This window comes from Neodiprion pinetum, chromosome 6 (assembly GCF_021155775.2).
Source record: "Neodiprion pinetum isolate iyNeoPine1 chromosome 6, iyNeoPine1.2, whole genome shotgun sequence".
NCBI lineage: Eukaryota > Metazoa > Arthropoda > Insecta > Hymenoptera > Diprionidae > Neodiprion > Neodiprion pinetum.
Genome location: NC_060237.1, coordinates 10,579,373 through 10,723,551, shown reverse-complemented (window position 1 = coordinate 10,723,551; position 144,179 = coordinate 10,579,373). Strand labels below are relative to the sequence as shown.

General features: G+C 42.9%; 2 protein-coding genes and 2 long non-coding RNA genes across 9 annotated transcripts; 3 read left to right on the top strand and 1 right to left on the bottom strand.

The window, feature by feature from the left end:
- Positions 1-47,396: 47,396 nt before the first annotated feature.
- LOC124221226 (zinc finger protein castor homolog 1) lies at positions 47,397-122,793 on the top strand. 4 transcript variants are annotated; one of them, XM_046630988.2, is made up of 11 exons: positions 47,397-48,357; positions 70,813-70,880; positions 71,295-71,785; positions 72,130-72,409; positions 93,239-93,576; positions 99,169-99,232; positions 114,799-115,377; positions 115,464-117,086; positions 117,831-117,929; positions 118,323-119,780; positions 119,949-122,793. In XM_046630988.2, the coding sequence occupies exons 2-11, from the start codon at positions 70,850-70,852 to the stop codon at positions 119,972-119,974; spliced, it is 4,989 nt and encodes a 1,662-aa protein (XP_046486944.1). In that variant the 5' UTR covers positions 47,397-48,357; positions 70,813-70,849; the 3' UTR covers positions 119,975-122,793. The 4 variants fall into 4 exon arrangements, with proteins under 4 accessions (XP_046486944.1, XP_046486945.1, XP_068993073.1 ...); XM_046630989.2 differs by lacking the exon at positions 117,831-117,929; XM_069136972.1 differs by lacking the exons at positions 47,397-48,357; positions 71,295-71,785 and having other exon boundaries at positions 70,829-70,880.
- Positions 122,794-127,030: 4,237 nt separating this feature from the next.
- Positions 127,031-129,012, bottom strand: LOC124221235 (uncharacterized). The gene is made up of 4 exons (XR_006883774.2): positions 128,497-129,012; positions 127,972-128,271; positions 127,518-127,662; positions 127,031-127,148 (listed from the first exon to the last, which is right to left on the bottom strand). It is a non-coding gene; the product is annotated as an uncharacterized lncRNA (long non-coding RNA).
- A 1,645-nt stretch (positions 129,013-130,657) lies between these two features.
- LOC124221335 (uncharacterized) lies at positions 130,658-136,162 on the top strand. 2 transcript variants are annotated; one of them, XM_046631232.2, is made up of 3 exons: positions 130,658-130,877; positions 133,490-133,695; positions 134,659-136,162. In XM_046631232.2, the coding sequence occupies exons 2-3, from the start codon at positions 133,602-133,604 to the stop codon at positions 135,291-135,293; spliced, it is 729 nt and encodes a 242-aa protein (XP_046487188.1). In that variant the 5' UTR covers positions 130,658-130,877; positions 133,490-133,601; the 3' UTR covers positions 135,294-136,162. The 2 variants fall into 2 exon arrangements, with proteins under 2 accessions (XP_046487188.1, XP_046487189.1); XM_046631233.2 differs by lacking the exon at positions 130,658-130,877 and adding an exon at positions 132,834-133,001.
- Positions 136,163-137,747: 1,585 nt separating this feature from the next.
- Positions 137,748-140,903, top strand: LOC124221007 (uncharacterized). 2 transcript variants are annotated; one of them, XR_011177470.1, is made up of 5 exons: positions 137,748-137,919; positions 138,133-138,579; positions 138,820-138,933; positions 139,174-139,256; positions 139,534-140,903. It is a non-coding gene; the product is annotated as an uncharacterized lncRNA (long non-coding RNA). The 2 variants fall into 2 exon arrangements; XR_011177469.1 differs by having other exon boundaries at positions 137,760-138,579.
- Positions 140,904-144,179: the final 3,276 nt, after the last annotated feature.

Genomic DNA, 144,179 nt, shown 5'->3' with positions numbered 1-144,179 from the left:
CATGGGAAATTGAGTGAAGTAAAAATCGTGCAGAGGACCCGCATACGCTCCGACTCGTCTGACTAATTTTGGACCCTTAAACCGACCTAGCAAGTCTCGCTGGCTGTGTGAAACGGGGTAACGCAATTAGTAGACGTCTGCCGTCTGGAGTTTCGAGTGACTGTACGCTTGGCATACTCGCGTGTATCAAGTTTGTATACCGGTTTACCTATGCGAGTGTGAAGCGACCGTATTGACAGAAACTATCGAATGTCGTTCAACATCGATTCGGATTAATACTTGTGTTATCAAGCCTCGCCGACGGGCCTCTTAAAACAAATAAAATTCCAGCCTGCCATTCGCTTGTAAACTTCACCAGAGTGCAGCGGTGCCGCGACAGTGTGACTTGTTCGCTTATTTATTTTTTCTTCTCACAAATCAACGCCTCGGTATGCGGGGTGAGAAATTATCTTGCACAGCGCAAGGAGAGGCGCGGTTGAAACGGACAAACCCGACATTTGCTCGAACGAACATCCGTTCGCGAGTATCGAGACCCTCACGGTGAACCCCCCCTAACATCGAGAGCGAAGTGGAACGATTTTTTTCCTCCCCCCGTCATCCTTTTCACCGTTTATGTATACGCTCTCCTTAATTTTTACTCGGTTATTTTGACCAGGCTAATTCGTTTGAAAAGAGGGCCAGTTGAAATTATGGTAATTCAGGGTGGAATACATCAGTCCAAGTCAGAAATAGCCCGAGAGTGATACATCACTCTTGACCGCCGATCCTTCATACGGACTCATATATGTTCTTGCATTGAATAATACATTTCTGGCGACACGAGAATACACCAATTTTCACCTTCTTCCTGCTCTGCGACGTAGGTATAAAAAAGGTACCCGTTGTACCAGCAGCACCTTGAAGATGGTCGCCTCAATTCTAATTCTTGCACATTCTTCGTTAATTCTTCCTCGACTTCCATCAGCCGTGACGCGCGACGATCGCTTTCGCAGCAATCCTCCTCCATGTGGCTCGAGAATCGTGACACAGAGAGAGATGGTTGCGGCGGGGGCGGAGGCGGGGGCGGGGGTGGAGTGCCACGGTGCCCCGTACCCGCAGCACACGTCCTCATTGTCGATCGATTAAAATGAGCAACCGTGTGTCGAGGCGTACCAGGAAACGGAAGTGACGTCACGACATAGCCAAGACGTTCGCCGTGCGTATGCCTCGGCATGCGTATTTATCCATTCGTTTTAGTGGAACTGTTTGTTTGCCTTTTGCTCGGGCTTATAGACTTCAGGATGAATGGGTCGGTCTCGCGTTCGCCCTGATGGGAATATCTCTCTCTCTCTCTCTCTCTCTCTCTCCTCTCTCTCCTTCTCTCTCTCCCTCCCTCTCTCTCTCTCCCTCTCTCTCCCTCCGGACGTTAGACCGTTCTGGGGTACAACGACGAGTGCGCTTCGTCTGCCTATGCGGTTCATCTGGATGCCTGCGGCGTGTATCGGCGCACATGTCTCTTCTTCGGGAATCTCTATAGCCGCTGCATTCGCCTCCGCATATGCGTTACATCTATGCGCCTACTCTCTGTGCGCGGACGGCTTATGCCTTATACGCGAGGCGTACCAGCGTCGATATATCAGCCGGCCGAATGTTTATACCGTGCGTAAAGTTCTCAGAGATTGAAATTAAACAAATATATCCGTGTCTATAAACTAATAGGCCGATAAAAATCTCTTTCCTTTATATACTCCGTTTATGACGCGTCTCGAAAGATAGATACGTACATCGCCCTCTCCCGAGATGCACCGACGATCAACGCGAATGTAGTTGTTATAATATCCAACCTACAAGTTCGTCGAAATGGTCTTTCTCGTTAGATAAGTTAGACACGCTTTGTTTATTTCTTCGTTTAGACAGGCCCACTTCTCGCTATTTCCTTCAAGTTTAATTCAGATCCTCCCGACGAACCCGACCAAGTGTTGGAGAATAATCTTGAAGTATAGAGTAACGGATATGATATTAGCGAACTCGAATACTGTTGTCGTAATTATAATATCCCGTGTGCGATTGTCTCAATTTTAATTTACCGAAAAGGCTTAGGCACAAAACTAACATCTATCAGATTCCAGATACGACCTACACGTTTCGATTTACTCGAAATAATGTCACGCTCGCGGTACAAGACGTTTATTTTATTTTTGGTTGATTCTTTCTTTTCATCGACAACTTGAAAGAACGTCTCAGATTCGCGTTTGATATTTGTCTTACAGATCCACACACGTCATACACATAAATATCTATATACATATAAATATACATATAAATATATACAGGTTGGTACCTTATCAAACGCCACGCCAATAATTATTCGCTCCGCAGAGTTACGACGTGTGAATAAAGGCGCGGGCCACCGGGTGTATAAACTTCGTGTATAATTAAACGCCAGTCCCTTCACGTGTCGGGTGCTTATCGTTGGGCAATTAGTCACAACATGGGGAATAAAAAGGAAATTCCAACCCCTGTGGAGCGACTGATAAAAATTACACTCATTGGTTTCTAATCAGAATCAGAGCAAAATAGGATCTCGGAAAGTGGGGAATTTTTTGAATTACGGTCTTTTTGTTTTCAGGAATGAACGTCAAGTTTAAAGGGACTTTGCCTGATACGGAGAGGCATTTTTGTAACTTTAAAAAAATATGGATAACTCTAATCTAGCTTCTTTTGGATAGGCAGTCATTTTAAGAAAGTTCTTCGACGTGGAACTAGAATTTCGGTCCTTGGTTTCGTCACGACGTAAAAACTGAGATTTTCCTCCCAGCTGGGTAGTCTGGATGAAAAAGTTGATAAATTTCGCAAAAAATGCCGCATGATTATTAAGTCAAAGAGCTACGAAAGTATCGATGGAATTGAGAAAATACTGTCTTACGTAACAACAAAAAAATATGTATCAATATTGTATTCCCGTTAAAATTGAAGAAGTAACGACGTATAATGAAAATAGCAATTCCAATCTTTTATTGCAGAAATGCACAGTCTATTCTCAGTCGCTTAATCTCGCCTTAATTATAACGACGCGCTCCTCGAAAGTAAGATAAACATTTCATTGAGAGTCCGTGGATCATCGGCACATATGGTGAGAATTAATTGGCTCCTCGGCTGGTTTAGTTTGGCTGGACACCGTTGGCCACGATGTCCGCATGAGAAACACCAAAACGAAAGAAGTCTCACAGGTAGCACGGGCTCTTGACAGGTGCTACGAAAGTATTTTAGAGATGTTAGTGATGTTAGAGGGAGACAAATATTCGGAATATCCTTGACTAGCCGCAGTTGCCACGGGACACTTTGACCCCCCGAGTTTTATCCTTTTATTTCCATATCATTTTATCGGTTTTAGAGTTTATTGTTCCTCCCTCAGGAGCGGACCCGGCAAGTCACCGTATTCCCAAAGGTTCGTACGCCGCGCACACCTTGCCGCGAACATAATTATGATCTATCGAGTATCCGAGCTTTATGGTCCCTCGGGGTCCTAGAGGTTCCTTTTCTACCGCCTTATCTGAAACTCGCCTTCTTCTCGCCGTAATATCTTTCTTCTCCTCCTATTTCCACTTATAAATTTCACTCAAATCTTTGTGTCAGCACTCCGACAATCGTAAACAAAATTTTTACAGCATCCAGCTTATAGTTCTTCGTACGTGTAACACGTGCGCAACGTTCCTCGAGTCCCGCTCGCTTCTCTTTTTTATTTCCCCGCCGATTTTCGTCCATTTGATGGAAAATCCGAGCATCCCCAAAGCCGTCGACGAAAACGTAACGGCAGCCCAGCGATTACGCGATTCTTCTTTCATCTCTCGCTTCCGATTCGCAGGTATTCAACTTTGTCGACGGTGCTTGCGCAGGAAGAGGAGAATTAGCTCTGGCAAGACGGAATAGAGCCATAACGCGCCGGCGTGGGTAACTGCGGAGATATAAACCGAGCTTGATATGGTAATTGCGGAAAGACGGAAACGCACGTGTGCGGGTGCACAAGCCGCAGGTATAGACAAACGTCGAGCGTGTGGGGAGTCGGGTCGGCTTGTTTTATTTTCCGTCCGCAGCCTTTTTTCCCCCCTCGTTGTTATACACCGCTTCTAATTGAGCACGACCGAGCACTCCCTCAAGTTTTTTGAAATTTCAAATTCGGATTTGCGTTGCAGATGCGGTGGCAGTGTCGCGCAAGCTACGAGTAGGATGTTTTCTCTCAATTAAGCCTTAATTAAGTTAAAATTAACATTGCGGACTCCCCCACTCCCCGGCACTCCGCAGGCCGCATGCATCGCGTCTCCAACTTTGGGTGGCCTCCGCGGTCGTACAGCCACGCCGAAAAATTCAATTGACAATGCGTCTCGTCGGTGAAAAAAAATTTACACGCATTCACCCGTGATTCGAAATCAACGACGCGTGCGATTTTCGGTCTCAAACTGCTCCGTAAAAATCCTACATCTATCGCACGATTCGCAGTAACGACGAAATTACCGTCTGCACTCTATTCGACTATTTCCACGAATTTCACCGAAATTGGACAGAGCTTCGCGAGAATGGAACGGGAATTGTGTCGCAATTCGGGGTTCTTGATCGTCGAGCGTATTCGATCGGTGGGGGTGGGTGGAGGGCGGGCGAGGGAACTTTTGCACCCGGATGTACGGTGTGGATCGCAAAGGTGTCCTCCTCGGCAGGACGACGCGGTGGTTGCAGGTACGGTACGCGAAGCGTAGGTATATGGGAATGGGATATACTTGGAATCGAAAGCCTTGGCAGATAAACCTTTTCAGCCTTCATTAGGACGCGGGTGATCAGACAAGGGCCTATACAGCTCGACCCTGCATCTCCGCTCCTCCACGTATATAGAATGCATTCAGGTCCATAGCGGTGGCGAGGCGCGATCTGCAGGTACCCCTCGCTATTATGCTGCCCCGGACGCACACCGACTTCCTCCTCTTCGCGTCCGTGCACGACGCCGCCTCTGTGTGAACGCAGGCGAGATTATTCTACGTGCGGATATACCCATGTGCGACGGGGAATTAGGCAGGCAGGACATGTGATCTTGCTTGTCCACCGCGACGCGGCGACGTCCTGCAGACGCTGCTCCTTCCAACCTCGAGAGCTTCTCGCACCGCGTTTGCATCTCGTGCCTGCGGTAATCTTCTCGTGGGGGGTCTCGGCCAGGCCGAAGATTCCTTCCACGGGATCATTGATGGCCGATTGGTGGGCAGTTTCTTTCGCCGTCAGTTCGCGTCTTTTCGACGACTCGACCGTCGCAACGACCGACCAAAGAAATCCTCATCCCTCTCGGTGTGTGGATAAAAATTGTTCATCGACTGGGTTCAAGTTCGCTCGTTCTTTTTATCATCTTGTTTTACTTTTTGCGATCAATTTTACGCAACATTGGGCAATCCCGCGTTCTGCGTGCACGCATCGTTTGTAATGCCGGGAACCCCGCGTCGGGGCTAATCGGGTCGGTTAATGGAAGACAATTTCCTCGGTGAGAAGGAGGACACGTATTTTAAGTGCGTAGTTTATACCAAAGAAAAGCGTCCCGTGAGCCGACGAACGTTACATGCACACGCCGTACATAAAGTGTACCTACAAAGTCTACGCGCGGTCAATTTTTATTTAATCCTCGTAATTCTATTGTTTTCACGGACTATTAAGTTTCCGATAATAGGTGACTTCCGGTTAATGAGTAAGACTCTACCGCGGGAACACTTCGAATGCAGGAAAGGGCGCGTCGCCCTCCCCCTAGAAAATTTTTTTTTTTAAGGCGAGGCTTCGCCGCCGATGGTCATTTGCTTCCTTGCTGCATATCGTAAAGCGATTACATCGCGTAGACTGCAGCAGCTACCGCATTATGTTATTTACTCGTGTGACCGTAATAGATGTCTGTAGCTTTTGCTTCTTTTTTTTTTTATATTTTTTTTATCTTTTCTTGCGTGCGAGCACGATTACTCTCAATCTGCAATGTCCCGAATATTCCAAGGTGAACGTAGTGCGGCTGACCCGACGTGCAACCACGATCTTGAAACGAAACAATTTCTCTCTTATACTCGCGGTATTTACAAGGCATAATACCTGAGAATGTTTAACCTGTAGGTGACATTCTGGCCACGGATTACAGAACTGTAATGTGCACGATGAGATTATTATACCGGGGCATGAAATTTGTCGCGACGTAACACGGACCGCTTTCTAAATTCCTTTCATAAATTACAATGCATGTGATTTTTACGCGCGGAAAGATGTTCGACTGCATTGTGCAGATACTCACTTTCGACTCACCCTTTCTTCGATCCTGAAATCAAGACAGGAAATTATTCATTCATATACTACAAGCGTGTCTTGAATTTTATGCGAATAAACAGTTTGAACCTCCGATTATCGCTCCGATCGCGTATTTCAAAGAACGCCTTAGCTATTCTAACAGTTCTGTAAAGGCGTGTGTTAGTTCCTGAAGGAAGTCGTCCCTGATCGGTCCACCGACTATCAAGAATGTGCAGCGGTAATGGGTTCCAACATCGTGCACAGTGGGAAACACAATGTTCGCAAAGGCATTCGAGTGACACGGTCGATCGTTACCTGTCATTACCGATCTGGTTATCGAATTGAATCGCATATACCCGGGAAAACGATAATAGAACGCGGATAATATCCAAGGAACCGTGAAGAAAATGTAAATTGAAACGATTTCACATTTCTTGCGCACCTATTTGTTTCAATTTACATCTCCTCACTTTTTCTGGACGCTCCATTTTCACTCCGTAATGTATAATCAGCTTAATGATTTCTAAGCAATCGCAACTCCGAAGTAACGCTGTGAAAACTACGGTTAGGTATACGGCAATTGTTGAGCGCAATTACCAATTACTACTTCTGTTACGGTTTTATGCTCTCATTATACTACAATAATTCTTGAATATTTTCCGAGATCACTTTCGCTGAAACTGCACGTGATTTTTCATCGAGTTGCCGTAATTTCCGTTAAAAATGACTGCGACTGGTATTTCTCCTCCGGCATCGTAACAAATTCCCCGAACCCCATTATCTATCAACGCCCATCTTTCACCACGACACACATATGCCCGAAGTCCGATGCGGGGGTTGTTCGTATACCATGTAGTCATCGGCAGTGCGGTCCGATGAAAAGATGTCGAACCCATGACATTGGACTGACATGTACCTAAGTTTTGAGTTATAATCACGAGATGCGCAGGAACGTCGAACGCATTCGTCGATCTCGGTTTGCATCTCGACTCTGTTTACAATGTTGATAAGAAAACAAAAAAAAAAAAAAAAGAAACGTAATAACAATATCGCAAACTTCCGGTAAAACAAACTCACGCAATGACAAGGTAATAGGAGCGTACTATCGATATAAACTTTTCCCCATTTTCGTTCGCATCGACTCGAGTTCGGATCTACGACTCGTTTCATAAAACGAGTCAGCGAAGGCCAAGGCGGAGGATAATCGAGGGCGTGAAGGCAAGGCGAGAGCATCCAAGTTACGGGTTTCGTACCCTCCGCAAGCGGGATCCGCGTCTGCGGCTAGTTGGATGCACGTCGCGGTTCGCCGGAACGCACACACGTACCTTTATAACTTGCTCATACGTACACGTGTGTATAATCGAAGAGAGGGCGGTGTACCCCGGTTGGCCGTAAGTTTGGGGAGGGGGGCTTGAGCGGAGGTTTGGCCGTATACCTAATACCGTGCGCCCAGGGAGCAGCATTATCGCGCGGTGGTGCTATTCAAATGAGAGAGCCACATTCTGAAACACACGTTTCAAGAGCAACGCGTCTCGACCACACGCGCGTGCATGCACGCGGACGTATTCGTGTGTATAGTCGACGACGACGAAGAGGAAGGTTTGTACGGTATAAACGCTCCCGCCGAAGGAGAACGTTCGGCAACGCCAGGTTGGTCGACAGTGGCTCCGCCTAGCATCCGCCCCCGAAACCCGATTGGACGTTAAATTCTCCCGCCTCGAGGCTCATTTGTTTATTAATGTTGTAATCACCGGCGTGATCCTCTTTTGTTACGTTCCTCGCCTCACCGCTTCACCACTGTACCAACCGGGAATGCGACCAGTTTCTCCTTATATTTCTTCTTATGTATTTCTTATTGCAACGACGATCTTGGAATATTCTTTCTTTCCTTGCCTCCCTTCCCCCCCCCCCCCCCCTTCCCTCTCCGCGAAGTCCTTCTCTCTTCTCTCTTCTCTCTTTCTCTGATTGTGAGACTCGGACCGAGCTGCAATAGAGTCTCTCTATCGCTCTCGTTCTCTCCGCCCCCTCCCCCCTCCCCCTCCCTCGCCCTCTCTCTCTCTCTCTCTCTCTTGCTCTCTCAGAGCCATGCGCGTACCGCGCTTTACCACCGCCCCCCCCACCCCTCCCCCTCTCCATCTTCCTCATCAGTTCTGCTCCGTCGTTCTTCTCTCTCTCTTTCTCTCTCTCTGTCTCTCGTTCTCTCTCCGTTCCGACTGATCGGTGATTCTCGGCCAAACTCGCGACCCTTCGTCATCCCTTTACGGGGGGCGGGGGTGGGAAGGAACAGCAAGAGGCGGGAGGGGAACGTCGGTAGAAGAGAAAGAGAGAGTAATATCGCGTCGCGCAAAGAGGGGCGGAGGGGGGCATCGGCGTGGCGCGGAGCGCGTCGTCGCGACTCAACGTCGGATTTCACGGGCGTCAGTTATCGCCGAATTGGTTAATTGATATTGGAAGGCCCGCGGGACGATCCTGTGCCTCCGGCAGGACTCGGGTGGGTGAACGCAAGGGTAAGGTTAAGGTCGAAGGTAGGCATGCAGCCTGCAGACGTGTTCGTACCGACGGACGGATAGGACAGCGTATAATAGGATAGGTGTCCTTAGAAAGCAGCTAGGTAGAGTTCCACACCTTTTAATAATAGATTCTTATTATTAGACGACGGACGGACGACTGGGCGAGCAAGCGGCGAGCAGGTCAGTCACGTGTCGTCGTCTGTGTCTCAAACTCTCCGTGTAATACACGCAGGACGTCGACGACTGTGTTTCGTCGTTAGTTGTCACTCGCCGACGACGACGACGAAGTAAAGACGATGCTACGGTGCGTGGTGGTTATTCGCCCCCACCCCTGCCCCTCTTTCTCTTTCTCTTTCTCGTTACCATCTCCCTTCCTTCCCTTTTTCTTTCCTTCTGCCTTTCTTTCTTTCGGATCTCTTTTGACACTTGACCACCGCGACACAAGGTGTGACGGAATTAACAATATAATAATGATATTAACGACACGTGACGCGGAAACGATGTCCTGTTACGAATTAACGCCGTATAACGCGTTACAGGTACAACCTTTAACAAACTTCTTAGAAACTAAGCACGCGGGTCGTTTCGTATTGTGAACCTACGCGTACGTACACTGTGCAATTCTACAACTTATTGTTAGCTTTTGCAGGATTCCAAGGACTGTCGCAAAATTGCGGAACGCTTCCGTAAGTGACAAATATCGTTTGCGTAATCCGTGTAGTATAGATTGAGGAGTGCCATAAATTATTCATCGCACCCTTCTCAAGTCTTCTCGAACCCTAATCGAATCGTACGGAGATTTAATTTTCATCCATTTTATAAATTATTACACGCGGGTTGTCTGTTGATTCAAGTGTGTAATAATAAGAGTCAGGCGAGGAAAGCATTTGGAGCTCGTTCGGCGTGGGGCGTGATCGAATGTCTGTTAATTCTGTAAAAAGCAAAACACGAAGAAGAAAAAGAAGAAGAAGAAGAAGAAAAATGGAGAATCGAAGAAAGTAATAGAAAAAAATAAAAAACTGAAAGAAATCAAACAATATTGATTCGGGTTCCGATAAATACGTAAAAAGGTTTTTAAGCGGGAACGCGAGCCCGTACCTATTACGTACGCATGTACGTATCCACGGTGAACTGGAACCGCGTTTCACGGATTTTTCAACAGCTTCCTGGCGCCTCACTTTCGACGACAGTTAAAACAAACAGCCCGTCAAATTGAGACGCGAGGGTGACGGGACCGCTTGCAGAGTCTATAAATATTGTAAAATCAAATATATACATATATATGTATATACATATGTACGTAAGCAACCCACACACGTAGGCGTACGCGTACACATACACGGCGATCCCTCACGCAAGAAATTCCAAGGCGAATACCCACGCGCGCGTCTATGTATTCCGTAATATAGACCACGACGCGTACGTATAACAGGCATCTTATACCTACACGTGATTGCAAACGTACAGTCGTTTTAAGTGTATGCAGGCAAGTGCAAATTCGACCAAAAGTCGAGGAAAACGCTACACGTACGTACGCAGCCGGCTTACGTGCATTCGTACGTATTCCGCAGCAATGCTCGGAAGGACCGTTCGTACGGCATATATGATATATAGTTACTATTCGCCGAGCCGCACCAGACGTAAGATAATATGCCTGAGTTATAAGCGAACTGCGGGGGGAATGATCGAGGTTATGCGTATATACCTACCCTGTAAGTGTGTATATCCAATATACCGTAGAGACCCGGCTGCACGATGCAATTTGTCGCATCAGAATCCCGCCATATCATTAACCATTGAAATTGGAGAATGGATATATAATGGTTGCAATCGGAAAGATTCGGCCTGGCCGGACGCGAGGGGGCGAGATACCGCCAGGTATAATACACTGCGGACATGCCGCACCGCGGGTACACTGCGGGATGCACGGACGCACACAGACGCAACGCGGTCCAGCGACGCGGACGTGGGCGAGACGAGGAGGGAGAGGAACCGAGGATTCCTGCGGGACATGGGATAGGTCAAGGGCGAATATGCCCGCGAATATTGACCGGAAGTCGGGTCGGGGTGCAGAAGCCGGCCGATTCCTAGGTCGCAGCTCGGACGTTGCGTCGTGGCGCAACGTGCAAGGACGAAGGTTAAGGAGGAAGGTGCGGGAGACGAAGATCCAGGATAGGTAGAACAATCGGGCGCATCCTCGTAACGCAACGGCGTTCGTATCGTACAGGTTCTCATCTGCAGCTCTGATCCTCGGTGTCTTCTTTAAGGTCTTCGTGGAACCCGAGGCTCATGCAATGTCAAGTAGGTAGGTAGGTAGGTAGGTAGGTAGGTAGGTATAATATGGTAGGCAGTCAGAGGCACCTCTGCACTCTATCCATCCATCCATCCGCGGGTACACGAACGTAAGCCGTGGCGTACCGGGCATGGCGTGCAAGGTAGATACGTACGTACGTACGTACGTACGTACACCGAGGTGTAGACGAATGGTAAAAAGAAAGTATTTTCAGAGTGTGTCCCAAATGTTGAATTCCATGTGCAGGGCGTGGCGGCTCGGCTTGCACGCCGCCCGGCTCTCCTCGGTTCGTTGTTATTCCGAAATGACGAATCATAATGTATAATATGCTTCGGGTGTGCATGTGGCTGTACGCGATGCTTCCCCTCCCTCCCATATCTCGTACCTACGTACCGCCGTTTGTCCGCCCGTCGTCCGTTCATCCGCAGCCCGCGTATCTACGTATACGTTGTACGCATCTATACCTGACTGCGCGCATGCACGCACACTCCTGCAATCCTTCGCCGTCCCGGTACTTACATGGCTTATTCAAATGAACCCCGGGATTGTCTGATATATCTAAGCTAACTGGATTCTAAATATTGAACAAGGAGAACGAAAAGGCAGGAAAAAAGAATAAATGAATAGAAAAATTGAAGGAAGAAAACAAAAAAAAGGAAAAAAAAAAGAAAAAAAAAAGATTGAAATAGGAAGGAGGAAAAAAAAACGAGGCAAAACGGACAGAAAATATAATTGAAACCGTTGTTCGTCAATTTCTTTTGCCCGCGTTATCTTTCACGGGCGCCCCGCGTTAGAAATATTCTATCTAACCGAACTACGAGGTGGATGGCTATATACCTGCCTGTCTATCCGTACGTATATATATATATATATATATATACATACTCGCGTAACTATGTACAACCATGTACGTATATCTATAGACGCGATGTATCTATAATCTGCCCATCTATATCAATACCGAGTTATGTACGCCGCGAGTATCCATCTCCAGGCGCGGACATACGGAACCGTATAATTTAATCAATCAGTGATTTCCAATGACATTTACGAGTGTTATAGGCGCTTTTTGCGAGATCCGGGACTACATGACACAACTTTCAAATTCAGACCGGAGCCTGTTTACAACGAGGAATATACCAGTCATTTTTGCCGGTAATAATTTCGACCCGACTGGTATTTGAAGCTGCGATAAAAATCACCTCTCCTTGCCTCGCGTTCGCGTCTCAACCGTCGTCCTGCTTAAGTACACACGTAGATCACGGACTATGCCGCCGCATCCTTCACCTCGTACATACCGCGTTCCCTGCCAATGATCGTTTTCCGCCTAATCGTTAAATTTGCCTGCCTGAAATCTGCGTATAATGAAAACGTCCGCACAGGCAGAACGAGGTACAGCACGGTCTACATATGCCTGTAACCGCGAGTACGGATCCACGTGTCTGCGTCTGTTCAACAAGCGATTCTTCATCCCAGCTGCGTGGTGTCATTCCTACGGGGACACGTATGTAATCCGCTTCGATCCAGCAACACCCGCAATTCTCGACGGTTCAAAGCCCCGACTTGTCACGCTTCCGTCTCTTTTTCCACCTTTACGGAAAGATTGTGAAAAGAGTGAAAAACTCACCGTCTCAAAACCGCATTAGAAACGTATATATATCCGGTTAAGCCCGGAGTCAACAACAAGTGACTGTCGTCGCCCGGCCCCGGATTCGTAACGGGTATAGACGTTCGCTGGTTTGAAAGAAGTAAAAGGGAGAAAAAAAAAACTGGGGACAGGGATTGAAAAAACAGGCCAAAATCATCAAGAGTTGAACGAAATTTCCACGCTCGCAACCCCGCTTTGTATTATATACACGAAGCTCCAGTTTTGTGTGTAACCCGGGGATCGATTTTCAGGGCAAAAAGTTGCTAAATATGTCCTTAATGCTAGGGGGTCCTCTGCAAATGCGGTCACATTATGACGCAACTCCCCAACCTTACAGGTATAAAGATCTTCTCTACTCCATATACGCCCCGGTTGTATATATGCATTATGCGTACCCAAAAGTGGCGAGCTGTGGCACCGGTTCGGGTTTCGAATAGTGCAGCGGATTGCGGGAGAGGGACTGAGGGGAGGAAAAAGGGGGGGGGGGATAAATTGCGGACGTCCCGAAAATAGTTCCCCAATTTTTCGTAACCCTGCATCCTTTCTCGTTCTTGATTTATAGAAAAGAAGGTCTGCGCGCATGTGCCCAGTTTTGCAGAAGTTCTCCTATTATTCCTGTATATTGTGACGAACTCTCGTCTCCTTCCCTTCGCCCCATTCTCTGGTCATATTTCTTAAACTCCACCTGGCTGAGGGTAGCGATTTTTTTAATTTCGATTCCTTTCCTCGCTCCTTTTTCCGTCATTCCTTCTTTGAGCTTTTCTTCCGTCTTCGTTGATTTTTTTTTTTTTTTTAATAATTATTCTTCTTGCTCAGACATGCTTGGCGATATTTGCTTACCCGTTAACGAAAGCGGCACTCGTGACCGTGTCCAAGTGCGCAACGATTTGCTCGCCTGTGTATCAGGGATCAGAGTCGAAAATCCGGAGTGTAACAGTGAGCTTCTGTGATTCCGAGATCCGCCAGTTTCCGAGAAGCCTAACGATATACGTATACACACACCGCGTTTACATAACGTAACGTAAAGACACACGTACGCGTGTAATGAAAAACTCGGTTATATTGTCGACCGCCCGGCGGATGTTTGAGAAATTTTTCAAATCTAGCTGTACCGAGCGGTACAACGTATTCTGATATAAAAATATTTACAAGCTGCACGTGACGAACTCTCCGCCCTGTATACGCGCACCGATATACATATTACACATTGTACATGTATACGCTATTCGTCTCTCCGAGACGGAGATGCAGGTTATACGTGCCTCGGAGACGGCAGAAACGAAGATATCAAACAAAACGAACGATACAACCGTGTGTGAGAAAACGTACCGAATACGTTTCGATCGACTAAACGATCCATTCGAATTGAATCGTTCCTTTGGAAAAACGACACTCGCCCGCATCTCGTAATAACAACAGCAGACTTTTCATTATCTTCCGATAATGGTAGATTTGATTCCTCGCGTTGTCGCAGACTTAATACACAGCTGCTCGATACAATTGGCGTATGCACAAATTGACATGTTTTCAGAGTCGACTTGACGTTTCGTATCATTACGTCGGTTTTCAGGAATTTACCGAACGTTCAAATTCGCAGAAACTTGCGATTCTTGACAGATTGAAAAGTGTGGAGTACCATATTGTTGCCTTCCGACGAGGAACGGAGTTCAATTCTGCAACAACCTCCGGCGACTTTGGCCCTCGATATCATTCCACACTTCGGTCGACACCCGTTTGACATTTAGTACTTTGTCGTATCTTCCGTGCCAGATCAGTGTCAAATAAATCTTACCCAATGAGCATTGATCTCGTTCCAAATTTGAAGTAAATTTTAACGTCGGATGAAAAGTTGAAACTATGGTAGTTATTTTTGCGCGTTTGGATGTCTCGATAGTTAATTTTACACTTTATTTCAACAGTTTCACCGAGAATATTTGCTCTGTCGAATACAAAGCTGTGCATAATTCTTGTGTCAAAACAACTCACAAACTAAGGAGTTAAATCTGGGTCAGTCCTTACACGACTCGTCTTACCCGTCAACGCCTCGTTCGTAAGATCGTATGCGCGTGTCTGTTGAGCGGAAGTAAATTTTCGGAAGTTACAACGAACGTTGTCTAAATCTCGAAGCGACAGAGGATAACAAACATCCAGCAAAATTTCGGCAATGTCGTCTCGTCTTTGATTCAAGAGACCGCCAGAAACCGATACCGCGATATCGCAGTCCTACTGCCGGCAAAGGCGACCGATGATACACCGGAAGTGGACATTTGATTGCCAGAGAGGCGACTAACTCGTACGCACCAACTGCAACAGCGTACGTCAGCCAACGTATACGTGCATCGACACAATGTAGGTACTACGCAATTTCTCCAATTACCGTATCCGGTCCAGATGAAGTAGACGCAACAATGCATCGCGCCGGCCGCATGGAGTGGTAGGGGATTTACCAAGAAACAACTAAGCATAATATTGATAGGGTCTCGCGGGTACTTGGTTGTTTTGTTCCAGTGATATCGGTGTGAAGTTCGTTGCGGACGGCAGCACACGGCTCTCACTTCACCGGGGTAGTGACTGCTGCCTTCCTTCTCTGGCGAACGTTTCGCAAACTCGCCCCATCCTCGTCCGCTGATAAGACGCTGGCATGCGGCGTGGGCGAGGAACCAAACACCGCCTCGCCGCCAAGTTCAAATTTCGAACAATTGCACCGAGTCGAGTGCCAACCGGTCAACGCTTGAATTACATATTCAGGGTAACTGGGACCGAAGCTCGTGCCGCGATCCGCTTCACTTTCTGCACGGTAAGCGACAATCAGATTTTCCGGGAAACCGTGAGAAAGATTCTTCAAAAATTTATATGGCACGAACGTTACAGCACTTGCGACGAATATTTCGTCCTTTCTATTCTTTTCTCCGAATTTTTCACTGCGACCTACATACGTATGCGAACTGTCAACGATCGGAGTAAGAATTAGGTACGATTGGATAATTGGTTCTGTTCTCTCCCCTCGTTTAAGCTCGACGACCCCTTATTAACATCTCCAGCTACCCTATGCAAAATGCGTTCTCATACTTGAGGATTTTCACATCCAGAGGCAAAGAAAACCAAACCTATTATATACATTGAACGCTTTTCCACTCGTTGGAGCATTGGACCTATTTTTCTGACTCGTGTCAAATATTGAACCATCGGTTGGTCGATCATTTATGTGGACCGTAATGCAAGTGACGCTCGCTTTCTTGCATCTTGGAATATATGGTTTTGAAAAGAAGCGAATAAATGTTAATATTCTGTTAAATTTTTACGTATAGTTACCACCACGGTATATACGAACTCGGCGTACGAACTACACCGAACCCTTACGATATAACTGGTTTATGAAACGACAAAGGACCTTTTTCTGTCACAAGTTTTTCCTATGATGTTCCTTTTAGTTTCCCGTTGACTATATTTAAATATGCTTATGGAAAAGCGACGGGGCCGAGCTTGGTAACTAGATCGATCGTTATGCAAACTAGGGACCGAGATAAATCACGCGTAAAACATATCGACCATATTTCATTGAAATTTTCCAAACACTCTATTCCCTTTGGCAATGACACTTCGCACCCCGATCGTCATATGTTCGAAAGAGGAGATGAGAGGGTGTGTGTGTGTGTGTGCGTGAGAGAGAGAGAGAGAGAGAGGTAAAAAAGTGAGCATCGCTTCACCCCTAGGGCGACATGCAAATCTTCTCGATCTTAACAATGACAACACCCCTAGCCGCCGGCTTCTGGCTCCTGGCTCCTGGCTCCTGGATCCTCTCGCTCCTGGCCGAAGCTACAGCCGATCATGACCACTGACTGCAGTCCTTCTGTCCTCCTGTCCGCCTGGCTGGCAGCCCGGCAAAGGTTTGCGGTTGTGAAAAACTCCGGAATCATCTGCATATCTAAATAATCGAACGCTGTTTGAACGCAGTGTGGACTCATTTGAATTGCAAATGCGGGTTCCTTGAACCAGATCTGATTGGCTGCTGGGTGGCAAATCTAGATATCCATTGGTGTTTCCATCGTAAGGACGAACGGTATGGCAACGGTGTGGTATACGTGCATATCGAACCCATTGATTACCAATTGAATTCAGTTTACCCTTTTGTAAATCATGTATTTAACAACAATATGGCGGAGGTAGGAACCCTTTTTTTATAAGGATCGTTAGTGGCAGCTGCCGATAATGAATTTCGACGTCTTCCCTGATTTATCGACTAATTTGCATGAGGCATCTGTCCGTACCTTAACCTGCACTCCAACATACGAGACGTGGTATAACTTTGGCGTAGGTACCCATCTACCCGTGTACGTACACGAATAGACAATTCCCTTTCGTTGGCGAGTTGGATCCGGCAATGAGAACAATGCGACACTGTACAACAATGGAAGAATTCCATTTGTTATCAAAAGATAGGCGTTGAATTTGACGCCTTGGTGTTGAAACGCGAAGCCTGGCCTTGCTCGTGTGGTGCAGGAACTCTGCCCCGTGTCTATTAGAATCGGTTGGACGGACAGAAACTCGCGACTATACTTTGCTCCGGAATGTCGTGCTGTTTCAATACCGAGTCATCATCGACTCACCCCAACTTTCACCAGCCAACTTACACATTTATATTTAAGAACGAAAAGGCGCAAAAACTGAAAAAGAAACGTGGCAACAACGAAAGTGCGAATATCTCGTTTTCGCGACCTTTTCGTACATTCGGCGAGTGTTTTACCAATTACAATTTCCTGCATCACCTTTTTGTCCTTCGCTCTGTATGCCGCATTCTGTCATCAGAAGCAGGAATATCCGTATGCACGCACACCTAGGCGCGTGTGTTTTACGGAGAAAACGCCCACAGCCGCATACCTCGAAGGGGCAGCTGCAGTGATAACCTAGAAACGAGTGAGGATTTCCCGAGCTAGTTTTGTCTTAAATATATACATATAGGTATATATATATATATATATATTATATCGGAGCATTTACGTTGGCTGAAAATCATCTACGGATTATATACACAATGCGGCACACGTATATGATGTTGTACGTGTGGACAACGCCATCAAGCGCAGCTCCCAGTGATGAACCGTCAAGTAAAACCGAGTCGTCTTCCTGCCATCAGGGAACGAGTTTAATTTTAGATTTCCGACTTATTTCAACGGTGGTTCATTTCTATGAATGAATGTGCTAGACCGCGGGACTCCGTTAATAACCAATCGCCAACGTCTCCGACACGTTGGGCTACGTTACGGTGTTCAATTTATGGAGTCTGAGAAAGGCATGCTCGCTGCTGCGATATCGACTATGATATTTCGATTCCGCATTTATCAGCAACGAAGATCCATCAGGTGTGAAGTGAGCAATACGTGTTGTCGTTTCGCGATGAGCTGAAATCGGCTTAGCGAGACTGTAATAATTCGACAGGATCGAGAAGATGGTAAATTGATTCCGATCATGCACCGCGTTTATACGTTGAATATACATTTTTTTCTTTTCTTTTTTGTTTTTACTTTTATTTTTCCCTACTTTTTATGTTTTCGGCGCGTGTCGCGACATCTAAATTCAGAAAAGAAGCAACCGATTCTGGTATCCTCTTCATGCGTTGGTCTATCATGTACACTCGCGTGCATGTCGATGGATACGTGTGCACGCTCGTGCGTGTGTGTGTGTGCGTGCATACAGCACATGCCTCTCTGTGTATGGTTAGAAATTCTTAAATCGGCGCTCGATCGCCGCATTGCTGCAGGAATGTATGGAAATGCAGAGAGTGGCGAGTTGCCATTGTTTGTTAGCCTCCCACACGGTTGTCGCGTCTCGTTTCGAGGCCCGATCATCATATTATACGCGTGTGACACGTGTCGAACGAACGGTGCACAATGTCGCCGATGTGAATTTCCCCCTTTGTCGGCGTCGAAGGGCCTGCGATAAAGAAACGAAAGGAAACGATATCGCTACGGGTAACGTTTCGTCCGATTTTTTTTTGAAAAATTTTTTTTTTCTCCCGTCAACGGATTCGTAAAAATTATGCTCAACGTATGTTTCGTACACGTACCTATACATCCACCGCATTCTCCCGCATGCGGTGAAAAACGTGAGTATACATGTAACATATTAATCGATACGCAACCAAGACACGTTTTCACGACACACGTGTTGCAACGACGGAATGCAGACGTCATATCAACTTTACTAATTCGTTTTTCACGTGCCGCAGCTTTTGGAGAAAATGCTTGTTCGATCATCGTCGTCGGTGCACCTGCAACGCGCTTCGTTCCATGCATTCCCGAACCTCGAGACCGGCACGGAGTTTCAGCCTTGTATTTTCGTACTCATCATCCGCCTCAACGGCACAGGATAAACGACGAACAAGACGGCCGAACGCACGCCGTTGGGAGCGTCGCGTCGCGTCGCTTAGGTGCCGCTTCAACGAATTTCCGTCCCTTTGTGCTCGACAATTGATACGACGTAACACAGTCGGACCGTAATTCCAGTGATATCTCTATGAGGGCTCCTCGCCACGTTCCAACGCTTCCTCCTCGCGGCCAGCTCTGCATGATCTGAGATTTGACCCGCCGAGTGAGACAACGACGTCCCAATTGCCCCAAGTACGCGGAGAGGAAGAGAAAGAAGGCGACGCCCTCCGCGGCTTCGAAGCTTGTCGGTAGTTCGTCCGTACCACAGGCTGTCTTTGATCCGCGGAGCGTCGATCGAGGCAGCGTGCGTCCGAACGCATGGAAAATGTGTGAGATTGACGCGTGATCGACGCGACCCAGCGGCGGGATACTTGGAGTGCACGTGTGAAGAAGCGTCGGGACGCTTGACACGCGCTTACCTGAAACACCATTCGAATACGTGATAACCACGAGACTCGCGGCGTCATCTCGTGTTCCCCGCGTTACACCTCCTGCGGAAGGATCCGAGTCCAGGCATCGTCCACCCGCACGGATCGATCCACCTTGCCGCTTGACGGATATTTCTGTATCGGATGTCGGACGTGCAACAGGATGTCTTCTGCTTCGGCAGCTCTTTCTTCCGCTTCTTTCTCTCCCTGTCGGGAATTTGGATAATACAGACTCGTATACAGGAGCGTTGATGTCCCGCCGGATAGCCTGAATACTTTTACACTGTTTAGAGGTAGGGTTGTCCGGTTGCGGTTCGCGCGCGCGCGTTCCTGATTAGCAAACACTCGGAGAATATTAATAGGCCGATTAAAGGGCATCTCGTAGGAGTGGCTCGATCCGTAAAACACCGCCGAATATAGCATGGGGCATTTCTTTCTTTCGTTCTCTCGTTCTTTCTTTCGACACACCTCTCGAATCGATAATTATACGCCGATACTCGATAATGTGTCTGGGATGCCTAACGTGTGAAAAATTTGACACAAATTTCGTATTTCCTTTCCATAACGATCGCATGAAATCAAATAATCATTCCGACTGTGTACTGTTGAATTATTGATCGAGGAATAGCTGTAGGTGTTGGTACGAAATCCGGAGTGATTTTAAGGACTTGAGTCGCCGCGGGTTATTACAGTATACCCGACACTCGTCCCCTCTATTCTCTCTCTCTCTCTCTCTCTCTCTCTCTCTCTCTCTCTCTCTCTCTCTCTCTCTCTCTCTCTCTCTCTTTCTCGCTCTATCGACGATGGATATGGTTATACTGCCCCGCGTACCGTTAGTAATTCACATTACGTAAATCGTCGAAATGAAAGCGCCGAATATTGCAATTAGCATTTACCGCGTCGCTCGTAACGAACAGATAGGATTTCAAACATTTTCCGCCAAATTCACCGTCCAACGCGTACCCGTGTACAGGATACTTCGATCTGAATACGAAACGTTGAAACAAGTTTAAAAACGAGTCTAAGATTGAGATAAAAAAAGGTATATTCCGTTGCAAAAAATTATTTCCATTAGTTTGTATGGCGGGCGCGCGTGGATAATGGATCCAGAAAACTTGATCCTCGAAGTTGTATACGTAGAAATTAAATGGCAATGGCCACATCCACAGAAGTGATTACACCACACACGAACGCGCGTTTGAAATGAATTGGCAAAAAGTTAATCGATCCGAAACTACAATCTCGAAAATTCGTACCTAGGTAATAATAAGTGGCATATACGCGCTGCTTGTGCCTACGTCGGAACGAGGGAACATCGACCTTACGGATCCACACATCCAATCCTCGGCGGGCAGTCAGACACACGTGAGCGCGTGAACTCGGCTTACCGCAGGTCCGTACCTACATGCGCTAGCGGAGAATCGAATGCGTGAGCTCGTCGTACGTGTAATACGAACGCGCACTGAGGCCCTCGTGTGGGTTCGTTATACATTATACATTATATATTCTATATCCATCCGGCAACAATTAATACTCGGGCACTCGGTTCTCTCGGCGGCGGAGACGAGCTCTGGTTTCGCTAGCCCGAGGCGACTCTGAGACCGGTCAAGAACCCAATACAAGCCAGTCCGCAGTCCTCGGATTGGGTTGTTGGCGCGAGTCGAATGCAGATAGATCATACACATTCGTACCTCCGCGGGACTCTCTCCCTCTCTGCCTCTCTCCCTCTCTCTTTCTCTCTTCACCCCTTCGCCCGAGAGAGAGGGAGAGAGAATCACTCCCACAACGCCGATCCGATGCAGGGTTCACTATACTCGTACACTTACGCCCGGCAGCCGGGATACGTATCGGTAACGCTATCACGGCTTCCCCGTCCGGCGCAATCCCCGCATTCTCGTTGTGTGAAGGATTTTTTCACTCCGATGCTGAAGTTTCTCCACCGCCGCCGCAGATCATTATGGTTCACCGATCGACTTCGGACCTTCCACCTACAATCCGGGCATTCCCAGCAACGGGTCATTGAAGGATACGCCGCAGTGTAGGTTCGCAATTACGCTCGAAACGATGCTGACTCCGGGATCTTGCGACTTGGAAGATAAGCGTTGGATTACCTGTTTTTTTTTTTTTTTTGTTCAAAGATTTTGAAATACTTCGAATTCGAACACCTCGCCTCAGAGTATATCGTAACAAACCTTTCGGAGTGAATGAGAAAAGAGAAGGAGAAGAGATTCATTCCTCCCGCAAACTGAGCAGTAGAAAATAAATGCCGTGTTTAAAAAACTTCTCGGCCACGTGGTAAGAAAAATGCTGTGGGATAGTTCTGGAGTCACCCAACACCTTCTGTAACGCTGAATTTCCGAATCGACCGCACAAATTTTTCCAAGCAGTCCACGTCGGCCAATTGCGGTCAATCGCAGCTCGACCATTTTTGACAGTGCACCGGTCATCTTGGCCTCGTGCACTCGGGTTCATGTTCGAGACGAGGCCAAGGGTGCACGGCTATGTCGGTTATACGAGTATATGTACACGCCGCACCATGGGAATCAATGTTCGAAGAAATTTAATCCATATAATACGCATCGCGAGTAAGATAATCATGATAATAATAATGACGAAGGAGAAGGAGAACGAGACGTACGTGAAAGAGAGAAAAAGCTGGAGAGCGATTCTGGTGTGTAGATGATTGCCGACGCCGATGCTCGTGCTTGCGGAAAAAATAAAAGTGAACTCTCTTTCTTCGGGGCGAGTGTGCACGCGGTGCGGTGCATTGAGTGCTCGTCCACCTGGATTACATTCGTGTCGAGAGACACATGTTGGTATCGTCGTCTGCGTTTCTGGGTACGTCATTACACACGGCCGCGAGTAGGTATGAGTAAATTCTTAATCGGTTTAAATTCCCGACAGTCTGGTAGGTAGCCGTGCTCAGCCAGCGGCGGTCTAAATTTCTTTTTTCTTTTATTTAATTTTTTGCTTCATTTTTTTCTTCTCTCAGTTTTCTTCTTCTATATCTCTCTGGTAGCTCATCGAGATCACTCCCGTTGCATCGGAGGCAAAGCATTAGTTAACCTTTCCAGCGATCGGCGATGAGATCGCGCTTATACCTTTGGTATGAGAATTAAGCTCAGCCGCGTATTCGGATGTAGGTGAAAGTATAACGAATCGGTCGGTGATTCGATCGGACACGATAAAAGCGAGGTTGATCGGCGTGTATAACGGAATTTGAGAAAAGTTACCGGCTAATTTATTAAAAACGTGCGGCTGTGTCCCATGCCCATGCCGAGGAGAGTTTCGCGGTTCGGAATACGTATATCAGGCGCGGGGAACAGAAGAACCGACGAACTATCAAATCGTATAAATCGTATAAATCAGACTTCCAATATGTTCAATTAACATCGTGCCTCGGCTACACATGTATATGTATATTAATGTATATCCCGGCCCGATATTCGGCTGCACGTGGTTCTTATTTAAATTTTATTTACACAGGATTGAGAAATAGTTTCATTCCCGCGTGTTGGTGGGCCTGGATGCGTGCGCGTGTATGTTGCACCTATAATGCGGGACATTCATGCCCAAGCTGTATAAGAGGGGGCGTGCCTCACTCCGGCATCATTACTGGTCTACGAGGACAATTAATTATCTCCTGATTCTTTTTAAGAACCAGTCCAAGTACGCTCCGACTAATACCAACGAACCGGCCGGACGCACACGTCTCTCTTTTATAGACACATATGATGGAACACTCTCAGGCTGATCGTGTTTCAAACCACAGAGACTCTTAACAGAGGGAACGACGCGTATACTGCAATATCTCTCGGCCGGCTGCCGCGTATACGACTAAATTCAGATCGAACTTAACTAGCTCGGCGAGATATTCACGCAGTGTCCGCGCTGCTGTACCCCCGTATAACCCCAAGACGTGGTTGCGGCAACCTGAGATAAAGCCACTTTTGTATTCGAGAAACCAGTAGCAAATCTCTCCCCTCATCTCGTTTTACTTCTTGCGGAATTATAAGGCCGATTTCGTCACGCCTCGCACATCTGATCGCAATTGCTGTTTCAAGTTTACCTACTACGCACAGTAGTCTTCCCGGTCGATACGTACGATAGGTGAAACTCGACGGTCCTCGGCAAGCGATATTGTGCGAGGAGGATGACGAATCACGGTAAAAATCTCGGGGAAAAAACGGTGACAGTCTCGCGACGCGATTCGTGATTTACCGAGAAACGCAAATGTCGCGGAATTGTTTTGTCATTCGGACGTGAAAGCATTTTCTTGTTTTCTGACCGTGCGATATTGTATATTTCTTCAGCATTTTCACCGCCTTAGATGCGGAATGAATTTCGCTAAGTTCGAACGATTCCGTAAAGTAATTTTATATGTTATTCGGTGCGTGTTTTGATCGCAGTTTTTGTTAGAGTTAATTAATTCTTCAGAAATACTCGGCAAGTTTTTTTTTTTCGGCATGTATATACCTATGCATATGACGTGGCGAACAGTAGCGTGGCAGATATAATCTTCACCCACTCACGGAAATTATTCTCGCGACAGCCGAGGTCGCGTTCCGCGGTGAGAATTCAAATGAAATCAGAAATAAGGAAGTGGCCGTGCCGCACGACGAATTAAGGTAAAAGTTGAAAACACGTGGGTATAAGAAAAACAGAAATGCACATAGAACATGAATCAAGGTGACAAAGAGTGAGGATGGTAAAAAAATCACAGCGTATAGTGCAAGGTATATGTAAGCACAAAAATGAAACACCGTGGTCCAACATGACACGTGGGCTGTGTAGGTAATTAATAACCTAATGATTTCTCATCTCAAAATGAATCTTACCGTCATTGATTAATTATGCACGCTCCGGGAACGCAGAATTTCAGAACGGGCTAATACGTGGCCCGGGTTCATTACACGTGTACCTACATACATGTATGCGAATATGTTTGTACAGGCGTGTACAATATTATTATACTTTCGTCAGTCATGCCAAATCGCCGTACAAGATTACGAAAACTCTAATCGACGGATACACGTGTATGCCAACAGCCGAACCTTTCGCAGCGGTGTAAAGTTGAGAATTAGCTGTCGAAAAAGCCGGGACGGTAGGCAAACGATTAGACGAAGAGAGAAGATGAATTCGCGTTTACGAGCTGTAGGATATATTTCGTCCGCGAGATAATTAGACAAAAAAAAAAAAAAAGAAAAAAATTACTCCAAGTTATAAAAAAATATTCATTAACTATGCGGTGGGATGTACATGTATAATAAATAGGTGAGACGGTCTCGCGTTAGGGTGAAGATCGGAATTCTCACAGGCCGCGATCGGCAGGGCGAAGGACTCGCGAGGATCAGGGGTTGTTGGAGAGGGGAGGGATCCGGTCGAGGCAAGACACGCGGAGTCGCAGGTACTTTTTACCGCAATTAGGCAAAGTGTCGAGAACAGGGAGTCGTTTTCTGGGGTTCCGCCCAATCGCCGTTCAGATTATACAAATATTCAAATCAGCGATCCCGTTCTCCGGGTGGGGGTGGGTGGGGTTCGGTCTCTGTTCGCAACAGTTACGGATTATCAAATTATTATAATTTTATCACGGGGCAACAATAATCTTCTCTCCTCCGCGGGGGAGGTGAAAAAAGTTTCGGAGCGACACGCCCATCGTCCGCGAATGCATAATACATCCGCGCATACACACCCCCGCATCTTACGGAGGGTGATTTCCTCGGCGGGGGTGGAGTTTCGGCCGCGACTGCGCGCCGCTTCGCCCCCTCGCCTCGGGGGCGCGTCGCCGGGTTTCCTGATTCGCGGTATTCGCGATTCGCTTATCGCGCGAATCCCCGAGGCGGGGGCGGTTCGCCCTCGGCGTCGGCGACACCCTCGGGAACGGCGCCCCACGCTGTTACGCACCTGGTCATTACGCCCACACCCTCTCACGATCGGATCGTAATGCCTGCGTATATCAGTCATGGTCTCGGGATATCGGAGGAGAAGTGACGTCACGTACGTCGCCGGATATCGTGAACGTGTCGCCCCGTCCGCGCCCTCGGAATAACAACAGAAGTCCGCGGGTACATCCAGGTATGTATGCAGGAACGTACGTGTGTGTCGATTCGGCTGCGCCTCCGTCGCACACGCGACAGCCTTTCCTTTCCTTTCCTCTCCTTTCCCTTCATTTCCCTTCCTTTCCTCGGCTCGATTATATTTCAAAATTCATATTAGGAGGGTCATGTGCCGTTAGCTTCCTCTCCTAATTGCGCGCGCCTAGAGTTCACCGGTCGACTGAACCCGCGGCTCGTAACGACGCGTGAAACAAAAGAGGATCGCCGATCTCGTCGTGCGCAATCGCCCGTGCGTATCGCTTTAACGCACGCGCGTCGCGTGGAATTTACTCTATTAACGGTTGGCGGGCGTTCGATACCCATAATACACCTATCCGTTAACCGTCGTGCCTTCAACGCCCGCGTGAAAGCTCACCCGCTATCTCTAGCCGCTCTGCGTGCTCCGAGGAGCGCGGTATACTCGATGCGATCGAAAATCAACTGATAATCGCTCCTCTTCTCAGACCCGGAGGAAATTCACGACCAATGGAGCGAAGATTTTTGGTCAAGGGGCTGCCTTCGTCACAAGTCGAAGACGGTTCGTAACGAAAGCTGCAAGCTCTAAGAGTTAACGAGAATTCTTCGAAGACGTTACCGATGTTTGCAATCGACTTTGCAAATTACACGAAAACATATTCCGCTGGATTTTTTAACAGGTGTCATTGTCGCTGTTACGATTTTTTCGCCATCTGCCTAAATGGGTCATGATACAGGATAACTGGTCGAACAAACGTGTCGTTTGAAAATAATTTTTCGCCAAGGTTGTATGGGTAGAAGCGATGTCCGGTGTGCGAAGACGTAAAACGCGGCGATGCTGGAGTCCGCCGCCATGTGCAGCGGCACGGGAGAGTGAAGTACATGCTGGGTAAGGAATTCATCAGCCAAAGGTTGGCAAACGTGCTCCACCATAAAACCGAATGATTTACTCCGACATTTTATGGTCCCGCGCCAGACGCCACCAAAGTTTTGTGAATTTTTCTTAATTCGTTGGTAAGTTGTTTGGCGAAGGTAAAAATACCGTCGACGATCCGAAGGGCGGCCGTATTTTTTGGCGCGTTATTCGAATCCCCGCGCGGTCGTCCCGCAGCGATAAAAAATAATCGCGAATCGCCTCGCGATCGTTTTTTGGCGCGGACGGTACGTCCGTATTGTTTCGCTTCGGGCGGCGCGCGAACTATGGAAAAATCGGTTTCATTACACCGACGAGGCGTCGGGACGCCGGTGTCGGTTGCGTACCTTCGTGTGCGTCGCGCGAATACTTGTGTCTGACTCTCCGAGGTTCCTTCCTATCCCTCCACTCGGCATCCGTTGCAGTGTGAGTTTACGAGGCTGGGAGCAATGTAACCAGAGATTCCCGTCTCCGGACAGTTGATTTCCGAACGGTTTCGTCGTTCGATCGTTCTCCCGCAACGTTTTACATCCCTCTCACTCTTGGCACTGATTTTTTTCACCGATATCTGACGTTTTCGTCCTCTCGTTGTCGGATCCTTTCATTCTCTTCGCCCGCTGCCGACATCATCCCTCTTCTTGGACATAAATTACCTCCGCCTATCCTTCCCCCAGCAATAATTCTGCACCGTTAATATATATCACGCGTACATGCGCGCTTTTCAACGTCGACCTTCCGTATTTCCGAAGAGTAATATCGGCTATTATACGCGATTCCTTCCTCAAACAAGCTGTCGTCTAGCCTTAACTTCCTACGTAGGTACTCCGTCCGTCTATTATCCACCGTTTTTCATCACCTTTTTTACCACGCGTTTATTTCTGCTCAACCGCTGTGAAAATCGCCATTTTCACACGAATCCCGCTCGCCGTCCGTATTGCGTTATAAGGTAAGGGACCCTCGGCGCGCGGTCATCTTTTTTTACCATCGGTTAATTGACCGTTTTTGTCTCTTTTTTATTCGCCTCTTCGCTCCGTTCAGCTTCTTTTCTATTCTCTCCTTTTTTTTTTCCACTCTTACCTCACCGCCGTTCTCTCTTCCACGATCCTTCGATAATCCAGGCGGTCAAGTCTGTCAAAATATTTCAAGTATACCCCATTGTGCCTTCTTTCCATAGTCAAAAGGCAACAGGGGAGTGCTCGTCTCGGGGATTCTCATTCGCCCTTTCTCTCGCTCTCGGGATTTCGCCCGTAACTTCGGCAAGGGGATGGTCAATGGGACGGGGAAGGACAGTGCGGACGGAAGGGATCGAACCAGAGGTCAATGGTCCGCCGATGGCTCAATTTCACAAGTGGTTGCGGACCATCCCCAAATCGCCACTTAAGATTTTCCATCTCGCACGGGTCTCGCTCTTTTTACATCAATTTTTTCGCTCTTCCCTTCGGCTTCTTTTCACCTTTCCCCCTATCATCGCGATACTCGCATCACGGGCTGTTTTTTATCCCGCTCGTTTTTTCTCCAAACTTTTTTCACCGCGCGTTCACCGTTCCGATCCGAGACTGGTTCTCACCTAATTTTCACGAAATATTGCCAGGGGTGATGAACCGTCGATTCCTCCGCGATGCGAATACGCGTTATACCCAGAAATGATTAGCATTTTTATTTATTGGGATATCGTGAGATTATAGTTTACATTTATTCGCATTGGGCTTGTGTACGGTTATAAGTACCTATCCTCCGCGCTGCGGGTACATTCCTCGATATAAAGTTCACAATATCTTCTTAATAATTGTATTTAGATTCTGGGCATATTCGTCGTCGGATCGGTTGATAGGTATATTACGTATACCGGCGGTGATTGCGTGACGGATAAATAACTCGAGCTGCCTGGAAGAAGAGGACGATAGAAATTAGAAGATGCTAGGAGGAGAGACGGAGACAGAGAGCGAGAGAGAGAGAGAGAGAGAGAGAGAGAGAGGAAGAAAGTGAGAGAGAGGGAAAAAGTAGGGAAGAAGAATCGAAAAGAAGAGCGTAGAGGAAGGAAAAAAAAACCGGTTCCTCTGGCTACCTTAATATAAACCCATCGTGTTATTATAATGTATGCATGTGGAGTTGAAATGAAAATAAATGTCACAAATGTTGACTACCGGAACTACACGTAATTATGTAGGTGCTATATGCGTCGTTTTCGTTTCTATAACTAAATGGAATTTATAAGAGACGAGAAACGGAGAATCCGTGATACAAGCTACACCTGCACGGTATAATATAGAGAGACCCAAGAGTTATTCGTTATACCTGAATCTTTATCGATAGAGATATACATATACCTATGTATCATGTATATATATATATATTTACGGGTTTGTGCTTTGCTCTGCTGTAAGCGCTTTATTAAATACCAAAGTCGTCGGTATGATTTTTTTATTATTTACAATAAACTATTCGTATTTCGGTTTGTAGGTATATCAAACGAACCGTCGTTATTCAATTTACACGCCAACTCCTTTATTTTCTATTCCTTTCGACTTGTATGTAATAATCTCGAATTTAACACCGCGATCCCATCGTATATTACACCTGGCTATATGCGTGATTTAATAGCGTCGTGGAAAGAAGAGAGGGGGGAAAAAAATATGTACGTATAAAAAAGCGTCGAGAAATAGTAGCAAATACTAAACCACGATATTCGTGACCAATAAAAGGTCGTTGACGCCTCCGTGACGTCACGTATTACATACATACGCACTCGTCTCGGTACGCATACGCCTGCATCTGTCTATCGCTTGCCCATTGTTTCGTGGACTCATCAATTAAACACCCTGCAATGCGTTACTTACGCATCACCGGACAAATGTGACAATAATTATACTTTTGCAAATATCGGTCGAGAAGAAGAAAATTTCGCTGTGGAAATTCGGTAATTTCGAAATTGTTGAACGGTTAAGAAGGAAAAAAAAAACGAAGTCACGAAAACCAATTGTTGCACTGAGAGAAATTTTTAGTTGCGGTTACCCTTCGGCCTTGACTATTTTCATTTTTTACCACAATCGAAAAATACAGTTCTAGGTACAAAATGAAAATTAGTTTTCTAGCTGTTACCGGAAAGTCTAGCATCGGTTACTATTCTTTCTCATTACGATCACTGTTGCTATATTTTGTTGTAACTGTTGCGAAAATTTAATGCTTGTGCAGAAATAAATTGGAGTCAAAGCCTTGTTTAAGTAAAAAAGTAGAGTAAACCTCACAAACTGATTTTGCATTGCAGTTACCAAAAAAGGATCGGCAATAGCGCAAAATGATCACGTGTACCTCGTTTTTCGTAATCCCAACGATATTCAAACAGTTTTTTAACGATGCCCGTTTTACCGAATTTTTCTAGTGACTGTAACAAATGAGATTTATCTCAGTGTGGAAATCGAATTGCGAAAGTAACGGTATAAAAGACAACAACAACGGGCGCGACTTATAAATTTATACGATATAAATATGCTTATACGCGTTTGGATCAAGAGTTGCGTATAATACCTACAATCGAGATTTCAAATTAATTACCTTTTAATGCGATTTCCTGAAAAGCACATAAAACCGCGGCCTGCAGTCGAGCTGTCAGGGAACAAGTCTGGAATATAAATTACGTAATGTATAGGTGTACTATCGCGTATACGGTTGATACCTATACGTACAATCTCTTTAAAGTTAACCACATTCCGAGCGAACACTACAATCGCCGCGTGTTACTTTATTTCGTGTTATTGCGCCTCTACTGCATATCCTGCTGCAGGGCAGCACGTCGTATTACAGCCACCTACCTGTAATAATCCGCGAGTTAACATACGCACAAGCTCTGTTCGCGTAAAAGATATATAAATAACGAACCGGCTATCCCTTGCTAAAAATCATCTATCTCTCGTTACGTCGGTCTTCGGCTTTCGGCGAACTTCCCACGGTCCTCGATTATTTCATACCGTTTCATTCGACATCCGGCGAACGGTTAGACCGAACCATCATCGTCTACCTCCTATCTCCTATCCTCCTGCCTGCCGCCCGTATATACATATGTATAAGCAAAAAAGATTTATTAAATGTAACGTCGACGTACGTACGTCTTTATGAATATCGGGAATATACACAGATTATACAGCGCGAGATTATAACAACGCCGCAAATCATCATCTGTAACTTCCGGTTAATTTGCGGGATAAATCCATCCGAAAACCAAACCGAGATTAAAACGCGCACGTTATACCCTTGATAATACGCGATACGTCCGCGGCGTGTGTAGCGAAATAAAACGCGTGTGTTACCTACGTGCGCGCACATGCGTAAGCGCGTGTCCGTGTGACGTGAATTAATTCCTGAGAGATGAGAGAAATGCGCGGGCAACGAACCTAATCCGTGAGCCCGTGTAAGCCGCTGCACAGGAACAGCCTTCGTTCCACATATTTCACTATTTCTTTAGTATTTTGATAATTGCCCGTTACTGCCGGGATGCTGGGATTCTGGACCGCGCGGTGTGTTATTTAAAACTGATTAGAGTAGGTACCTACGATCGGCGTCGTGTGCGTTGCAGTGCGGACGAACAGAAGGAGAGATCACCGCGGGAGCCGCTCCGGACGCCAGGCGGAGAATTATTTTGTAATTCTTGTTAGCAAAATCGAGGCCAAGAGGCCCCGGAGCAAAGCGAACCGTTAGAACAATCTCGGATCCGCAAATTCGAATTTCTGCTGGAAGCATTACGCGCGCAAAGAGTCGCGGGGTCGGAGAGAGCGCGGAAGAAAAGAAGAATTAAGAGAGAAAGAGAGACGGGCGGCCATTATATTCAACGATTGCGTCATCCGTCGCCGGTTCTTACAGATCGTTTCTTGATAATCAATTCATATTCTATTGAGTCCTGGTTCACCAAGGTTGTAAATTAATCGCTTAACGCGGCCTAGTTTGTATATTTTGCTCTTGTTATTATCATACGTTTTACGCTTTGTCCTCTGTCGTGACTTAATTTTTTCCCCACCCTCGTCGCCGCTCTTTCTCACACTCTCGCCATCGGTTCGTAGACGCATACACGCGGTATGTATTACCTCGTACCGACGGTTTTTTTAAAACGTGGATTTCACGCCGCTGTTTAATCGGGCTTTTCCATTGCGGCAATGTAACGAACGCGTCGAACCGATCCGGTAAACCGATATTATACCAGGTATTAACCCGCCTGTCGGTTGAAAAATAATCTTTGCAAATGTTCGTTGCTGTAATAATCGATGGAATAAAAGAGGAGTTGAAGAGAGAGATAGAAATAAGAAGAATGGAATAAAATAAACGAGAACAAAGCAGCGCCTTCTCTCCCAAGGTGATACGAGCCTCCCGCAGCTGCCCCGCAGCATGATGATGTTTCGAAGATTGAGAAATATGAGAGAAAAGGCCGATACCCCGGGTACTCTAATTCCAGCTTGCCGCGGGATAGGAACAAAAAAATAAATGAGGAAACGAGATGAAACCAAGCATCTTGTACCAGCCACGGTGGCCAAGATGTTACGAGGAATTGTAAGAGAACACCCGAGTTAATTTTGATACCGTGTGTGTTCAGTTTCTACGCATATCACTCGAAAAAATTATACTCATTGTCAGTCGCGATGAATTTGTTTCCGCTAAGAACTCAAGATCCTGTCATTTTTTTTTAATTCGGTCACCAGCTCGGACTTTAATTTACGGCTTGGATGACTTTGAGAAGACTTGCGTTATCAATTGCGTACATCAATTTTGCACGATCAAACGTTCGGGAAAATTTTCAAGTCACGTACTACGAATTAAAACATCCAGATGTCGATTAAAAAGTATTAATCATTCTCGAATTTTTGACCGACTCGATTCGACGCGTCGTATTTGAATGGTGTAGGAAAATCGATTTTCGGGTTTGCAATTACAATTGCTGTACGTCCTGCCGAGTTTCTAGACTCAAAGATTTGTGCGATTTAACGACTGGTCTGCGCGAGCAAGAAGTATCTCGGATTTTCATATTCTCCTACGGGTTAAATTATTCCGACATTTATACCACGCGTACGTATGTCTGCGTCGTATGGAAACTCGAACGTGTCTCTGTAAAAAGTAATCGGTGCTGTGTTAACGGATGTGACATACATACATATATCGATCTATCAATATTGCAGATGAAGAGATAACAGACTCGCGTCCGTAAGCCGCGTACTTCCACATAAAGATTCCAAGAATTTGCGACGTTGTAAAATTTGATCTCAATTAATATACAACGTTTTGACATTTGTATACATAACGCAGGTATGCCGATAATCAGTAAAACGCAAAAGGATATACGACAAGTCGTCGAGCGTTTTTTCTTCCTCTTCTTCCTTTTGCTTCGCTCGACCGCGGAGAGACAGAGAGAGAGATAATAAACCTGACAAGACAATGTACTAAATTAAAATAAATATATAATACACATGTGCCTATGTACTTAATAAATACGCATACCCTTTACGTTACGCGAAAAGTGATCGGTAATCACTGTCCTTCTCTCTCTCTCTCTCTCTCTCTCTCTCTCCGTACATATATACAACAGTCTTGATAATCATTCCATGATTTAAAGCGCCGCACTCCGTATTACATAATAATGCAGGCATACCGAAGCTGACACAGACATTGTCCCTATCGAGAGTCTATAAAAATGGAGTGTACCGGACGAAGAGGAAAGGCTAACAACACGAGCGCATTGTGCGGTACGGACTATATTCTCGGTGCACGGCAGGCGTGCGTGCGCGTGTGCGTGCGCGTGCACACGCCCTGGACGCTGCACGACCGGATCGCAATGTCGGGGGTGCCTACTGGATTTGATATACGAGTGCACCAACACCAGCGGCCGAGACACGCGCGTGACTCATATTGGAAACCAGTCTTTAATCCAATACCGCATGAACGTTCATCGAGTGAATATTTTATCGTTAGATGTGCCCGCCTGCCTCCGCGCGTTTCGCCTGGCATTGTGCGAAACGCAAGAGCTGGACGCCGAATCGCGGTTGTCGGGAATCAGGACTCGAAATCAGCGGGAAAATAAAACAATCTCCGTGATAATTTGCAGTTTGCTTTACCCGAAACCTACCGGAAGCGGTCGGTCGGCTTCGTTCGCTTCGATCCAGTCATTTGTATATTCGAAACGAACTGTGCCGTAAAAGTTTTCATTAATACACAGGCGTTCCTCGTTTGCGATTGTTGTGTTGATTTTTTCGGCAACTCAACATTTTTTATCCTCATCATGTGCCTCGAGACATAACGATAATGATTATAGTATGTGTTGTGCCGTTAATTTTTGTTCCGTTTATTTGTATTTTTTATTTACTTATTTATCGTTTTTTTTTTCTCTTTTTTCTTCCACTTGCTTCCTCCACCTTTCGACACGCCCTAAATTCTGAGGAAGCGTTCACCGAAATTGTCTATTTTTTTTTTTTTTTTTTTTTTTTTTCGTACACGTGTAGTTATAAAGTGTAACATATCGCACGAAGTTGTAGTGGAAATAAAGAAAGCCTGTGTAAAGAAGGAGTCAAGGAACGAGAGAAAATTCTTCACTTGAAACTGACGCCACTTTCTCTTACACTGTTAAACGCGGTGTACGTACGTATTATATACGTAGAGGCGTATAAAGCGCAAGAAAGGAATTCTGAACCGCAATCGCGACATATTTGCATTCCAATCTTTTTTTTTTTTTTTCTCTCTTCTTCCGCTTCGTTTCTTTTTTCTTCATTCGTTTTCCTTTTTTTTTTTTCTCTTCAATCTTCTTCATTTCTTGCCTTTCTCTCTCTCTCTCTCTCTCTCTCTCTCTCTCTCTCTCTCTCTCTCTCTTTTCAAGTATCACTCGACGCTCTTGTACAATATAATACGTATGCGCGTACACGTATACATGACACGTCTTCCTTTTTAACGCCGGGCTGCGTTTTCCAAACGGTTTTTTATAACCGCTTATCACGTTATACCGTAATCGATGTTGACACGTATGTACGGCCGCTTCGCGGTTACCGCCTTCTGAGCTCTATGGGTAACGTCGACTTTGCGGTGCACAATGGTATGGCCATAATTATACACGGTTGGAAATAAATCGTCTACCTGTAGAATATTAAACATTTCCGTCTTCGGCCGATTCGTTTTTACAGTGAACTTCAAGCTTCTATGAATATATAAAAAGAAATTCTACGATTGCGAGACGTTTTTAACGGAAAATTCGACTACGCGTATTTTATTTCCGATCTAGTAACTCCAAGCTTCAGCTCAATAATGTAGAAACATTATTGAGCTGAAACAACACGGAATTTAAGTAACCACTCGTACAACGGACGGTGTCACCAAATAGTCACCAGGTGCTTATGCTTACAAAACTCCGGGTACAAAAGAAGCTCGAAACTGTAACAATAACCTCCGGTGACTCAGGCTCTACAAAATCACACCGGATTTCATCCAACACCTGTTTCGCATTTAGCACAGCTCTGTCGTATTCTCGGCGCGATATCAGTGTCAAATAAATATCGCCCGTAACATAAGCGCGGTTGTATAATGTATAATTAACTTTGTTTTCGAGCTGAAATTATATTTTCAAACGGTCGTACGAATAATTGATGTTGTCACGATTTCATTCGCGCCAGCTTTGATGTGCCGTACTTAAAAACGGTCGATTCGACAGTGATTTTGATACACCGTGTCATCGAAATTTTGTGAAATTTAACGTAAGAGAAAAAAAAACAAAGCTGAAAAAAAGTAATCTCGTTGTAAAGATAGTCACGAAAGACGAGCGTATCGAATTGACGCAAATCTTACTCGAAACCTTTTCCTCCGAGGTTGGAAAAATGTGTTGGCATTAACATACTTTGTATATCCAACAGCGTGCCGGTGTCCGCAGGTAGGCATAACGTGAAAGCGTATTCTCGAAACTGATGAACGCCTGTAGGAGAATGGTATAAAGGTGCGCGCGTATAAGATCAATTGCCGCGCAGGGATCGCCGAGGTATAAAGTCCCTTTTAAAGTCGTGTTTCCACGCATTTATCTCTATCTCTGCACGTTTGAAGAGAAAAAGCCTAGACTTGTTCGTTGTTAATAAACTCAGCGAGGGTTATTTGTCAATGAAAAGATCGCTCCGTCTTAACGCTGACGTCGGTATTACAATACGTGCCCGAGGTGCACGGTGTGCAGGCATATACCATATATACAAATATGTGTGTGTGCGTAAGTATATACAAATTTTCGTGCTTTCCTTTTTTTCCTGCTTTCCGGAAATACGTGATCCAAATTGATTACAATACGCGTCTGAAGTGCGGAAAAGAGCAGACTTTACTCAAAACTGCAAGAAAAAAGATTGACATCAAGGTTTTTGATAAAAAAAAAAATACCCGTGTCGACTATATTTTTTACTATAAATGCAGAAAATTTTACTCCGCACGCAGCGATTTTCACTCTTCGTTCTACCAAGTCTACACATTACCACAACACCTGGCGTATTCCTCGTTTCCCTGCAGTTTTCGAGTAAAATCGGCTCCGTAAAAAATTTCTACCCCCGGTATAGACGAGTCAATAACGATTCCCGAACGGCGAATGCGGATGAGATCGCGTTGTAGGTACGGAAGGAAATTGAAACTTGCATAACTGCAGCTATCCGCGGACAATATGCACCCACCGGTACGTACGCACACACGCATGCCCATACGCGTAATAAACGCATACGTAGACGTCCGGGAAAATATGCCGGCGATAACCGGCGGTCATGGCGCGGTGCTGCCGCAACTCAGGACCACACATTAAATAATTCATGTAATTACAATACGCGAACGAACGCGAGAGCGCTGCAGCCTGAGACTGCACTTCCATCCGCCCACGCGGATCTTTAACAATAAGTCCGCGACCCGATGCAATGTAACGAGGCTAGAGTGCGTTACGTGCGTCGGGCTATTATACATAACGCATTATGTTATGACAAAAAAAAGGTAACTATACCAGGCTCTGTATCCCGGGCCGACCACATTCCACGGTGGTCGAGAGTCCTGGTCAATGCAACAGGCGCCTGCCGTGCGTTACACGGGCGCACGCTTACACGACTCGGCTCCTCCGTGTTCGTGCACTGTTCACGCGTTCCTCGGGCACGTGCGTCGATCCACCCGTTTAGTTCTCTCGATGCCGCCTCTCAACCCCTAGACCCACTTGCTTTTTTTTCACCGCCAGGACGTCCTCGGACGCCTTCGGACCCGTCTGATTGGCCAAAACGTGGTTTTCGGAACGATCGTCGTCGTTACGATGGATATTTTATAATTTTTATTTTCTTTTATAAGACGGTGTTGTAAACAATTGAAACGGATACCTGTCAAGGAATTTTTCTTGTGTATCGTTGAGAAGAATTTCATTTTTTTTATAGTAGCTAGAAAAATTGAGTAAAACAGGTATCGTTAAAAAAACTGTTTGTATATTTTTGGAATTATTATATTTTGGCAATTGCAACGCAATATCAATTTGCGAGGTTTACACTACTCTTTCAGTTAAATAAGGCTTTAATTAACGTCAATTTATTGTTGCACAAGCGTTAAATTTTCGCAACAGTTGCAAGAAAATATAGTAGCAGCTATCGTAATGAGAAAGAATAGTAACGGATAGGCTAGACTTACCGGTAACGGCTAGAAAATTAATTTTCATTTTGTACCTAGAAGTATATTTTTTGATTGTGATAAAAAACGAAAATAGTTGAGGACTGAGCGGTAACCGGAACTAAAAATATCTCTCAGTGTATGATATTTTTTCAATTTGAAGCAATTGCTGTTACATAATATTGTATGAACATACATTGTTTATCATAAAAATGTATAATGTTAATATTGTAAACGTGAATTATCTCCTATCGATAAAATTGTCGCCATGTTCTTTCTTTATTAATATTTCGCGTCATCTCTCTTTTCTTTCGATCAGGGTTCGGTAAAGTTTTGACGTTTTAACGTTTCGAATTGTTTCCCTGATAATCACTGAATTTTAGTTACATGTAGATCCATGCGGTTCTATTTTCGAAAATGATTGAAAAAAATTTATGCATTACTTGTCACTGACTTGATTAAGATGTCGCGTAAGTTTTGCCAAGATACTTTTTATTAGAAAATTATTTTAATGATTGTCAAAGTTCAATTTTAAAAGAAAAGAAGACACTTGTGAGGAAAGACAATTTTACACGTGGTGCTCCGAATAGATATTTTGGCAGAGAGAGCACATCTCCGAGAAAACAGGTGGAGACGGAGGTGTGAAGGTGGAAACCACGTGATCCACACTGTAAGTAAATTACAACTGGGTGCCGGTTTTGATTTGAGGCGAGCATATTTCAATCGTTACACCGTAAATAGCGGCACGAAGAAAGAAACGAGCCTTTTTCTCTTTCTTTTTCAAACATACACCGTACTTCCCGTTGACAATTATGGCGATAATCGTGATTGTCCAAGCGAATGTTCATAATAAGAGTAATCCGCTTGTCAGGTACTTGAATCGTTTGTTTCTTGAATTTTTTAAATATCACTCTAATTTTTATCATTATATATTGAAATGTGTATCGATTGAAAAACACCGTCTTCGGTGAAGGGTCAAGGCTTTACTTACCTCGCACAGAATCGCGACGGCGTCCGTAAATTTTATCTACAGAACTTCTCTCGTCCGGTCCGAGGATGCGACGTCGTCGGCATATAATCGGAGGTAAATCTCGGATGAATTATCCGCATTGCCGTTATAATTTGAAAATTTATGTCGGTATAATGCGGATTTAGGTACGCCGTAGAGAATAAACGAGTTGAGAAAAATTTTCGAATTCGCGGCAGCAGCATCCATCCGTTCGCTTAAATACAGTAGATTTGAATCTCGAGTCGCGCATAATATTTCGGAGCGGTTATAATACGCTGGCTGCAGACAAGACAGCGGTACACACAGCCCAGGGTACATGCGTCGGGGGATAAAGTTATTGTTCCGTATGCATATAGAAAAGTGTGTATATATAAGAAGGAGGAATCGGAAGAATAAGAAAAAAGTAAGGGAACTAGTCGGGTATGCGTTTCGCCGGATTTCGGGGAAGAGAGACGCCGGAGAATGCCAAAGGCGGTTCGTCGACCCTGTCGCAGGAAGATTTCTCGTCGGGACACATTAGACGACGAGAAAAGAGAGAGAGAGGGAGAGAGAGAGAGACGGAGAGGAAGGACGGTGCCCGCACAGAAATATGACATTCGTAAACAAAAACACCGTAAAATCGGAGATGCGGAAACGCGGCTGGGACCCCGAGATCTACGCCCAGGCGGCGCATGGAAGCGCACGCATGTATAAGAAGAAGGCGAGCAACCAACCCTTTTCTATCAGCGCGCGCAGCATCGGGCACCGAAAGCCTTGAGCCCGCACCCGAAACACCTTGGAAGAAGTCCTGGCCGCGCCACGCCGGCTAAAAATATTCTTTGGTGAAGTTTTTTCGATATACCTTTTTTATTTCCATATCTCTACTCTTCCCTTTTCTCAATCCTTTTTCCCTGTCGTTGGCTCTCTCTCTCTCTCTCTCTCTCTCTCTCTCTCTCTCTCTCTCTATCTCTCTCTTGCGCACTTCTGCCTCTTCTTCTTCTTCTTCTTCCTCAACTCTCGCGAAGAAGACGACGAAGAAGGAGAAGAAGAAGAAGAAGAAAAAGAAGAAAATGGCTCGCCTCGCCGCACCATATGGCCGTGGGGAGATAAAAAAATTAATATTTCTACAAGAAGGGCTGAGACTAGTAGAGTCTCGTGGTATTTTTAAACCCCGGTACGGTTGTACGGCTGTAGTTACCTACCCGCGTTCTCTCTGTTACAACAGTTTTGCCCCACCGCGGTTCAATTGCAGCTTAGAGTTTTACGCTTGGTAGGTAAACGCGCGTGTAAAATACCTGTTCACCGCTCGTACGAAACGAAGTTATCTTTCTTCGGAGTGGAATCGCGATAGAAACGTGATCGAAGTGAGTAACGTTACTGTGACGACGCATGTTTAGGAAAAATTTTTACTTCGCGCCGTTAGAATTGTCTGGAATTCAGTAAATCACACCGAACCAAACACAACCGTATTTTTCAAACGCCAACTCCTTGAAAGTAGTTTTAAAATTGCAAAATAATGAATTTCTTCTCGATGTCTGGTGACGTTAACGTTACTTGACGTCTGTTAACAAGTGCGCAAAACTTTATCAAAACTTTCCGTACATTTGTACTTCACAGCTTCTTACAATTTCGATATCTTGATACCGGTACTAAAATCGCCTCGAAAGACGTTCGCCTAAAATTCGATTTGGAAGGAAAGGCCTCGTAAACGGGTCGTTATAATACAAGCTGTGCGATCACCGCGGTGAAAGTTGCAGTTTTTTTTGTTCTTCGAACAATGCGTGTATTTCTCTTTTCTCGTTTGAAGTGAAAATTTTATCACCAAGTGTAACGAGCTGGCGAGTGTCTCGTGTCTATGCCGTGTGTGGAAGACAGATAACGACTTATCTCTTCGTACCGCACTATAGTTGGGTTCCGGTGGAGGAGAGCCGCACGATGCACGCTGCTGCGTATAACGAGTCCGCAAGTTGAAATCGAGGAAGCACCGCTTACCAGGTTTCTTTCTCCTCTTACCGCTGTCGTTATTATCGCCCATTTCTCGTTCTCCGAGAATTTCCGAGGAAGACGGATTAACCCTCGGGATACCACCCCGTCGGCGTAATATCCCTTAGCCAGGTAAAGGGCGCGTCGCTGCTACCTGAAAATCCGGAAACCAAGATTTGATTTCCTTACCCCTCGGGACGAAGGAGTGGCTAGACTGTGGGGCTGCTCTCCCTGCATGCGGGGACACGGGGTCCTTCTCGCCCAGCTATCCCGTCTTCTCAGGCTCGGCGCTCATTTTTTACGGGAATCATTTTTCCTTTAATGGACGTTTTCTCACAGGGGATGAGGATCCGGCGTCCCCCTGCATCGCAGATTGGGATCGGTAGGGAAACCCTTTCATCCGCGTTATTCGATTGAACCTTGTATAGCGGGATATTTTATATTTACACGCCCGAGTGTGCGTGCTGTCTATATTCACGTACCTGACGAATTTCGACGATTTAGGGACAAATTTGATCGGCCAACGATTTTTTATTCCCTCACGTTTCGCAGGCTTGAACGCGCCGAGTCCAAAATTCGCTCACCAAATTTCAATGAAATTGTACATCATTCTGTAATACGCGATGATCAGCGTGACTGATAAGAATTTCGTCGAAAATCTGAAACTTGGCGTCTTGCAATTAGATTTCTTTTTCGCCGGGTAATCAAGTAAGCTTTTAGTTCGTAGATCATAATAATTATACAGTGATCGTTCTCAAAAACTCTACACATGTATTTATATATATATTCATATTTTATTATAAAATGGGATAGGATAAATTTGTGAAATTCATTTATGGCCTGCAGGTATATTCTCAGCGTTATGTATGCACATGGCGATAATTACAGGATTCAGATATATATATATATATATATATATTACAATACGTGCAGTACGTACATGTATGTGCATATATCATCACGTCGTACGGTACACCCTGAGTTAATAGGCTACCTTGTGTAAGGGGATATTTTATTGCTGCTAAAGAGACTTTTTAGGAAAATCGTAACGGGTTTTCAAGCCGAGGCCACAGCAGCAGCGGCAGCAGCAGCACTCCTCGTCTCGCTTTTGTTCGGCTTTTCATTCCCTCGTAACCCATTCGGAAGTTGAGGATCTTTCCCTGCGGTAACCCTTCCACTCGTTCCCTGCGTGCCCTCCACTTTCCCACATTCCAATTTCGCCCGATTTTTTCCATGTGTAAGTGCCTCGATTAGAATTCAAACAACGACGAAAGAAAGAAGAATGGAATGAGGAAAGTAGGGTTAAAAACTTGACGGAAAAGCGTCGATTTCTTTGCCCGGAAACATAATGGCTGTACGAAATATTTCTTCTCTTTGAAATTTTGTCGTTTTATCGGGCGTTTCCACGAACGTTTGGTGAAAGAAAAAAAAAAAAAAAACACCAACAATCTTGCGCGACGATTAATTATCTCGCATTTATTTTTAACAAAAATTTGACACGTGCATGTGATTTTTCATCCGTGGAATTGGACTGAGAAGTAAGAAATGAAAAAAATAAAGTAGAACCAACATTCTGTGAAAAGTAGGGGAAAACCGTCTCGGTTCCCGTGGCACAGCGGTACCAAAATATTCCAACAACGGCTTGAGACAACCCTTTCAAAAAATGAAGAAGCCCTTCTCGCCACCAAGCGGGGCGCGCTCATGGTGTCAGCCAGATATTCGAGTAGCTCTGCAGCGAGTAGAGGATGATGCTCGCATATGGAAAGAGGAGAAGGATGAGAAGCGTGAGGAGGAGGAGGAATCTTCGGTGGGTTGTGAGAGATATATGAATCGGAGTACCGCGGCACGTGAAAGGGTGCGCAGGAATACGGAAAAAGGATGGGCAAAAAAGGCAAAACATCCCCCCCCCCCCCGCCCCCCCATGACTCGGCTATTATTGCATTACGCCGCGGTCTTTTTCCGCTGTTAAAATTCTACCATCGCGTACCGAATTTTGATTCGCGCGAGCGTCAGCGTGTGTGTGGAAAAAAAAAATCTCATTTTTTAAAGAGCGCTTCCGCGTGTAATATTCGTACAGGTATAACGTATCGTGTGTAGTTACAGCTTACTTTTGAAACTAGAACACCGCGGCACGAAGTCGTGGTGCCGAAGTTTGAAAGGATATAATTAAGCCACATGATAAATTTCACCGGGGTTTTCAACAATCATTGTTCAACGGTATCACGTATGGGTGTGGAGTATGCAATAAGGTACGCGCACGTGTACGAACGTAAGGCGCGGCTTGGAGATAAAAGGTTTTCTGATTTTTCAACGGATTCTATTTCAAAGCGCGTAGTTCGACACGATCCGAGTTTCACAGCTCTTGACGCATCGCGAGTTGCCCGAGGAGTAATATCGACATGCATCGCTATTTTATATCGCGATGTAGTTTTGTTGTTAAAATATACCTATGTATTTATCATGGCTGACGATCAATTCTATCGTGTTGAGAGAGTTTTTTTTTGTTTCTTCAAACTGTATACGCAAAATCAGGTCGTATCTTATTCCTAATGAGTACTGTCACCCTACGTTTACTTCTAAATGTATACCATCGTTTCGCGAACGAACGTGAAAGATGAGAAAATAGCGGATCGGGGATATTTCGAAATATTGACAATATTAGGAGAAGCAAAAATTTTTAGTCCGATCGAGGCAATTGTTGAGCCGGGATGTCTTCCTGTTATATATTCGATGTTTCTTACTCTCTTCCAAAGCGTTGACGGGTATTTACATCTGTGTTTATTTACGGTAAGAATGGTAGGTACGTTTTACGCGATGCTTTCTCGGACTGTGGGATCGTTTGTAACGCGTAAGGCGAAGGAGCAACAACAGCAGCAACAGCAGCGTAGCAGCCAGCCGGCAGTGGGCAGCTAGGTATAATACGTGGATGGATGCCCGCAATATGCAACTGCGGTTTAAGGGGGGTAATTGTAACAACAATCGCTTCCCTATGCACATCAAGAAAATACTCGACTATTCGTTGCCGCATAATTCTAGCACTTGAAATTCGCCGTTTAGTATAAGCGTAGGTACGTGCACGCATTTCACTGCAACAAAAGCCCAAGTCTTCGCATTTTACGGTTACGAACGATGAATTTTGTACCTACTGCAGACGCGGTTCAATTATCGGCTTAAATTTTATATTGCCGCAAATTCATGCAAATAGAATTTTACTCTTATGACCCGTTTACTCCATGTTTTTACCTCCTCCATGCAAGGGAGGTACGCGCACGTTCATTTTTGCTACAAGGTCTACGTATGTTATACGAACGTCTAGTTTCCACTGGAAAATATTTTTAATTTCGCAGTATTGGTGAATTTACTTCGCAGATCGATGTATTTTTTAATAGGTATAATAATAGAGATGATGAATGTTTTATACGGTCAAGATATTCAATTTTTTGGTAGATCGTGAGCTGGAAACAAAAAATGTAGTCGGATTATCGGTTGTACCAGATTGAACAGACAAAATCTTTATTGCTAAGTAGAAATAGACAAATTTATGATCTAAAAAATACACATATCTTGATTATATGTGTGCGCTAGTGTTGCCAAGTTCAAACGCAGTTCGATCTTTGAAATAAGTACGAGTAACATTTCCTCCGGCCATTCAAAATAAGAGTACAGATTTCCTCCTCGTAAAGCCTGCGGTTGAAAAAACTCTGCTTCCCTAAGGTATTTCAACCATTACCTGCAGGTTAATACTTGAAATTTGCATACGATGTTGGTATTTTCTGATATTTTTTTTGTTTTTAAACAACTGAGTCGAGCCTAATATTGTAAATTATAATCATCAAAACGCCCAAGGAAGCTCATTTCAGTTGGCCAAAAATCGATATCTTCACTAATTCTATCACGAGATGATCGCAGATCGGGTATTCAGTCAAACCGCTACAATCTTAAGCCACGCACAGATTGCTTTGAAAAATACAAGAGTCAAATTGTGAACGAAAGCTTGAATGTCGATGCTTCATTTCAAACCGTTACAAGGTGATTAAAAATTTATAGTTAAAAGATTGTTCGATTTTCGTGTACGATAGCTGATTTTATCCGAACAATTATTTTTCTTTAAAGTCGGAAACAAAATTTCTTTTTTTTATTCAGTGGTCTATTCAAAATTACAATCTGTTGATCATAATCTGTATCGATGCAATGTTCTAAAATTAAATATTCCACGATGCTAACATGATGAAAAAAAAAAAAATTTCGCGTACCGAAAAAATATTTCATTTGTTATGGTCACTTGAAAGTTGTAGTAAAACGGTTATCGTTACAAATTGTTTACGTATTATTAACCCCTGAGAGGTACGCATGATTTTTACTGCACTTGACAGGTACACTGACCTGAAAAGGGTCGGCGACCTTTAAGCAGGAATTGTGACGCTTGTGATGATCGTAGAAAGTTATTCATTTTTCTTTTAATAAAAAGAGTGTTCGATTTGTGGTTTTCAAAAGTCTACTTGTTTTTTAAATTATCTCAATTCTTATTGGCAATACAAATCCTTGAATGTACAAAAGTCGACGTTGTTTTTTGGCTATTTACTGAATTTTATATATCATTAATACTTTTGAAGATATTGGGATGAAAATTTTAGGTTATATAGTTAAAAATGTGCTCTGTCACGTGGGATCGATGATTTTTAATTATTGTGAAGTATTCGATTTTACCTTGTAAGATGAATTTGGATAATAGGACCTTCTTTAGGATAGGTGAAATTGAATGCTTAGTCGGTTTTACATATGATAAACAATAAAATGCACATCAAACATACCTTTTATTGCAAAACTTCATTACATTGTTTTTTGCTGTTAGGTGGTCTCACATATGGTGAAAAAAAAATTAAAAAATTGCAAAGTATACGAGGCAATCATATGCCACTTTCGTCCCGTTTATTAGATCAACAAAAAAGTGAACACCGAAGTCAACATTTCGGTTCAGTTGAGAATAAAGTACATTTTTTATACCCTTATGCCTACGTGCGTATTTTTACAACTCATTTTAAATACGAATAATATAATCAAATACGATCCATGCTTACATTTCACAGTAGTCAAATCATTCAAAAAAATGATATAAAAACGAAATATTTGGTTTTATGAAAATAAAAAACTTGACGATTCCGTTACACTGTCCCCAATTGGGTCAACAAAGAATGCAGACGTGTTCACTACACGACGATTACCTAACGCCAAAACTGAGGAAAGTCGGGATTTTTCGAGGGACGATAGAAACCCCAAGATTGCAGTTGTTTTGTGCAATTCTTACACGAAGAATTTTGCTCGACCCGTTTTGGGTTAGTGTACCTCTCACGCGTTAATATTACTACAAGAAAATGCGGCACAAATAACTATTTAGTGTAATCATAGTTATCGTCGGTACATTTTCTGGTTATTGCAACGTTAGAACTGTTTGACTAGTTTGCTGAGTTTTTTCAGTCTATGCGCCAATATCAAACTATCGCAACAGTGACAAGAAAACAGTGGGAATGACAATAATAAAACATGCATGCTAGCTTCTCTAGTTACAGCTATGAAACATAATTTCACTATCTGCACTCACAATCAGAATATATTCGTCGATAATGGTCGAGGGTAAAAACAGTCGAAAGATCGCACAACTAGACATTTCTGTCGGTGTGAATTTATCGGACAAAATGAGCCATTGCTACAGAATAAAATCGAAAAACTCTGCTAGTGTGGAACAATTGTTCGCGATCTGGAAGGAAACATCGGTATCCAAGATTTCGATAATCGACAGAATAATATTAAAAATATTTCATTACATCGGAATAAATTATCTGATATTATTATCGACGGTTTATCGCATAAAAGTATTATTAGCACCCTGATTAAGAAACTACCGATTACCATAGATTAATAAACAATGTACTCTGACATCTGTATACATTTCACAGAATATTGACAGCACATGGACTGTTTACTTTGAAATAATTGCTGTTCAAAATTCTCCGACAGAGAAGAGATGTCAAGGAAAATGCTAGCTAATTTTCGTTGAATGCGAAAACGCGCTCATTCACCATGTTTGGGTAAAACAAAAACAAAATGTATCGTAAAACGTGAGAACAATTTTTCGAAAACTAAATATCTCGAAATTTTCATTCATTATTATTATTTCAAATAAACAGATTGTTTTAAGAAAATGGATGTTTGTTTTTTTTTTTTTGTTCTATTTACAGACATATCTTAGCCAATCAGCAAAAGAAGCGTTTGTCTTTTTTTACTTTTATTGATTTGTCTATTCTAAAAATAGTCTAAAAATGAATCGATTACTTTGTATTTTTTTTTTTTGAAACGGATACATTTATTCGAAATCAAAATTTGGTAAAGTTCATTACGTAGTCCGAATTAAGTGGGAAAGTTTCCTGATAACGTACAGTTTGATTAAAAATATTTTTTTGCAATCTCAGGTAAAAATATTCATTCATCATTGACTATTAACATCAAACAGGTACTAAGCGAGTAAGACAAAGATAACAATCGATACTCGAACGACATGAATCGATAATTGTACCGCGTCGTTCACGGGAGTAAATAACGAAAAACCGACGGCGATGAAAAATGACCCAGTCGGTGGACTGATCGAGTTTGATTAATCGTAAAAAAACTGAACAATTCAATCGGTAATAAAACATCATTCCAAGTTTCGCAGGCAAGAAGGAATCGAGGTACGCACGTGGGTATCGTTCGTCGGCTTGCGCAGAGTGTCAGCTTTTCGCGGAGGGTCGTCGTCGTCGTCGTCGTCGTCGAATCTCTAAGAGGGGCGCAGGCGGTGCCGCAAAAGTGCGACGAAGAACGTCGCGGAGTATCGCGGTAGGCGGCAAGGCGGCAAGGCGGCAAGGCGGGGAAGGCGGGAAAAGGGAGAGGAGCCGTCGCGCCGCTCGCTCCGCGCCACCCTTTCGTCCAAGCTCGCCTCGGCGGTGGTGGGGTTCAGTCATCTCGCGCCAGCCGAACCACGCGCACTCGAATCCCACCTTTGAGCGGCGAGAATTGGATCCTGCGAGGAGAGCGCGAGCCTTGCGGGTTCTCGACGGCCACACGACTTTTCCTCAAACTGCACGGAGACGGGCCACGCCGCGTATCGCATCGCTTGGAAAATTTCCCCGTTTCTTTGCAACCGGCTTCGGTTACCCCGTTTTTTCTTTTCTTTTCTTTTTTTTCTTTATTTATTTTTTGTTTTTTTTTTTTTTTTTTGTTTTTCAAACAGTTTTCCCATTTCTCATCTTCGGTTTTAACCCGTTTACCCCTCATTCGTTCGTCGTTCTCAAGTTCGTAAGAGTCGCGCGTTACGGTTGTATACAAGGCGTACAACGATCGGAACACCAAGGACACTTCGGCTTCGGTTTGAGGCGGCTAATCGCAACGTACGGAAAGGGTGATAAGCGATCCGTCGATCGTCATCGGGAAGATATCCCATCGATCGAGATTATTGTTCGGGGTGACTTACGCTGAACGGAGAGGAGCGGAGGGTGGTTTTAAGGAGGAGAAAAGAGAGAGAGAGAGAGAGAGAGAGAGAGAGAGAGCCATGGAACGGACAACAATGTCGATGCGGATGAAGACTGGCGAGCCGATAAAATGGAACGGGGAGTAAGAAGGGAGCTCTTCTCCCCCTGCCCCCTTGCCCCCCGCCCCGCCAACCCTCCGCCCCACCGACAAAAACCCTTGGCCGTCGTTGCGTTGTTTATGGTGTACATGCAGTGTGTGTGTGCGTGAATTTGATCCGACAGTGTCCGTAATCGTAATACTAATCGGCGATGCGACGCTGCGCGTGTTATTGACAGTTTGCCGAACGGTGAGGGGTGGTGAAAAAACAGAAGGAAAGAAGGGAGACGAAGAGGAAGAGGAAGAAGAAGAGGAAGAGGAAAGGGCTTGACGAAGAAATGGTGCGGAATCGGTCGAACTATCGCCACTGACAATATAATTATGGTAGCGTGAAGTCGTATATAAACGAATTACGTACGATTCGTGTATCGAAACAGTGCGGAAAGCGGTGAGAAGAGGAGATAATACATAGTTTAATTTATACACGGAGTTGATTGATTGTCGCTGAATCGATAGCTGTATTGTTGTTGTTAAATTGTGACGATGATGATAATTAACGTGTGGACCTGCCGCCGGAGGAACGAGAGATTATTTTAATCTTTTATCAAGGTAAAGAAAGAATCGGTACATGTACCTAACGATGATATTATCTGATCCTCCTCCCTCTCGCTTTATTGTTTGTTTTTTTTCCCCAATTCTCCAGTTCATACGCTACGACGTTACACGTTACACGTACCTACCTGTAAAATGGACTGCGACGAATCGTCGAGTCGTAATAAAAGAGACAATCGACCCTCGTCGGTGTATAATAAGCAACGGGGAATTCGTAAAAGAGATCGAGGGCATCGTCTCGAAATTAATCGTCGTCAACCTCGTCGTAGAGTTTCGATCCGTCCTCGCCGCGTCAGGCAACGAACGTATAATATTATTTGAGACATCTTGAAATCCGAATCTTTATTGCCGTACCGACTAGGCTCGTCCTTTATCTCGCCGGTTGTTGTTTTTCTCCACCTCTTCGTCCTCCCTCCGCGTCTACTATTCCCTAGGGAAGCGGGGCGAGGATCTCTCCTCTCCCCCCCCCCCCCCCCCCTCCACCCTTCCTTCTCTGTCCGACGTAGTTCGGCCGTTAAAAATCTTTAATGTCTAAATTTTAACTTTTAATTGTTTCTGTCTCACACCGAGGCGCCGTCCGAGAAATTCCGGAATGACCAATAAAGTGGTAAAAAGAATAATGAAAAATGTCGAATAGTCGTTTCCCGAGGTTTTAAGTTTGAAACCCCTCATTCCCGGGCAGCGCGACGGCCGAAAAACCAACAATCTGATAAATCGTTATGGGTCCTTCGGGATCCGGGCTATTCGATCCCTCGAAGCTCTCTTCGGCTCTTACCTCCGTGACCGGATGATGACGAGCCGTTCTAAATCACCGCGTCGCTTTTCGCTCCTTCGACGGCTGTCTCACGCGTAAGCTTACTCGCGGGGAATGTTTTTTGTCAAGGGAAATATTAGAGGAAAAGGAGACTCCGTCACCGTCCAACTCGCTCGTCGCACCTCTACCTGGTTTCGCTAAATTCGCTTCCGTTTTCTCGCGTGTAAATAAATACTCTCGCGGCACACGCACGTGGTTCTCTCGCGATTACGTCATCGCTCGTCCTAAGGCGCGTTAAAGAGCCGGGCTTTCCGCTCCTTCGACGCGGAGGAAAATAAAGGACGAGCAAAACGAACGAGGAATCTGACACACTTTCGAACGATCCGACCTGGGAAGAGGGAGAGAGAGATAAAAATAAAAAGTGGAATATCGCGTGGAGAAAATTGTAGCGATCGATCGAATTCGGACACTGCACCCGAACTTTTGCGCCGTGTTTGATTGCGAGAGTTTTTCGTCGGTCGACGATTCGAGTCGCGAGCGCGTGCCTCGAGTTTTCGTTCTTTTTCTCTTCGGCCAACGTCGATCGGCTTTCCTTAAAGAGTTTTTATCCTATTTACCTCCTTTTTTTTCTTCCGCCTCTCTTTTCTTATCGTCGTAAATTATAGTAACGCGAGCGGTGGTTGTGTGTATCCTACGCACCGCCATCCACGCGGCATCGGGTCGCAAAGTGTTGCATACTACGTGTTATAACCCAGTTATAACCCAGTAACGGGTGCGGGTTTGTTCAGATTAAAATTCTCCTCGATTTACAATACAGGTAGCAACAGGGCTCGGTTGTTCAACCTCTGCAAGCACGGCACTCCTTGATCTCGCTTGCAAACGCGTTATTTCTAACAATATTTGATTTCACAAATCCTACCTTCTACCTGCGTCGTTACCTTTTACAAACGCAAATTTAACCGTATTTTATCTCCGTTGTTATCATCGCCGTTTGCTTGCTCATATCCAAAGTCGCTTCTCACCCTCGTTTACTATTCTTCCTCCGCTTTATTGGTGGGTTACACCTAAGACGAGTATTCGCCGTTTGAATTCTGCTTTCTGCAACTCCTATCCTCGGACAGCAAATTCCACCCTGCGCTCTACGCCCAACTGTCGCAAGTTGCACCTTCTTTTCTTTTTTTTTCCTTTTTTTTCTTTTTTTTTTATAAATCATTCACGAACGGCCGGTTGGTCTTGATTCTTCATCTTGTCTCGTTGATACGTCTGTACATAATAAAATACATAAGCGCGAGTGACTCTACCTCCTAGGAGGCAGCGAAAGGAGTATAGTAGTAATAAAAGGTCTAAACTTTTTAATACTTTCAGTTGTTGTTTTTACGGCGACTGGCATTTGTCCGTAGTCCGTGTGCCTGTGTGTTTACGTTTTATTATTTTTTATTTTTACGTTTTATGCATCTTTTCTTTTTTTCTAAATTTTATTTTCATTTTATATTTTCTTACCTTCTTTCTTTATATCCTTTATTTTATTTTCATTACTTTCTTCTCTCTTTATTCCCCTATCGTCGAGACTTGTGAGCTACCATTGCTGCTCGTTCACGGAGGCCGCAGACTGAGAGAGAGAGAGAGAGAGAGAGAGAGAGAGAGATAGAGATAGAGAGAGGGAAGACGGCAAGCAGCAGCAGCCCTCTTCTCCTGATGTACGACTTGGCTTACAGCGTGAAAAAAATCCCATAAACCAGTAAAAAAAGCATCAGGATATAATATCGCCAAAGGAATTCTTCTCCTTCTTCTTCGTCTTTTTCTTCTTATATATCCCCGCAGCACACAAGCACGCACAGAGAGAGAGAGAGAGAGAGAGAGAGAGAGAGAGACACACACACACACACACACACGAGCGTTCAATAGGCGCCCGCGTACCTGTCCACGAATTTATATACGTGTATATGTATATACTATATTATATTATATGGGTGTATATATACCTGCAGTGCACTTCACCGTAACACAAACGCGGATTTATAACGTGCCACGATCGTGACGAACCCTTAAGGGACGAAGCGTGCGCTTTCGAACGGGATAGAAAATTTGAATACGCATGACGCATCCGTGCGCGCGTTTAAATGCGTGCATATGTATGCGTACACGCGCAATGCGTGCCGTGGCGGACACCCACACGCGGATGTAACATCTGAAGCGACGAGGAGCGGTGAGGAGAGGAGAGGAGAGGAGAGGAGAGGAGACTGAACTCGTGAATTAAAAAGCGAAGACACGAGAATGTCAAATGACAAATGACGAACACATGTGCGTGCCTCGTCTATTCTTTACGCCTTTGGTGATGCCTGTGGCGGATTATGTGTGTATATGCATGCATGCATTGTATATCAGGACCTATGACATGGACGATATGCCGCGCGAAGAGTTGGCAGAAAATTTTGGCTCTTCCCTTTCTCGCTCTTTCGATCCTCTCGATTTTTCTTCTTTATTTTTCAAACGTGTTCGTGCAGAAATTGACCTAACGATTTATACTCAACCGCGTACGACGATTTGTTGTATTGAATTTTTGACAGACATTTATTTATATCGAACGGAGAGATACGCGAGAGGGCGGGGCTTTTGTTTCTACCCTTTGAATTTGTCTTGCCGTGCTTTCTTTTTCTAAATGTTTTTTTTTTTACCAACTCCGTTTTCAATTACAAAGTGAACATTTGCTTAAAAATGAATCTTAATTTCCGCTGTGCTCGTAAAAATTTGATGATAAATCTACCCACGATCACGATGTGGGATCTTGCGAGGTTTTTCCCGCGTATCGTTGGCGTAACGTAGGAAACGAATATCAAAGTTGCGCGAGAATATGAAACGTCACACGTGATTTCGATTTACAGTTGCGGGTACTTTAAAAACGCAATTCCAACTCTATCAGACAAAGCAATCGTGTAAAAAACTTGTCAATTTTCGAATTTTTACCAATCCTCTTCAACGGGATACGAAAAATTCTGAAAAGTGTATAAAAGTATACACACCCACACCATCTACCGCGAACGAAGCATCGAGAAACGATGTTACTCCACGCGCGTTATTAACAACCACCCCGCAGAGACGAGGGTCTCGTGATACGTACAAACATTGCCTGTGCATATGCCGAGGTATATACGGTTTATTTTTTATCCATAATATTATTTTTTCCCTTTCCTCTCCTGCCCGCAGGATTCTCCTTCAATTTAAAGGAGTGACTTTGCTCTTCTCTTGCATATATGCGCAAGAATCTCTCCTCCACCCCCGGGTTCCCAGGGTTAGAGGGAGAGAGAGAGAGAGAGAGATTCTCTTCTTGATTCTTCCACGCCGAGTCTGGATGGAGCGGGTCAGTACCGACATATCCACACGCGTGTACGCCCTTCTCGGCGAGGAGGAGGCAAAAGCCCTTTCCTTGACACGGGGAAGAAGAGGAGTAGGAGGAGGAGGAGAAGGAGAAACAAAATAAGATCGTTCGAAATGCCCCGACTACTATTCGTTAGGCTTAACGACAACGACCGGTTATTAAGCCCCGATAATTATCGATTTTAATTATCAACGTGAATTGCTATAAACTACTGCGCCCCGCGTTCAGCGCCGAGTTATAGGCACTCGTCTCTGAATCGTCGTTGGTCGTTCTCCTCGTACAAAACGTTGTTATACCTACCTCGGATACTCCTCTTATTTGTCCCCCTCTTCTTCTTCGCCCTCCGAACCGCGTTTCGAATCGATTAAAACAAGAAGGAAGAGAGCCAGAGATAGAGAGAGAGAGAGAGAGGAATAAAAAACAATAGAAATAGTCGAGATAAATGAGTGATAAAAAATCATCGCGCAGAGAAGACTTAAACTACCGGCTCTGCAAACTAGTCGGTAGCTCTCATCACGCGCAGCGGTATCGCTCACCGCGTACGTGTAAGTGCACATAATAATGACATCGTATATTTATTTATCGCTTTGCTTCCTTGTCCGATTATATATTTGGTGTTTTTGCTTTTTAGATTTTTTTTTTTTTTTTCATCATTTCTGCTTCATATCTCCTTCGACACATCGACGCGAGTCCTTTTAAATCACGATATTTCAAAATTTATCCGCATATCGTGCGTATTTCAGGCGAAATTTAGCAGTTTAGTAATTCATAATCGTCCCGACCGTTAAACGACAAATATATGTATACGCTGGAACTAAACAACTGTATCACTTTGAACCTCAAAAGATATACGCCGACGCCGACGACTCCTCGTCACGCCAGCATCCCCCATTTCCTGCTTTTCGTGTTGACCGACGAAATTATGTGAAATACCGCGCACCCGCGCGTTTCCCTTCCCCGCCCCCGCATTCCTTGTTATTAACTTTTTTTATTTATTTTATTTATTTTTTTTTATCACTTTTATTTTCTCTGATATTCGATTCAACTTGGGGAATTTTCCTTCTTTTCGTCCTCGAAATCTGACTCATTCGTTCCGAGATTTGTTTCAATAATTCAGAAGCTAGGAATTCGAAGTAAAGTAGAGAGGAAGAAAAAGAAACTTAGCGATCGGTTTCCTAGATTTAAATTTTATTCAATATGTACATGATTGCAGTCTCTTGCTTTCCGGCGTCTATTAGAAACAAGAATTTCGTCGAAGTTCGTCACGTTATACTACTACGTGTATATTGCACAAATAAGCTGTACATGTTATTCGCGAATTTGATCACATTCCATTAATTTACACACATACAGTCGATTATGTATGTGTACATACATATACATGCGATTCAACATCGGTGCATGTTTATACATATATTATTATAATGTCCATCAAGCAAAGAGGAGGAAGGAGTTCAGCGACCCCGGGGTGTAAATGATTGTTTCTTTCTTTTTTCTTTTTTTCGATCACTTATTTTGAATTAATACTCATTCTTTTCATTCGCTTCAATTTTTATCATTTCGCCGCATTTTTTATTTTTTTATTTTTTTTTTTTAACTCTTTTGTCGTTCGCCGAGGCGCGTGCCGTCCGCGATATTTTTTTTCCTTTTTTTCTTTTTTTCCGCAACAAGTAGCGTATATTTGTAATTTGATTATTTGACAAAAGTTATGTACATACGTATCACGCGGATGTGTATACACACATGTATATGCAGACACACGCACGGCGCTGTGGGTATATTGAAATCGGGATCAGGGTCGAGCAGACCAGCGCGTGTTGAGGTTGGCAGCCTGTGACACAAGCGTCCGGACACATTTGTACGCGTTGGCGAAAAGCGTCCGTGTGTTGTATATCATATCCTCCGGACGACGACCCGCGGATACTCGATGTCAGCAGTTTAGCATTCTTGCATTTTGATTAATTAATCGGCACGGGAATACGTAAACGCTCCTCCGATTTTCCGGATAGACGCGTCGCGAAATCCGTAATTAGCAAAATTCGTCGGTCCGTGAAACAAAACTTGCGTTAAACGTATATATTACTGATGTATCGAAACACAGGCCAGCTGACGTCTCGGTTATTTGAACCTGACGTGGACGGAAATTGGCTATGCACGTTATAAAGTAATACACATATACACACGTCGCACAGGCTTACACATATGTAGCATGTATATTACAGGGATTAGGGAGGTTTCTTTTATCCGCGGGTTATCAGCGGCTGCTTGCTCGTCGTCGTCGTCGTCGCCGAGGTGAGATGCCGTGGTATGGAGGCGGGTCCGTTCTAATTATTAATTAATTCCGGAATAACGGTCTCGACTTGTACATATACCATATAATATATATATATATATATATAAAGCATAAAGCGGTCGAGCGACATTCAAATTTCAATGTGTTACATATTAGAAGTGCAGCGGGTTCAGCCGGCAGTGTGTATAAAATAATACCGTCCATGTGACCGACTCGCCGGGCCGATTATCGAGAAATTGGAATTGGATCGTTGCGTCAATTTTGTAATTCCCGGACGTTATTCGCGATTTATTCAGATATACGTAATCGGTGATGAACGTTACGCGAAATACTCGGAACTGTTTGCCAAAAGGAACGCAATAAACGACGCCAGCTGGTTTTGCGGTATCGATCATAAAATTGTTTGTGAATATTTATACAAAAATAAAGGTTTCACGTGTCTTTTATATAATTCTGCGGAGAATCTGGGAAAACGAGATTTCTATTTATTTCGACGAATTAACAAGAATTCTCACCTAAGCCAGCGTATAATCCCTGTATAGTTTTACCACGCTTATAAATAAATGCTTCGATAGCACACATGCGCGTATGTGTATATTTTCATATACGTACAAGTATACCCACGTAGAATTTTCTTCGGAGTATGTGTAATTTACGTGATTCTATGCTAAACGTCAGGGATTTACACAAAGTGTTAGGAGTGGCTCGCCGCTCGGATATAGTAGGTACGTTGTACACGTGTTGTGTGTGTCAGCTATTTAATACTTCATTGTTTAGCACACCAGCTGAGGATGAGCTGACTCGATTTATTCAGGAATTCGTGAACGAACCCTTTGCCCTTTCCCCCCACTCCCTCATTTTTTTTTCACGCGCGTCGTCCTCCTTCAGTTTCCCTCAATTTCCCTCGCAAGTTACCATTATTATCACGCACACAGCCCTGCCATTGTATTAACGCTACGTGTGCCTGCGATGACTCGGTTTATAATGTCCAAAATATCGCGCCATATGTTGATTTCCTCTTTTCGGCTCCGATCCCGGGATCGCCACTGCTCTAGGTATATCATTATGTACCGCACGACGGCTGTATTTTATTATCCGTCTACATATACATATTCATATTTATACCTTACAGTACAAGATAGGCACCTTCCCGTTGATACATGCCGCGTATGATCCCCCGTGTCGTAGGAGAGGAGGAGAGGGAATTTTTTTCCGGAATAGTGGTCAGAGAGAGAGAGCGAGAGAGAGAGAGAGAGAGAGAGAGAGAGAGAGAGAGAGAGAGAGAGAGAGAGAGAGAGAGAGAGAGAGAGAGAGAGAGAGAGAGACGTGCAACACGTCGGAGTGAGATAAAGTGATATAAAAAGAGATGAATGGACGGATAGAGGAAGCGAGAAAGAGAGGGAGAGAGGGAGAGAGGGAGAGAGAAGGAGCGAGCGTTTAGAACTCTGGTGCAGTAGAGCAGCAGCGGCATTAATTTATTCGTCCACAGAAGCGATGATGGTGACGAGTGAAGCTTGTTAACCGTTTTATAAGAGGATAATTATTTTCTCATTGTTTGTCGAGGAGAAGGGGAAGTTTTCGGACCTTCTGGGCCCGAACAACTGCGGCACATTCAAGGGATCGCCTCATAATACCTACACTACGGAACTGTTGCAGGCATAACGCACACGCCCGTAATATACAGATACATTTGTGCATGCGTGTGTATACGCGTTCGTGTTGTCGGGATAAATTCGTTCACTCGGAAATGAAATGAAGACGGTTGACTCGGGAGACAAGCTGCCCGGGCGAATCGTAAATTTAAATTTAGATCGCCCAGGTTTTTCGTATAGAAAAAAGAAAAATGAAAAAAAAAAAAAAAGTTGCGCCCGCGGAGAGAGCGACAGAGAGAAAGAAAGTGCGCGTGTGTGCGCGTGCACGAGAGAGAGAGAAGGAGAGAGAGAGAGAGAGAGAGGAAGAGAGACCATTTGAATTTCAAAATATAACCGCAAAGATTGGCCGAAGGTTTTGTCGTAAATTGCAGTCTCTCTTTTCTGCCCCCGTGGGGGCATCGCATCGTCTTCCGAAAAAGTAGTCAATGCTCCGATTTTTCAACACGCTCGTCCATCGCCTACCGCAGTATCGTGTACGTGCACGCGTACCGCCTAACCCTTACACACACGCCGGTAGAAACGCAGCCGGCAATATAAGAGAAAAAAAGAGAGGGAGAGAGAGAGAGAGAGAGAAAGGTAGAAATAATACGCCGTCTATACTCTCTTCTCAATAAGGAATGGATCGGGCCGAAACTCGGCTTTCAAAGTAACTCCTCACTCCTCTTCACTCTGTGCTCTGTCAGAATACATGCCTACTTCCGTTCTCCGGGTCTGTGTACGCCGAGCGTGTGTGTACAAGCAAAACTATTTATCTGAATCTCACTTCCTTGCTCGTGTTTTTCCGTTGGTAAAGATAGGGGAACGATAAGTTGAAAAACCGAAAGAGACAACGAGAAAAAATTTGAAAAGAAAAATATCAAACGATAGAATATAGAGAAGAAAAAAAAAAAAATTAGTATAAATAAAAAAATGGAGAAACCAGCGACGGAGCAGGGATGCGGACGTTTGGTCAAACCTACACCGTGTTAGGTGTCCGGATATTTCGATACTTCGCCGTACGAGCACGCCTACGCGTCTAGGCGTCTATGAGCTTGACGTCGTTGGATGTACAACTGCGTTTGTAGAGATTATACGCGTATGTATAAATCGGCACGTTGTCTACCGATATTGCGTTGCGAAACGATCGTCACGCGATTGAAATTTACGAAAACAATATGTACGTATAATTACTGTACGATTTAAGATATGCAGCGTACTTTCTTATCTCTGTATAGCTTCTGGTGTTAATTGTTCGATATAACAACTCCCACGCCAGGAAGTTGACTTCCTATTCTCTGTAATCTCTTTCGGAAAATTTCATTTTAATGAAATGTCGTTGTATCAAGTAAACAAGATTTTTGTCGGTGCTGTCTTCTCTACTTTGATTTCATTTCATACTTTTTTTTTCAAAATTACATTGCTGCTTCATTACAACGCGTGTACGACATAATATCCCGCAAAATCACGCGATATTTGCGTCGGCTTCACGCGGTTTTTCATTCTTGTGTTCACTGGTGATTGTTGTAAAATCAACGCGAACACGCTTCGCGGACGGATGTAATATTTGATGAAACATTGTGGTGGTGAAGGGAATATTTTTAACAAATCGGTCACATTTTGACGAAAAATTTCGCAATTGAACCATTGTTACACTCGTAAAATTAATGAGAATAAAATAATATACGTCTTCGATAAATATAGTTCGCATTTAGTATGTAATTATAAAACGATATTGCACGATTAAAATCGTTTCAACAAATTTCTGTTCAGTTGAAAAAGACAGACAGACACGCAATTCGGTTACCTTAACCTTCCAACATATGTAATAATTAATTGTTTGTGATTGTTTTACAGATATACGTACATTTTATTTTCCATTGAACTAATTGTAAGATAAACGGGTTCATCGAATCAAGCCGATTTATTAATTTTCTCTCGTACAACGAAACCATTTTTCACAACAACGGAATGAAATTCGACCACGAGTCATTTTTTGAACGCGGAATAGACACCACGGACAGCGTTTAATCGTTTGTCCGATCAACTTGGCGAAATAACCGGTTAAAAAACTTTCCACCCACTGGGAACAGTAATATTTTCCAGCGTTATTTCATTCCTGCGGAGGTATAGAAGCTTTAATCATATTAGTCCGGTTGAAATGATACGCGATAAACGCGAGCCCGTGTACTAATATGTATCTAGGGCTCTGGGTGTGGCCGCTCATGATGCATTGTTTTTTAATATTTGTTTCCTTTGTTTGTTTCTTTTTCTTTTTTACTTCTCTCTTTTTTATTCTACTTCTTTCTTCTACTCTCCTGTGGTTTTGTTCTTTCAATTACAATATTGTCATTATTAATATATTATACATTTATACATTCGAGACTCTGACTTTCTAAAAGCTCTGTAGGTATCGGCAGATGTTATGTATGTATGTATGTATATACGTACGTGTATGTAAGAATGAGTGTGTTTGTATGCATACATATACATGTATATATATATATTTATACATACTCGACAATGGTCCAACTCCCCGCTTCAAACAACGGGGCAACTGTTCGTACCAATCCGCTAAGATTATGACGTGTCACGAGGTTCAGCTGTGGATATGCATACCTGTATCCTTGCTGTATGCGTATGCATATGTGTGTATAATGCAAACATACGCGTGCATCGGTAGAGTATCTGTTTAAGGATTAGAGAAGGATTCGTCCCCAATGATTCGCAAAGTATTGAGCGTTTTTTTTTTTTTTTTTTTCTTTCATTTTATTTATTTATTTTTTTTTTTTTTTCATTTTACGCAATTCTCGACTGCTCGCATAGCGCGGAATTTATTACGACACACGACCACCGCCTATCGTATCCTTATCCGAAGGTTGTTACCTCCTTAATTAAATCACGTTTCCAATATTCTATACGTAGCTGAAAATTCAATTGTACAACTCGAGGGAGAAAAAATTGATTGTCGTATTAAGTTAAATATCGTTATGATCGAGCGATTGGTATCGCCAACGCGACTCGATTCTCATTGGCGAATTTGACAATTTCGAGAGTAACGGTTGTCTTCGTTCACTCGCTGACGAGTATCGTTTGCCTGTGATAACCTCGCGCGTAGCATGCGTCGGTTGTTATTCTTCCTTACAGCGAGAGGGCTTGTAAGCCGATTGATTGTGAGACCAGAGCCGCGAATCGGCATCGGACGATATAATTCCACTAGGACTAGACCCGGTAAAAGAGTTGGCCATTTCGAGCATAGGCATAGGCAGTAGAATGGCGTTTGAACAGTTGAGTGACGTTTCGGGGGCGAACCGCTCGTTTGTCACAGGAACGCCGGACTTCATTTGTTTCCCCCCTCGCCTCAGCTAACCCGACGCCGCCGTCGTCGGGTCTCATTTGTTTCTGTTTTTTTTTTTTTTTTCTTTTTTATTCTCTCTCTCACTCTTTATATTTTTCGTTTTTGTTTTTGTCACATCTCTCCCTCCCTCTCGCTCTCTTTCTCTTTCTTCGTCTTCGTCTCATTTCCGTGCTCTTTTCTCTAATTTCAAATGAAACGAATAGAAGAAAAAAGAAACTAACATAAAGCGAACGGACAAACGAAACGAATCATTTCACCGTTTCGTGTTAGTATAAGATGGATAGATGGAATGGATATGTATAATGTACGTACATATTTACACCGCACGTTTCAAGATTACTAGAGACGATATTTTGCCGTATTCGTCTACCCCTTGCTCTGACATTTCTCAAACTCAGATTACAAATAGCTGTCCCTTTTATTCGGTCGTTATAATTTTTGGATCCATCGGAATATGGTTCATCATTTGCATTTGCATGTTGAGTGCGGAGAACAATTCTCGTGTATTTCCTTCCTCTCTCTTTTTGCAGTGTACTAATCGCGTTAATCGGTGTAAACCTCGCGTTACAGTCGCATAATTTTTTTTTTTTTTTTTACCATTCCCCACGTTTAAAGCAAGACATACGTTGATAAAATATGACTAGGTCCGCGAAACTTGGAACAAGTTGTGACCGGTTGTGCGAGAAGGTTGAATGTAATTTCTAACCGAGTCGGTGGTGCAAAAGTTGTGCCTCTCACAATCAGCGGGCAAGAACCCGAAGGGTCTGAAGAACTTCTCGACGTCGCTTCTCTCTCTCTCTCCTTCTCTCTCTCCCTCTCTCTCGATCATCGTCGCTGGTCGAGGTTTGATTTCGTCGGGCACACCGGGTATACGCAGTAAACGTACCTCCGCATTATGCCGCGTGTTTTGGTAATTCATATCGTACGCGTAGGCGTTCGCGCGTACACAATTGAAATGCGCACGATAATTGATGGCCGTCTCGCGTATATCGACACAATACTTCCAATACTTCCAATACTTCCAATAGTTCCAATACCATATGCGAATATGGAACGCCCAGATTTCCTTGGCTATAAAAATGTCAGCCAATCGCCACGTACCCGCGAGCTACGCGAGGCTAAATCGCATTAATGAAACAGTAACGCGGCATGTGGGTATACCTGGGTATCGTGCATGAGCGATGTATCGTTGGCCGGTTAGTTTGTTAGTTGGTTATTAAAGTTGATCAGCTTGCCGTTGTATCTAAGTCGGCTTGTCGTTTCCGTTATGTATGCAGGTGGACGCGTATTCGAGAAATGAAAGACCGCGATGAAGGGGCTTCGAGAGCCAAAAAAGGACGGGTATAGAAAACAATGGAATAACAAAAAAGGCGCGAAATCCAGAATATGGCCGCGGATTATGGCCGTTGTACGTTACGAACGTTCTTGATTTGAACGTGGAACACGTTCGCCGAACGCTTTTCAAATAAATTAAACCTCCGCATTCTGGTATGGAATCGCATAATAAATATACATATATACCTGTATGTACGTAGAAAACTCGGTTCTCTTCGATTTACTCGCAGCTCTCGATTATACCTCGCCAAGTTTACAAAGATGGCGCCGATTTTTAATGTCAACGTAATTTGCGTTATTACGTACGCGAATCACTTACCGCCATAATTTTATAACGTTCATCGCCGTAGTCGCTCGAACGTAATTTATAATTGAAGCGAACGCTTGTTGCTTATCGTAGGAAAACTTGAGTCTGTACTTAGCAGCTGGAACGAATAATCCGCTAAGCATTCGTCAGCGGCTACGGATATCGTTGCTGACTTTCTTTTCTACTCGTTGCAGCTTCCGGGTCCTTTTATCACGGAAACGGTGAGAGAGCTCGGCAAAGCATCTAGCGAAGATTCCTAACATTTTTCAACCGGTGACAATCTGTATTAACATCGCTTATCGTCGTGTTTAAATATGCATATATTCCTGTACAACTCACCTTTTAACATGTGTAAACAAACATAGGTATGTAAGACGTTTCGAGGAATTGCCAGAAACGCTAAATGTTCAAATATACATGAAAATTCTGTACGTATGTGTTAATCTTGGTTAAACGATTGAACATTCGCACAAATTATTTCAAACAGCTCACACACGCGTGGCTGTTCGCGATCTTTTTCACACGGCTAAACCATACGCGGCTTCTCCGTACACGTACAACGTGTGTAACGTACGATACGCGTCGAAGAGAAGAGAAGTCGGTAGCAGCTCGACGATCGAGTAACTCGATAATTGGTCGATTTCGCGCAACGGGACAAGAATTCAATTTGTCGTCGAGTTGTGCAAGAGTTGATGCGGTGTCCGCATCCACCATCTTGTATTTAACTGACCCGTCAGTTGGCCTAGAATCTCAATTTCCGTTTCTCCCTCCAACCGATCACAAATGCGTGTGCGACGAGCGCGTTCATCGCGCTCTACATCGAACGAATATCCCCATCTCCTCCGACCTGCGAGGTAAAAATGGACTGGGAAAAAATTGGTAAAAAATTTACCGCGATTAATACAAGCGTGTGTAAGGAAAAGCGAAGAAAAGGAAAAATCGTTGCGCGCACCGCCTTCTGGCAATGCCACGTATAATCTAGCGCCGCGCCGCCTCGTCTTTCGACTTCCGATTTGAATATATCTTGCCTCCAGGGACCGCGGGTTGTAGGTACACCTATTGCCCGCTACATAAAACACCGCGCGACGAACGTGCGTGGGTATATAATGCAGTCAAGTTTTGAAAACATTCATCGGGCGAAGAGCGCCGCCGCCACCGCCGCGGTGTGCAATTGGTAGTTGATTAACGTGGCTGTTACCTGACCGTTCGATTATAACGCACCTATTCCCAACACAAGCGCGGTGTCATTAGAATACCGTGCGTGTGTAACTACGTATCGTCTTTCACGGGATATGGATGAATTCTTTTTATTTTACGCAAGACGTCGACTCGTCGAATTGTAAGAACAATTTTTGGCCAGCGGTAGATTCGAGGTTGAGCGAATGATCGAAAAATTGTATGGGATTTACGAGGATGAAGTTGGTAACGTTGTCGTAACGAAACATTGGGGGAAAAACCGATATTTTTTTATTTTGACAATGATCTCGAATGAACTGAGATTGCAAAATATGAGTACGTTTCGTTTCATTACGGCTTACTGAATTTCAGACAGTTCGGAAATCGCACCGGAAGTAGGATGGCTTCTAGTTCGATTTATAATTATGCTATCGCATGTCGCTAGGTCGTGAGAAGGAGCTTTGTCAATTATCCGGACTTCCTCGCGACGGCTTCTGAAAAAATGTTTGATTTGTCATAGCTGTAGGTACGTGACTATCTTGCGAAGAGGCGTGTTTGAACTTGTAATGTCTCTGTTTCGCGTTCGCTCTTCGTCCGCTCGGCTTCCAGTCCTTCCGATTTACCTTTATCTCATTTTCTCCTTTTTCCCCGGTCGCAATAATAGGAAACAAGAAAACCCACGAAGAAGTGGAAGTGGAGAAAGAATAAGAATAAGAATGAGAATGAGAATGAGAATGAGAATGAGAAGAAGGGTGCCGGGTGATTAATGAGTCGCAGGTCGCTATACTGCTGCAGCCAGCGCCAGCCTAGTCCTGCCGAGGATAAGATCTCGAATGGAATTCTTCTCTCTCCCTCTCGCTTTTACATTCGATTTTTTTAAATTCGTTACTTTATCTAGCCTTATGTTAATAGCTCCTGATATGAGAAAGAGCTCACCGGTTAAGAGGAGTTCATTTGTCATTTGTTTCTGGCAACGCGTGAAGTCGAACGGAGGCTGAGCAGCACTCTCTCCTCTCCTCTCCTCTCCTCTTCTCTCCTCTCTTGGCTGCCGTCCGTAGAGGCCGGCAATAATCACCGCCACATGCCCCCGCGTCGCGGCTAATATATAGATGGATAATCGTCCTAACCAGCGGCAGCGGGCTTAATAATTTCGTATTTCCTATTAGAGTTGCCGGGCGCGTTGTGTTCTCCGGGTTTCATTAATTGGAGCGCATTAATATCGCCATCATAACCGGCCGCTTGTACACAGTGACACCCACCAGTTTTTGGTGGCCGCGCGTTTCGATGGGAGGACGGGCCCGAGTTCCAATGTGTATCGGACGATGATGGCGTTCGTTCATGCTTTATGGTGTATTTGGTCGAAGGTTCGAGCCGAAGTCCCGGCGAGGTTGAGCTCAGGCCGCTTCGCTGTTCGAGGTTCTCCTGCATGCCCGGATGCAGGAGAGAAGAAGAGTGCAGCCCGGTGTACCTCTTAATCCAGATTGAAAATATGTAAATAAATCCACTCGTCCGGTGCAGAGGAGAAGAAGAAAAAGAAGAAGCAGCAACGGTAGAAAGGGAAAGAAGAGAAGAGAAGAGAAGAAGAGAGGAGAAGGAAGGCAGGCAAGCCAGGGCAAGGCCCATTCTGTATTCTACGTCGAAAAAGTATTTTAATAGAAGCGATCCATCATTCCCTCGCTGCCTATAGTAGTATACTTTTTCTTGCCGTTCTCTCTCTCTCTCTCTCTCTCTCTCTCTCTCTCTCTCTCTCTCTCTCCCTCTCTCTCTCTCTCTCTCTCTCTTTCCTCCCTCTCTTGCTTCGTCGCGATACGTGAATGTGCGCGCTTGTGTCCGTTTCTCTGATAGTGTACGTACGTCTCACTATTGCGTCCAGATTGTGGATTGGCAGGTGTGCGTTCGGCTTATACTTCGCGTCTCTACGAAGGTGGTGGATGATACTTGTAACCTCTCGCACCGTGTATGAGGTGCCTCGCTCGTACGTGAGAGAGCCGGATAATATTGCTCGAAAAGTGGAAACCTCGACCACGCGCACACACCCACGAACCGAACACGGACGAGCCAGTTTTTACTCAAAATTTATACATTCCAAATTCCGTTATAGTCTCCGAGAAAACTCCGTCAGTGTGCTTGCCTGGGCATAGACACAACGCCCAACCGCGTAACTCTGTTCCAATTTCAAGCGGACTTGCCGTGAACTCGAACTTCTTGGCTAGTCGGTCATTTGCACGCCGATTGTGAAATTGATTTAACGACGCGTTTTTTTTTTTTGGAAAATTTCAGTTTTTCAAACCTTACGATCGTCTGAAATATTCGGTAAACCGTAATACTGTTGCATTCTGGAACGTTAATTATGTCATAGAACCTCGTATTTTGTAAATTCGTTACTTTTGAAGCTGGATGCCTAAGTTGCTAGATTACAGTAAGTTTTCGTTCAACGTTTTCTTCAACGTGGAGTTATGGTTAATAACTTTGACCTCGTAGTTATGCTTAGACATTCCCAGAAAGGTTGTTCATTCTCAATACCTTCGATAGTTTCAGGGTATATACTGGAATCTCGTGAATAAATTATTTCTTGTACCGCAATGAATCCTTGTCTCATAGCTTAGGTATTGGACGGAAGCGTGCAATTTATAATTCGTGGATGAATCAGTTGACTTGTCCGGATTCTCGTTTTATTGTAGCCTCGATCCGTTCCACCGTAGCGTAATAATTGATCCCTAAATACTGTACAGTGATTTCGAACGGTAGAGTTGAAAAAAAAAAGAATAATGTTAAATAAAAATAAAGCTCGGAAACTTTTGGCGAAAGTTAGCTTCGTCGCGGTTCGCTTTTTCTACAGTTCATAATCCGCATAAGCGCACGCGGAAAGACACGCACACACGCATCGCTTAATCCAGTTCACCGATGACGTCATCGCGGGTACGGGACTTGAATTTAGGCAAGGCGAGGACGACGATTGCAGGGGGAGAGGCTAATGAAAAAAAATTGACCCGCGAATGGTGGGGCGGTAGGCATATATTTTTCAGCATTGCGAAGAGGGGGCTGGGGGGCTTCGAACCCCAACGCGAAGAGAGAGAGAGAGAGAGAGAGAGAGAGAGAGAGAGAGAGAGAGAGAGAGAGAGAGAGAGTCGGCCACGTACTATAAATCTCGAAAGTTTTTAATGCTTTGCATCAAGCTGCTGTTGCTGCTGCTGCTGCAGGCTACGCTTTTCCACATCTTCCTCTCCTTCTCTCTCCCTCGTGTACACGGATCCGCCACCGTATGCCTCTCCTCTCCTCTCCCTCATCCACGCCCAATGCCACGGTTTACTTCCCCTCACAAAAAACCCCTTGCAGGAAGGACATATTTGCATACGCGCATAATGGGCCCGGGATCCTGGGCCGCCTCACCGCCGCAGTAGCCTACCCCCTTTACTATTAATTTTATAAAATTATTCAGCCCATTCGAAACTGCGCAGCAGCAGCAGCCGCAGCACCTTTTACCTACGTTACTTATTTAAATAACGGATTTTCGAAATCTCGTTTTATGGGATGCTCGTACCGGGGTTCGTTCCCTTTTTCTTTCCCGTGTGCGTAGCTACGTATACGCTTACGCATCCTCGTCTCGTTTGCTCCTCACCTTTCCGAGAGACGGGGAAGGCGAATCGGAACCACCTATAATAACGCGCAGCTTCTACAATGCAGATTTGTTGGATTAGGTATTCGCCTCGCTGCGAATGCGATGTGCGTGTGTGTGTGTGCGGAGGAAAAAATTGGTGTACGAGAGAAGATGAACAAAAAAAGACAAAACGACTCGAGTGACGAATGCTGAAACTGAAATCCTGTTTGCATGTAGGTACCTAACCCGGCATTCGACACAAAACGTGCGGTTTAACGGCGTTGTTTCATCCGTTACGGAGAAATGAAAAATGCGTTACGATATCCTGTTGTACGGCTGCGTTGACTGTAATTTAAAGCGCAGTTGTATGCACTTCTGTTTCTGATTCTCTTCTTTTCTATTTTCACCTTTTTCTATATCCCTGTTCCGAGTTCAAGACGAATACCGAAGTGCCGGCTGAGTGATCTCTGGCAGCGTGTGTAGAAATTCGAGCTAAGGAAATGTACAAATACGATATTGAGTTTTGAAGGAAATCAGGTTAGCGTCACCGTGCCAATGCGCGGACAGTTCTTCTCTCCTAATTTCGAAAGATGAGCGTAAAAACAAAATTTTTGTTGCTTTTTTCGTTAGAACCGGCACACACACCGGCGTAGCCTTGTTCGAATTGGTGGAGAAGCGAGCCGAAAGGTGTCAAACCGGCATTAACATCGATAAGGAAAGCCTCCTAATTTCCTCACCGAGAACCGATTACTTCGGCGGTAAATTACGGATCGACGAGTCGATCCCGAGCTGCATCGGGTGACATTTCGACACGGCGGTTGCACCGCATCCGGAAAAGTCCTGACGAGCCGGAGCTTCCGATAAGCCGCACGCGTGCGCGTGCAGCGCGTGATATGCGCGCGAAACTTGCTGAAACAATAATATTTTCCACGCCATTGCCCGTCCATTAAGACGATTTAGCATATTTTGAGAAATGAGCTCCAAGGCTCGTATATCGCCGGCTACTTAGAGTCTCCTCTCCTCTCCTCGCCTCTCCTCTCCTCTCCGCCTTCATCGCTTCTACACCAACTCGCTACGAGGTAGAGCCAGAGCTCTAAATGCCTTGCGCCCCGCTAAATGGCCTAACAAGATTAGTACATTGTTGCCTGCTCTATTTTTAACCTACATACCACCAACCCTACCCTCTTTAGAAAACGTTTTAAAAGAGTTTAGCGGAAAATCAGTAGCCTCGTACATTTACAAACAGACTTACCGCCGCAGCGCCGCAAGCTAGTTTATACTCGTAAGGACTTCATCCCCCGCGTTCACTTTGCCCGTTACGGTTTACGATATTCGTGTTATGCTTTCTTTGAAATCCGTTCGTTCTAGCCGAGGCAAGAAAATTAGCTCTCTTTTCGCGACGACGACGACCAAGTTCTGCTATTTTTTCTTCTCTTTTCTTTCCTTTTTGTTTTTTTTTTTCCCTTACACTTCTGCAGCCCGCTTTGCGCTTTGTGCACACTTCTTCCGCCGTATTCTTCATACGTATGTATTTATACCTATAACGTACCTACGAATATGTTATTATGACTCCTTGAACCAGTTCTCAGAATTCCATGTTTTTAATTCTTTAATCTTAGCAGGGCTCTCGCGTTTCACACTCTATCTTACGAACACATTCCCTCACGGCACACACGCTCGGCGTCTCTCTTTTTCTCTCCATTTTTCTCTCTTTCGGTACTCGTCTTTAACCCGCCACACTACCACCACACCACCCACCGACAAACAGACACGTTCGCGATAATCGGATCGTTTTTGCGCATACGGAATAAAGACGAGGAAAAAACATAAAGGCAGCCGTGTTGTGACCGTCGCGATTGTTGGAATAGAAAAACTCTGGGTAGCCGTTTTGATTCTCGCGTACTCTACCTGCCAACCTTCCACTTAACGCCTAGAGAAATTCTACGTACCTAGTCCGAATATATTCCGATCGAGAGCGTATCGTTCGTTGAATGAATTTCACGACGATAGCATTGAGACGGTATTCGCATCGGTGATTGCCAACTGCAATCGAAGGTGAGTCATTCGTTCCAACTTTGTACGATCTTACACGCGTGTGTTTCAAGGGATGGTGGGTACGCGTTCGTTGTTTGCTCTGAAATAACAATTTCCACGGCACACACTCGTCCTCGAAGTAAATTATTTATTTTAAGACCTTTGAATTTGAATAATCCTCGGGGATTCAAGACACTCGAAGAAGAGCCGGCTGCTGGACCGCGCAAGCTGCATGACGGACGCTCTGGAAGTTGGTTTGGTTTCTTCGTTGGACGGCTTTGCTCCGTATCCACGGTAGTCTTAGAGCCAGTCTCAGTCTCGGTCTCTCGCTACATTTGAGTGTTTGACGAATGTTGAGTTGAACGTCCCCCCCCCCCCCCCCATCATTCTTGCTTCTTTATTTCTTCTTCCCTCTTGTCTGCTTTTTTTTTGTTTCATCATTCCGCAGCCTTTGGGCCCATCGGGGCTCGTCGGAGAACGAGCAGCTACGTCGAGTGGTCAGATACTCGCCCTCTGAAGAACAAGCCGTTCGTTCGTCTTCCGCGTCCAACCGTCGCGAGCATCGCACTTTCGAGCAATTAAACGACACGTCGGTAGATCGGAATTAACATCGGAGAGCGGAACGTCCGGTTGATCGTGGCGGGTTGTTTTCGCGTTTAAAATTGACTCGAAATCTGTGCTTTCAGCAATTCGAAAGAAATCTCTTCTTGATTAAAACCTGCAGAGAACCCGACAATGAGTAATCGTCGAGGTGGCTTCTCGAGGTTGTAATGAGATTATTACTATTCCGTTAGACGACGGAGCAAATATTTCCACGACGGTTAGACACGCCGTTTCGACCGGACGTATTTGGTACGCAGAAAGCCTCACCGGATTTGGAACTTAAGGGAATGCCAGTGAGCGATTCGCGACCGACGCCGAGGAGGCAGTCTTAATTTCCTTGTTTGTCTTTAAAATTAGAACCTACACTCCGGGTAACATTTCAAGTGAATCTAGGTCACCGTTTGCAGACTACGTACCATACACTTACCATTCTAGGTACCCGAAGACCGCGAATAAAGACGGGACTCGACCGCGTTTATACTTATACACAAAGGCGTACTTTACTCGGGTACGTGAATTTCTTAAAATCTCATTCGACGTGCTGAACATCCGATATTGGGGCAGTTTAACTAATGCCAACAACGCAGATTCGATCGCATTGGCATTTTTTGATAGGAGCTTGAGGTGACGAATAATCAAGACCATTAGAAAACTGTTATTGTTGCGTTACAGAAGGGAACGAATTTGCTTTGCTTGATTTTTTTTTATTCTCTTAGAAAATAATCTGGATCTCGCAAGTTTCCAGCTTTGAAATTTAGCTTTGAAGTTTACAACAACGGAGTATGTTTGCTGGATAACGGTTGTTAGTTAATTTCCGTACAGCTGTAATCGGCGCCGATTGCTGCTGACGTAAGGAAAATGAAATGAATTACAGCGCAGCTGAAGCTTATCGCTGAGCGAAATCAATTGTTTTGTCGAGCAATCGGAACCTAATTGAATCTCCTGTACATTTGCCGTTTGTCAAAGTTGACTCGGCAGTACGCCGGTTTGTCTGAAAAAGCGCGACCTCTACAATGATTTGGAAACGGTTCATGTGTTACTTGGCCGGTTTTTACAATATCCTGACCAACCAACCCCCTTTGATCGTAAATTCTCCGTATACATCTGATAATGTATTCAAGGTCCGCCCTGTGGGAGCGTGGTGGGGTAAAACTGGGCGTTCACCATAGGTACTATAACAGATGTTAATTACCCCTACTGTATATGGTCGACAAAGAGAATATATATATATATATATATATATATATATATATATATGTATGTGGATACAGACACGCGTTCTCACCTACGTACACGTCTGTTTTTTGTGTGTGAATAGACTGTATATGCGACGGCGTGTACCGCGTACGTTGTTCATCTACCCGCACGAAGATCTCGCTCTGGTTTTCTATGATCGGGCCATTCCCAATCATTCCCAGCACCACGGCAAGTCGAGGTCATCTTCTTGACAGTGACCAAACATTATCCTCTGTAATTCCATTATTATGACAAATAAACACTTCATCAAACAAACCGAGAATGTTTAATCAACGAATCCGGTGTGTTCCATCTCGTGTGCGAGAAAAGCGTATCCGTAGGAGAAAGATAGGAAACGGGGGAAAAGATTTTAATAGTTCGCAATTTCTTAGTCTTTGATTTGACTTCTGATTTTATTTCCCTTGTCTGCTCGAAGTTGGCCCGATTGACTCGAAGGCAATTAATAATCTCGCCTGACCAGAATACGCGAACTTGTGTTCGCTAAAAAATAGTTGGCAATCGTGCCAACGGTCACTGTACCAGTTAGCAAATCTAGACGGACCAATCTGAAGCTTCTGCGTGCGTTTGCATCTGCAACAAGTACGTGTATATATCTTAATACCGATGCGAACTTCGCAAGTACCAAATACATGCCGACCTTTGTTCCGCGCTTGCTTACTTCTTCTCCTTCGTATTTCTCTCCTTCTTTACTCCAACGATTTAATTAAAGAAATTGTTTGAATTTCTGTTTTAGAATGCACTGAGGAAACGAGAGGTGGAAGGACTTTGAGATGTCAGCTGTCACCAGTCCGTATGGCCCCAGTAAGTCGCTACAGATTTTATTAATATCCGATGAAAAATTAGTTGTTTTTTTTTTATTCAAATCTAACCTTGACCGAATTTCAAATATTCCTCTACCGAACGCACGTTTCATCAAAATTTCCACGATTCTTACGCCAGTGGCTTAAGTTACGGACCTACGGAGATATCCATAATTTGAATTGGCCCAACGATCCAATCGCAACCTTCCAACGACTTGGTCGTTCAATTAAAGGACGGCTTCTCGTTCAGTTCCATGCAATCGTTTTTACCGGTTTCCATACTTGTTTCACTGGTCCGAACGGTAACGACGTACAATTTTCTTGATTTTCGGCAAAGTTATGACGCAGCGTGAAAATAGATTTGGATTCATCCAGCCATCACTCACGGCTCGCGTTTCTTGCCTCCCTAATCTAGCGGAGATGCTGTCCGACTCCGTTTACAATTACGCAACGGCTCGCACCGCCGATCAGGACTCTGACTCTCAGTTCGAGTCGCAAACGCCGATCCAGATATCGTCGGGTCAAAAGCCTAGGAACAAAAGGAAGAATTTTAAACCAATTAGCAGCCGGATGGCCGAGGTCTCGGACGAGTCTGATCGCGAGGAGGTCGACAGGTACATCGACGAGGAGGACAACCAGATTGACAATAACTCGAACGACAACGCGGTCGAGATACTCGAGTACGAGAGAAAGAAAATGCTACCGGTCGACGAACAGCGGGTCAAACTTCCGACGGACGAGAGGGTGAAGCAGGGCTTGAACAACAACGAGGCCAGTCCGATGGATCTCTCGGTTACGACCCGGCCTGCCTCTTCCGAGGCTGACGACGACAGCAGCGACTCGATGAGGCACAAGTTCATCCTGGAACAACTCAGGTCCCAGAAGCTCTACTCCCCGAGTCGCGAGGTAAGACTTACCACCTTCAGACTACTCCCAAGGGTTCGCTGTTATCTCCTTTGCGCTTCGGTAGGGAACTCGCGTTGCTGCTCACACTTTCCTTTCGAATGATCGACTGTGAAAACGAAGACGCGTTCGCAGCGAGCGAGGCAGTTGAACGTGAAAAATTTTTAATCGCCCGCTCGCTCTGACGCCAATCATTTGTCGGCGATTGCGCGAAAGCTCTGATCGAACCTCCAAGGGTATCGAAGATGCGGTTTGCGCTGCGAATGTATTATTCTTGTTGCTTTGTTTCTTGGTTAGCGTTTGTATGCGCGATGGATGAATAGGAAGTTGGATTGCGTGTCCTGCAGGTAAGGAGTCCTACCTCGGATTCGTCGGAGAAAAGCGGCGGCAGTGGCGTACCACTCGACCCCGAGGTCGCGGGGGGACGGCTCGACGAAAACGGCGGCCAATTCGACGACGAGCGACCCGGGACCGAGGAGAGGGTACCGACCCAGGGGATGAGGGAGTACGCCGAGTCGACGATGCAGGAACTCCTCGCGATCTACGGCCTCGGCGGAGAGCTCGCCAAGTCAGTCACGAGGCAGCTTCCGCCCACTTTTCTCAATCCTCCGGCCAGCCATACCCAGGGTGAGTAAAAGCTTTCCTTTCCCACCGTGTCGGGATGTGTGTTTGTTTCATTTTGGTTTTTCATTATCGTTACCGCGCTGCGACGGATCAAGTCGGAGATTTTTCATTTTTCGACGTATCGTGAGAGCAGGATCGAAAATTCCGTCTTTCTTTTTGTTACGCAATTTTAAAACGCGGCGAATGGCCGTAGCGCAGGAATGGGCGTTATTTTTCATTCGTCATTTTCGAACAAATGCCGTGTCTATGATTTACGGGAAATCGAGATGAAAGATAATTTACTCATTTGGCGCGGCCGAGTTTTACCGCATGATATGTATCATTTTTTTTTTTTTTTCTAACTCTTTTATAACGTTTCCGTTTTCAACGCCCACTTGAACCCTTGAACAATTTATTACCGACTATCATTGCGTGGCTAACCTTTTATCAAATTTAGTATCACAGTTACGGCTACTTTCGATACAATCAGTAGTGCAAATCTTTCCGTGAACAATTTTTACGAGCTACCGAAATCCAAGATTCGATACAAAATTCAAATTTTTAAACCGACCAAAAAGAAAAGATTCGCAAGTTTGTTGGAGAGTTCGAAAGAAAAATTGTCATTTTGACGACAAAACAATCTTAGTCCTCGGTATAAAATTGTAAATTGGTTGGATTTTCCGTAAAGTTGAATAATTAATTTACCTCTTATTATAAAGGAATTTAGCGAAGCTTTGCGTGGCATTCCTTGCGCGAAATGCGAATGCATCGAACGCAAATAAACGAAGTTCTCCTGTCCCTGTCCCGTATAGTCTGTGATTTTCAAGCTTACACTTAGGTATACTTATGATTCCTGCATATATCTGAATTCTTCCTCGTTAAATGATGCGAGCGCAACATTTTTCGTCTTTCTTCAAGTCTAATCCCATGCTAGGATCTATCGCAACGATAAGAGGTTCCTAACGTATTCAGATTTCGATCAATTCGTTCGCGTCAATCGTTTTCATTCGGCCTTGCGGAGCTTCCAACCCTTTGAAGTCGGTAAGGAAACCCGTCCAATTCGTTGGTTGAATACCGAACGGACTCGATTTCGAGTTCCCAGTTCTCAGTGCTCAACGGGTGGGCTTCTTCTCGGCAACTGGCGGGTCGGAGGATATCATTTTAAAAATCGTCGGTAGTGAAAGAAGAAGAAATGGTATAAAAAGAACAAAAAACAAAAATAAAAAAAAAACAAAAAAAAAAAAAAACCGTAACACGAACCAATGAAGTAAAACGAAAAGTGAAATAAAATGTATGGTAAGATAAAAAATAACACAACACTATCAGTTAATGAATCTTGCGGTCGTTTGGCGTAGAGGGGCGAGATGCCTCCTCACTGACAATGGGTACGCGTCCCGACGAAATTCGAAAAATAAAAAATGATTCCTCGGGTTCCCGACCAGAGGCGGTCGTGCCCTCCCCCCCCCCCCCCCCCCCCCCCCATAAGCGGGGGTCTATCTGTCCGGCTGTCCGTCCATTCGTTCGTCTCCTTCCATCCTTTCTGGCTTTATCCGAGCCAGAATGATTAATGGGGTTTACAGAAATACGACGTTCAGATGTTTTCTAGTTTTCTTCGGACCCGGTGGTGCTGATGCCGCTGCTTCGCCGCGCGCTACATGCCTGGGCGTTGTGCTTTCTGTCGTGCACGAAATATGTCGGCGTGAGGTGCGTCGCCTCTCCGACACGCCATGCACGCACTCGCGCACGCATACACCAACCCCGCGTGAGTAAGCGAAGCGTAGGCTCTTTGAAGTGGAGTGGGTGTTTTCTTAAAGTGTGATAAACTAAAGAAGAGGGATAAAAAGAAGGAAGAGAGCCGGATAGAGAAAATCGACAAAGGCGCGAGCGTTTTACTCGTTGACCACTTTTCACGCGATTTCTCTGACGCGCTGCTCCCCGCGTTCCTTCTTTCCCCTCGTCTCATACTTTTTATACACTTTTTCTTTCCGCTCTGCAGCAACGCCCTTCTCCGCTCTCCGCAACAGCCGCAACACTCGGTCACGACAATTTCAATTTAACGCCACTAATTTTCTCGAATTGGTTACGAAAAGGAGATGACCGTGCCGCTCGTGCCGCGCTGTTTGCTACCGATCTCAAACGCCCGCACTCGCTGTATCTACAATCCGATAATCCACGCTCGGTCTTCGCCTCCGAGCACAAATAACCTGCTTTTATCGTCTAGTTCCCAAAACCATACCGTATTCTGTCTCAACGGTCACACGGTTTGCGCTCAACTCCGCACACGTGGCGGTATCGCAGTCAGTGATTTCGAAGGTGGTTTTTCAATTACAGTCACAGGATCATCGCGAAGAGTTATTGCATACTCAAATGTTACAGCAGCCTGTCTTTACACTTTGGCAACTCGTGTCGCACGCACTTTCCTGCCTCCTTCTCCGAACTCTTTCCTTCAGAAGGGAAAATTTTTGTTGCAAAATTCTCGGTCTTCTTCTGTACGTGACGCATTACGATATCCGGCGATTCGAAAACAGTTATAATCGTCTTGTGATTCATTAGCCACTCAACTGCCTAGGCGTCACAGCGGCGTAAAGCGCGTCCGTGCCGTAATTGAAAAAAATCGCGGAATGGCGTCGCAAAGTAATTAAATGTTTTCGGTGTCTCGGGTGAATATATATTCCTTTGAAAGCATGGGTTTTAAGTATTTTCGATGTCAAGGAATCCGGTTATGACAATAAAAAGTTCGTTCTTTCGCGCATTTGTACAGACCACGAGGTTGACGAATGTTTTTATCACTTTCTCAAATGGCGTCGTAGAACAAGCTATCATTTTCATTCTCGGTGATGAATTTTTCTTTTGAAAAACATTGAATAATAATATTTTTGAGTTCAAATACGCGATCTCAAGAATTACCGAGTCATTTTTTTAATACAAGTAATAGTTGTACCGTATAATAACTCACATTGACTCGATAATTTGCGAAATTGCGCATTTGGACTCAAAAACAGTATTATTCAGTGTCTTTCAAAAGAAAAATGCATCCCAAAAAAAAAAAGAAAATGATCAAAAACTTGTGAAATTTGAAGAATCAAAACTGTATGAATGCGCAAAAAATACAACTTTTTATGGTCACAATCGGATTCCTTGGCCCCAAAAATACTTGATACACATGCTTCCAAAAGTAAATAATCACCTAAGAAACCCAAAAACATTGAATTACTTTCTGACGCAATTTCACGATTTTTGCTACGGCGCCTTGGTAGTTGAGTGGCTGTGTTTGCTTATACTCTATCAAATGCGGTGAATTGGAAATTGCGTTTTCGTGCGACACCTCACCCATCAGCCCTTGCGGGATGAGTCACAAGTTGTCGTGGATTCGACGTTTTGCTACTCATTGCTCAGCGGTGTAAATAACTTCCCACTCCATAATCAACCCGCTGAGAAAATCGATTAATCGATTATTTCAGAGTTACAACAAACTCCAATTAATTCTGAAATTCGTTGATTCCATCATCGTTCAATTCAACGATACATCGCAATCCGTCTCTAACGTTGCACGCGGCACTACGACAGCGAAAACGACGAATTAGACACGTGAGTAAAGAAGTAAAAAAAAAAAAGAAAAAAAGAAAAAAGAACGATAAAAAAGAAATGTCAATTTTAATTTCTGAGAAGTTGACCTTTCCGCCTACGCTTCGCTTCGTTAATCCCACCATCCGAAAGTGCCCGTAAACTTCGAGAGTCGGTATACCAGATATCGGTCCAGTCTGCGGATGCAGTTGCGACACGTATATCGCCTACAATAAAATGTACGAAGGGTCGCAGGTGGGGGGCGATAATTGGCATGGAAGGATTTGTCTCGGAGCCGGCCGGCGGGAGTATCGTGGCTACGACGTTCGCTGAGAAAAATTTCATTTGTCATAGTAAGTAGAAAAATTCGGCAAAACAGGTACCGTTAAAAAAACTGTTTTAATACTGTTGGGATTACGAAAAACGAGATACGCCCAACCAATTTGCGCCATTGTCGATCCTTTTTCGGTAATCGCAACGCAATATCAGTTTGTTCGGTTTACTCTACTTTTTTAGTTAAACGAGGCTTTAACGTCAATTTATTCTTGCACGAGCGTTAAATTTTCGCAACAGTCATAAGAAAATCTAGCAACGGTGATCGTAATGAGAAAGAACAGCAACGGATACTGGACTTTCCGGTAACAGCTACGAGACTAATTTTCATTTTGTACCTAGAAGTATATTTTTCGATTTTGGTAAAAAATGAAAATAGTCAAGGACTAGTGTTACACGCGTGTGATCGTTCCCCATGCTCGCGGTGTGTCTCACGAGCAACGAGTCGCATTAGCGTGCGACTGCCGGCCCACGACAAGTCGACGATTCGGGGGAGGCGGAGAGGGCGAGACGACGGGCCGATACAAATTATTACGTCTAATCGACGCGGTGGATCCCGAGGCGCATCGATAGGCGGAATCGTCGCGCGGCGATTATCAGGCGTGCACGCTGAGCGCGAAGTGGGTGAGCGCGTACTTGAGTAGGTGCGCGACGACGCAGCGTGTACGATGTACGCCGTACGTACATTTATATTATACATTATACATGTGTGGTCGTACCTACGCGGACGAACTTTATGAGTTATAAGTCGGCCATCTTGCGAGCCATCATATATTCACGTACGTGCCGCACATGTGAGGGCAGCCCCGCACCAGAGCAATATGTAAGTGCCACATTCTGTTCTCTCTGCAAGACCGTACAGTCGATGTTAAAAATTACAATCTGGGCCTCGAGAGCTGGATGTCACGACGATTGCTTGTCCGTCGCTCGTTTCCTACGGATAGTTACCTTTTTCCTCCAGCCTGTAGCTGCGTTACGCGTTTTAATCCCTTCCCCCCCTTTATTATCGCATGTCCTCACCAAAACACCCAATACGAATTTTGATTTATTCTCACACCGCGCTGCTCAACGCCATCGGCGCTACCTAACGGACTTACGGAGAACGTTACCGTGTATTAGAAAATATCTCACGCGTTGAAATTAATTTGTAGTTATAACTTATGAGCAGAGAGGAGGATGGAAACGAGGAATAAAAAAAAAATAAATAAATAATCAAATAAAAAAATACACCCAATGAAAATGGTTATGCTTGTATAAACGGCCAATCATCGGGCTCCGCGACGACCGACCGACCGACTGACTGACAGCTGTGGGTATCTGATTTCCCATGATTTATAGAGTTACACACGGTAATCGGCAATCTGTTTATTTTTACTCATTTTTTTATACCTTGATCGCTATCTGAAATTGGAGAGTATAATTTTCTAGTTTTATTCCAGCGTTGCAGGGTAGCGTGTACGATGTTGAATATTTGTCGCAATCTCCTGTCGAATTTCGCACGCGATTATTCGAAATTTTGCGATAATTCAAAGTAACGCACTCTGAGATACTCGAACATGTTTTTACTGTTTGATATGCATCGGGCGTAGAGTACAATATTTGGGTGACCAAGAAGACATTGAGGATTTCACGTGCTGTTGTTTGTTTGTTTTTTTTTTTTTATTTTTTCCGCTGCTTATTTTCACTTTTTTTCACACCAATTCCACCGGGGCGAATCGAGCGTGAAATATTCGCCGCTGCGAGCGCAGTGATGAATAGATTTTTGTTTTTTCTCAAAAAAAAACGTAGGAAAACGTGAAACTCCAAAGCGGGCAATATCTACCACCCGACCAACTAAGACGAACATCATTCTTCAACGATAGTCGTTACAAAACGAGAATAAATATTTCAGTTCGTACGAAAAATAAAACAACAATCGTCAAAAAATGATTTAAGACGCGGTATAAAAAGATTGTCGCACAGTTCAAGGATACGAGAAATTCGACTCTGTTAATTAATGATTCGGCGACTATTTAAACGGTTGACGCCTTTTCGTAAAATTCGAACGATGATTTGGCGATGATGACGCCTATACGTATACATGTACGTATGTGTGGCTGGCAGCAGTAGTTGCGTAGTAGTAGTAGTAGTAGTAGTTCGCAATGGTATATACGGTTGGGAACGTCTGCAGCAGGCAGCGGTAGCATCAGCGGCAGCAAAAGGTATGATGAGATCGTAGAATGTTTTATGAAACACATTTTACGACTCTTGGCTGAACAGAAATGACGAGCTGCTGCCAGTGGCCTGGGCTCGGCTCTTTCCCTGCACATGTGCCGTATGTTCTTAGATGATTTCAATAAGCTAAAACTCGCACATGCGTGCGCGTATATCCGTTGCGATATATAATTGTGTACACTTTAAGTTGTAATTTAACTCGCAGGGATAGCGATAAACGGATATACGAGTTATTTTCCGTTTGCGTAAACGCTTCGCTGCGCGAAATCAATTTTTCCGGAAACAATTTACTCGAGATTATAACTACTTGGTCTCTGGCGATTTTCGCAGAGTCTCCATCCGAGTTTCTTGAAACTTGACTTCATCGGCTGACGGTTTACGTCACTGACGACTATTCTCGAGCCAATTGGCCACTATATGTGCTTTTTGCTTCTTAATTAACTCGGCGCTAGCGGGAGCCTCCGGCTCGTTCTACCTCCTCCTCCTCCTTCTTCTTCTTCTTCTCTTGATTGTCTAAACGCCTGTGAGAATCCCACTTTTTGTTCAAACCTCTCGAATAATGACCAACGCAGACGAATCGTTCGGCTAACGCGCTACGACGACGAGACGACGAAGACGGCGACGTTGCTTAGAACGAGAATAGGGAACACCCGTCTTACAAGAGATACTTTCATCCGCCTCGCGCGCATCAACGCTGCCTCCGACTGTCGGAATATCTCGCCGTTGTCGTCTCCTCTTTTATTATTTTCAATTTTTTCATTCCTGCCTCTTTCTTCTCGACAAACTTTTTCCCGGTTTTCTTCCTCTCTCCATTTCTATATCACAGCTTTTCGCCATGCACGCAACTTTAACGTGTGTGAACCAGCCCGAGAAGGACGATAGAGTAACAGAGAGAATAGAGATAGAGATGGAGAGAGAGAGAGAGAGAGAGAGAGAGGGGGAGAGAGAGAGCGTGAGCGCGAGGAATACCGGGAGTGAGATGGAAACGTGCACGTTTTTTCTCGGCATCTTGTTTATTTTGCCTGTCAACTAGCTGACACTCGGACATTCGTTTAAATTTAGAATTCAATGGAGTCCTTTTAGTGGTAGCCTTTCAAATCTTAACAGATTTCTGTACAACTTTTTCGATTATTTATTTAATTTTAGTGTAACGTTGCCACGCACGCTCGTACGTACGGCTCCAGAGGCAGCCGGAACTCGGCTCAATTCTGTTTTCGTTTCAGCACCTATATGTACGCGTGCGTTGCGAGATCCGTACAATGCATGCGTACAAACGTATCATCCGTATTCACGGTTCATGGGGGAATTCCACAGCTGGTCTCTGTCCTAACCCGAACTAATCCCTTACTTCCCGTTCAAATCGCCTCTGCGTCGCGCGATATGCGCGCGAATAACGTGCCGAGGGGAAAATTAAAAACAAAAAAACAAAAACATTGATGTCGATCGATGAAGAAGCAAGAGGAATAATAATACGTCGATAAATACGCGACGGACAAGGCTGCATATTTTCCTCGACACGTTCCACGGGCAGGAGAGTTATTTCGTACATATTCCGTGTCAAGTTTTGCCCCCTCTCCGTAAGGCACCGATCGCCGTGCTTATGCCGATTAACTTTTCAAACAATTCCGTTTTGAGTTATTGAACTTTGAGAGGGCGATAGGCAGCTCGAACCGTACGGCTGCCCATTAGGAGGTACAGTCGTAGACGTCAGTCTCCGAGAACCAGAAAGACTACTCGTCAAATTAATCATGGACCGATCCATCAGTTGTATATAGATATAGGCATAAAGCGTAAACCCATACACGCAGCCGTATTATTCGTCCGATGGCTTGCCCACACTTTTATATGCCTACGTACAGCACGCCCATCGTGGTACGCGTACCCGTGCGTATGGTCAAGCTGGCCTCTCATCTCCTTCGGAAAAGAAATGCCGTTTCGATTCTTTCGTTACTACGGCTGCTAACGCTATTTAACCTCGGAATTTCTTACGCCTATAAACGTATGCGAGTATTCCATACTCACTGCACCCGCGGTGTTCTTAAGCCCGAGTTGCGCTGACGGAAATTATTCGACTTGCGAGTTCGCTGTATATACTTTTATTTTTCCACTTCCTCATCTCCGAAACTATTCGTTATTTTAGCTTGTCTTTTTTTTTTTTTTTTTCTTCCTCCTCGAACTGAACATTTGTTCTTTAATGCATGGAAGGAAGCAAATTCCAGTCGATGGATCTGAATTTTTTTTCTTCGCGTAGACGAGTGAAAGAAACATCAGAAAAATTCTGTAAAAGTCTCTAATAACGGAGGAAAAAGTGACGGGAAAATGTTTTTTTTTTTGTTTCTTTTTTTTTATCTCTTCGACTCAAGTGGCCAGACTGTAGAAAAAAAGTGTTTTCGGTATGTATAGCCGAAGGATACAGAGAAGAGAAGTTGAAAAAAAAAAAAAAAAAGACAACATTGCTGGCCACTTGACGTTCCTAAGTTGCAGCGAGGGGCAGGGTGTGGGTGAGTCGAGGAAAAACTGAAAAGAAAGAGAGCGAGAGATCGAATCTTACTCGAAGCCACATGGCTGGTGCAGGTACAGTCGATGCCACGAAACGATTCATCGGGACAGCAGAAGCTTAACCGTATCAGCATTCTTCTGTAACTTGTTAATGGTCCGTACGCGGCTTGGTTCCGATGTATCGTACATACTTGTACAGGTACATAGGTGTATGTACGGCTCAGGCACTGCTGTGAGGTATATAAGGCCTTCCAGTCGTGCCTGACTTGATATTTTGATTTATTGGAGGCGAGCTAGTCGTGCGAGCCTAGCCAAGCGAGCCGGTAACCTCTTATTTCCGAAAGTGACGCCTTTAAATCCTCAAACGAGAAACAAGTAATTATTGATGAAATATGAAATCAGCCGCGAAATTATGTATCTGGGTACCCAGGGCCACGGCCTACGTCGTATTTTGTTTTTCTAGCCGTCCCCCTCCATCCCCCTCCCCCAACAGAGATTTCCTCTTTTTTTTTTCCACTTTGTAATATATTCTCATACGCTTGTTTTCTCCAACCGTGGAAATACCCATATCCTTCCGCGATCACTTCGGCTGCACGATCTGATAACGCGTTTGGAGGTAAAATAGCCGCAATATCTCGCGTATCCGCGCATATTCAAGTCCGTCAAAAATGTCGCATTGGTGGAGCGAGTGTAATACGATGGAAAAAATAAGGATAAATAATTGATGAGCAACGAATGCCTTTTTTTTCTCTTCTATCCCTCTCTCTATCTTTCTCTTTCTCTTTCTCTTTCTCTTTGTGCCGGTGATGACATTTTTTGTGGTGCAGTCAACCCGCGGTTCTTGGATGCTGCGGTGCCGGGTTCGACGGCTCAATTCTCTCACATTCTTACGATTTTTCTTCCGTTTTTCCCCTCATTTCCCTATCTTCCACCGTTTTCGTTCATTCACCTGTACTTAAACAATCGTCGCGGGTTTGTTTTATGGTTTTTTAAATTCCGCCCGGTGCGGGTGGATCCTCTGCTGCTCGAACACTCGAAGGAGGAACACGAGGCACGTGAAAAGGTATGCGAAAACCAGTTTTATCGGTCGTCCAATGTGCAATACCAATATTAATAAGCTTCATATATACACGCATTGGTGACCGTGTCGCATACGTGTTTGTATCACGCACCAAATTCTGGCTTCGCCTGTTCTCGATTCGCTTTTATACCCACGCTCTGCGGCATCGGATTTCATTCGCCGTCTTATCAACTTCCGAAACAACGTTGAACGATGACATCCTAGAACGTGCACTAATTTTATAACCAAAAACAGCAGAGAAGTCGTTCCATCTTTATCGCACACCTGGAACAACTCGGATTTTGTAAAATTGCAAAAATCAAGGTAGTTTGCACAGTTTTGTGGGGGGAAATTGTACGAGCTTGTTTACCGTTTCAACTTATCGCTGTGGGAACAGCGAAGGTGAATTTATTTTCTCCGTCCCGGAGGGAGACAAGGGCGAATTTACCGATCGAAAGGCGTGTCGGAAAATCACTGCCTTCCGAAAGATCCGCTGCCGGAAGGTGGATGATTTTTTCGTCGGTGAAAGAGGCGTTGTTATACGGCGAACGGGCATTGCGGCCCGTACTGTCTACGGACGGGGTAAAAGCGGTCCGAGTATTAAAACCGGCTAATTTTAATATTTAAATCTGGATGCGAAACGAGCTTGAAGGAAGAATTTGTGGTGCACCGGGGCTGCATGCTCGGTGGAATGACGCGGGGCCTCTCTCGGGCCTTTTGGGCCTTTCGGGTCTTCCGAGTCGCTGCGCGAGAGAGCGAGAGAGAGTGAGAGGGAGCCGCGAGCCCGGAGGAGAGTGGCACACCGCACATAACCGATTCTCGAACTCATAAATTTTAAATTATGTCAAAGAAAAAAGAAGCGCGCGCGCGCACACGCGGTGGGACCAACCTTGTAGAAATAAAAGAGCGCGCGGGTTTGAGTTTTGGTCCGCGGGGAAAAAACAGAAAACGGATCGGGCTCGGCGGTGGCGGATAGGAATATGGAGAGGGGTACGAGGGGAAGGGCCCAAGTTATGCCTAAAACGATCTCGCTCGTTTTACGAGGTCTAGACGAAATTTCAGCCCCATTAGCGAGTCGAATTTCCAGCATTAATTTGATATTACAATATTCAAATTGATCATTTGAATTTTCAAACCAACATACCGTATACTTATAGAAAGCAGAGCCGCGCGACGATGATAAGCTTTAAACGGGGGATTACGAAATTTCGAGGAAATATCCTCGGCGTCGACGCGTGTGTTACACATGTCGCACCTGCAACCTGTTGCAACGAATCTCTCGTGCGCCCGAGTACCGCGTAAATATGTACGACATTCATTTCATAACGAAAACGTTGTGCCGTACAACAATTGTTACGGTTCCTTGTGTACCTGCGTACGCAAGGAGGAGAAAGCATCGGAGAAGAATTAAAAAAAAAAAACAGAAATTGGATAAAATCGACGAATAACCTGCATAGAGTTGAATAGAGACAGAGAGAGAGAGAGAGAGAGCGAGAGAGTGAAAGGAAATATCTTCGCTGTTCGTCCCAAAAGTCGGAGAAGCTTGTGCAAGTTCGAGCCGCCGAAGAATGAAGCTTTAACGCGTCGGGAGTTATCTTACGTGTCGACTTTTTATCCAACCGCTAATGACCCCTTGGTCGAGGCGAGAGAGAGAGAGAGAGAGGGAGAGAACGAGAGAAGGAGGAAGACGAAGAAAAGGAAAGGTGTATTTGAGAGGGGGGGGGGGGGGGGGGGGATGAAGAGGGGAAGAGAGAGAGAGAGAGAGAGAAAGAGAGAGCCGAGAAAATTCAAATTTTCGAGCGTGACGTGGAGGAATCGTTCCCGTTTTCGAGCTCAAACAATAGAAGAACGATTCCTATAGCGATAGTGGCACCCCGCTGCTCGCCATATTGGTACCCCGACCAATGTTTTCGTTCTTTTTCTTCCTCTCCTCTTTTTCCATACCTTTTTTGTTTCTCAAATCTCGGTTTTTTTTCTTCTTATTCTTCTTTTCTCTTCCTTCGTTTTCGCTCCGTATGCACGTAAGCGCGTATTATATGGTACATACGTATAATATCTCGGGTGATTCGTTGACCGGAGACAAAAGAAACAACGGTGTCTTTGACGGGTGGGGGAGGGAGGGGGGGGGGGGGGTAAACCCGATCCCCCTACTCCGCAAGGATACGCGATGCACGAATGTATTACGGCGTATGTAGAAACAAATGGGTGTAGCGTAATAGGAAATACGGTCCGCCCGCTCACACAATTTTCCAGTTTCCGGTACGGTGCGGAGTAAAGTTTACGGAAAAGCAAAAAAGAAAGAGAATTATAACGAGGCCGAAGAAACGAAACGTAAGGGAAGAATCTGTTGTTGTGAAATTTTAAGAGGATGACTCTCGAGGAGTTGGCATTGTTTTTTACGGTTAACGATATTTGTGTCGCTGCAGTATCGCTTGCTGGATTCAATATCGCGAATTATAGGCCCCGATACGGAGAGATTTTTGTAAAATATGCGGTGACCCGCGGAGAGCGAAATGCAACGACAGCAACAACAACAACGATCTTTCCTCTCGTCATTTTGTACGTTGATTCTCGTACCGCTTGCTGCTTACTAACGATAAGTCATGTTTCAACGAAATGGGCCCAGCCTGTTCTGCCCGCATCCCGCGCGCCTTAACGAATAATACGATCCGTTTGATTTTCGAGCTTATTAACGGGGGAGTGCAGGGAACGTATCCGAATGTTCACGGGTTTAGTGCCGTGTATATAATACCGCGTGTCTATCCGTCGTATCTCTCACGTGTCCGCGTATTATTATAACCGTTTGCAATGCACCCGAAGCCGGGACTTGCTCGCCTTTGTTTGGCTCGTTTCATTTCTTGAATATGGAAGATAATTAATCTTGGAGGGCATAAAAGGGTTTTCGGGTACGGGCGCGAGAAAAAAAAATGAGCATGCCGCATATATAGCCCTATTTCTTTCTCCCTCTCACCTTCTCACCTTCTCACCTTCTCCCCTCGCAGGCAACTTGTCCGAACGCTGCGTGCACCGTGGAGAAATTCTTGGCTGGTAATGATTACTGTTAATTTTATTGTTGTTATTATCTTTGACATCGTTGTCGCACACATTTCGGCCGACATTATCGCCTGTTCCCAGTCGATGAATCTCTGCGAAAATCAACGGACCGTTTTCGTATTTTCTTACTGATGGTGTTTTCTTTTTTTATTGTCAATTTTGTTTCCTATTTAATATTGTTGTCGCCATTATTATTCTTATCAGTATTTCCTCGCGGCGCGTCGCCTAACCCTTTTCAGAATTTGAGTCAATAAAAAATTGTCTGGAACAAAGGGTAACGGCCTCTTATTTCTCATATAGAATGCGATGTCGGGTTCGTATAATCGCGGTGCTTCATCTAAACTTCTGTTAGGTGTTAAAAATGGACCCGAGACTCTTTATCTCTGGTAGTATCCTACAAACCGGCGGTGCGGCTACCTGACCTGAGAAGTCATCGTCGTTCGGGGATAAGATTCATCTCAAATATTAAAATTTGGAAACCTAATACTTGGGGATATTTCAACCTGAAAACCATCCGCCGCTCGGTGAATAACCGTGTCCAATTTTACAAAATATTCTGTCCCATATTAATCAGAGTCACGGTCCCGGCTACCTACCATCATGTATAACGTCAAATCCCGCATTATACCCTCGTTCGTTACTCCTGCCTCCTATGCGGAGGCGCTGCTGCGCGTTTTATATACCCGTGTATGTATTATACATATATACATATATATATACACATGTATATATTATGCCTGTGAAGTTATGATATTCATATTCTTGCATCAACCGCGGGACTGTGAAAAAAAAAAAATATGGAGGAGCATTTGGCGCATGATCGCGTTGGATTGCATTTTAGCAAATAAAACGACTGTACTTTGAATTCTCCGATTCGACGCTCTTGCGTGCAATCTAGATATACAGTTTCCTATGGTGCGCACGTGCGTGCGTGTGTTTGTGTGTATGCGTAAGGGGGGGAAACGCGAGAAGCATCGACCTCGAGTTATACTAAACGACTAATCAGTCTGAGCAATTTCGAAACGGTTATAGTAGCATAAATTGACCGAAGGGATTCTATACTTGTTATTTTTTTTTGTATGCCCGCGGGTTCTTCGCGAGCTCGTACATTTCTTTTTAATTTGTTTTTTTTTTTTTTTGTCCCAGTCTTTCTAACGTTTATCGTATATGCAATCGTGTGTAAATTTAAAGACAGTGAGGTCAATAAGAAAATATTGAAACTGTGAGAATGTAGTTTTTGTGCAATTTCATTATTCCTTTCTATTTTGATATGCCAATGAACTGTCAGGTCTAGGTTGACACTCTACTGAAAACTCCCGAAATTAGTCCCGTAAAAATAAAAACTAGTCTTTGATGCGTGTAATCGAAATTACCGTATTAGCGAACGAAAACCATAGACGCGTAAAATTTAGCCTAAAAATAGAAACGCTGGTCGAAAAATTATCGGTATAATGAGAATTATTCAGTCTCTTTGCATAGTTGGAACAATTGGAGCGCCTCTAATTGATTTTAACACTGCGCATTCAACATCTCGCGTTTGTATACGAAGAAGTCGTAAGTGCGTTGCCTGCAGCTGAGAGTCACGGACACAGTTTCGTGCCTGCTTGTATGAGGATCGTATTAGGAAGAATCGCAGTTGGAATTTAAAAGTCTGACGGGGCGGGAATTGATTTTCAATCTTTACAACCTTAGTAACGTTGGTTCGTACGAATTAATCGCAGAGCCATGGGTGTGAATATATCACGTGTACGAGTGTACGTTACACCTTCGCTCCTACGTCTCCGCACAGCAAAGACTTGATACACTCGCGTTAAAACGACCAAGAACAACCAAACGGAACAATGAAAAATCTACCGAACCGATAAGCTCGTGCAGCTTTTCCATTATGCTCCGACGATTGGTACCCATATCTCTTGAGGTGCTCGGAAACAATGCCGATACGAGATTCGACTTTTGTTTGCGCGAAACCATAAAACGCGAAGAACGATTAGAAAAGTTAGGAAAGTATGAAGAATCGATGCTTCGATACGCCATTCAATTCACCGAGGCTCTCTACTATCCTGCAAAATTGGGACAAGCTACGAAATTTTAGGTTATTTTCTTTAATATTGGTGAAAATTTGAAATTAGTTGTATTTGAAGTAAGATCATCTACGCAATTTAGCGCAAGGAATATGACTTTCATGTTCGTTTCAACTTATCGTAAATCGAGCTCTGTTAAAGAACGAAACGTTCCGAACTCACCATTTTCAATCGATTTTGAGAAATAAATTGATCGCACATTACTCGACACGCGAAGAGAAAATCTCCTCGATTGAGATAACTTCGTATATCGCGTGGTAAAAAATCGTCGAAGGCGTCGTTGAGTGTGTCGATTATTACGTGTTGCGATTAGTTTGGAAAAAAATTCGATGAAACAGTGTTGTAATCCTGCGAACAGCAGCCGTGCAAACCCGTGAAAATTCGTCGTTGGTTCTTTCTCATGGCGAAGGCGAACATGCGAAGCGTCGAGTGGATACAACGCCTGTCCGTCTCGCAGCTGATCGAGGACGACCGTGTGCCGTCTTGAATGGTTGAACGACCAGCGATTACTCAAATTTCCGGGTCCCGTCGTCGGAGGGCAACCCCTATCCCAGGAGTAGGAATTTTTTCAGTCCCCGAACTCTTCTACCCTTACAAATCCGAAGAGAAAACGTTGGAAAAAAATTAGAAAAAGAAAAAAAAAAAAGACTAAGGACGCTATAAGGAGAGAAGATCGTACGGTGTAAAAAACTAACGGGGAGAAAAAATAACCTCCGGGTCACCGGGTGAATACCGTTTTACCAACTATTAACTCAGTTTCACCCGTTTCCCCGGTGCGGAAACCTCTTTCTCTACGTTGCCCTTCGCCTTCCTGCCGCCTTTCATACTTTTACGTAATCTTCCGTTTTCCGCATCGGGCGGGGCGCGTGCAGGTAGACGAAACTTGGCGCACGGCTACCTGCGCCACCGAAGACTCAGGGGACACGCTCGATTTAACCTGTGAGAAAAATTGGGGCCCCGCAACGCCCCGGAGGGTTAACCGATTTCCCTGCGCAAAATTTGAAATTTGAACCGATGTCGTTGACCTGCTACCCCCCTCCCGTCCTCTCCCCTTTGCCCCATTCTCCCGTTAAGTACCTCGTGAAAATCTCGACGATGTCTGTCAGTGATCGCTGTCGGGTTTACAGCCATTCTTCTTCGCAAGCCTATCGCCTTCGGCTTCTCGTCTCGGTAACGTATCAGAATTTTTTCTAGTAATCAACTGTACTAAAAGTTTGTCGAATGTTTCAAACGTGTGATTAGATGAGACGAAACGATCCACACGTGTTTTCGTCGGTACGTTAAATTGATTCCGAGATATATTGTATGTCCGTTTAATTTTTTTAATCGCTCGTTTGCAGCGTTTGAAAAACTTTGCGGATCTTTGATGACGGAAAAACTGATCAAACTGAGCAAATTGGAATTCACGAATTGTGAAATGAAGAAAAAATTTCAGACTGAACACTTACATAATTACCAAATTTCCCAATCGCTCGATTAAGTAATATTTTTTCAACGATTTCCTAACCGACGTTAATAACGTCTAGATTTTATAGACACGTTTGTGGGACTGCAGCAAAACACCTAGCGTAAGATTGCCACGAATTTAGCAAGACCATCGTATTCTTAGGGAGAGCGACGATTGTTTAACAATTGACAAAAATCTTATCGAGGATTTCTTGAAAATGGTTTATCTAAGCGGTGCGAGGCTGCGCGAGATAATTTTTAAGCCGTCCCGTCCTCGAAACCAGTTTCAGCTGGCGCGTCACCGTATCCCAGTTTTCTTGAAAAATCGTTAGTCGTTTGTTATCTTAATTATTATTAATGGAGCGCACCGAACAATCCGACGTTCCTCGGAGCGAGGAGGTCAGAAAAGGAGTAACATGATTTTGAAATTAAAAATTCTAAGGCATCCCGAGAATTAACTCTGGATTCTCGGATAATGATTGAGTAGTCGATCCCACGTGCGTACCAGCGTGCCGTCTTACTCTCTCTCACTCCATCTCTCTCTCTCTCTCTCTCTCTCTCTCTCTCTCTGTTTCTGTCTTGTATTAAAAAAATGTTTTAAAACGAGAGAAACACAGACGCCCCGCAGCGGAGGCGTCGTTTCGAACCGCGAGCACTGTGAAAAAAATTGCCTCGATTTAAAGCGCAACTTTTGAAATACGGTACACTCATAATTTCTCACACAGTTTTTCACCGTGGAAGATAAATAAATAATACAAAAAAAAATATATAAATAAAAATAAGATCGTAATTAAAGAACACGACGATCCAGCTGGAGTAACAAAGTTCAAATAGACGCACGTGCACAATTTTTAGCCAATGATTATTAGGACTTTTATATCTATGGGAACGAACGAAATTATCTCTTGAGTTATTATCGCACCGGGCCAAATTACCCGGCGTAATTTTTGCCAAATCATCGATCAACGCGTTCGACTGAAAAAGGGAAAATAAAAATAAGATAAGCAAGGAATGAGGAAAAAGGGGCCCCACGGGGGTCTCTGGGCTGGGTTCTCTTTTGGGGCCCCCTGCAGGGGACTTTGCCTTTCCCCTTTCCCGTTTTAGTCCCAATTTTTTTTACCGGTCGGGTCAAACGTGGCGTGTAGACAGGTATATGAGCTTTGGCTTTAGCTCAGTTCTCAGGAGCCTCGGAGCTGGCAGCGCAGCCCTCCGGCCTAACCTGATATTCCTCATATTATACCTGCGGCCTAAGAGGCATTAGAAATACAACCCCCCCCCCCATCCGCAGAACGTGTTGGTTTATCGTTTATATCAAAAAATGAAGGATATATGCGTACGTGTGTGTGTGTGCGTGTATATGTATGCATACGTATTCTTCTTAGGCTTACCACTTTTTCAATCCCCAGCTTCTTCCCGGTTATTCTTCCTTTTTATCCCTGCATCGTTGAACGGTCTAGCCGATTCCTTAAATTTTTCTCTCGCATCCTTACGCATACATATGCAGGCATATTATTTTCTTCGTTAACGGGTATTCCGTTATTGCCGCAGAGTTGCGAATCGAGCGTTAAACCGTTTTCACCGTGACTCAATACTCGATCAGCGCTGATGTCAAGTTGATGTGTTGCAGATTCGATGCATAAATACGGAATATTTTTCTTCGCAGAACTTACATTAGAACGATAATGGAATTAGCGATTCGTACTGTTTTCATTATCGCTCATTGTTTTGCCCTCTTCTTTTCATCCTCTTTGTCGAGTCAAGGTATATTATGGCAGCGAATTGTCAATGACTATGATTATCGCCGCACATATCTACGATTCCAATTTGTATGCGAATAAATTACTCACCCTTCTAAGTGACTAAATCATTCTATATGGCTGGCAATCTTTTAACGAGCTCACAATTCACCGTGTACACTTATCGGAATGCTATCCGCATATAATGCTCTACATCTGCAGCCCAGACATGTCCATAAAGTCATTTACGCGTTCTATATTTTACTCAAACCTCAACCGACGAGGGTTTTTTTTCTCTCCCTTTACATTATGTCAGATCACTTCATTTCAATCGTTTGCATTGTAAATGTAACTACGTGACGAAATGAGTCTTTTATAAATTCGTTCTGTTCGGGTGGCAAATTCATGAACTGACAGTATTTTAAACCTGCGCTATTTTTATTTATAATTTTTTTTTTTTTTGTTTCACCAAGGCGAGATGATACTCGATTAATTATTTTACAATAAATATTGATTACTTATTTATGAATCCAATTGTTGATGAAACAGTGGTGGGGAAATTTCATTTAACACGAAAGCAGGTTACTCGACACGGACAACCCGTTGATTTTGTAAAAACTAGGAGCAGGTATACGTGTATAATTAGTAGCTTATTTCGTCAGCATGTTCGCTTCACTCTAATTTTGCGACAGTCAATTTTCGTCAAAAATCTCATCTCAATTGGCCCTCCGGCACTCAGCGTGGTCGAAGACGCAGATACAGCCTAATAACAGGGTTCCGATTAGTATAATTACACTAGACGCTAATTAACCAAATTACCAAACCGTGCAGGCCTAAGTAAGTTTCCTCCGGTAAAAACTAACTCTCTTTATAACACTCGAATACGTAACTCGACTGGGAAACGGCACAAAAAGAGAATCCTCAAATTTTTCGCTGAAAACGTCTCAATTCGGACGAAAATCACCCCGAGATGCGGCTGAACATCACGCTGAGCGCATGCATCTTTCCCACCCTTGGTCTCCTCGGCTTCGGCTATACGATGCCGTTTTTCTTGGTCACCACCCTTCGTCCGAATCAGCCAATGGAAGGGATCCACGGCACCCTATCCCTCCCCCCACCACCATTCGGAAACCCCGCTCCTTACAGCCCTGCTTTCCAAAATCTCGGAATCTCCGAAAGTCAGTCTTGCGCGCAACGCGTCTAGGTTAACATCTACGACGAGATTCTGGCTAGCCAAGACTTTTTTCTCTACTGCAATATCGGCACCGGTGATTCGGTTCACTTTCTGGATCGAACTAGACTTTCGGAGAAAGTCGTGCTATATATTTTCAACTGCATCGTCATTGCACATAAGATCCGTTTATCCTTCCAATAGTCGGATATAATTTTTGTTTTTCCTGGTTATTTATTTTTTTACCAGAATTTGTGTTCACTTTTTGTATTCTTACTTTTTTTTTTTTGTTTTTTTTTTTATAATTATATTACCACGCATCTTCGTCCGTTTCAACATATTTCATTTTACTCACGTATCGTATTCGCACCTCCGCCATTTTTTTCGGTCGATATAAAACGTTGTTCGCGGTTATTTATCTACGTCGTAAAAATATTTTTACGATTGGATCGTGGCCGTAGAATGTTTGACAGATTTTTTGCACACCGCGTCTAGATTATATACGTGCGAGAGGGGGGAGAATGAAATATAATTAGTATTTGCAAAATATTTCGCACGTTAACGAAATAACGAATATACAATTCGGTTTCCGGACAATCTAGTCTAGCAGTTGACGTTTTTTCGCGAAGCAACTGTTCGCACAATTCGCGTTACACCAGCGTTCGGCTCTTTTTACTCTTCGATCAATCGCGCGCGATCCAAACGACGGACCTTGGAATTGGACGCGGAGAATTGTGGGTCCTGCAAATGCACATTTTCCGCCACGTATGCTGATACAAGCGCGGCAACTTATTATTATTATTATTATTCGCGAAACGCGAATTCCACCTCGCACTCACCTCGAATTCAATTCACCCTCGGTGAGTTGCGAAATAATTTTCAGGGCGATCCGGCATCGCGTGCGTCAATTTTCGGTACTTTTCAACATGCAAGCGGCACGCGTACGGTTGTCAAACTTTTTCAATAAACTGGCGAAAATAAAGAAAACTTTTCCGTCTCGGGGAAAGAGACGCATCGATTATTTTCCACGACTTTTGTAACTCCCGCAGCACTCCTCTTGGATTTTTCTTTTCATCGACAGACAGTGAGTATATAAAAGGAATATGCGTATGGTTCGTGACTTTACAATTGATTGAATCGAAATCGAGTTCTTCGTATACTCGGCGGTTGAAAGCGGAACTCTGACGTTCTTCTCTTCACGCTGGAATTTAATCGTAATTGTGTTACGTGCGTATTGCACATCCTATAAAGGTGCGTGTGTGTGTGCGTGCGGCGAGAGGAGGCGGAAGTATTGCGAGATGGTGTATTAATCGTCTCCGCAGGTCTTCCGGCAATTTTCTGTCGGAATGTATTTACAGAATTTTGTTTGTTCCACGTGACAAAATATCGTAGATACTACACGGAAGTGCGTATACCTGATAATAAACGAACAAGGATCGTAGAGTTTGAAGAGTTAATTGCACGCGTAGGGCAAAACGGAAGTACTTACGCGTATTATAATGCCGCGCAGTGCGTTTCAAGCGTGTGTTACGGAATTGAGAAACAAAACGAAATGAAAAATAACAACAGCAACAACAAGAATAATAATGATAGAAATGTATTCCGTAGAGCACGGACGGCATGGGAAGAGCATTCCGGACGTGACTACCTACCGACCTGGCTAACGTTATTGTTTTCGCTTTTGTCTATCAACAGGAAAGATGAACGACTCGTCTTCAATGGCGCCTGGAAGTCCACCGACGCCTCCTCACACGCCGCAGAGTCCACCGCGGCAGAATGTCGCCTCGAGTTTGTCGCAGTCGAGTCAAACCTCGAATCACGCCCCGCAAAATTTCCCGCCGCAATTACACGCGGTACAGAATTCACCGCTAAGTCAAATACTCGTACAGAATCCCGCCCTCGCTCAGCTGCTACAGCAAAACCCGGCCATCCTAACTCAGCATCCCCAGCTCGCTCAGCTGCTGCAACAAAATTTGGCGCAAATGGGTTCCGTTCTATTCCAAAACGTACGACGAGACGACGTCGAAGAAAGGGTAAGACGCAGATTTTTTATTTCATTGTTCCCTCTTTTCATATCTCGCGTTCGACAATAAATGAAGCTTCGAATTACAAGGAATGAAGTCGTTGGTGAGTCATTGTAAATTCAGGGTGTCTAGCTGTCGGGGAATTTTTACATTTGCTTCCTCACTACCGTAGGATTTTTTTAAATGTAGAAAATAGTTCTCTTCGGGAGACAATTTAGGGGGTTAAAGCTAAAAGAGTATAAGTGACGGAAATTATGATTTTTGGAGGAGTTTGATATGCTGAGTGCTGTGTAAAATTTATGAAAAATATGAAGAAGTACTGAAAACAGTCAAAACTCAGATTCATGTTTCTACCTTTGTGTTGAGAAAGAATGGCTAATCCTAATCTTCCCTTAGTTTCTTAAAATTGGAGTACTTTTTGATACAAAATTGAGTTTAAGCAAAATTGAACTGACAGAAAAATTGGACTATTTTAACTCACGATGGGTACATTTGATGTCTAATTTTGAAATAATTTGTACGAAAAAAGTGAATTTGTTGGTAAAGTTAGGTAGAAAAGTGTTCTGGAAAATGTGTATTATTTTCAAATGTCAGAGAATTTAATATATCTTTGACGCTAGACACTCTGTATACAATATTAGGGTGTTTCGGAATAAAATAACTTACAATTTTCCACCGTGGCATCCCCTGTAAAGCTTGTGTAGGTAAAAAGAAATATTATGTCAATAGATGAGCGTGCTACGTTACGTTGAAGATCGCGCTCATTTGATTTTCCGCCTTCGTTTTCACATTTTTATTTTATTTTTTGAATTTGTGAAGAAACACGTTGTAGCACTTCAATTATTGTTTCTCTCCTGACATTTATATTCAACCCAAAGATCTCGATCCATAACAGAATAATATGTCATCCATTAATCTTATTCTTCTAAATTAAAAGTTCATATTAAATTATAACTATTTTACGAGACTGAATTATTAACGAAAAGATCGTCAGATACACTTCTCGGAACATCAACTAGATACTTAATGTTATGAACCGTGGGTCTTCTTTCTGACGTAAATTGATATTGCGATTGATGGAAGCAATAAAAATTATTCACGATACTTCATAAATTCAAAGAAATGTAACTAAGAGAAAAATCAACCGAGCTCGATCTTCCACGTAATACTAAAACGGTCATCTTCTGACAGAATCTTTCTTCTGATCAAAACAAACTTATTAGGGGATGCCACGGTGGAAAACCGTTAATTATTTATTTCCGAAACACCCAATATATATATATATATACACAACCTATATGTATATAACATACTTAGTTATGTGTACAATTACGATTTGAATCGAAATCAACTGTCATTGCTAAGAGCTTTTCATGCGCTCGTGATTTGACCACCGCAGCCGTAAATACGTGACTTGTGTACCGTGAAAAGCTTCACTTAGTCGGGAGAAAATAGGAATACACGGGTGACGATTCGAAGCTGGAAGGGGATTCCGTGTGAACGATACTATTGTTTCAACGTTAATCGTTCGTGGCGAATGAAAATTTAACAGTCCGCACTAAATCGTCGAACACAAATGGCTTACCAATGGAAGTTCTAGCCTCGTTGGTTACGGAGAGTGAGACAAAGATAGAGAGAGAGAGAGAGAGAGAGAGAGAGAGAGAGCGAGTGAGAGAGGCCTTCGACGCAGATAGGTAAAACGAACGGAGTGTTACCTACTTTGCGGTATAAAGGCGGAGGATTTTTTTTCTTCTCAAGTTTGTTTTTTTTTTTGCGTCACTTTTTTCCCTGGCTACGCGTGAAAAATAGAATAGAAATAATAAGTAGAAAAAGAAGACGAAGAGAGAGAAAGAGAGAGAGAGAGAGAGAGAGAGAGAAAAAACTAATCGTGCCTAACGCAACACGTCCTGTCCAACTATATTCGCTTTTGTTACCGGGTTAGATACCTACAGCTGTGTGTAAAGTGGTTATAGGAAACTTGGAGATTGTCAGATGTGTGTATCTAATCGTTATGTTCGCGCAAATAAGGCCCTGTAATCATAGAATCTATGACTATCGGAACATCGGCGCTTAATTGTATGTCAGTTTCCAAGTATTTTCGTATACAGCTATAACGAGAGGTGTCGGGTGAAGGGGGGAAAAAAAAAACGTAAGAATAAAAAGGAAAAAAACGAAGCTGCAAAAAAAGAAACGCAAACAAGTATAACCGAACAAAACACAAGCCTGGTCAAAGTTCCTCTTTCTTTTGGCTTCGTTACTACTGAATATTTCAATCCGCGTAGGTTTCGTTCTCGCAAATTCTTATTTCGTGTATATAGAATAAATTATTGTGATAAACTAACACCGGCTATAGCTTACCCGGAAACGACCGTCTCTTGAGTTCAGGTATTTATATCATACCGACACTCTTGGTCCATGCGTACATACTTCGTATTAATAAAAATGATTTCAACGGCTATAGGTGAAAACGTATAACCCATTATAATAATCCTTGCCCTAAGCGTAACTCGCGTTTTTTCTACATCTTTTTATACCAGTTTGCGTAATATTTGCAATTACCTGTTCGAAGAAGCATTTCAGCTCTTGTACGGACAACATTATGTATATATAATTATATATATTTGTCTAAAAATGAAAAATAAAAAATTTTATAAAAAATTTGGGAAACCGGCAAATCCACACGTCAAAATCGTTGCACACACGCGGCTTTCAATTGAGTGTGTTTGTAATTGATTCTCATGTTTCTTCGGTGATTTATACATCTCCTACCACTTCTCTAGTTATTCTGTTTTCTCTCTCTTTTTTTTTCCAATTTTGTTTTTTTCACATTTTTCACCCATATAACGTTGTTTCGTTGGCACATCGCCTCTCTTTCTGACGGTTGTTAATTGTTTCGTAACTTTTGCCACCGGTAGTAAACCGGCGGCAGAACCAGGAGCATGAATGACTATTAAAGGCAGCGGAAATCGCGTTTTAGTTACATGAAGAGCGAAACGTCGCCGTCGTCGGTGAGTCTTCTTCTTCTCCTTCTTCTGCTTCTTCTTCGCGTGCATCTACGTACTCATATAAGACGGTACTGGAATTGAACCGTACTGTACGAAATTGCGATGTACCGTATATGCGTACATTGTATGTATGTGTACGCAAATAAGACATATATATATATATATATATATATATATATTTGATTGAGTGTATATTTGTGTACGCGTGCAGAAGAGAGGAATACGTACAGTACGGAGAAAATTTAAATTATTCTCCAATTTTTTCGTGACGTTTACATTATTTGCCTTTGAATATTAATGGGCATATGCTCTCCCGCGTTATGGCACAAGAAGTAACAACGGCGTATAATACTTGACTCTTAACGTTATTCTATTGTTTGCAAATCAGCTCTATTGTCTTCTCATGTACTTCACCATCCCCTGTCTCCTCGCTCCTCGCCGCGGCCCACCGGCCACACACACACACAAACCCAACTTCGCCTATTCACGATTATACCTGTGTCGTCACACAATCACTGCAGGCGTGTGCTTGTGCCGAGGTAGAATGAAAGAGAGAAAGAGAGAGAGGGAGAGAGAGAGAGAGTGAAACGGGGATGGCGATACTTTTGCTCTTGCATTAAATCTATAATATTAAATGCAGCCCGCATGTAGAGGGTCGTTTGGTACCGAAGGTATATATGTACATACACACATTATACGCATGCATATGAATATAAGTATACGTGCATAATCCACGTGGCCGATGTTAATTCTCCGATAAACTTCGAACAATGCAGATTCACGTTATACGGGATAAAAATTACACTTATGTAATAATTGCACATTTACAAACTAGCTCTCTCTGATTTTTCTCGTTATTTAATTTTTTTATTTTTTTATTTTTCCTGTCGTCTACACGCGTATAATTTATTGTAACGGCGCACCGCGCGCTGCGTATATACGTGCATTCGCTCGGTACGTACGTTGTCTGCTCTTTATATCCAGTATGTGGGGAACCGTAATTACAGTCACGCGATGAACACCGGGCCCGATCCCTTCAGCATCTTCAGATTAACGAGGTTTCATTCATAACTTTTTCAGAACGAAATCGCGTCGGTGCAAATCGGATCGAGCACGGTCCATTAAATCTTGCACCTTTGCGGAAGAAAGGTTAATGTCCGTTATATCTCGTTTTTTGTACGCCACATGTGTAGTATTTGAATATTCGGTTCTTTGGTGCTCTAATTGGAGCAGAGATTTTAGAAATGTAGCGGGTTTCGTTTTTGCGAATTTTTTTTTTCTTTAGCTTACTATTAAAAAACGCGGAGTTTTGATTACAATTTTATTTCAATCGTATTGTAGAAGGCTATGGATACGTTCCGATAATAATCGGCCATGGATTTTCAACGAGATGATACAATTTCGTTTTATTTCTGTAATCACACTACTTCCACTTCTATCCGCGGAACTCGGAAACAGATAAAAAGAAACGTTGAGAGACTGTTTGTCAATTGTGCGAGATATGTGAAATTTAACCGGTGGTTTTTACATATAGTACATACGTATACGTATATCGGGTGGACATATGTAAGGTGCAGTGGCTCGATTAGGTTACGATGTGGCAACCACTTTAAATTCAACGTCTTGGACTCTGTGAGTAAGGCTTCGGAAATCGTACAGGATTCGAATAATTTGAATCCCAGTGGGGCTTCCTTCTTCGTTCTCGCATACACGTATAGGTATACATACACCTTGGGTTCGTTTTTTTTTCTTTTTTTTTTTTTTGTTTTTCTATTGTTTGTTGAAATATACTCGGTGTTTTTGTTTTTCCACCACCCACCATCGGCGCCATTTTAATTTTCATCGTATCGTTGTTGTTTTTAACTTCATGCCTTTTCTCCGTTGTCCGATTCATTGTTTTGAAGATTCGTTACCAGCGCAACCCGTCGACACTTCGAAGCCCAACCGCGTTGCGCCGCGCGGTTGTCATTAGCATATAAATTCTAATTGTTCCCTATTTTTAAATTAATCAGAATTATTACGCCGGACGGAAATCATTTGAAATTCGAAGCCATTGTCCGGCGGGGAAGGTCGTTAATCTTGAGCCCTCTTGATAATCATTCTGCTTTGAGGAAATGAGAAAATATATACATACCTATATATTCGTGCCACCGCAAATGTATTCCCTTCTCCTTTGTATGCGTGTGTGCGTGTGTGTGTGTGTACACATATGCCTTCATACTTGCGCTGAAATACGCGCGTGTTCAAATTTCAGGCATTTAACGGCAACTCGGGCGGGTGAAATTTTTTTCTTCAGTTTACACACCGTTCTAAAGACATCCCTGTAACACGTTGCGATTTGTATGTATGCATATGTATAAACACACACACACGCACGGGAATATGTGTTTTATACCCACGCACCGTGCATATTTGTCACCGCGATACGTACCTAAAAGTGAAAAACGTACGCCTCCTTCCGCATCTCGACGTGATTTTCACGCGTGTCCTTACAGCACAGCACACCGTTCACATACGGACGTGTATATCCCCATACACACGCACACACACTGATATGCAGTTTATGTACATGATGTTACTTCCTCGGTTCTTTCAGGTTCCCCCCACAATAGCCAGCCTGGCGGCAATGACAGTCGAGGCAGCTGACCCCAAGGTTTCCGGTGAGTCTCTATTTCCTTTTTATAGAATTAGGATTTAAATTAAATTTAAATGAAATTTAAGCAAGTACATTTCCATCGAACTTTCTCCCCGTTTGCCGCCTGTATACGCACAATTTCTGTTCAATGCTAGTTACACTTTTCCCCCCACTGTACGATACATACACGTATGTATACCACGCGCGTGTGTGTTCGTGTTGGTCGTGTTGGTCGACGACGCGACGCCTTCCTATTCCAAACTCGCAGCAGCTCGACGCGGTCTCCCAGCTTCCACCGTTTTCAAAGGGTGTCCCCCCTTTATTGGAATATCCGCCCACAGCATTATGGGAATTATCAAGGAAATGGGATGAAGGGGGCGGGATAATTCGAATTCATAAAAATAAAATTGAAAGAAGGAAAAAAAATACATTCCATGTAGGCATAGAGGACACGTTGACGCTCGGGATATCTGTAGCCGTGTGACGAGATGAATCAAATCTAACAACAGAGGAGGAAAATTTCATTCAATTTCTCGGGAATGCGGTATTTCTTGTCTTCGCTGGAAATCAATTTCATTCGTTTATACAAACGATCGCGAGAATAGTTGATATTCAACAATAAAAATGAAAATTCAGGTTACTTGTGTTGCGGACATTCTTGTTGTCGTCTAATTACTTGATCAGTAATTGACAGTGGTTTAAGATACAGTTAATGACTTGAATCGGCATTCGCTTATCGAAGTGACTCGGCTTGTCTCGCGTTAGGTACCAAATCGATCGTTCGAAATTTAGATCTGTAAGCTTTCAAAAACAACCCTCAACTGTTATCGAAGTGAAAAAATGCGCTACCGAACATTTTCCTTCGCGTTATCGACCGTCTTCACTGAAATCTAATTCTTTTCCGAAGCGTTAGTCCGGTCGTGTATCCGAAACATCTCAATTTGTCGGCGCTGCCCGTATCAGCTGCTGGCAATCGGTAAATCATGACGTCCTCTTAGATTTTCCGTCTTGCAAACGAACACCGTGCGTAAGTTGTGTGAATTCATATTGCAATACGAACAATCGGCAGAGGGTTGATCGCGGTGGTCGACGCGATGCGTGAGCACGTCCGATAACGATCCCACATTCCGGGGGTGTCTAAGGGATAAATTGTAGAGAAGCGCGGGGTAGGTACGGAGAGTGAAAGAGAGAGAGAGAGTAGAAAAAAAATTATATGATATAGTATGGCGGGCAGCAATCAGAGCTGATTAAGCCCATGGGGAATCCAACTGGGGAATCTGTGAGTCCTCTGGTCAGTCTCACGCCAATCGGGACCAATCAGCGACTGGCCGGGGAGATTTAAAAAATAGAATGCTTCTGTCAATTGTCCCATAATTTAAATAAATCGAATAAATGGACAAAGTGGCCAATTAGAGTAGTTGCTTGCTACTGCTTTAACGTATTCTATCTGTCTCTCTTTGGAGGAATATTGCTTCTCTTAAACGGAATTACCAACGACGGCCGTTTCATCGCTCCTCGTTTCTATACCAAACTGCCTACTATACCTTATAATATCTCGCCTCGCTTCACAATGAACCTTGTGCTTCGCCTCTACCCTCCTATTCAAAAATAATCCTATACACAGAGGCTCGACGGACGCGCGCACGTCTCGTCGTCCTCGTCCTCGTCCTCCTTGTTCGTCTCCGTTTTTCCCTCCCCTCGGCAAATCCATCGCGTCCTTCCTCCTCTAATTACGCGCATCCACCTACCCTCATCGCTTCCCGTCCTTCGCGTACTCACGTGCAATGCGAATTTACGCCGTTTTCTCCCAACGCTTCGCCTTTCTTCCGCCTTTTGTTGCTTCCACGATCCGATCGTGCGGGTCTCTCAGCCCGCTTCTGACATACGATACCTACCGGAGAGTCCTGCGGGTTGCGGAGCACAAGGCGTGGATTCAAACTCGCGAATCGCGTTTCACTAGTTCGAATATCGCGGTTATTCGACGCACCGACGTAACCCAAAGTTTAACCATACGCCATGTACCACATAAAGACGAATCGTGACTGTAGAAATTTGTTGAAAATTGGATTTCAAAGTTCCTTAAGTTTTATCAAACTACCGGATCAACCGTTGGTAGTTGGAAGGAAACTGTGTTCGTTGAAATAAATACGTACGCCTCATCAGCTCTCAATGTACTCTTTCGATGTGATTTGAAATTCGTAATCTGTGAAATAGATATGTATCGAAATCTCTTGAAATGGTTCGAAATTATTCAAATCTTCGGGATATCGGACATTTGAAATTCTGAAATCTGGTATGCACAGAAATTGATCGGAGGCTCACAACCCTAGCCGGTATATTATAGCTACATATAACGAGACGAAGAAACGTATGAGAAAGGTGGGGAGAAGGCTTCGAAGGGAGGAATCTGAACGGAATAATAGGCATTAAAAGTTAGGGACTGCATTCCGTCTCCGAAGTGTACCAGTTTTATTGTGCCAGAGTCCGAGTATCGTTCTTTTTGGTCGTTTCGCTTGGCCCGGCGTCGGAATGGCCTAAATTAATAAAAAGTTGAATAACGATAAATTAGGCCGACGGCTGCTGGCTCTCCTCTCCTCTCTCCTCTCTCCTCTCTCCTCTCTCCTCTCTCCTCTCTCCTCTCTCCTCACTCAGCCAATGAACTTTACCGGGACTTCTGGATCAGGATGGATGTAAGCTGTGCAGGTGTAGGCGAAACTGTGCGTGTGTGTGTGTGTGTGTGTTTGTCAGAGTCGGTGGCAGGAGTCGTTCTCCGATAAATTTCAAATATCAAATTTTAAATCCTGTTTTGTTCGAATTCACTCCGTCTTTCTCTCTCCCGCGTGTTAACTTGAGCCTTTTAACCAGAGCTTTTTATCCAGTCAACTGCAGATATTATAGAAATACATCCCGATCCTTTATCCAACCGAAAATGAAACATGGATTTTTTGCTTCTCACTTTCGTTTCTTCAATCTCGTTCGATCGTTCATTATTGTTTTATATCAGAATATCTGTTTTATTTATTTTATATCTTTGGTCAAAACCGCGCTGTACCGTCGCGCTCGAGTGCCTGTGTGATCGTCTGGTGAAATTATGCACATTTAGTTTCAACTAATTTATTAGGGTTTAACGTGCACAAATGTCGTGTGATCACCCGTGTATAGATTGACCACGAGATCGACAAGCCGAAACATCAAGTTATACATACTTGATATTCGAATGAATAAAATTGTTAGCAATTAAAAAACTTGACAAAATCGCGATAGGACATAAATTTCTAACATGTAGCCGTATCGTTATCGAACTGTCAAATAGGTACTTATTTTGCCGTTAATTTGAAAAGTTCGAACCCCGTTTATATGCGTCGGCACGTGTAAACCGTTTAAAAGTTTCGAATGAACCGTGAAATTCGTTCAAGCTTACTCACGATTGGTCGTCGAACGGTTTTGTTTTTAATGGTATTTCTTGTATACACCGTACGCGTGTGTGTGTATATATATATATGTATATTGTACCGCTCGAAAAATGGAGGAACAAAACCGAAGGTACGTTGATTATTATTCGGCGTAACTGCGTTGTTCAAATTCGAATAATCGAATTCAATTTAGCAATTTTCGATAAACCGAATGCGTAAGCGATCGCTATACGCTCAGCTTCGTCACACAAATAAGGCGTGCTTAAACACACACTGCACTCTCACACACGCGTAGGTTGTACGTAATACCGAGAACACGTAGTAATACATCGTACTCAATGCAAAGCTCTGTTTTGAAATTATTTTATTGACAAATTACGGTTCTTACGAGCTTCGCGATTAATATCACTGCGGCATCATGAAGTGATTGCCGTCGTTTTTCCGCACCTTTATTTATACTTACCCTTTCGGTGCCCCAGAAACTCCAGTTAAAATACGCGTTGTTAGGTATTGATGAATAGAATGTTTTTTGAATAAATTACAGAATATTAACACGCATCGATAACTTTGTTCCAGTAAACACGTAGAAACTTGAAATTTTTCAATAGATGAAATCACCGCGGACCAAATTTGTCGGGATATAGAAAATCAAGTTTGAAAACGTGTCGACCGACAAGTTTCAACAATAATTGCTCTACGAAGGTACGTCACGTGCACGTGTTGTGAAGAAAAAAAGAAGGAGAGTAAAAAAAAAGGCGGAACGTTAGCGATCGTTGATAAGTAGAAGAAAAAAATGGCAAGAACGGAGGGAGAGGGAAAATGATATAACACACGCATGTACAAGTAGCGATTTGAGATTATCAGAGTGTTTAATTGGCACCTGGCAGTATAATTCTAACCTAATAAAATGAGAATTAATTTTTTATCAGCACTGCACCGTTAAATGATTTTTGCCCAGCGGACGCCTTTGAAAAGAAAGGAAGCTTGCACTTGTGCTGAATTCGCAGTAGTGGGTGTAACTATAAACGCACGGACCTTGACATTTTGTACGGTTTTTCTTATCTTCTCCGGTGTTGCACGTCGCATGCGATGATTACTTGGCAGTCTGTGAAAATGCCGAATAATTAGTCCGCAGGTGTGCCGCGTTGTGCGGAATGAGTAACGTTTGTTAAAACCACGTGCATAATACTCGCAGATATCTGCAGCCTTGGGAGTTGCATTATATGCAGAATCGACGTCTACCATATTCTCTACAATATCCTTTTAATTAAGACAATCTGTAATACCCGTTTCTCATATACCAACCTTGTCCGTCGCTTATTACAGTCTCTTATTCCAACTTCTTTCCTACTTACCGATAGATTTATTTATATAAGTATTTTTGGTGTAATTACAGTTCGATAATATTAGACAACTTTTGACGTTGAAAATCTTAAGCTGACTAGTCCGTTCAACGTTTTGACTTTCAAGTATCCTACACTCTCTCACGATTGAGATTTTGAGCCTGCAAACCCTGATTTGTACTTTGAAAAGGAAGACCATAAAAAAAAAAAAAAAAAACATAATTGAACCACTAATAATTATAATGTATCGACTGATCTTTTCAACGAGCTTTACAGAGTAACGTAGTCGTTTTCTTAATTCCTTCCCCCCCTTCTTCTTATCTGTACAATCTTAACCAAATTGATCCGTTTTGCGAAATTGTGGGTATTATTGCGGTGATAAATCAAATTCTAGCAGGGCAGAACGGTGATTGCGGGTGATTTCGAAAACTAGGCGACAAATCTTTGGCGAATAGATAATTACAGCAGCCAAGTGTAACGAACGACAACGTCAAGCAAGACGACGGTGATTCGTTTGACGGATCGCCCTTTCAAGCGCGGAGCAGGTATCAAGACGTCTCGAATCGACCGTCGCGACGCGTATCGCACGTTTGAAAGTCACACCACGCTCAAAGATAGATTGACATCGATTTCCAACGGGGAGGGCAACGCAGTGATTGCGAGATCTTAGCAGTAATTGGTTCGGCGATCGCTATAGCCCAGTATTACATCTGTTGTGCCATGCAGACCGAATCCGCGAATTGAGATGCGACGGCGTTCATTGCAACATTACGTCGGCCCGAAGTAAATTTCAATGCGAAACGCGAGGTTTCAGCAGAAATTTAGCGCTGTGTTTTTATTTTACCCGTACCCACTCGAACTATCGACAAATGTAATTTCCTCAGAATTTTAGACTTTGTTTATCGATTCGGTAGAAGTTTTAGTTCGTGAGAAATTACAAGTATTCGATTAGCGATAAGATGTAACGTGTCGAGCTATTCAAACCGTATCGTATTTGTATTGCGACATAGCAACCCAATAAACTTGTCAAAAATCAACAATTTCCACGATCGTATCGACGAATTTTCTTTCATCGCATAAGTTTATTAAATATTACTAAATTGTTTTGCAGCTTTTACCTCCTGCACACGTGTTTGCGCAATATCACAATTAGCACCATTTTACATCCAAAATGTGAATAATTTTTTTTAGAAGCCGTTGCTTCGATTTGCAGTTGAAGAACCGAATTTTACATGACTGTGAAAATTGTTTCTATGTCTCTCTGCGGGTAGTAAAGGTTGGTAGCTGCATTGGATGTGTACACACAGGGGCGGGGTTCAAATTAATGTAACGTTTTGTAACATTCGGTGAGGGGGGGCTAAATCGAGTTCAGTGGGCTCCGATTCTATACAGCTTACGATTAGCTTAGCTTAGCTGAGCCTAGAGCTGGGCGGTGTCGACTTGCGAAATGTTGCAAACTTCTCTAGCTCGCTAGCGCGAATATGCGCGTGTTGCATACATGTCTAAATAGTTATAGGCGTTTCGTGCGTGACGTGGTGAAGCTAGCGTCGCAGTTGGCCGCTTGGCCCGGATTGGTTCGCTTCGGGAAACAATTGGCAATCGCGTGCCTGTCCTCGAAACTGGGAATTCGACTGATTCGACGAGTGGTGCTCGTTTGTAGAAGTGACGAATAGACGCGGGGAGAGAAAGAGAAAAAGAGAGGGAGAGAGAAATTGAGAAAAGGAGAATCGTACTCAGCGCACAAGTCTCGCGTTGCGTGTATATATATATATATATGTATATATATGCGTTATACGATCCGCGCGAAATCGCTCGCATGGAGAAGAAGAGAGATATGACAGAGTCTGAACTATCGGTTACGTTAATTCTTATTACATAGGTATATTGAAGACAGCCACTCGGTGTCAGTCGTCGCGATTTTTCGGCACATTTAAGAGCTCTAGCCTTACGGACCGTTATCAGCAATCGTTGAAAGTTTCCGACCATTAGATTCTAGCTGGCATTACTCTTACACGCGCGTCATGTCGTTATAGAAACGGAGGAACGAAATTCACTCCGTCAATTCGTTTCATTGATCGACCGAACCGATTTCTTGAGTATAATTTTTGTCATTTCAGAGGATTGATTATCCTCGAGTAAGGAAAGCTGGATTAGGTTTTTTTTTTTTCTACCACCCATAACGGGCGGAATAAATAATTGTTGCAGTTGAATGTTACAAATCTATGCAACGCGGTACGCGTCTGTACGTAAATCGAAAGAGAATAAAAGATGACCGAAACTTTGTCCAAAAATATATGAATATTTTAACTTCACGTCTGCCTAAACGACATCCGGCTGACTATTTTCATAAAAGACGGCGAAAGATGAGCGACGTGCGTCTCGTTCGTCGTTAAGGGCACTGTCTTTATTGGAAGGAAGCGGGAGAGGGAGGCCAGATAAAGAGAGAAGAAAACTAGGAGAGACAGGCGGAGAGTTAAGTAAAAAGATCTATAATGTCGGATGAAAATATAATGATGATAAAAAAATTCAGAAATGGAAAGAAAAAAATATTAATAATAACGACAACGACAACAACAACAACAACAACAACAACAACAACAACAACAACAACAACAACAACAACAACAACAACAACAATAATAATAATAATAATAATAATAATAATAACGAAGCGAAAGGAGGAGGAAGTGCGGAGGTAAAATTAAAGCTGATGACTTTTGGTTTATTTCTTCTTTGTTCTTTCTCATTCCCTCCACCTCGCTTTCTCTCTTTCTCTTTCTTTCTCTTTATTGCACTTTTTTTTTTTACGACGTTCGTACGCGGCGTTACGGCAGGCGTAAAAGCTACGTTACAGCTGCAGGCGTGCTTGTATGTACATATACCTAAGAGAAGAAGCGCCGAGGAGTCGGCGAGTCCGAATGCAAATGCCTGCGAAAGAAGAGGGCAGCTTTTAACCTGCCGCGTTCTAGTATATTTCCGTGCTTAATAAAAACAACGTAAGCATTAGCGTGTTGCGACGAGGTTCTTGACGATCGTCGATTGTTTTAGCCGCTTGCATCGTAAGATCGTTTTGTAAGAGTTGAAACTTGCGGCGTTGGCTGCCAAATCATGCGAACGGAATCGGAGAAATTTAAAAAATATTCTAAATTTAATTCGTACGGTCGACCGTTTGGTCTTTCGAAATCGTCAGGCCGGCCTGCCAATGACTGGTGAAAAATAGCCAACGGTATAAAACCTACCGTACTATTCCACGCGAGTCTTCGGGTATAACCGCGATTATTGTAAATACATCCCGGCTCTGGTTTCGATTTGAAATTTTCTATACATTTTCAACCGCGGTATCAACATCACACGTATTATTCGAAATTTCAAGCTGCTCATGCGAGAAAGGTTTTTGAGCGTTAGGTTGCTCAGCGAATTATACGCGGCCTTCCAGTGGATCGACTGTGTCATCGATTTTCCCAGTTTCACACAAGATCGTCAGGGAACGTACGATGGAAATGCGAAGAAACGAAAACTTGCAATCGATAGTTATTTTGGGGCGACGACCAATCGTTATATTACGATCGTTTGTCGAAATTTTCACCGCGGGGAGCCCTTTCACTTGGAATACGTCGTCGAAATCGCATGATATATATATATATGTATATATCTGTGTAGGAAATCTCGCGAGGCATATTGAGTTATCAGATTTCTGTTTTGACAGAACGCCGATGATCCGTGGAGCGGAGCCGGATTGGCACCGATCGTAATAAAATTGAAAAGTTTAAGCTGCGGACAAAGAGATCCGATTGCAATTCTCCTTTCAGGCTTTATTTGAATTTAGAGAAGCGTGGGGGCTCGCTAGTGGGTTCGAACGTAATACGGCAGGCATGCATATAGTGCTTGCATAGTGTAGGTAGGTACATATATGCGCGTAGGAAAGGGTTCGATTCTGTTTATTTTCAAGGGGTGGGAGGGGTCGGTTTTGTGCGGGTAATGTTACACACCGGGCCCCCTCTCTCTTCGTAAAAACTGACACTAGGGGGGTCGCTTTCGTTCGTTCGCTAAGCAGACTTTCGTAGGGGCGTCGAGCCGGCCTTGCGGACTCCCGGCGTCATACGAAACGGCGGGGACGTTTTTAATTCAGCGTCGTTGAAAAATCTATAGAAAACATTTCGGCAGGGTTGCGGGAAGGGTTGCCGAGCCGATTTAAAAAACTTCTCAATTAAAATGTTCAAAATTTTCACAATACCTGTATAAGCCGCTGCTACGCCCGCGTCCTGCATCGTCCCCCGTCATTCTATGACCGAACCCCCTGTTCCGCCGTTTCGACATTACCGAACTCAATTCACCCCCTTTGATATAGTAGCGACTACCGTACTAATTGCGACCTCGTTTGAAGCAGTGTGGCAACTCAGGTATGCAATAAATGGCTCGACTCGATTGATCCTTTCACGAAATCACAATGTCGGGTGAATCTGCCCGCGGATATCGTCAAGTTGCTAAAAAAATCTCTCGTCTACCGATGTACCAATTCGATTCGGAAAAGTTCGCGCGCGTTTTTCCGTTCATGCTGACGAATCGGTCGACCGCGTTACTTGTAATACAATCGTTGTAACGGAGCATCTGCCAAGTGCATGGTATAAGATAAAGCTCGCGATGACAGGTGATTCTGTTAATTTGGAGCAGACTCAACAAATCGGCGCATTCATAGATCTTGTAAGATTAGAGTTAAGCTCGTCGTCTTAGCCGCAGCCTATCTACAGAGGGGAGGTAACAACGGTAATTAGAATTTTCTTTGTCACGGGCTTGTTCGTGTCAGGTTATGCGGCAGTCACCGCAGCGGCGTTTATTCCAAACTCGTAAGTTACAATTACCAAGAATTTCCGTTTATTTTTGGCGTCTTCGCCGTCACCTCCTCTGTATAGTTTCGCCGCTTGGTCAAAGGTGATAAACGGCCCCTGCAGGACGACGAGCCGTTGCGAAAAGAGATGCATAGGAGAGAAACGCGAAAATGAGAAAATGAGAAAAGGGGGCCATAACGCGCGTAATTTTGACGGAAATAACACCGACCAGTTCTGCTCCTCTGCTGGAGACAATAAGACTCAAACTGTACCCTTCCCGATCTGAGAATAGTTTAGTAACCAGACGATGCCCATACAGTTTGCAGTTCACCCTGTCCGCACTCGAAAATCTAATTTTGCGGTAGTATCCCGTGTGTGACCGCTTCGCAAGCTTACATACATATTGTATACACGCGCAAATCTGCTTGCACATAACCGTGTCGTAAGTGCATAAATCTCGACGTAAATGTGTTATGTGATTCGAAGGTGCGGACGTTGAACGTTTGCACGTCACGATTCGTACTTTGATTTAGTAGTTCGTAGAATTTTTTGCCAATTGCACGAATTACTTTTCCTATACGCTGTCTTGACTTGTGAAAGAATGATCGGTTAGCGGTAATGATTAAAACACTTTGCCGACACTTACGCGAGCTCTCGTTCGTTTCTGTGGTTATCGATGATACTTTTTGCGATTCCATCGTTTCATCGCTTCGTATGTACTTGACAAAATCTTAGACCAAACGAACAGTTGAACCGGATTCAGCAGAATTTGACTTATGATAAAAAAAAAAAAAAGTCAAACAAAAAAACCGTGTAAAACGCTAATGACGGACAAAACCTGTTTCGAGAACACGAGTGTCGTGCGTTTCGCATACAATTTACCTTTAGTTTAATAAATATATATTAGACATCGAATAAATTTCAGCAACGATATCAATATTTCTACGCATTAATATATTTCGCACTAAGTGGTATACCTACTAGTTTTGAAGCATATAAGATATTCGGAGTAATGAGCTAGCGAGTATCATTGCTGTGAGTTTCTTTCTCAGGTTTTTTTTTAAACCTTTATAGTGTTTGATGTCGTTGATTTGTTGAAAATAGTAATAACCGAGGCCAATGGTTCCTATAAATGGATGGTAAAAATTATTTAAATAATCCATAGCATGCATCCTAAACGGATTAGCAACAATTTCCTGCGCACGTCGTTATAAACCATTACCATATATCACTCAGAATCATATATTACGTCGCGCTGAAACAAATGTTGTCCAATGGGCTAATTTTATTATCATATTTTTTATTGAGGACGACTAGCGAGTTCTTGTAAATCATTACCGAAAATTCGTTCCTTTTTCTTTTCACTAAGATCCCTGATATGCACGCTTCGAAGAATTTGGCAAAGGTGCGGTGTGGAACGATTAAATCGCTGGGAACAAGCATCGGCATCGACGGGAGTACACCGTACGGAAAACAATATTGTGACAAGCATCATTAAAAAAAGTCCGTTGGGATTTTTCGGTATTTGGGTCCTCGTTGAGACTGAAAGGCCCCTCTTGGCCCCGGGGCCGCGGATTATGTACAGGGGCATATATGTATTATACATACGCGCAGTACACATTATATTATATCGAAAATATACGTTCTTAAAATACATTATATGCTCAGGGTCGATTTTATACATATGTAGAGCACCACACGTACGGCTCGCGGTGTAAGGAACTTTTTATAAAGGGTTATTCAGCCGGGGGCCCACGGATTAAATGATAAAAAAGAGAGACCCCGTTTGAAATACGGGCCTTTTCAGAGCAGCTTTTTCAAAATTTTAAACCCCTTCGCCCGGCTGCGCGAGTTTTAAGAACCTAGAATAAAAGGGGTTTCGTTGAAAGAGGCACGTAGCCGTGCTGCTGCTGCTGCTTGCTGCTTGCTGCTGCTGCAGGGGCGCGGGTGGGGCGGACAACTGGAAGAGGAAGAGGAGAGGAGAAGGGGGGGGGGGGCGGAGAGGCGACACGGAGGGGATCACGGGACCCGAGGTTTCTCATATTTTTAAGATTTGCCCTTTAAGCCGCATCACGTTTTTCGTATTCTTATTTAAAATTAAGTCTCGTCGCACGTGGGTGGTATCAGCATTAGGTGCACGAGGGCATAACCCACTCCCCGATGCACCCTGCACCGCCTCAAGGCGACTCGACGTACTTCAACACCACGAGCTCGGCGTATCGCACCCACATTCGCCGTTTACTTCACAATACGAACACTGGCGGTGATCACATGCGCAGGTGTTGCAGCACGCCCGGCCCTTTTCGCGCTTCTCTCGCCATTCAAGAACAATAATTGAAACTTGCGCCCGCAGGCCGTGAGGCGGGAATCGCGAACGGTAATTCGAACGCTCTTTGTTCTTCTCGATCGATTTAAATCACTCCGCGAGTCAGTTACGCGTTATGATCTTTGAAGAAGAAAACACGCATTTCGGTCAATTGATTGACTAATCATTCGTACTTCCCTGTTTTTTTTTCCCCCTTTATTTCTGTTTATTATTAACTTCGATATGTAAGGAAACTTCTTAGTTTGAAACTAAATTCTTCTAACAATTTTTAAGAATAGCAGTTTGCCAGCTAAGCGACTTACGATGCTTGGTTGGTTTGTACGGAAGGCGTAAATGATACAATTCTTTTTGAATTTGTGATATTTCTACGATCAATTGCGTCGATATTATTATTAATGACCATGTGAGCATAGAGAAAGTTGGCGTAGCTGGTGTAACACGTGAATCTAGATATTTGATAAATCGTGACTCGAGCGCAGACGTCGTTCGTGTTTCGTATATACTTTCGCAAAGGTGATACAGATATGTATAGGCATCTATAATATACCGGGGATATTTGAAATCGGAACATGTACACACGGACTGTGCGAACATGAATCTTCGGGTGAAATATGGGCGAAATTTTTTTGGGTCATAAGAGAGATTATAAGCGTAGAAAACGCGAAGCTGCAGGTATATCTCAACATACACCTATAAGGTGCATCGGGGAATGGCGAAAATTGTGAAAAAGGAAGAAACTGTGATCCGATTCGGTCGGTGCGTTACGCATACACCTTTGCTGCAAGTACGCACGTGTATAAGTATGATTCCCCCTTCGCATATTTGGAGGTCCCATGCGTCTGCCGGAGAAAAGTAATGCTCCGCAATAATGCAGCGCTCCGCGTCTCTCTCTCTCTCTCTCTCACTCTCTCTCTTTCTCTCCGAGGCTTTGAACGGAGCGACGTGCCTCGCTCTTATATCTATACCGGCGGACCGAACACGAGTGAACATCGGAGTCTCTCCCATATGTGCGGGGATATATGTATCTCGCATACACGTGATATACTCACGCGTGTACGCAGCGCGCTGTGCGCAAACGAACGAAGGACCGGCAGGACGACGCCGCAGCTGAAGAAATATTCGACAATTTTTAAACTCGTTTCTGAACGCATTCAAACTGCGCCAAATAATTCCTGGAATCGAGTTCGCGACCGTTCGCGGCTGTTGCTGCAGTTCCTTGCAGATACTTCGACACGGGTCCGCCTGCGTGCGGTGCAGCCCGCGATTCCGCATAAACGAGAAATTCTTACCGCGCAAGGCGACGTATCGGGGTTCATTTGTTATAACGGAAAGGGGTGTGGATACATGCGGATGCGTCCGTGTTGAGAACTCGGTTGATTCAGATTGTCCGGCGTTCCTGTACCTCGGCGGGTACTTAGCCGGAGACCCAGAACGCGATAGCCCTTCTTCTTGTTCTTTCCCTTTTTTCCTCCGCACGCGGGCAACTTTTTCATCATCCCTACTTTTTTTCATTCTCTTTATCTTTTGCACTATTTTTAAAACCCTTTTACGGATCGAACCCGCGTCAAGCGACGTTTTAATCGCGTTTTGCGGAGACCCCGGGAACCGGAGGGGGCTAAATTGGTAGAAAAACAGCTTGTTAGCCGGAAAGCGACCGGCATTTGTTTCAATGTCGACCCGCGTGTTTTATCGCGAAATTCTTTCACCGAAGGTATAAGGTAGGTAGGTATACTTGAAACTCTTTTTACGCGCACTTGTACAACGGCGGAACCAGCGTGCAGAAATGACTGTCGTACAGTCATGAGACCGCTTGCTCTAAACCGATCAAATGCCGTTTCGAGCGGTACGTTCATACCATAAAACGAACCGTCGAATTACCCACCGATTCGAAAATTCGTTCAAACTGCAGTCCAACTGCTCAGCTGAGCCGAGTCGCGAAATTGCTCTGAAACGATTCGCGAGGATCGTTTTCACGGACGGACGGATCGCAATGGTTTTCATTTCAAGTACCAGCGCCCATATGTGCGATACACTTTTTTGCTCTGTTCCTACAATTACCTTCGACTCATATTCGTTTTCTTCCATTTTTCCTGCCTGCATTCTCGCCGCTCTTACTCTGGCTTCGCATCGCTCTCGCTCTTATTCCATTTATTTCGCGGTGCCCTAACAACCAGTTTCGGGGCCCTCGATATGTACGGAACAAGCCCGCTGCCCCGGTGTCTTGGAGGCGTGGGTCGACGAACGGGGTCCCCTCCGCTCATAACTCTTGATATGTGTATCGGAAATTGTCCCCTCCGATGTGTATCGCTGCATTGTCGAGCCATGCAAGCGGTAGGTACTGGCATCTTCCGGAGGTAGTCGCGCGCGTTGTGCGCTCGCCTTTTTGTCCCTATTTGGATCTGCTGCAAGCTACTTACCGACAAAATCGTGCTCCCTGCGGTCGATCAAACAACCCCTACCTTATTGGCCGCGTAAGCGACTCACCGATACTCGTTTGTATGTATCTGTTGATGGTAATGTGCCTATTACCTTCGCGCATTCAGTGTCGATAACGTAGCCATCTCTCAAATTCAAATATCCCTGCTATAAAAACTTGCAGAAACACAAAAGTGTGAGGGAATCCCCGAACCCGGGTGACCTACCATGCAAAAAGTTCTTTGAAACTATGGTATACTTTGGCGATACATAATGAAGGCACAATTAATAATAAGTGGATTCTATTTAACTAGGTAGCCAGCTAAATTTACTCTACATTTTCCAACTGTGAGATTCAAATTAGCGTCGAAACTGGGTCCGTTGCCACGTGAAAAGCTTGGCCTCATTTGTTTTTTCTTCTTCATACCTTGGCCTACAACTTCGCTCAACGACAAAGACAGTGATTCAAAAATAGCGATTCTTTCCAACCGTAAGCCATCCGCATACCGAGTGAATCACGATGATCTGCCTGGGTAAAGAAGCATTCCATTTATGGATTTTTAAATATTAAAGTCTGATTGTAACGAAGTTTTTTCTTGTATTGTCATTAGATTTATCTGTTCAAAAGTTATACACAGAAGATAATAGTTATACTCGGATGCCTTCTAAATTCTGGTTTTATGAGTTCATGCTTCCATGTTCGATTAGATAAGAAAGTTATAGTTTCAGAAAAAAACACTTAAAAGTTGCCGTATTCGTATAAAATATACTCGTCTTGTTTTTAACAATTCACGTTTTTATATTCAAGGTCAGGTAATCACATCCGTATAACACCTTTTGCATTCCACATAAACACGACTATTGGTAAACATTCCATTGTTCTTGGTGAGGAGTGGAGGGCATTAATTAGTTCAAAGATCACAGATATCTTGACTGGCTCGAAATAACCTGCGAACATTCACTGGTTTCAGAAAATACTGAAATCCAAAATCGACTGGAAATTTTTGGATGTGACGATTAGGGTAGCGTTACTTCAGAAAATAATTAACACGTTTCGGTTAACTTGAAAAATGAGGTTTTTTTCTTTGACAATCTTCTATTCTGTGTACAGAATAAAGCGTGAAAATATATTTTTAGACAGATTTTTTCGTACATTTTCGTTCCACAAAATTATGATGAAACTTTAAACTTTCAACCGCGTAGTTTGTCCATGTATTTTGAAATTTGTATACACCTCCTGAAATATGTTCGTCTGCGCCTTGTTTCAGCACTGTTGAGGCAAAGCATGTCCCCGGTGGCGGACCCCTTGATCGGCAGCACGAAATCTCCAGTTCCTCAGCCAATAATCGATTACTCGCGATACGTCCGTCGGTATACGTCCGGCCAAGAATGCGGTAACTCTTATTGCAAGGAGTTGGGTTGCAGAGAACATTTCCATTGTCTCGACTGCAGTGGCAGGGTGTTTGTGAAGAAGGAGGAAATGATAAGGCACTTCAAGTGGCACAAAAAGAGGGACGAATCCTTGCAGCACGGGTTTATGAGGTATTCGCCAACGGACGACTGCTCGGAAAGACACCCTGGCCGTGCCTGTCCACACAACAGAAAGCAAACCCACTACCACTGCATCCACGAGAACTGTGACAAGGTTTACATATCAACCTCGGACGTTCAGATGCACGCCAATTATCACCGGAAAGACTCTGCTATCATCCAGGAAGGTTTTCAACGCTTCAGAGCCACCGAAAGCTGTGGCACGGAGTATTGTCCCTTCGCCGGTCAGCGCACAACTCATTTCCACTGTCGCCGACCCGGCTGTCGATTCACGTTTAAGAACAAGGCCGACATGGGTAAGAGTCAATGTTACAAAAAACCACGTGCCTTCGACATAGGTAATTTAAGGTGCGATGTTTATTTCGCTGATTGTTCTTTTCAGAGAAACACAAATCGTACCACATCAAGGATGAGCAACTGTCCCGCGACGGGTTCAAAAAGTTCATGAAGTCGGAAGCCTGCCCGTTCGACCAGTGTCGCTTCTCCAGGGTCTGCAACCACATCCACTGCATCAGACCGCACTGCAGCTACGTCCTCCACTCGTCCGGTCAGCTGTTTTCCCACAAGCGTAAGCACGAGAGACACGACTCGGAATTGGCCTACCGGAAGTACAAGCAGGCGGGAAGCACCGGGATCCGACCTCCGAGTTCTTGGGCTCCGGAAGATCTCGGAAGTCAGAGTCTCGCGCTCAGTTTGAACGGGGAAAGTTCTAACGAGGGGAGAGGCTCGCCGTCTTACTTCTCCTTGGATGACTCCTTCCAGAGTGCGAGCGACCTCGCCATGGACCTGACTTCTTCAGCTTCCGGTCCGCCTACGGGGAACTCGACCGTCACCACGATGCCGAGCTACTCCGGCGAGCAGCAGCAGCAGCTAACTCCCGTCGAGCTAGCGTACCTGGCACCGGCCACCGCGGACTGCCCTTGTCAGCTGGGGCGGGATCATCACCACTGCGGCCTTGACCGCTGCGGGGCGACGCTGCGGGACCCGAGGGAGGTCAGGGAGCACCTCAGGGAGCACGAGACTCAGGAGAGGATAACCGACGCGTACTTCGAGGAGGGCGGTTGCGAGGAGGGCTGTCCCTACATAGACAAGGAGAAGCACTACCACTGCAACTGGGACAATTGCCGCGAGGTGATTCTCGCCACCGACAAACCCTTCCGGAGGCTGCAGCACTACAAGATACACGAGTACAGCAGACAACTGAACCTTTCCTCCTCGTCTCACCCTCTATCCTCCGACGTCACGTTGACCCACCTGACCAACATCGACGCGATGTTCAGGCGAAAAAGGGGCAGGCCGCCGAAGAACCGTGTCATCGAAATATGGTCCGGCGGCGACCCGGCTACCCAAACTCACGACTCACCTCAGGCGATTTTCACGAGCTTCAAACTACCAAAGCCGACTCCGTCGTCAACCCCGAACACCCCGACCGAGGAACGCGAGGGCAGCGTATCTCCCTCGAACAGCCTCGGCGAACCCGAAGGATTCTCAACGTACAACGCGGAGTGCTGTCCCGAGGCTGTCTGCGCCCTCAGAGCAACGAGGCATCATCACTGCTCCCAGCCTCGTTGTCATTTTTCGACGGACCGTCCTGACCAGCTCCTTATGCACAGCAAGGACTTTCACGATAATGTTGACATTTTGCCGGGGTTTTCATTCTTCGACAAGATGATAGACTGTAAGCTCAACGGCTGTCACAGCAACCGGGTTAATCGTCATTTTCACTGCACCAGACCGAATTGCGGATATTCTTTCGTACGGTACTCGGCTATGGCTTTGCACGAGAAACAACACAGTAATTCCTCAAGCCAGGGTAGCGGGGGTACGAACGAACCGGAAATTAGCGAGATTAGCCAAGATATTAAACCGCGAATTCAGGTGAAAAATCCTGCCGAACTAATTGACAAGCCGGAAGAAAATTTCGTCGAGGAAACTAGCAGGACCATCATCACAGCTGACGACAAAGAGAGAGAGATACCAAGTCCTGACTCGAGCAAGACTACGGGTGAGTGAAATCTCTTTTTGAGAATATAGGGTATAGTTTATTATGCTCTGATGAATTAGACACGTTTTTTTTCTCGATATGTATAGTTGTATTTTCAATTTTAGTAGTGGCTCAATGAAGACATGTATTTTTTTTCTTTTTCTTCACCAATTATACACACGAAATCAGAAAGCATGTACATCATCTATTGCACGACATATAGCACCGTTATCAACTACTTATGCATACCTACTACACCAGATCACTGGTTTAGATGCCAGTATTTTTAATGAAGCCCATTATACGATGCCGAGGAATAAAGGTATGGAGTGGGAAATAGGAAAACCTAGGAAACGTAATATCACAAATCCTTTTTCCGCTCGTCTCTTACCAATAGACTCAATATCTTAATAACCCACATCTGCAAACTATCACAAGCCATTTATCATTGCGCATACCCATATCATTGCTGAATCATTTTGTCTCTTGGTAACAGCCTACGCCTGATCTCGCCAGTTCGTGAACGAAAATCATTTTTCCCACTTCATTTTTCATTGCTCATCATCGAAAGGCCTCTACCAAATACCGAATTTGGTCATTCCTCGTTTTTTTGCACCCTCCATCTACCTCACTTTTTCGACATTCCATCGCACACAATGTATAATGGGCTTAATTGTTATCGTTTTACTTTCTCATATATCATGTGGTGGTTGTATTATAGTGGGCGGTATTTGAAGTGTTGGTTGTTTGGTTGATTGTTGCTAGTGGTGAGGGCGGCAGGCACCTATTATCCGGTCAGCGGACCGCCGATCGAAACGGCACATCCGGGCGCCATGCTATCCATGCGAGCTTCCGGTCATCAAGGTTCGTGTCTGACGTTTTGCATTTAGAACTCCGTATACCTACGTTTCCATTACAATCAATAGTAGATACTGTGTTTTTTGCTCCTTCTACACATATATATATATATATACATATATATATATATATATATATTTATCTCTGTCTTTGTCTTCTTCTTTTGCATAATTACCGTATGTGCCTATGTAGGTACAGAAATACAGCTGATCTCGCCACCTTGACGATTTATATTGATCAACGATTCATGCATTTGTCATTCGGTCAGAAATAACTAAATGTACCAACAGAAAAACACCTCAAAGTGGTGATTGCAGCTGCCAGTGTCCAACTTCTGCCTTCTTGTCATCCTCGACAGAGCTACACCCCAGTAATATCCATTTCTTCTCTTGTTTACAGAACCCCAAGCAATTCCATCTACCAGTTCTTCACCCCACACTCTTTACGGACCAGAGCAGAGTTGTAGCCGGCCATTTTGTAAGCTGAAGCGTAAAAACCATTATCACTGCAACGCGTGTAACCAAGCATTCTCGGAATTGGACAGACTGGTGGCCCACATCGCAAAACACTCGACTGGGGCAATCTTAAGCCAACAGCAACATGAAGTGGGAAGTAGCGGCCAAAACTCGCAACTTCAGAGAGACGCGATTCTGAATCAACAACAGCACGATTACCTCACCCAGTTTTCGGTGCAGAAGCACGAATTTATGGCGCAAAATGCCCAGATTGCTCAGAACGTACAAAACTTTCAAAACATGCAGAGGCAGATCCAGCAAAATCTGACAATGAGTCAGCAGTCGGCCAAGGAGTGCAGCATGACGAAGTCAGGAGACGGTGGCAATATGAACCAGAGGATAGATCAGTTGGCGGCGGCGAGCGGAACCAGCGTTAAACGTGAACCAGCGGAGAGCAATCGCGAAGAAGAAATGATGCATAACGAAAACGGCCAGGCGCAATCACAGTTGATGAATCAGACGCAGTCCCTTCAGCAGCCGTCGATTTCTCAGGGCTTTGAGATTGACCTTAGCCACGGATTCCACTTTCCTAGTCCAGCGGTCATGGCCGCGATGAACCAGCAGTTCGCACTTATGAACCAAGCGTTGCCACCCTTCCTTCAGCATGGCGGGATGTACGCCGGTACTCCGGGACTTATGTTCGCCCCGGGTCTGCCCCCGGGGAACTTTTTACCGCCTTCCAGAGACGAGAACCCATTAGCGTCGCTGGCGGCGAACCTGAACCTTGGTGGTAAGAGGTCCTTGTCTCCCCCTGATAGTAATTCACCGGAAGCGAAGAAACAAAGGTTACATCATTCGATGAGGATGCTGAAGGACGAGCCCGTACCGGAGGGTTACGTGAGGTTCAGATTTAACGAGGACTGTCGTTATCAGCACTGTGGATACCGCGAACACCAGACCCACTTCCACTGTATGCGCCAAGACTGCGGTTACTCCTTTTGTGACAAGACGAGGTTTGTCCAGCACACCGCGCGGCACGAACGTCTTGACACTTTGATGGGAGGTGACTTTCAGCAGTACAGAGCAAACGTACCTTGCGGTAGGCCCCAGTGCGCCTACACCTCTTCTTTGGGATCGATGCAGAACAAGGCGTCGCACTTTCACTGCTTGAAGTGTGACTTTGTCTGCACGGACACAAACAAGGTTGTTGCTCATCGGAGACAGCATGCTAAGTTAGATAGTATTGCCGCAGCTGGTTTCCAGAAATTCACACCCAGTCAACCTTGCGGCGCTGTACAGTGTCAACACTCCGGAAAGCAGACCCATTACCATTGCCTGCAGTGCCAGTATGCGGTCTTGGGACTTGCACAGATGTCAGCGCACAAGTACCGGCACATGGATGGCTAGTATAGCGATTTGAATAAATCCGTTGAACGGCTGATATAAATCGATCGAATTCAACCTTATGTGTTCTGTCGAATACATGTATATATCCCTAAGGGTATATCCGTGTATGAAGCATACCGTGTATAGAGGCTCTTAAAAGACTTACGAATATTCGCCCCCACAGACGGCGAATGCTTGGACGAGGGGTGACGACGACCAAGCATCTGCATCGGCGTTGCTGCGCTGGTCGATGTCAGAAGTATGGACTATCGAATGGTGTAAGAAACAAACAAAAAAAACAAAACATCATACACTAACAGACGTGACGATGGACGAAGGAGGATCAAGATATTGAAGAGCGAAAATAAACGTTATAAATATATAATATAATATGACCTTCCGGGGTAAAAATTTTTTAAGACAATAAGATTATCATTGACGCGATATAGCTTTAGCATGAAAAAAAGACAAACTTTAATATTTAATAAGTATAATAATGTGTAACGTTGTAGAGATATTTACATGGAAGTGTCGTACTATACGGTTTTAGACTCGTAGTGTATAGTTAGTAAAATAGTGAATAGAATTATCATCGAAGGATGAGGCGTAACATACACTGAATCAAATTACTTGATCAAAAACAAACAAGTCGAATTGAATATTCTTCGATCGAGGAAATGACAATTGATTGGAGACGATGGAGATCACCGGACAGACCTTACGATGCCCAAGGTGAAGTATGAACAGTCGAATAAGTCGGTCCGGATTTATACAAAAAGACAAGGAAACAAAAGACAGCCGTATTTATTTTAAATCGTAGATAATACGAAATATGTATATCATAATAGATGAACTAATACTGACTTATGATCATTTATATATTATCGTACTAGATTTATTTCATGGATTAAAAAATCCACGAGGTAATAAAAATATTATTGTATTACGAACAGTATTCAGAAAATTAAATAAAGACTGCCAGACGAAATGAATATGAATAATATTGAGGAGGTGAGAATACGAAACGCGATATACATGGCAAAATGGAAAATTATTATTATTTTTTTTTTTTAATTTTGCGATACAGTATATAACAAGAAAGGTATACTCTGAAATCTAAATCAATTTCATATACTGTGTTGATCAGAGATGAAAAATAAATTTTCTAATATATTTAAATAAAATCATTGATATACACTGTAGGTTTCTTGCGTTGTTTCTATAGGATCATGCTCAAGCGAAACAATATTCTGTACATTCTAGTGTGTAGTTGATGTATTTGAAAGTTGCATGTTGTATGTATACCACAGAATTATAATTATATCGTAATATTGTATCACAATTGTAGGCACGGCGATTATTATTACAAACAAAAATTTTTTTTTTTTCAATTACCGTTTTCGAAAAGCGATTGCGACGTGTGAACAAGACTTGGTGAATATATAGTGTTTTATAGTTTCAGTCTTTATTTTTCTGCCTTTTTGTTTTTGCAAACGGTCGGAGCTATGTATTTATGTATTTGAAGTGAACTAATTAGGGAGACAGACACAGTTTTACATGTATCGCAGATATTTTTTAGATATATAAAGCTAGATATGTGTATACAACTGAATACATACATATATCTTTCTGACTCACGTTAGGGTGCCTTTAGGGTGGTAACACAGTTAGAACCGTGCCTTAGCACCGAGAAACATACATACAGAGATGAAAACGAACTTCTGGCAACTTGAGACAAATAATCTGAATTTAGTGCCTTACACGACAAGAAAAAGTGAAGAAAACAAAAACAAATTGTGAAACGAATAAGGAAATGAAACACGTGACACACCAAATCTGTTTTAAAACCGACAACGTAGGTGTTATGTAAAATTTGTCCTATTTCTCAGATTTTTCACTGACTATTTCCTATCATTACAACTTAATGAATAAAATGAAACTACGTAATGCTGTTGAAAAATTTATCTGTTTCTCTTGTCCGTCCTGTTGAGCGGAATTCACACAATTGTAATGAACAATATAAATTAAAAAAGTTCTGAAGTAAGCAATTATCGGGTGTTTGATCGTCGTATCGTTTAATAGAGAACCGTCAAACGAAGGTGAAAAAAAAAATAAATGTGAAAATTACAAATAGAATAAACGTGAAAATAATAGTCTAATTATATTAATAGTAGCATTCCATAGGAAGTACACACTGATAGTCATCCATCCTAGCCCTTGGCTTACAATTTTCACGCAACAATTGCGATAGTAGTAACTTATACGAATATATATAACCAGTAATCGCGAAGAAAACGGGGGAGAGGAAAAAAGAGAAACATGATGATGATGATGATAATAATTATAATAATAATAACAACAACAACAACAACAACAACAACAACAATAATAATAATAATAATAATAATAATAATAATAATAATAAAAACAAAAAAGAACATGTTAACTGGCATCGGATCCGTGCTTAAAAATGGAAGTCGTAATCACAGAGGGCTAGGCTAGCAGCCATACGAGTGCCATACCACAAATAATAATAATAATAATGATGATAATAATAACAATAATAATAATAATAACGAAATAAATATACTTTTTAGAGAGAGAGAAATCCCTGTAACATATTTATTTAGCGTGTAGATGTATGCATGAGATATATATTATACATATATATATATACATATATATGTATGTATGCATACACATATGAGTATATAGGTGATACAATAAACACATGTATAAATACACCGTTAATTAATATTGTATTTCAACTTAAGTAACAAAAACGAACAAATTCATTCATAAATACGATGCAATTGTCAGGAAAATTGAATCGATTTTTGAACGTAACGTGAATCGATGCCTATGATACGCCCATTTGTATCTACGACACTTACGACTACCTTAGATTTGAAATCAAGTGAATTACAATGTACTCTAGGTTTATTCAGAATACAATGTAAGATCATTAATATTATAATATTTACCGTATGGATGTATAAGAGAGAATCATTATATAATTTTATCCCTTATTAATATTGTCTATTATTATCTATTATCTATTATTATTACTATTATTATTTTAATTTTATTATTATTATTTTATTATTATATTATTATTATTAATAATAATTGATAATATTCTCTAAACCTATTATTGAACCACACATCTTATGTAGCTGTGATTTTGCTTTCAAAAAGTAAAAATTAAAAATATTTATAGCAAAAGAAATCAATTATTCACTGTGGTCGCTCGATTCGATATCCCTGTAAAATCAACTTTGCCAACCACACGTATTGTCCGTAATAAGATTTTGACACATCAATGTGGAATTTCGAGTTTATGGAAGTTCGAGTACGCGTAAAGGCAGGATAAAAATGAGTTTTATCGACCGTTGCTAATTTACAAGTTGCCACGATTACGATCATGATGACGTTAACATTTTTTTCTTTCCGCAAACAAATAGCAATTATCTTAGTTGTTTAGATATTGGTTGACACGTAGAAGTACTAATTCCAGTTTCCAATTGACGCCTGAGCCACCGATACCTGTGTATTTGTGATGAAAACCGCGTCTACAAAATGCTGATGCAAATTTATTCACAAGCTATCTTTTTCGCCATCAACTAAAAACTTTTTACGAGTCACTCATTAATTTGTCTATATTATCTCTTGTTATTATAATTTACTCGTAATGCTGAACATATACATACACTCTGATAACTAACTATTATAATAATCAGAATTATGCATATTTTTACATTGCGCGAAGCCGTAATTGAGACGAAATTACCAGATTATTTACCATAATACGCAATATACAAGCAAAGGACAGATACCCGTTAATTTTGCAGGCTGAATTCTTAGTTTTTATGTCTTCATCGGTTGTAAAATTTATACTAGTTTGCTGGCGTTTTGTTCGGCTTGAAATAATGCTAGTTAACTGGCGACTACTGGTTACAATCCTTCAGCCGAAATAAAATTGCAATTTTATCAACGGCGGCCATATTGTTTTTTTTCTGCGTGCGTTCAAACAGATCTGGTAAATATTCAAGGAATATCTGTTCGTTCACAACTCTAGTCCGATGATACTTTTTATCTCGCGGTGAATAATTCGATGTAAAAAACGATTTGTGCGGTGTCGCGGGTTCAAAAAATACATGTCCATATCGGAAAATTTATTTTCAAGAATTTCTTCATATTATGCGAGTACGCGTAACTTATTTTTATGCCAAGATTGATAGATATATTCTTGGCTCTCTATAGGACTTGATGTCCATTTATGCATAGGTTTAGCGTCTTGACGCGTCGATACTTGAGTTTACCTGGAATCTACCGCAACGACGTTTTGTTTTACGAAAACTATTGTGTGTACTTGTATTGCTTATAATCTTCCAACGTAACGTGTTCCAACATTGACTCTGCATGCTATTATAAAGCCAACATTCTTCGAAATTGTTATACGATTTAACAAACTAAATTTTTCTGCTGCGCCTGGATTACGAATGGTATTTCATTCGTGTTTCATGCCCAAAAAAATGTAAAAAGGTACTTATACTTTGCTTGGACTTTTTTGTTGTGATCAGAACATTATAGATATTATATGTTGACACGAAATAGTACATTTCGTATCCAGGGCGTAAAGAACGACGATCACACGAGAAGTTTAACGTCGTATGTCCGAGACACGAACAATATTTTTTGTCACAGTAGGTGTAAATTATTGTAATTTAGTCGTAAAGTAGTTGATTCGAGTAAATTTATTAAAAATACACTAAGAAAAATTCGGTAACAACTTCTGTAGAATGCAATTTAGTGTCAATATATTACTGTATCTCATGTCGAATTCTCGAATTTACCACAAAATAGTTCTGCAGTAATCGACTTCGACGAATTTTAGTCAATCTTAATACCACCGTTTTTTGCAGTGACCACCTGTCTTATGGTTAAAAATTTTTGGCTTACTTTATGGACCCGATCGCCGGCAGTCGGTCTAAGTTATCTGTAGCTGCCTCTCATCAAACTTCAGAATAATTGCTCTTCTGGTCAGAAAAACTAAGTTTTTGAAAAATAAAAACGACTATTTCCTTCATTTTAAAGGTGAGAGAGATTAGATCAAACTACACATTACTCAGGCATAAAAATTTTGTTGATCGACGTTACGTATACTTTAACGTTCACACGGAATTCGATGTGCTGAATGCACTTAAATATCTTGCCGGTGAGTGTCTGTGTCCGTTAATCAAGTTTTATCGATTAAAGGGAACTAAATTAATTTTGGAACTCGGCATGAATATGGAGAGGAATCTTTTAGTAATCACTTATGCTATCTCTAGCTAGCAGACGCAGGTAGTGATGCCGTTGCTGAGAGTTGCAAAGGCGGACTGTAAAGCCGTTCCTGAATTCCTGAATATCCTACCTATCGCTATGGCTAGGTGCCGATTATTATTGAAAAATGTAGTGAGCCAGTTGGGCGCTATGCGACGGGTCTGCTGTTTTGATCGTCGCTGCGTTGCCAGCTTAAGGTTATTTAGAAGCAAATCACGTGTAATGAAAAAAATTTGAAATTTACACAGTGAGTAGTCGAACATTTGAACTATGTCTCCATAAAATTTCAAGTCAGTTTCGAGCTTATTTATGAAGCAACAAAATCGCAAAGTTGCGTACTCTTTGAGCGGCCAATGATATAGCCTCTAATGGACAGAGTCATGCGCGATCTCAATAAACTCGCGATATATCGGATCGTGCCATTGAACTTTTGTTAAAAAACTAACCAAGTATTCGCTGAAACATTCTACTTCGATCAATACCAATCTTGTTAGCCTTTCGAGAATTTCCGTGAAAATATTGTAACTCATCTAAGCAGTATGTATGTACGACGCCAGACCTGATGCATGAAACCAAAAGATAATATCTATGTCATTTTTTCCTCCCACTCACTTCATAAGTCCAGCACATGATAATTAAGTCACGGTCCACTGTTTGTACCAAGACTGATTATCAGAGTTTTCTCTCTTACCATTAACTTATGTTTTTTTCCTGTTAAAATCGGTTACAACTTCCTTTTAAAAACGACTTCATAACATTTCGAATCCTGAACCATATACGGTATACGGCCAATCTTTACGTGCAGGTCCGTATAATGAAATACAATTAATGCGCACCTGCATCTTGTAACAAAATTTAAAGACGTAAAATGTATAGCCTCCAGAATCATTCGAATGCGTAGTAGTCGCGTACGGTTATCATAGTCATATTTTGAAGTCTGTTTGTTGAAGCATTGATAAATTCCGTCAGTCTGTGGGAGATAAGAATTGTAGTAATCACGTAACCATGCACTGCGATGCACTTTCATGTGTGCGTGCATCATCACACTTTGAGCCCGAAAAAAAATCGGGTCGCTTCAAACTGCAGTTGGAGTAACGCAACTGTTACACCGTTTTATAAATTCATTCTCGATTGAGTTGGCTATTTACCCATGCTTCATTCACATTTTTACAAATCAATATTTGAAACATTAAATACATTTAGATTTACATGAGGCGGTACATAGAAACGCAAAAGCCCTCGACTTCGCAGTCGTTCGCTACTTACATACGCCATGCCGCCATATCGTTATTAATTTCGATGAAAAAATTTGAAAATATTCTCAAAACTATAAAAAATAAAGCCCTAAAACTCAAATTGCTCTGAGTTCTCATTTTCTTTAAAGAAAAACAAAACTCTGAAATATAGGTACGATTTTAGACCGTCCAAGCTGTAAACCTCCTTAATTAAACAATTCCTATTGTTCGTCACGGACAAGTTATAAAGACAACTAAACAATTGTTACAAGCGGCACATTTGGTTTTTTTGGGAAAGGTTGTATTATTCGGGTAATCGTCCACCCGGCCCTCGCCCGTATAAATTTTCGGGCCCTCGGACCTCACAGAACTTTTGCAGGTTCCTAGAACCCCGGACAGGCCGCCTTCAATTCGTGTCGCCCAATTGTTCATAATACAATCGAAAACGGCAGTAGTCACAAAGTGATATTAAATTGGCTGGCGGAGAAAGACCGATTACTGTTCCTCAAGCCTTAAATATTTTGTGAAAATTAATTTGTATTAATTCGAAAACTAGTTCTCAATTAGCCGAGTAACACATCGTTTAAGGGGGGAGCCTGCTTTAGAGGCTTCACAAAATCGATTTTTTCAAGGATTTTTTTGGGAAAGAAAGAAATATCCGATTGAAACGAAACTTTCAGGTTTTATTGTTATATATTTCAGCAGTCTTCTTAAATTTTTTCATCAAGATATATGTCATATTATGCCTGGTACAAGCATTTCACCGAGGCGTCTCGAGTGTGCATTTGTCGTGCGGCGGGAAAGGTGCAGGTCGCAATTTCCATCTGAAACAAAGAACCCAAAAAAATTATTACTTCTCAAAAGTATAGCTTCTAGTTAAACCAAGAAAATTCACCAAAAAGTGAAAAATTCAACAATTTTTCGCAAATTGAAAAAAAAATTCATTTTTTTTGATTAAAAAATTCACTTTAGATTGTTTAAAAAGTGGGTTAATGTTGACTTTCGTAAGGTTTTTTAGGTTCAACTAGAAGAGAATTTAATCCCGAGTACAATGCAATTTGTCTCGTTTCGATAGGACGTTTAGTTTTTTCCCTATGTTTCCTGACAATTAGGAAAAATCGTAAAAATGAAAAACCGAGAAATCGTGCGTCAAAGTTTTCGTATATAAAAAATCGTAATTTTCTTGAACTTACCGCGTTAATATGCTAATCAGCGATTCCTGGTCCATAGAGTTGCCCTTCAGACTCTTCAAAAAACTGGTTCAGACTCTTCGAAAAACTGGTTGAAAACTTCAAAAAACCGCTCGTATACCTGCTCGACGCTTGCTCATTATTTCTTCTGTAACTCCGAAAATATTTCGAATTTGCGTCTGAAATTTAGGGACACATCCTTGGATAGTTTGGGAAGACATTTATGGAAAAAAAAAAAATAGATTTTTTGAAGCCTCCAAACCAGGCTCCCCCCTTAAGCATAGAAAACGATCGGCTGCGCGGTACAATTCTTCCTTATTTGTTATTGTTTCAATTTCTGTTGAATTATTTTCAAAGTATATTATAGTTGTGGTTCTGTTAAGAATACCAGTTTCCAAAAATCACTGTCGTCATCCACTTACACAGAGATACTGTAAGGTCGAAAATATTTACTTACAATAGCTGATCGATTCATTCGGATAATTTACTTATGATGCATACCAATCTCCTCAACAGGCTCCGGTTCTAACAAGACAACGTTACATCCGTAGAGGAGGTGTGATGAAGTTTTGTCAATGTAATCCGACGAAATGATCGTTCGGTACAAAGTTCAGGACTCGTTAAAATATACTATCTCATTTCCAGTATGTATCGAGGATAGTGAAATCGGGACGGTTGTTTGTACAAATCGGATGAAAATGAAACATAGTTTGTATATATATTTTATACACGTATGTTTACCGTAGACACAATATGCCTAAAAGAACGGATTATTTCTGTAATACGTACGTACGTATCAAGCGTTTTCTGTGAAACTCGCCGCTGAATCCCAGCAGATAGGCAACGAAAACTACATTTCGAATACGTAGGGATACGAATTGTTGAGCGGTTGCCTATCTGCTGACGTTCAACGGTAAGTTTCACAGAAAACCTTAGGTTTGAGGTACGCTCAGTGTGAATACATATATCGATGGGTATTTACCTAATTCGTTGAACTGAAACGCTGGGTTTACAATTCCAGTGAATATTCGACATCGATCGAACTACCAGAGGATCATATCCCACGGGTAGACCTAGGTGTAAAATATGGATTATAAAACGGATAGTTATCGGCTTATCCTTGCCGATCATTTGCACAAATCCAGAGGCATAGAAAACTTTGTAGGATTGTTTCAAGGCGTCTACTTTCTTGGATACGGTAAAATTACAATTTGTGTAGTTAAAAGTCCGACTCTGGAAGCAACGCACATACATATTTCCTTCCACACAATGGCGTGAAATTCAACATTTTTTTCCTTTCTTGTTCCGTTTTTTCACGTGAGGATGCGGTCACTGAAGTGCACCGACCTCGGAAGTGCCGCCAGCTGCAGGTTGCTCGATATTGTTGTTAAACAGATCGAGCTGGTCCTCGCCGTTTAAAATAGATCGGGAAACCCCGTGAGATTACTGCGAGCGTGAGTCGAGCCGCGTGCGGCGGCTTTTCATGCGCGCTGCATTCGGTTTGTTTTTGATATTTCGAATCGCGTGGGACCCTCGGAATTTTTGGTCGACGGAAGCAGACGACTGTTGAAACATCATATACAATATCTCTTCCAGGCCAACTCCACTTAAGACTATTGATTCCGTTGTGTGAGTGATCTCGAGTATGTTAATGATTTTACGCCTTTACGTATAGCACAAAAAGATGTCCGCCGATGTTCTACACGTGTGTGAGTATTGCTGCAGAGAAAACTTCAAGACGCTGATCACGCTTTCAGCGCGTGTTTCAGCGTGTTGCATGGGATCTCGCTGCCGAACCACGTGTGCCTAGAATATAAGATAAGTATGGGTGTAAACTGTGGACGAGTTGGGTATCACGCGCACGTGCTCGAGTATATACGTTTCAGCGCGTTAAATATTAAACCGTGTAAAATATTTTACTGCACATAGATGAACGATGCGCATATACTTATGTACACGGTTGATATCTGCAGCCGTTTAATTCGCATTGGCCAATATCCGTGGAACCGTTAGACGCCGATATAGCCATTTGTTGACGTACCAGATCATACACGTAACCGTATATAAGTATTGAGGAGCATTCGAAATATTCCACACGACGTATTTACACTTTGCATACACCCATATGTGTAAAAAATCATAAATTTTTGCATCAACGCTCATCGATCACTAATTGGCTATTTTGCTTTTCAAAATCTGTAGCACGCGAATAACAACCGGATTACGCAATGTGCAGAACATTCAAGCCGCCTGCTCGAAACTGGACAAAATCACTGCTGCCTGGTCGGAAGTGGAATGAAAAGTCGTGAAATATTTCAAACGGAATAGAAACTAACAAACATTGATTTCAATTGGACAAAATCCAATAATGTCGTTTTTCCTATGAATTAAGCTGACGCTTCAACTTGTCAAATTTCAATAGGTTTCGAAGAAGGAATACACGATTAACCGATTGAGACCCTTGAAATATGAATATGAAAGATTTTTTGTCGTTTAAGCAGCATCGTATACGTAATATGTACTATTTTAATCTGGCATCTTTCCAATCTTCCTGCAGCTTGCGATTAACTGCTACTAACAGTTTCTTGAGGGCACAGTCGATGATCTGTTGCGATGATCGGTACAAGTATTAAAACGATCTCAAAATCTACAGACTACGGCGATTAGTCGTGGCGATACTTTTGGGTGATGGCATAATATGTCTCACCGAGAATTAGTTTATTCGAAAATATGACAATCAGTACAACACAGAGAGTGGGAAAGTTGCGCTGACCAATAAAGGATCAAAGTTTCGTCTTTCTCTTCTTGAAATTTCAAAAAAATTCTGAACGGCTGTAAATCGAAACCAAGAAATTGTCCGAGTGGAAAATAAGTCCGAGAACTTGGTCGTTACAGTGGACACTTGTGATTGATAAATTTCCAACCATGATTTTTGTGAATCTTGAAAGGCCCTGAAAAAGCATCGTTTCGACCCGGTAGCTACGTGACTGCGCGAACGTCGTGAGCATTCTTCGTCGCTCTAACAGAGTCCCGGTTATTGGTCAGGGATGGCACAGGGTTCGGGGGAAGCGGGTTCCAGCGCCAATCCCAGAGGGCGGTACAGATATCGACGCTGGCATGGGTGTCTGGAGCGCCCGAAGCAGACAATCAGTAGTTGTTTGGACGTCGCGAGGGATCGTTGTTCGACACCGAGGATAAACAAATAGAACCCGGACCCGAAGGATGGGCATTTTTCGTGAATTTCCCATAGTTTTCAATCTTTATAAAAAGTATAGTTAGACGCAGTTCATTTTATGGAAAATGCGAACTCTCTGCCGGGCCGAATCCCAACTGTAAATAATACACTGTATATTTGGAACGAAGGTTAGTACTGTTCTTGTTCACTTTTATCAACACCGTTGCAATCAGGTATAGGTAGGTATCGTCGATAAGTATTCAGGATTTCCGGTAATGCTTGTCATCATTGCTTAAAGTCGCTGTTAATTGATTCATCTTAAATAATAACAATTATGTGTGGTTGTTTGACTAATGAATGTTCAAGTAATTTCTAGCATGAGTGATGTTATTTATACTATTTGCAGCCATTCAAGGTTGTTATTGTTGTTTGTCAAATTCAAATGTTCGGTAGAATTGACATTTTTAGACTGTTATTTTTGCAGTCGGACTAGTAGAAGTATACTCGACATTACCGATGCTACATAAAATCTCTTGGAACATGTTTTGTCTGCAATTGTGTTGCTCGTGCCTCCATTTCACAATAATATATTGTGTTTTGCTTTTGAAATGATGATAATAGTAATATATCCGTGGTCAAACAACACATTAAATTGAAAACATCGTTACATAGACTCATGGTCAGTAATGATGTTTATAAATGTGTATATATATATATATAGGGCATTCCATGACATTTCTCTATTTTTTGTATGAAAGTGAATGGCGAAAAACGGAATCCCAATTTATTTTTTATCATTTTTGACCCAGCGTGTCTAAAGTATAATTTAAAAATTTGAAACAAAAACCCCTACTTTCTAAAATATGAAAAGAATCAGCAAATTTTTGACACTTATTAGAAGATGGAGATTTCATAACCTCAAAAGATAAACAAGAAAAATAGAAAAAGAATATTTATTATTATTCGGTTGAATTTTTTAGATATAAATGTACATTGATATTATGTCTGAAATGCAGCAAGATAATAATAACATTTTTTTTCTAATATCACAATGTACATGGATCTTTAGTCAGAAATGCAATACAATAACAATAACATTTTTTTTTTTATATCAAAATGTACATTGATCTTATCTCAAAAATGCAATTCGGTAATAATAATGTTTATTATTTTTTTCTTGAAGTTATCTCCACCTTCTAATACGTGTGAAAATTTTTTTCATATCTTGTAAGATTTTTCTAAATTTTTTCACATTCAAGGAAGTAGGAGTTTTCATTTCAAATTTTTAAATTATACTTGAGATACGCTGTGTCAAAAATATGTAAAAAAAATTGGCATTGCGTTTTTCGTCATGCACTTTCATACAAAAAAATTATAAAGCCGATCTGAAACATCGACTTAGAACCTTGATCGAGATGTCACGGAATGCCCCGTGTATATTGTATAATCCAATAACTCCATTTGTGACGCATACCTACATATAATACAGACAGAGAAGGCCTGCGTTAGCCAACGTATGATCGAACCATATTCGGTAAAAATATTTGTTCGTTTAAAATGCGAATTGTTATAGTTAGATCATGTGAGCGACGTTTTGACACTCACAGTGCAAACTATTGAACTGATCAGTTTTTTTTTACTCGAAAAAACACTAGTTTCGCCATACTTGTATCAGCTATGTAAATATTAGTTGCCTCTAAAAATCTCCTCTATTGGCCTTGGATTTGGCCCGACGATGTATTGTGCAGAATCGTAAAAAATATGTGCGTGTGTGTGTCTGTGTATTATATATACAAATTCATAAAATGCAGTATCAAAGTCGGTTCGGAAATTGCATGCCTGACGCACAGAGATGACCTCTACTGCAATTTTCAATTGGCTATGTAGGATCATCAGTTTCCTTGATCTTGACTCGGATTGAACTCAAATCGGCGCCCGAGGATTGACAAGGAAAACAAATATCTATACGTACTGTTCGCATCATAGTCGGTATTACACTGTATATAGCTCGTCGTGTATCGTAATATAGTACGCATCACGCATCTCACAAGATCGGTGAAAAAACGTGTTCACAAGCTGGGTCTTAACTGGTTCATTTTTGTGACCGTGGAACTAGGGTCGCGACGTTTAATGGCTGTAATCTTGGGTCAAAAGTTATCGCGCGTTTCAACTTTTTATCCAGCATGCATTTCGAATATTTCTCCCAACTGGCTGACAACCAGTGTGAGTTGAGACTTCGATTTGTTCAACATTACCGATGGCAGTCCCGACGGATGATTCGCTATTGTAATTCCATGAATTACCATAAAAAAGTAAGACATGTCGCCATTATTAGTTGATCAGGGAATACGTATTCATTGAACCACATCTAATAATTAATTATAGCTGTACAGCAAGTTTGGTCTTTACGCTCATCCTCTACATTTTTTTAAATTATATATCTCTCATCTGCTTATTAATTTCAAGTAATTACTGTTTCATCCGTAGAGAATTTTGGTCACAATATTTTGATTAACTGTGCATGGAGATTTTCTTATGTAATTTCTTTTTTTCTGAATTTAAAATAATTTTTTTTTTTTATTTTCATCTTGTAGATTACTGTTCAAGAGTGAAGCTCATACATGACTAAATGCTCAATGTCTGTACTATATTCTTCTCCACTTGAAACTTCTCTATACTACCACATAATTACATACTAAAATTTAACAATAGCATGATTTTGACGAAATTCCTACAAGTAACGTAAATGACGCTTCGAAATTTTAGATTATTATTGAGGAAACTTTATTTTTTGTTACAGCCAAGTCATTACCAGCTCTTTACCTTCGCATTTACACCAAGCGCAACGATAATAATAATTGCTGAAGTGTTGACATTGGCGGATCAGAAATAATACTCTGCAAAAAAGCATCATGAGCGAGAGTACCGAGTCGGTGAAAAAACAGTCTTTACCGATCATCGAGCAGAGACACACGCTGGTACGGCGTGTTTCTGACATGTTCAGAGGTAAATTTCTAAGACATCTTTTTTGCCTCGATGCGTCGTTACGTTTGGGAACAATATACATGTATACACATTGTATGCATACAGTGAGTCACAAGGTGTCTCGGATACGCTTATGTCCACATGACCATGAATTGCGTGTTTTTCATTTCCCTGAGTGATCTCGATTCTCTCTATACGACATTTTGCGATCTGCATATGTTCTGCCTGTCTGCGAGTAATAAAATTGCACGCGGCGCGGTGCTGGATAAATATGAAAATAAAATAACCACTTGCTATGTCTACGGTGATGCTGGCAAACATGATCATAATAATACGACTCTATAATTAAATACATATTTTTTTTATCAGTAGAGTAAAGCCCAAAGTGCATGTAATAATTACTGTAAATTGCAAAGCTCTGTGCAGGCGTATCCGAATCTGGCTTAGCGATAAATTTTTCAACTACGAAATGAAGGAATGAGTATAAAAAGCGTTGGCAAGGCGTGTTTCGGCAAAGAAATTTCCAACTTTAACAACTGACAATCTATTATATTTTTTGTATATGAGCGACGAGGAATGACGAGAAAAAACTTGAAGCAATTTTGGTATTTACACCTTGTTCCGTGGTTATAAAACTTCGGGTGTTATTTTCTTTCAATTATTGCACACTGAGAAAAGAAATCAGCGTGAATTTTGCATGTGATAAAAAAATAATTACTCGCTGGAATTTATTCTTGATACTTTAATCTGTTTTGCGTTGTATGAAGCGGATTAAAAATTATCCGGTTAAAACTTGAAACTGGAGAAACTGGAGTCGTATTCATTTACTCGTGATAATGTTCGTTTTGTAAATATGATATTGAGTTTCACACTTTCTATGTAAAGTTGCGGTTATCACGGGTTCTTTCATCATACACAGATATCTATGACCTATCATTTTATCGAGTTTGTGCTTCAGCTTGACATTCTGATTATCCTTTACAGATGGAAAATCGAGCGGACCTCCACTCCTCTTTCGTCACGCATCAATGCAGCGCCTTCGTCATTGCTGCCAGAATTTGAACCTGTTTCCGTACCTGCTGTACTCATTCGGCAATTCGAAGTCTCATCCCACTGTAAAAAAACTCCACAGAAACTTCATACTGCTGATGCACACCCTTTCGATAATCATACAGAGCATGCTGAACTCGATACTCCAGTCGACCCCAGTGAAGAATTCCGTCCGTTTCGCAATCGGGTTCCAGCGAGTTCTTCTCAAACACCTCCATACGCAAGGATCGACCAGATCCTCCGAGGCTTTCGCATCACTTCGACGGACCTCCAAGTCACCGCAGACGACGCAAGAAATAAAAAATGAAGAAGAAGAGAAGTTTGCAAAGTTCAAACCACGTGAACGGAAGAGGATCTCCCTTGTTCTTACGCTGGCCGTGTACTTTGCTCTTCTAGTACTCGCCTCTCAGCTCGTTGGTATCATCAGTGTTATGCTCGTTGGCAAATATCCACCTGGTTTCATATTCCTAATGTTAGCTCTACTCTTCCTTGGATATATCACTTTGAAAATAATGGCATTCGACAAAGGGGGCCATGGATTCAAAGAACAGAAGAGGAAAGCTGAGTGATACTTCACCCTAGTCTTTAGAATTTTTTACCAGCTTTCATTTTTTAAGAATATTTTGTAAATTTAGCTGTAACAACTGGCATGTTCAGAAATTACCACATTTCTGTATTCTATTCGATACGTTATCTCCTCACCCTCAAAACTGCAGTTCTCCTCTGCAGACCGTAATCTGCGATAAATATTATCGTGCTGTGACGAAAGCTTACATCACGTGAATGATATTCATTCTTAAAAAATTCGTTATCATTTATCGTATTGAAGATGTAACTAAATTATGAGTTTACAGATTAAACATCCATTTGAAAATATTTTTGTGCCAGCTGTAGTGGTAGAAAATTAACTGACTGAATATACTACTGGTATCGATATATCGAAAATATATTTCGAGATGAGCTCTGAACGTCTTCAACGTCATATGAGAAACTTATTTGATCAATCCATTTTGTGCTCTCATGAAACGTCGGTAGTTTATGAAAATGTGATAAATACGTGATTCCAGATTAATGTGCACGCAGAGTTTGCTGATCTTTCAGATATGATCGGTATCGTTAACTCGATTATACCTTAGTTTGAATTTCCACAGATCAAGTCAGATTAAAATCACATACACATTTTTCGAGCGAATTCCAGATGTTTTCTATCAAATCCTAAACAGCAAATTTAGAATGGACTCGAGTGCTTCGTACATGGAAACATGCAAATGGTTCTCGTGATAATGTTATTAACATGTGTGCAAGTTGTGTTGGAAGTAATTTTAAAAGGCAAGGCTCGGATTAAAGCTACAAAGTGGTATATATTAATTTACTTTGTTGGCATAAGACTAAGCACTGCTTTGTGGCTCTGATTTGTAAATAAATATTTCACAAGTAAGTTGGGCTTTGTCATTAAAAATTATCTGATAGACCTTCGATCTCTAAATTTTTACTAACGTTAGAAACGCTATATTGGACTAGTAATTATTCAAACTTCTGATACACTGAGAAAAGCGAACTTCCTCGCTAAATACGTCGCCATGTTGCATCAGAATTGTTGTACATGATTTTTATATCAATCTTGCCTTGTGAACAAGATTTTTGCAAGTTTCTGTTGTAAAATCTGAAAAATTCATTCTTCACGCGAACTGGCGATTACGCGCAATGTTGTGATTTGCGAAATAACGTCGGTATAGTGTTTAACCCTTTCGCTACGGACGCATTCTACGTCGCGCCGTCCCCGCTGATCGAGCAGTCGCGGCAGGCGTCCGTACTTGCGGAACAACTGCAAGCGCCCGTCAGACGCACAATACCACGCTATCTTACGCAGAGCGAGTGCAGTCGCTCGTAAAAAAAATGCTTAAAAAATTATAACATAATGTTGGGTTACCATGGTCACCGTTCGTACATAACGAGCGTCAAATGTTGGGTTACCATGGTCACCGCTCGGACAGAGCGAGCGTCGGGCGTTGGGTGACTACAGTCACCGTTAGGGCCGAAAGGGTTAAACAAATTGATTTTAGAAAAGATGTCCGTAACAGCATCGGACCAGCGGCTGAAAAATATCAAAGAAATTTCAGCATAAAACTATTCCTGGTGTCGGAAAATCATTTGGGCCAAGGAGGTAGCTGAAAAACAGGGGTTAATTGATTGATTGCGTCATCGATACTGGGTGCGTGGGCGCATACAATGCCTGCTAGCCCAAAAAGGCGTGCAGGGGCTTGCTTCTGCCGTTGACTGAAGAATATAAAGACAGTTGCCCTAATGGGCTTTGGTGTCACAAATGAAAATCGTCATGCGATTGCGCCCCCTGAGATGTTGCATCAGTAGAGTTGAGAGCGTATTGCAGAATATCACAGAGTTACCGGTTTCAAGATAATGCTGGCTGCATTCGCATTCCGAGTAACAAAGTCTTCGCAATTGTTAGCTCAAGCCAGTACTTAACCTGTGTGTACTTACCGACTTGTCGGCGATACAAAAAATTAATAATAAGAACAAATTTCTTCCAAAATTCGTAGCAAAACAGTGATTTAATTAAAGTATAGGTACCCGACAGAAGAATGTATCGTCTACTCGTATAACATGAAAATAGAAGAATTATTCATTTCAAAATGGGATTCTATTCCGCACGCGTTCGATGTATTTCGTAACATTAATATTCATAATTATTCCAACAACTTTTCATTTGCTCTCTCGATCTTGAATTTTCGTAGGCATAGAATCAAAACGCTGTTTTAGCTAGTCGCAAGTAAAGTATCTACGTTGGGTAGAGAAGCAGAATTGTTTTTCGAAGAGCGTTCGGATGGAAAGAAATTTGGAGTAACTGTAATACATCACAGATGCGCTAATTTTGATTAAGATTGAATAGATATTTCGTATATGAGACGGTATTTAACGCAGTGTCCTGATTAAAAGGCCTAAAAAGGTGATTGTTGTAGATTTTTTTTTCATAGGGAGAGAAAGAACAAAGCTTCTTAAAACTTTGTATGTAATTTAACACACATTTGAAAGGTACGAGCAGTAATTTTTATCATCTAACTGTCGCAGAACGGCAGCGTTATTAGCCGACCCGTTCACTGAAGAATATAACTACAGTCAACGGCTGTCCATCGAAGGCCCTAGCCGCTTGAATCTGGGATTGGCAGGAAAGATAAAGTGCGTATTTCTTGTCTGATTGTGAAATGTGAAAACTAGTATCATTATACATCATGAAATATCATCATACATCACACATCTTACATCACGAGACATCATACATCACACATCATACATAGTATGAAAGTTCGAAACCAGAGTTTGGATGTTCGGATGTTCAGAAAGTACGTCACACAATTTTTTTTTCTCTTGACGTCATCAACCTAAATTCAGCTAGCCGGATTCCTCAGTCTGGAAACAACCGCGCAGTAGAGAGGACGGATGAGAATCGCGCTCCGCAGATTTCGAGTGCCGGGTTCTCAGCCTCTTGGATCCTGCGCTCCGGGTCCGCTTTCTGGTGAAACTCGACTGCCGGGACAAGCGCTACGTAGTTTCTGAGCTCCAGGTCCGCTACCTGGTGGAACTCGACTTCCAGGACAAGCGCTCCGTAGTTTCTGAGCTCCAGGTCCGCTACGTCGTGAAACTAGACTTCCGGGACAAGCGCTCCGTAGTTTCTGCGCTTCAGGTCCGCTACCTGGTGAAACTCGACTTCCGAGGTATAACTCGAGGTGGTTATCGGTGGTTGTTGGAGGTGGTTGGCGGTGGTTTGAAGTGGACGAGGAGGGGAACGAGGAAGACGAGGAGAACAAGGTGGACGAGGAGGACGAGGATTTGTGCTCGGTGAGTAAAACATTTTTATAATATTTGATGGCAATTGTAATAATATTTCATCCGAAATATTACAAACTTGTCACGTTTACAATAAATTATTTCAATTCATTTTTCGCGGAAGCACATATTTAGTAGCTATAAATGCGATAATTAAATTTATTATATTATTTAATAATTAATTAATTATACTAATCTTTACACAATATTTTTGATGTGTTCTTATACTGAAAATATTTATAACCATTTCAGGTATAACCCGAAATGGTTGCCGGTGGTTGTTGGAGGTGGTTGGAGGTGGACGAGGAGGAGGACGAGGACGACGAGGAGAACAAGGTGGACGAGGAGGACGAGGATTTGTGCTCGGTGAGTAAAACATTTTTATAATATTTGATGGCAATTGTAATAATATTTCATCCGAAATATTACAAACTTGTCACGTTTACAATAAATTATTTCAATTCATTTTTCGCGCAAGCACATGTTCAGTAGCTTCAAATGCGCTAATAAAATTGATTATATTATTAATTAATTAATTAATTATATCAATCCTTGAACAATATTTTTGATGTGTTCTTATACTAAAAATATTCATTACTATTCAAGGTATAACCCGAGGTAGTTCGCGGTGGTTCCGGGTGATCGAGGTGAGCGAGGAAGAGGACGAGGATGACGAGGACTTGTACACTGTGAGTATAACATTTTTATCATATTCATTAGAGTAGGAGTAGGATCAGGAAGTAGGAGTAGTAGGAGTAGAAGTAGATGTATGCGGGGTGGGGCGGGGAGGGAATATTATCATATCAAGTTATCAGTAATAAGCAATTGCGGGTAAAATATTAGCTTACTTTTGTAAGTATTTATGAATATAGCATCCATGAATATTCATTGTTGGTATATAAGATCTGGCAACGTACGTACTTTCTGTAAGAGACTTTGAAGATTTTCAACATAATTATGTTTCAGTTCTGTGCCCCACCTAGTGATCCACTAGTACATATCCTCCGACGTGACATCGCTGTGCTACGTATAAAGAAGAAAAGATTTATTAAAATGCAAATTGCTCCTCTCTTCTTGCCATTGTGCTTTCAGCCATTGTTGTGCTGTGTGTTTAAAATTTAGGACAGTATATAATATAGAATAACAGGTATAGCTACGAATACAGCACTGCAATAAATCTTATAGAAATGAGCTCTCATTGAGATTTATCTGTATTTATAACTCGACGCGAGAAGGCAAAAATCAATGTAATGCCATCTGTAAGGTAATTGGACTCGTATTTGCACTACCAGAACTCGTTGGGCATTTTGCGGTGAAGTTTGAAAAATTGTTGTACAAGAAATTGAATAACTGTAAAAATGGATAAAAAATATTATCTCTAATAGTGAATGTAGCTAATACAGCTTTAACCGTATATTGATTATGTTAATGATCTATTGTGATACGATCGGAATTAGATAAGCTCTCTAAATACTCTTTTCTAGACTATTAATTTATATGATGTATATGTAAATGTATATTTCTTCAGTTTGTACAATCACTGCACTAGGATTACCCTTGCCATGTTTTAATGGTGCGTTTGTGTAATTTGTATATTATTAACCTTACGTTTTACTCTATTTGCGACAAGTTGTGAGTGTTTCTAATTTCTTGGCAATTATTTATGTACATGTATGTGTATATATTTATATGTATACTTATGCACGTGTATATACATATATGCACATATTTAAAACTAGACTTTTACAATAAACACAGAGGTTGTAGTATATTCACATACGGATTTCTGTGTATGGGTATACTTGAACTAAAATATCCTTATCTCTAATGCGGAGTTCTTCGTAATTCGCATTTGTTCTCGTAACCCAATGTCCTACATACAATGGCAAAAATCGAGATCCAACTTAACTGAGTCTCAAAGCCCTGTTGACATAAAAGCAGCTGTTTGATAGAAATTATAGTTTATAGTTAACACAGTCCATTGCATGATATTTCATTATAAATACATATGTTTCAATGTATTTAGGAATAATTTATCAAATATACAAAGGTCATGTACAAATAATAAATGAATTCGACCGCAGTTTGATGTATTCATTAGAGCTTTAACAATAAATTTAAGCTTTGTTACTTCTTTTATTTTATTATGGATAATCAAAAACATTTCCGACTATTCGTGCTGTGGAAGCATGGGGATTAAACCAAATGTAGCAAAAGATTAGAAACAGTGTATGTAGAGTACGGGTATTTTTCTAACAATGCAAACACGTGCCGCTAGCTTAGTTTTGACATATCTAGAATACCACGCCTTGCGAATTAGCTTTCCGGACAGAGATGAATGATGAATTTTAAGGACTGCATTATCGTTGTTGAATACTCTATGCCTCATGGGAAAAGAAAATCTGTAACGATAAAATTGATGCACCGGATCATCGTCGACTTTAACTTTTGAAATGTCCTACCATTTCCGAACACCTCCAACCATCCTATTTACCTATATTACTAGATTAGCTATGATACGAAAAGAGAAGAATTATTCATTTCGAAATGGGATTCTATTCGACGCGCGCTCGATGTATTCCATAACATTAGTATTCATAATTATTCCAACAACTTTTCATTCGCTCTCTCGATCTTGAATTTTCATAGGCATAGAATCGAAACGCTGTTTTAGCTGGTCGCAAGTGAAGTATCTGCGTTGGGTGGAGGAGCAGAATCGTTTTTCGAAAAGTATTCGGATGGAAAAAAATTCAGAGTAACTGTAATACATCACGGATGCGCTAATTTTGAACGAGATGAAATGGATGCTTCGTATATGAGACGGTATTTAACGCTGCGTAGTGGTTTAAAGACCTGAAAAGGTGATAGAGAGAGAAAGAACGAAGCTTCTCAACACTTCGAGTGTATTTTAACACACATTTGAAAGATACGAGCGAAATTTTTCATCATCCAACTGTCGCAGAACGGCAGCGTTATTAGCTGACCCGTTCACTGAAAAATATATCTTCAGTCAACGGCTGACCATCGAAGGGCCTGGCCGCTTGAGTCTGGAATCGGCAGGAGAGATAAAGTGCGTATTTCTTGTATGAAACGTGAAAACTAAAATCATTATACATCATATCATATCATCATACATCATACATCATACATCATACATCATACATCGTACATCGTACATCATCATACATAGTATTAAAGGTCGAAACTAAAGTTTGGATGTCGGATGTTCAGAAAGTGACGTTACCGATCTGAAATCAGCTAGCCGAATTCCTCAGTCTGGAGACAACCGCGCAGTAGAGCGGACGGATGAGAGTCGCGCTCCGCAAATTTCGAGTACCGGGTTCTCAACCTCCCGGATCCCGCGTTTCGGGTCCGCTACGTATTTCGAGTACCGGGTTCTCAACCTCCCGGATCCCGCGCTTCGGGTCCGCTACGCGGTGAAACTCGACTTCCAGGATAAGCACTCCGTGGTTCCTCGTTCGTGTTTACAATAAATTATTTAAATTCGTTTTTCGCGCAACCCCAAATTCGGTAGCTGTCAGTCCGCCAACAAAATTTCTCGACTTCCAGGATAAGCGCTCCGTGGTTCCTCGTTCATGTTTACAATAAATTATTTCAATTCGTTTTTCGCGCAACCCCAAATTCGGTAGCTGTCAGTCCGCTAATAAAATTTCTCGACTTCCAGGATAAGCGCTCCGTGGTTCCTGGTTCGTGTTTACAATAAATTATTTAAATTCGTTTTTCGCGCAACCCCAAATTCGGTAGCTGTCGGTCCGCTATCAAAATTTCTCGACTTCCAGGATAAGCGCTCCGTGGTTCCTGGTTCATGTTTACAATAAATTATTTCAATTCGTTTTTCGCGCAACCCCAAATTCGGTAGCTGTCAGTCCGCTAATAAAATTTCTCGACTTCCAGGATAAGCGCTCCGTGGTTCCTGGTTCGTGTTTACAATAAATTATTCAAATTCGTTTTTCGCGCAACCCCAAATTCGGTAGCTGTCAGTCCGCTAACAAAATTTCTCGACTTCCAGGATAAGCGCTCCGTGGTTCCTCGTTCGTGTTTGCAATAAATTATTCAAATTCGTTTTTCGCGCAACCCCAAATTCGGTAGCTGTCAGTCCGCTATCAAAATTTCTCGACTTCCAGGATAAGCGCTCCGTGGTTCCTCGTTCATGTTTACAATAAATTATTTCAATTCGTTTTTCGCGCAACCCCAAATTCGGTAGCTGTCAGTCCGCTAATAAAATTTCTCGACTTCCAGGATAAGCGCTCCGTGGTTCCTGGTTCATGTTTACAATAAATTATTTCAATTCGTTTTTCGCGCACGCCCAAATTCAGTAGCTGTCGGTGCGCTAATAAAATTTCTATAACTTTACTATCTTCTCATAATCTTTTTGGTAAAATATGTCGATAAAAAATTCATATCAAACCTTACACATTATTTTTGATTTTTTCTCACGCTGAAAATATTTATTAGTATTCGAGGTATAACTCGAGGTGGTTGGCGGTTTTCGTTGGAGGTAGTTTGGGGTGGTTGCGGGTAATCTCGGTGATTCAGGAGGAGGGGGACGAGGACTTGTGCTCGGTGAGTAAAACACTTTTATAATATTTCATGGCAATTGTAATTATATTTTATCCGAAATATTACAAACTTTCACGTTTACAATAAATTATTTCAATTCATTTTTCGTGCAAGCACATATTCAGTAGCTATGAATAATCTTATACAATTTATTATATTATCAATTAATTAATTAATATTCCTATAATATTTAATGGCAATTGTAATTATATTTCATCTGAAATATTACAAACTTGTCACGTTTACAATAAATTATTTCAATTCATTTTTCGTGCAAGCACATATTCAGTAGCTATGAATAATCTTATACAATTTATTATATTATTAATTCATTAATTAATATTCCTATAATATTTAATGGCAATTGTAATTATATTTCATCTGAAATATTACAAACTTGTCACGTTTACAATAAATTATTTCAATTCATTTTTCGTGCAAGCACATATTCAGTAGCTATGAATAATCTTATACAATTTATTATATTATTAATTAATTATTTAATCAATTACTCAATTATATTAATCCATACACAATATTTTCGATGTGTTCTTATACTGAAAATATTTATTACTATTCAAGGTATAACCTGAGGTGGTTGAAGGTGGTCGGAGATGGACAAGGAGGAGGACGAGGAGGACGAGGATTTGTGCTGGGTGAGTAAAACACTTTTATAATATTTGATGGCAATTGTAATTATATTTCATCTGAAATATTACAAACTTGTCACGTTTACAATAAATCATTTCAATTCATTTTTCGTGCAAGCACATATTCAGTAGCTATGAATAATCTTGTACAATTTATTACATTATTAATTAATTGATTATTTACATTAATCCTTACGCAATATTTTTGATGTGTTCCTATACTAAAAATATTCATTACTATTCCAGGTATTACCCGAGGTGGTCGGAGGTGGACGAGGAGGAGGACCAGCTGGACGAGGAGGAGGACCAGGTGGACGAGGAGGAGGACGAGGTGGACGAGGAGGAGGCGGGGTGGGCCGTGGGAGAGGACCTCTCCTCTCC

Bases quoted from the DNA above. Each gene is read 5' to 3' on its own strand.
- LOC124221226 (XM_046630988.2), top strand. From the start codon at position 70,850: ATGTCAGCTGTCACCAGTCCGTATGGCCCCA. The intron at 117,087-117,830 runs GTGAGTGAAATC...GATTGTTGCTAG, and splicing joins TGACTCGAGCAAGACTACGG to TGGTGAGGGCGGCAGGCACC. The intron at 119,781-119,948 runs GCTAGTATAGCG...TCGCCCCCACAG, and splicing joins CAAGTACCGGCACATGGATG to ACGGCGAATGCTTGGACGAG.
- LOC124221335 (XM_046631232.2), top strand. From the start codon at position 133,602: ATGAGCGAGAGTACCGAGTCGGTGAAAAAACAGTCTTTACCGATCATC. The intron at 133,696-134,658 runs GTAAATTTCTAA...TATCCTTTACAG, and splicing joins TGTTTCTGACATGTTCAGAG to ATGGAAAATCGAGCGGACCT.